The sequence below is a fragment of the Anguilla rostrata genome, chromosome 14 (genome assembly GCF_018555375.3).
Source record: "Anguilla rostrata isolate EN2019 chromosome 14, ASM1855537v3, whole genome shotgun sequence".
NCBI classification, from domain to species: Eukaryota; Metazoa; Chordata; class Actinopteri; order Anguilliformes; family Anguillidae; genus Anguilla; species Anguilla rostrata.
This window is the reverse complement of record NC_057946.1, coordinates 27,786,880-27,931,058: the sequence shown is the minus strand read 5'-3', so window position 1 is coordinate 27,931,058 and position 144,179 is coordinate 27,786,880. Positions and strand designations below refer to the sequence as shown.

The 144,179-nt window shown below is 42.5% G+C and overlaps 7 protein-coding genes and 1 pseudogene across 12 annotated transcripts in view; 4 read left to right on the top strand and 4 right to left on the bottom strand.

Moving 5' to 3' along the window:
* The window catches only part of LOC135239030 (antigen WC1.1-like), a 24,146-nt gene extending 1,361 nt beyond the window's left edge, over window positions 1–22,785 (bottom strand). Inside the window, exons 1-12 of the mRNA XM_064307364.1 lie at window positions 21,930–22,785; window positions 16,643–16,957; window positions 15,863–16,171; window positions 11,807–12,121; window positions 10,537–10,857; window positions 6,330–6,644; window positions 5,744–6,046; window positions 4,881–4,952; window positions 1,266–1,580; window positions 881–910; window positions 696–734; window positions 1–38 (exon numbers count right to left, since the gene is read on the bottom strand). The exon at window positions 1–38 is cut by the window's left edge and continues 112 nt beyond it. Coding sequence (XP_064163434.1) covers window positions 1–38; window positions 696–734; window positions 881–910; window positions 1,266–1,580; window positions 4,881–4,952; window positions 5,744–6,046; window positions 6,330–6,644; window positions 10,537–10,857; window positions 11,807–12,121; window positions 15,863–16,171; window positions 16,643–16,957; window positions 21,930–21,987 — 2,430 coding nt within the window. The 5' untranslated portion in view covers window positions 21,988–22,785. The remainder of the gene's footprint in view (window positions 39–695; window positions 735–880; window positions 911–1,265; window positions 1,581–4,880; window positions 4,953–5,743; window positions 6,047–6,329; window positions 6,645–10,536; window positions 10,858–11,806; window positions 12,122–15,862; window positions 16,172–16,642; window positions 16,958–21,929) is intronic.
* LOC135239031 (calpain-2 catalytic subunit-like) overlaps window positions 1–35,677 on the top strand; it is a 50,672-nt pseudogene extending 14,995 nt beyond the window's left edge.
* On the top strand, window positions 24,821–35,677 carry LOC135239032 (calpain-2 catalytic subunit-like). The gene is made up of 14 exons (XM_064307366.1): window positions 24,821–25,279; window positions 28,525–28,594; window positions 29,120–29,238; window positions 29,500–29,633; window positions 30,164–30,332; window positions 31,115–31,198; window positions 31,894–31,979; window positions 32,460–32,534; window positions 32,699–32,859; window positions 33,514–33,674; window positions 34,052–34,063; window positions 34,189–34,398; window positions 34,960–34,999; window positions 35,379–35,677. Exons 1-12 carry the CDS (start codon window positions 25,055–25,057, stop codon window positions 34,378–34,380), a joined length of 1,488 nt encoding a protein of 495 aa, XP_064163436.1. The 5' UTR covers window positions 24,821–25,054; the 3' UTR covers window positions 34,381–34,398; window positions 34,960–34,999; window positions 35,379–35,677.
* Window positions 35,678–38,472: 2,795 nt separating this feature from the next.
* Window positions 38,473–42,999, top strand: ungb (uracil DNA glycosylase b). 3 transcript variants are annotated; one of them, XM_064308189.1, is made up of 7 exons: window positions 38,473–38,633; window positions 39,283–39,483; window positions 39,626–39,721; window positions 40,334–40,431; window positions 40,745–40,833; window positions 40,977–41,155; window positions 41,730–42,999. In XM_064308189.1, the coding sequence occupies exons 1-7, from the start codon at window positions 38,514–38,516 to the stop codon at window positions 41,904–41,906; spliced, it is 960 nt and encodes a 319-aa protein (XP_064164259.1). In that variant the 5' UTR covers window positions 38,473–38,513; the 3' UTR covers window positions 41,907–42,999. The 3 variants fall into 3 exon arrangements, with proteins under 3 accessions (XP_064164259.1, XP_064164258.1, XP_064164260.1); XM_064308188.1 differs by having other exon boundaries at window positions 40,706–40,833; XM_064308190.1 differs by lacking the exon at window positions 38,473–38,633 and adding an exon at window positions 38,965–39,081 and having other exon boundaries at window positions 40,706–40,833.
* Window positions 43,000–43,429: 430 nt separating this feature from the next.
* On the bottom strand, window positions 43,430–63,627 carry LOC135239581 (proline dehydrogenase 1, mitochondrial-like). 2 transcript variants are annotated; one of them, XM_064308324.1, is made up of 15 exons: window positions 62,961–63,626; window positions 61,424–61,632; window positions 57,694–57,728; window positions 57,458–57,496; window positions 56,634–56,783; window positions 55,977–56,041; window positions 55,645–55,761; window positions 55,268–55,347; window positions 53,583–53,664; window positions 51,841–51,933; window positions 51,104–51,250; window positions 50,592–50,767; window positions 50,140–50,238; window positions 49,162–49,250; window positions 43,430–46,373 (listed from the first exon to the last, which is right to left on the bottom strand). In XM_064308324.1, the coding sequence occupies exons 1-15, from the start codon at window positions 63,303–63,305 to the stop codon at window positions 46,183–46,185; spliced, it is 1,917 nt and encodes a 638-aa protein (XP_064164394.1). In that variant the 5' UTR covers window positions 63,306–63,626; the 3' UTR covers window positions 43,430–46,182. The 2 variants fall into 2 exon arrangements, with proteins under 2 accessions (XP_064164394.1, XP_064164395.1); XM_064308325.1 differs by lacking the exon at window positions 57,458–57,496 and having other exon boundaries at window positions 62,961–63,627.
* Window positions 63,628–68,484: 4,857 nt separating this feature from the next.
* On the bottom strand, window positions 68,485–69,142 carry LOC135239646 (cytochrome b-c1 complex subunit 9-like). Its single transcript, XM_064308468.1, has 2 exons — window positions 68,889–69,142; window positions 68,485–68,755 (listed from the first exon to the last, which is right to left on the bottom strand). Exons 1-2 carry the CDS (start codon window positions 69,027–69,029, stop codon window positions 68,705–68,707), a joined length of 192 nt encoding a protein of 63 aa, XP_064164538.1. The 5' UTR covers window positions 69,030–69,142; the 3' UTR covers window positions 68,485–68,704.
* Window positions 69,143–70,468: 1,326 nt separating this feature from the next.
* On the top strand, window positions 70,469–75,224 carry zmat5 (zinc finger, matrin-type 5). Of its 2 annotated transcripts, none has more exons than XM_064308041.1 (6): window positions 70,469–70,629; window positions 71,797–71,951; window positions 72,854–72,916; window positions 73,239–73,319; window positions 73,702–73,810; window positions 74,652–75,224. In XM_064308041.1, exons 2-6 carry the CDS (start codon window positions 71,825–71,827, stop codon window positions 74,791–74,793), a joined length of 522 nt encoding a protein of 173 aa, XP_064164111.1. In that variant the 5' UTR covers window positions 70,469–70,629; window positions 71,797–71,824; the 3' UTR covers window positions 74,794–75,224. The 2 variants fall into 2 exon arrangements, with proteins under 2 accessions (XP_064164111.1, XP_064164110.1); XM_064308040.1 differs by having other exon boundaries at window positions 70,470–70,629; window positions 71,800–71,951.
* Window positions 75,225–79,998: 4,774 nt separating this feature from the next.
* cabp7b (calcium binding protein 7b) lies at window positions 79,999–112,357 on the bottom strand. 2 transcript variants are annotated; one of them, XM_064308039.1, is made up of 5 exons: window positions 111,114–112,357; window positions 89,624–89,767; window positions 88,325–88,437; window positions 86,291–86,438; window positions 79,999–86,080 (listed from the first exon to the last, which is right to left on the bottom strand). In XM_064308039.1, the coding sequence occupies exons 1-5, from the start codon at window positions 111,220–111,222 to the stop codon at window positions 85,953–85,955; spliced, it is 642 nt and encodes a 213-aa protein (XP_064164109.1). In that variant the 5' UTR covers window positions 111,223–112,357; the 3' UTR covers window positions 79,999–85,952. The 2 variants fall into 2 exon arrangements, with proteins under 2 accessions (XP_064164109.1, XP_064164108.1); XM_064308038.1 differs by lacking the exon at window positions 111,114–112,357 and having other exon boundaries at window positions 89,624–92,369.
* Window positions 112,358–144,179: the final 31,822 nt, after the last annotated feature.

Genomic DNA, 144,179 nt, shown 5'->3' with positions numbered 1-144,179 from the left:
AACCTCCTTTGATCCGGGCACTGGCCGTTTGGACACAACTGCAAAACGGGGAAGGCAAGGGGTTGGGCATCAGCAGAGAACATGGCACACTGCCTCTACTCTACTTACACTAACCACTGAGCTGTGTTTCCACCTACAGTACTGTACTTATACAGCCAGCCATCCAGCGACCTATTAAAGCAGAGCAACTGTCTGCATTAAGCAAACTGAGTCATTCCACAAGATACCCACTACAACATAAAAAGGTGGCCTGAGAGCAAGTGCATGGTTAACTTTCCAGCTAGTAAACTTCAGCTAAGCCTGTGCTATCTGTACTAGAAGGTGGGTGTTCTCTCTTCTCTATTCAAGAACATTGGCTATTTAAATTAAGCAAACTGCTAGCTTGGAACCAGCATTCAGCAAGCTTAGAGAGCCACATCATGTTTATTGTTAGATAGAAACCTATAGGATTACATTCAGTCTTAAAGCATTAATGCAGAGGTACTGTTGCCAACAGGCAAAAAACTGCAAGAAGCAGTTGTGTGTTAACACTCATATACTGAGTGTTACTTAGCAACCTACCCAGGCAAACAGCCACCACCATTTATATGGTAGAAATGCAATACAGAGCATTAATGGAAAAGCAAGTCCCAACAGTTGAAATTAGTTGTGAGGTCCTCTTTTCACTGTATAAATGACTCCTGGGGCAACTTTACCTGGCTGTGATTTTGGTTGTGTAGTCATTGCAGGAGTACCTAAAACAACAAAAATAAAATAAATTAAAATGCATTGTTTTCTTTATTGGGCATGAGAAAGGGTTTGTGTGATTGATAGGGCTCTGAGCTCAGCCTCTGGTTTCATCTCCCAAACTCTCTCCTACACCATCCAGAGGAGTCCGTACCTGCAGCGGAGCTGGACTCAGATAAAGGAACTGTAAAATAAAAATGAAGAGATTTGTTATTTATTCATTCACTTGTTCCGCTTCCTGTTCCTGCCCACTGTTATCGGCTGTGACCCTGATGATGTCACATCCTCTCTGCTCATTCCACTTCTGTAAGCTGCGCAGGATACGAGCTTCTGATAAATGTAAATGTAGTTCCAAAGCATCATGTTTTCTACTTGCATTATTAGTGAGCGCATGAATAAAGTAATCATTGAGCTGTAATGCAGGGTGGATCTTTAAGCTGCTCCTGGGGTTTAGGGTGTGTGTTTCTGTCAGGGCTCCAGTGATTAATCTTCTCAGAAGCTGGCAGTCAGCCTGAGGTGATCTGGAGTCGCAGGCTCACCTGTGCAGGTGACCCCAGCCTGGTTCTGGTGTGGGCAGCGGCTGTGCTGGTGCACAGAGTGTGGGCAGTCCCACAGGTGCATCTCAGTGCCCCTGCAGTTCACCTCAGTCAGCCAGAGGGTGTCGTTCCCCATCCCAGAAGTAGCATTACTATGAGCCTTTCCTGCTGACCCACAGCCCAGCTGTCTGCACACCACCTGGACGTCCATCGCGTCCCAGGAGTCTCCACACACCGTCCGCCAGGAGCCCCCGTGGAACACCTCCAGCCTCCCAGAGCACCCGCCTTCACCCCCCACCAGCCGGAGGGGCCAGTGACCTAGAGCAGGAGACACAGATGAGCTGAGCAGCCTCATTACGTTTAGCATCTCCTACAGACACATCTCCACTAACACTATGACTGACCTCATTACGTTTAGCATCTCCTACAGACACATCTCCACTAACACTATGACTGACCTCATTACGTTTAGCATCTCCTACAGACACATCTCCACTAACATTAAGACTGACCTCATTACGTTTAGCATCTCCTACAGACACATCTCCACTAACACTATGACTGACCTCATTACGTTTAGCATCTCCTACAGACACATCTCCACTAACACTATGACTGACCTCATTACGTTTAGCATCTCCTACAGACACATCTCCACTAACACTATGACTGACCTCATTACGTTTAGCATCTCCTACAGACACATCTCCACTAACACTATGACTGACCTCATTATGTTTAGCATCTACAGACACATCTCCACTAACACTATGACTGACCTCATTATGTTTAGCATGTCCTACAGACATATCTCCATTAACACTATGACTGACCTCATTACGTTTAGCATCTCCTACACTACAGACACATCTCCATTAACGCTCGTGTTACCCCACTACTCAAAAAACCCACCTTAGACCCCTCCGATGTAACAAATTATCGACCCGTATCCCTTCTACCCTTTCTGTCCAAAACCCTTGAACGAGCAGTTCTTAAACAATTAACCTCTTTTCTCCATCAGAACAACCTGCTAGACCCTCACCAGTCTGGCTTCCGATCCGGGCACTCAACAGAGACTGCACTACTAGCTGTGACGGAGGCACTTGCCACTGCAAGAGCCTCACGCCTTTCCTCTGTCCTGATCCTTCTTGACCTGTCTGCAGCTTTTGACACGGTCAACCATAAAATACTCCTCTCCACCTTGGCTGGGATGGGAATTGCCGGGACTGCCCTGTCTTGGTTCTCTTCCTATCTTGCAGATAGGACCTACCAGGTCACCTGGAAGGGGTCTGCCTCTGCCTCTCATCCACTTGTTACGGGAGTGCCGCAGGGATCTGTACTGGGTCCTCTGCTGTTCTCCTTATACACCAGATCTCTTGGTTCAGTCATTAATTCACATGGTTTTTCCTATCATTGTTATGCAGATGACACACAACTCTTCTTTTCTTTCCCCCCCTCGGCCACACAGATCAATGATAAGATCTCTTCCTGCCTGGCTGACATTTCCACCTGGATGGCCAGCCACCATCTGAAGCTCAACCTCAACCTCAACAAAACTGAGCTGCTCTTCTTCCCGTACAAGACCTCCTTGCTTCGTGAACTCTCAATCACGGTTGATGGCACCACAGTGACTGCCTCTCACTCTGCAAAGAGCCTGGGGGTGGTCCTGGATGACCAGCTGGACCTCAAGGAGCACATCAAGGCAACATCACGGTCCTGCAGATTCCTCCTATACAACATCAGGAGGATTCGACCATACCTGACGACGCACTCCACCCAGCTGCTCGTCCAGGCTACGGTGACCTCTCGCCTTGATTACTGCAACTCTCTCCTTGCAAACCTGCCAGCTTGTGCCATACAGCCACTACAGATGATTCAGAATGCCGCTGCCCGACTCATCTACAACCTCCCCAAATTCTCCCATGTCACTCCTCTGCTGCGATCACTTCACTGGCTACCGGTCGCTGCCAGGATCCGATTCAAAGCCCTGACCCTTGCCTACACTGCCGCCAACAGGACAGCCCCCATCTACTTGCAGGACATGACTCAATTCTATGTGCCTGCTCGACCACTCCGCTCTGCGGCAGCAGGGCGTCTTGCAACCCCTCCCACCCGCCCAAAGGGATCACAGAGCTTCTCCACCCTAGCTCCCCAGTGGTGGAACGAACTCCCCGTCCCTCTCCGAACCTCCCCCTCACTATCCATCTTCCGCCGTGGCCTGAAGACTCATCTCTTCAGACTATACCTAGAATAACCACCACCACGCTGTATATATTTTTTTTTAAAAATAAATAAAAATAAAAATAAATAAATAAATAAAATTAAAAAAAACCCTTTTCCTATCACTTGTTACATGTTGCCCCTTCCCTGCACTTCTTGGTAAATTGTATTCGTCCTAATACTGTAGCTTATTCTTCTGCCTAGTTTGGCTTTGCAGATGTTAGACCAGGATAGTGTTCTTTGTTCTCGGCTAGAAATAGCTTTACAAAATAAGTAATTGTACCTTACTGAACCCGTGTTCAGCAGTTGTCTACGATCATGAAAATGCACTTTTTGTACGTCGCTTTGGATAAAAGCGTCTGCTAAATGAATGTAATGTAATGTAATGTAACACTATGACTGACCTCATTACGTTTAGCATCTCCTACAGACACATCTCCACTAACACTATGACTGACCTCATTATGTTTACCATCTCCTACAGACACATCTCCACTAACACTATGGCTGACCTCATTACGTTTAGCATCTCCTACAGACACATCTCCACTAACACTATGACTGACCTCATTATGTTTAGCATCTACAGACACATCTCCACTAACACTATGACTGACCTCATTACGTTTAGCATCTGCTACAGACACATCTCCACTAACACTATGACTGACCTCATTACGTTTAGCATCTACAGACACATCTCCACTAACACTATGACTGACCTCATTACGTTTAGCATCTCCTACAGACACATCTCCACTAACACTATGACTGATCTCATTACGTTTAGCATCTCCTACATTACAGACACATCTCCATTAACACTATGACTGACCTCATTACGTTTAGCATCTACAGACACATCTCCACTAACACTATGACTGACCTCATTACGTTTAGCATCTACAGACACATCTCCACTAACACTATGACTGACCTCATTACGTTTAGCATCTCCTACAGACACATCTCCATTAACACTATGACTGACCTCATTACGTTTAGCATCTCCTACAGACACATCTCCATTAACACTATGACTGACCTCATTACGTTTAGCATCTCCTACAGACACATCTCCATTAACACTATGACTGACCTCATTACGTTTAGCATCTCCTACAGACACATCTCCACTAACACTATGACTGACCTCATTACGTTTAGCATCTCCTACAGACACATCTCCATTAACACCATGACTGATCTCATTACGTTTAGCACCTCCCACAGACACATCTGCCCTAATATTATGGCAGACCTCACGTAATGCTTTCTGCTTTGCCAAAGCAGAGTGGATTTGTGGCTGTGGATACAGCCTGCTCAACATTTGCATTACGTTCAGTAGACACTCTTATTCAGAGCGGCTTACCACAGGATTCAACCAAAAAAACGTACTTGGGCAAGCTCTCTGATTTGCTGCTGAGGAACATGACAATTTGCTTCGTGGAACTTCATCATCCTCTTCCCCTTTGATGTGAAGAGAAATAAATAAATAAATGAACTACAAATTAAAAAAAAAATTTTAAACACAAAGATAGAAACAGGTTAATTCCATATCAGAAACAAACTGCACTACTTAGAGCTTCAAAAAATCTCATTCATGGGGTTACACTAAAAACCTTTCAAAAATTCACAATAGTCCATAGTTTTACCAATTTAATGTTGCAAAAACTAATAAGCTGACTTACACATTTACCAGTTTAGGGCAAATTAGCTTCATTAATGATTTCATATCATCCTCCCCATTTGCATATATGAGTCAGTTCTAATTCTATTGTTTCTAACAAGTACTAGGGCCGGCCCTAGTACTTGTTATCTTTCTGAGCGGGGAGGGGGGGGGGAGCTGTTGGATTCCGTCGGGGGGGGGGGGGGGAGGGAGCGGTTCACTTTGTAAAATCCTTCATACATTGCATTGTTGTGAAATGTTCGGGTGCCATTCTGTTTAAAATTTATACCACTAATTCTGCGATAGGGGATGAATAACGTAACTGCGAAAATAACGTTATTTACCTCAGATAAACATTGAATCGTGCGCCCCCCCACCCCCTCGTGGCCGTGTGGCCCCCCCTAGCGGCTGGGGCCCTAAACAACCGCATAGACCATTTATGCCACGGGCCAGCCCTGAGAAGTACTAAAGTCTGCAGTAAGGAGAGTTTTATGCTGCTGTTCCCAATAGGAGTGATACTGTGTTTGCAGTCATGAGGTTTATTATACTGGTCCTAACAGGAGTATAAAGTCTGCAGTAGAGTGAGGTTTACCTGTGCAGTTAAGCGAAGCCACGCTGGTTTGCCCGCAGGTATTCTCACCCCAAGGCTTTGATGGGCACTGCCACAGAGTGGAGTCATGTGGGCGACATTTGAAATGATCCAGCCAGTTTGGAGCTGATTCCAGTCTTGACTGTGTTTTAGACACAAATGTGCTCTTCCCACAGTTCAGCTCCTGACATATGAGAGCAGCCGTGTCTCTAGACATTTGATTGAAGCACACGTTGCCCCAGGTGCCATTGTAGAAAACTTCCAAATTCCCAGAACAGCCCTCGGCCAGTCTCATCTCCTTGAATTCTACAACAACAATGTTAGAAATCTCTTAGGGACAAAATGATTTAAAAATAAACATAACCTTAAAATCTTGTGCTAGAAATTACAGAGGATAGAAAGGTAAATGTATCGGATGCAGGTATAAGTCAGGATGAAAAGCTGTGTGTTCTGTTAGCCACTGCTCTCCTGAGATAAATCTCATCACTTTGAACACCTGAAATTCCTCACCAATCAGGTATCATGTATTCAAACCAAATTAGTGTCAGTGTAAAAGCAAAAATGTTAGATGCTCCATTGAGTTCCAAACCTGAACACACGACTCCCACGTCCTCCTTGTGTCCACAGTCAGTTTGTCCCCATCCGGCTGTGGGACAGTCCCACAGGGATGTCTCGTTCCCAACACAGCCCACCTCATCCAGCCAGATGAGTCCATCTCCTGGTCCAAAGAAGGAGGGTAGCGGGGCACTGAGGGCTGTCCCACACTGGAGCTGCCTGCACACCACCTGAGCATCATTCAGGTCCCAGGAGTCATCACAAACTGTCCCCCAGGAGCCCCTGTGGAACACCTCCAACCGTCCCGCACAGTCCCCCCCTCCCCCCACCAGCCTGAGAGTCCTGTGATCTGAGAGAGAGAGAGAGAGAGAGAGAGAGGGAGAGAGAGGGAGAGAGAGAGAAACAGAGAGAGAGAGGGAGAGAAAAATGGAGAGAGGGGGAGAGAGAGAGGGGGTGAGAAAGAGAAATAGAGAGAAGTTATCTGAGTTTTTACACAAGCTCTGTCTGTTTTAAATACTCTGATTCCTAATACTTCTAAAAAATCCTTTAGGTTGAGTATACTATATCTCATAAAAAACACGTTTTCAACGTACAAAAATGCCAAGTTACTAAAAAGTATTGATATCAAAATGACGCCAAGTTACGATACTACAAACAATATAGGCTATCTTGCCTCACCGAAATGACATAAGATGTATCTCAAAGCAATGCTACCCAATATTTCCTCAGTTCTTTCAAGTCACTTGGCCCTGTGTATAAGCATGCACTACATGGACAGGCCAAACATATGTGTGGATGGCTCTCTCACAGTCAAGATTGATTGAATAGGTGTGTGTATGTCCAATTTGTATTGGTATGTAGGCCTATGTATTTCGCTGCCCAGGCTTTCTGTTGCGTGAATGATAGTATGTTTCTTGGTACAAGTGTGTTCGTGAATGTGAATGTAAGATGCTGCCAGGGAAATGTCCCCATGCGGATAAAGAAGTTCTCTATGTATGTATGTACAATATGTGTTTTACATGCAGTATTTATTGTACGTAGCAAATATACAATAACTTGCACATGTACTCAAATTCAGTTCAGAAGCAAGTATAAACATGTTTTCTGGAGAAATGTGCTTCCTGTCGTTGCTCAGCAGCAGTTCTGTACATTAATGAATTTATACATTAATTTCAATGTACAATGTTCAATGTGTTCCATGAGGCAATTCGAAATATTTGTCTCTTTGATCTGACAGAAAGTTGCATGACATTGTGAAATGGTAAGATAAGAAAACACAGGGCCAAGTGACTTGAAAGAACTGAGGAAATATTGGGTAGCATTGCTTTGAGATACATCTTATGTCATTTCGGTGAGGCAAGATAGCCTATATTGTTTGTAGTATCGTAACTTGGCGTCATTTTGATATCAATACTTTTTAGTAACTTGGCATTTTTGTACGTTGAAAACGTGTTTTTTATGAGATATCAGTTCTTTTTGCAAAGCGTTTTATTATGAGAGTGAGAAATGCGACCCTGCAAGAAACGGTTGTGGATTATGGCTATCGTTGTGTGAATCTGTACAGTCTGATGAGCGTGTACCGTTCAGCAGTTTCGGTTTGCTATATATGTAAAACAGTGGCTGTGAGAAAGGATGCAGTGGCGTAAGCGTAAACGCATCAGGAACGCAGATGGAATATGGTATGTACTCACGGATTTGACGTCCATCCAACGAGCCTTGACTGACAAAATAATGAACACGCCCGTAGAATTATAACTCCCTAGGTCGCAACTTGTGTAGCCTTCTGTCCTGCTCCGTTTTCTGTTATTTCGTGGAGATGCACTTTTAGTGTTTGTAAGGTTTATCCTTCTGTCCTGCTCCATTGTCTGTTATTTCGTGGAGATGCACTTTTAGTGTTTGTAAGGTTTATAAGGCATTTGATAGGCTTATCTGCAGGTAGGAATCCTCTTCGCTGTTTTGCTAAACGAGAACCGGAAAACATGATAGTGGAGAATAGGAGCAGACGCATATGTCCCAGCAGGCTTTGCATATGAGAGAAAACAACAGTGTGAGAGAAATTAAAATGAAATTACGAAATTCCGTAGTTGAAACAATATGTTTTTAGCAGAATGGGCATGTAGGTGAAGGTTGACATGATCACGGAGTATAGTGCGAAGTAAATGGAGTGACCATGAGCGAGCTTATATTCCTTATCAAATGGTATATATAACAGTCGGTATTGAACATTAGTTGTTGAAGTGGAGGGTTAAATAACATTGCACTCATTATTTGCTTGTACTGTAATGCAATCTATTGCACGAATGTTTTTTTCTCATGTTCAGTGCTAGTAGTTATACTTATGAGTGAATCATGATTTTAAATGTAATGTTTTAATGCGGAGTTGCAGAACGTACACGTAGTAAGTGGCTAGATACTATGTGGCTAGATAGAGAACAGGGCGAGGTAACATGAATGTAGAAACGTGGCGTTTGCTGATATTAAGGTTTTGTACGGTAGCCAAGTGAAGAAATATAGTTAGTAGAAATGGCACAGTGGTGAACTGGTGTAACTTTTAAATAAAATGAATACATTTGCGTCATGACATGCATATGGGTGGCCGTGAGTGAGTGAGGTTTACCAGTCTGTGACTTCGTTAGCTAATGCCATAACTATGCAATGCGTGAAATATCATTAGCGAATCTGTCGGTGGTTTTAAAGAAGAACACAAGCCAGTAAGCACAGAAGAGCTTCCGTTGAGTCCATATGGCTTAGCAATATTGTAGCCGGTCAATAACTGAACGTACAGACGGTAAGTCATAATGCATATATCTTAGCAATATTGTAGCCGGTTAATAACTAAACGGTGAACGGCGGGTAGATATGGTGCAAAAGCAATAATTAAGAAGTAGTAGACAATTATTAGTGAGGGTCGAAGCAAGTAAAAGAAACGTGTTTCAAGCTGGGCTTGAACATACGACCCAGTGTTCCCAAGCCTGTAACCTTACCCACTAGGCCACGGTCGGATTAGCTGTTCAAACTGCGGAGTTGCAGAATGTACATAAGTAGTAATTGTGTGTAGCGTATGTGGCTAGATAGAGAACAGAGCGAGGTAACATGAATGTAGAAATAGAAACGTGGCGTTTGCTGATATGAAAGTTTTGTACGGTAGCCAAGTGAAGAAATATAGTTAGTAGAAATGGCACAGTGGTGAACTGGTGTAACTTTTTAATAAAAGGAATACATTTGCCGTGATGAAATGCATATGGGTGGTCGTGAGTGAGTTTTGGTAAAGAAAATATAGGCGTAAGAAAACGTTAGTGTAAAAGAGGAAATTATCTGCCTGAGGGCGAGTCAGGGTTCAATCCTGAAACCGGAGGTTTACCAGTCTGTGACTTCGTTAGTGCAGCACCATGCCATAGCTATGCAATGCGTGAAATATCATTAGCAAACCTGCCGGTGGTTTTAAAGAACACAGGCCAGTAAGCACAGAAGAGCTCCCGTTGAATCCATGTGGCTTAGCAATATGGTAGCCGGTTAATAACAGAACGGTGAACGGCGGGTAAATATGGTGCAAAAGCAATAATTGATAAGTAGGCTAGTAGACAATTATTAGTGAGGGTTGAAGCAGGTTAAAGAAACGTGTTCCAAGCTGGGTTTGAACCTACGACCCCATGTTCCCAAGACTGTAACCTTACCCACTAGGCCACAGGCAGACTAGCTGTTTGAACAGGAAATGTTTCAGAGTAAAAATGTATGGGTATTTTGCGTGTGTATGCGCGTTTTTGATTGGGTAGTGTAGGTGCAGATTTGGCTGGTGTCAGTGAAATGTCCAATGGGGAGACATGTTGTTAGTGGGATAGGCGGCAGGAAAAATAAGAATGAGAAGAAGAAGAAGAAGAAGAAGAAGAAGAAGAAAGAGAAGAAGAAGTAGAAGAAGAAGAAGAAGAAGAAGGAGAAAACGCAAAATCCCCTTAGTTTGGGGCTTTATTGTGTGGACATGTGAAGTTGTTTATGAATTCTGTCTGTTGAAATGGGGTCAGAATGAACAGAATTTAATGTTTTTAAGGGCTGAGTGTCTGTGGCTGTTGTGGTTATTTCTGTGGGGAACCCTGAAAAGTGCCAAAGTCTCGGTGCTGTATAGGTATGGGGCATGCCCCCGCCAAGGCGTAACTTGGCGGGATGGCATACCTGCCATCCCAATCCCCCATGTCAAACAAGTAGCTAGAAACTGCAGAGAAACTCCATTAGTAACCTGTACTCACTGGAACAGACGATGGACACCTGTTCCCTGGAGCTGCAGGTGAGTTTGTGTGGAGTGCTGCAGTTCCCCAGGTGAGCCTCTCTCCCGGAGCACTGAACCCCCATCAGACACTCCCCACTGCCCCCCGTCCCAGACGGAGAGGAGCTGTAGACCTGCACTGCAGAGCCACAGCCCAGCTGCCTGCAGGCCACCGAGGCCTCACTGAAGCTCCAGGACCCCCCCACTCTGCTCCAGGTCTGCTGGTAGTACACCTCCACCTGGCCCTCACACGCACCCTCTCCAGCCAGCCGCACCGTCCCGTCCAGAGCTGAGAGGGCAGAGCCTGATAAACCCAAGTGTATGAGGGTTAGAGTTAGACTCCTCTGATAAACCCAAGTGCATTAGGGTTAGGGTTAGACTCCTCTGTTAAACCCAAGTGTATTAGGGTTAGGGTTAGACTCCTCTGATAAACCCAAGTGCATTAGGGTTAGGGTTAGACTCCTCTGTTAAACCCAAGTGTATTAGGGTTAGGGTTAGACTCCTCCGTTAAACCCAAGTGTATTAGGGTTAGACTCCCCTGTTAAACCCAAGTGTATTAGGGTTAGGGTTAGGCTCCTCTGTTAAACCCACACCCTCTCTTAATTCACAGCAGGCAGAGACATGTTGGGCTGCCACCTCTTTTGCGATTTCCTCTTCCCCAGAATCTATTCATTTGGTTCCGATAGGTACTGATTAGTCTGAACAGTGAATTTGGGAAAATATTGGTTTCTGATTGGGAGGTACTTGGGGCAGGAAAGCAGGAAGTGGGCCTCTGTCTCCACCTGCCAGATTGCAATGAGCACACAGCCTGTTCTCTTTTGCCAGCCAGGTCTTTTTGTGGCAACCAATTTCAATGGCAAGGCTGTGGTCACTGAGTCTGTACATTATTAATGTGTGCCTTTGCTTTTGGTTTTTAACTCTAGTGAGATATTCTGACAGGGAGCAATCTTGGCCTAGAGCACAATAAATTTCCAGTTTATTGTTTAATTTCTTCATGCCAACTGTCAATATATAGTTTTTGTGGATTTTTGACAAAATTTCTAGATGCAGTGGGTGTGATATTTTTTGTTATTGATATTTTGTAAAAATGTTCTTTTGATGGCCAGTTGTCCCAGGGGAACTCTGTCTGGGTAGAGCTGGTTACTCTTCACTGCCTTCAATTCAGTTCTCTCTCTGTCTCTCTCTCTCTCTCAGTGCAGTAAATGTGTGCTAAATTGTACCATGTACACAGTACAGAGAGCAGGACTCCTCACCAGAGCAGATGACTCCAGCATCCTGTCCATGTGAGAGCACAGCTCGGCTCCATGAGGAAACAGCACACTGTGAGAGGCGTGTCTCGTTCCCATGGCAATCAAACACATCGGCTCTGATTGGCTCACTCCCCTCTCCAAACCAGGCCTGTCCTGGCACTGCCACTGCAGTCCCACACTTCAGCTGCTGACAGAGGACATTGGAGGCTCTCCTGTCCCAGCATGCATCACAAACTGTCCCCCATTTACCCAGGTACTGCAGCTCCACTCGACCTGAGCAGTTATCAGGGCTGTCAGCCAGCCTGGACTCAGTGTACCCTACACACAGCACAGTGGGGTTAGCATCTGACCAACACTGAGATAATAAAGGAGACTTACGGAAGAGGCTAACAGAATACACAGGTACAAAACACACAAACACACAGACACACACAGACACACACATACATACACAAACACGCACACACACACACACGCAAACACGCACACACAGACACACACACACACACACACACACACACACACACACATAGCACACAAACATACATACACAAGCACACGCACACTCACACACACATGCACACACATGCATGCAGACACACACACAAACACACACACACATACGCAAACATGCACACACACACACATACATACGCACACACACACACACACACACACATACATAGCACGCACACATACATACACACGCACACACACACATGCACACACATGCATGCAGACACACACACAAACACACATACGCACACACACATACGCAAACATGCACACACACTCACGCACACATACATACACATCCACACACATGCATGCAGACACACACACACAAACCTACACACACACACACACAATCACACACGCACACTCAGGCACACAGACACATGCATACACAAACATGCATACATGTACATACAACAAATCACACAAACATGCACACACTCACACATACATGCACACATACATACACACACCCACTCATGCGCACACACACACATACATATACACACACACACCTGCACGCACACATGTACACAAATGCAGGCTGACACACACACAAACACACACACACACACAGACATGCGCATACACAGGCGTACAATAACACACACATGCACACACGTACATACGACAAATCACACACACACCCATACACATACACACACACACAAACACACACACACTCATACGCACACACGCACACACACACTCAGGCACACAAACATACGCATACACAGATGTACAATAACACACACATGCACACACGTACATACGACAAATCACACACACACACACACACACACACACACACACACACACACACACACCCAGAGCAGTAGCCAGAGTACTTACCCACACACGCCGCTCAGAGCATATCACTCCTGTTCTTAAATCATTGCATTGGCTCCCTGTTAAATCCAGGGTTGAATTTAAAGTGTTGCTAACTGCTTACAAAGCATTGCATGGCTTTGGACCTTCATATTTGCAGGATTTGATTGAACCTTATGTTCCCTGTCGTACCCTGCGTTCAGCTACTGCTGAACTTTTAGTGGTTCCTCGTTGCCGATTAAAAACAGCTGGGGGAAGAGCTTTTAGCTGCGCTGCACCGTGCCTCTGGAATTCAATCCCAAGCCATATCAGAGGTGCAGCTACAATTGGTTCTTTTAAATCGTATCTTAAGACTTAAGCCGCGTTTCCACCAAAATTACCCGGAACTTTCAGTCCCAGGAACTACTTTACCAGGAACTAAAAGGTTCCTTCAGCCAATGGTTGTCTGCGTTTCCACCGGGGCCTAAAGTACCGCGAAGATTAGGCAAATTAGCCCACTGACGTTGTCGTCGGTCCATCTGTCATATGATTTTTTCTGTAACCCCATACTACCACCGAAGTAGCCTACATTATTTTCTAATAACCGGGACAGCCCGGAGGGGTTTATTCCACTTATATACAACGGGTTACCAACAATGACTATATATGGTTACTTTTGTATTTATTGATTTTCATATATCCTTTCAAACACATTCATTAACACCAGAAAACATGCACACGTTGTAAACAATTTGCTGTTTTATTACTTTCTCGTTGTCAATTCCATATAGGCTAATCGCAAAATGACAAGAATAGAACGAAAACTCGGACTTGCGTGAAAATGTAAATTAGTAGTGGTACAGCCACCGTTTGCTTTCCTTCGAAGTTACTGCTAGCCGAGCAGCGAAGTGTGCCCTCCAGATGCGAACCATGCACCATAAATGAGTCCATAGTCTTCCTGGTCTTTTCGTGGAATTGAAAAATGGCAGTAAAATTGAGTAAAATTACGGCAGTCTGAAAAAGCTAAAGCGAAGATTACTAGAATTAACCTGTTATTTTAAACGGATAAAAAGTGCGAAAGGTGATTTCCAGTTTGCTTGTACTGTATCACCAATGTTAATTAGGCAGAACTACCGCATACCTCACATAACTGTATCAAACGTTTTGAGTCAATTACAACGGGCTAACAAAGAAAATCCGGAAGAAAATATTCAGCAACCGAATTAATCCGTTTGAATGTTTTGGTAGCCTACGTAATATGCTGTCCCAGCACGAATGCTTAGCATTTTATAAAACGAATACTAAAGCAAGAAAAGAACAGAAGAGCACACGTTATAATTCCAAGACGTTGACAGGTTATAACCAAAAGTAGGCTACTGCGCCGCATAACATACAAGTTTGATTTGAAGTTATTATGAAAATTAATTGGTTTGCCGCTGCATATTTTCAAACATGGCGGGTAATGGCGGAAAATAAATACAACACAAATGCTACGAGTACTCGACCAATCAGAAATGTTCAGCGCTGCAAGCTCCACCCAAAAGGTTCCTGTACTTTCGGAAAGTACTACCCCTCGAGCAGGAACGTTTTGGGGGGTAAAACAAAGCCCCCAGAACTAAATTTAGACCCTAGTTCCTGCGGTGGAAACGCACTGAGTTCCTCAAAAGGTTCCTAGTTCCGGGGTATAGTTCCTGCGGTGGAAACGCGGCTTTATTTGTTCTCATGCGCCTATTCCTCTTAGTTTTGACTTCTCATGTTATTTATTTATACATATATATATATATATAATTTATTTATTTCGTAAAGCACCCTGGAATGTATGCATGAAGAGCGCTATATAAGAGCTTATTGTATTGTGTTGTATTGTATTGCATTGTATTGTATTGTACACCCATATACACACACACACACACACACACACAGAGGCTACACAGATAAAACTCACACAGACACTGGGAGATCATACAAACTCCACACAGATTAGACTCACACAGACAGCTAGGGGCGACATAGCTCAGGAGGTAAGACCGATTGGCTGGCAGTCGGAGGGTTGCCGGTTCAAACCCCGCTCTGGGCATGTCGAAGTGTCCTTGAGCAAGACACCTAACCCCTAATCCCTAACTGCTCTGGCGAATGAGAGGCATCAAATGTAAAGTGCTTTGGATAAAAGCGCTATATAAATGCAGTCCATTTACCATTTACCATTTACAGACACTTGGAGATCATACAAACTCCACACATATTAAACTCACACAAACACTGGGAGATCCTGCAAACTCCACACAGATTAAACTCACACAGACACTGGGAGATCATACAAACTCCACACAGATTAAACTCACACAGACACTGGGAGATCATACAAACTCCACACAGATTAAACTCACAGACACTGGGAGATGCCGCTGCTCAGAAATGCCTGTATGTGAATTCCTGCAGCTCACAGGAAGGCTGTGATAGCTCTGTGTGCTTCCTCTTCCTGTGTGTCTATGGTACATATGGTGTGCTTCCCGTATCACAGGGCTATGGGCTGTACATCCCCGCTCTCTATAGTGTTCACTGCATTTTACAGATTATATCTGCATCACAATATCCAGCATTACAGCCCCTGACATGTAACATTTCACAGTATAATGAATGAATATCTTGATCTTCTTAAATATAAATGCATACAATCTGTTTAGGACTATATTAACCCAGTGTCACTGAAACACACAGTATACAAATGACTCTTACCAGAACACACCAGTCCCACATCGTTTCCATGGGAGCAGGGTTGATTCTGTGAGGGTGCTTTGGGACAGAAGTAAATGTGAGATTCTTTGCCTGAACACTGAATCTCCTCTGCCCACACCGGGCCCTCCCCCTGGCCAAACGCAGCTGCCCACCGCAACTCTCCAGGAGCCCAACAGCCCAGCTCCCTGCACACAACCTCTGCGTCCCGCTGGTCAAAGACAGCATCACACACCGTGCCCCAGGAGCCCCCATGATGCATCTCTACTCTCCCAGAGCACAGGTCAGACCCGCCCACCAGCCTGACGTTACCTAGAGGTTAACAGGGAATAAAGAGAGAATCATCTGCAATGACTGGCACCTTATTCCAGAGACAACAGTGAGCACAGCTGCATGAATACAGGACTGCACGGCTATTATACATGGAATACAGCAGTGTGATATGAGCCAATCCCGTATAAACTGCAGCATGTGATGAGCCAATCACACGTAAACTTCTGCTACAGACTTAAACTTTAAAAGAATAAACATTGTGATAGCGTCAGAAAAAGAGAAATACATCAGAAACACAAAGATTCTGCTGTGACTGTGTAAGTGCTGAATTAGTTCAGTGAAAGGAGCAATACAGTAATTTACTTCATAACACCACATTTTAAAATGTAATACTATGTTTTAGTTATGTAATAATATATGCATTTATGAAACTAATACATCCTCATTTAAATCCAAAGTCCTGTGTTGGTATAAGAACATTGGTAAGAGCTGAATAACACTGAGTCCTACCTGAGCAGATCACTCCAGCATCCCATCCATGACCACAGTTATGTACACCCCATCCTGCTGACCCACACTCCTTCAGTGTGGATTCTGATCCCCTGCAGGACACATCATCCATCCATATTGTCCCAGACCCAGGGCCAAAGTGGCCATATTTTGGTGCTTCTACAGCATCTCCACAGCCCAGCTGTCTACACACCACCCCAGCATCTTTCATATCCCAGCGATCACCACACACTGTCCCCCACTTTCTCTGATGGTAAACCTCCACTCTCCCAGCACAGGGGCTTCCTCCATTCACCAGCCTCACATCCTCACTGCCTGAGAGAGAGAGAGAGAGAGAAGGGGGGGAGAGTTTGAGTTTTAACAAACCTTTATTTCACAATACATACAGTCATTCGGCAACAACAAAAGCAGCTAAAATAAAGAAATCACCATATCAAAATGAACAACAATACCAAGACACAAAAAAACAAACAGATTAAATAGGGAAAAGGAAAAGAGAAATAGAAGTCGAACAAAGCAATGGAACGCAAGCTTCTACAAAAATAAACCTATGACCATTTGTGACACCCTCATCTTAGTATGTTGTTAAATATTAAATCTCCACCCGCTAGACTACACTCAGCCTCCCCATGGCACCACCTATCCTGAAAAACCCCCAGGTCCTGTATCCTACTATTGCACTCAAAGTCAATAGAAACTTGATCTGAAGGAGGCACTGGAACCACCTATCAATCCACAACATGAGAGACAGGGCAACCTCCACTACAGCAGGGTTATGCAGCTATTGCTGCAACACCAAAGACCCTGGCCAGTTCTGAGATGGGAGAAATACGGCAACTCCTCAACATAATCAGCAGAATAATTGGCTAAGTATAAATGTATATGTATAATAAATATTCTACAATTATATTTTAATTATTGATTAAATGTAATTTAATCAATAATTAAATTAGCTGATAGTTTGTCATTATGCCCCATTCAATGCAATCACTTATTGTTTATGTAAGGAGATCACTTGCAATTAGCAGTTGGAACAATGAGGGCTTTTGTTCTTCAGTGTATGGGCTGAAGAGCACAAATCCAGATTTTATCAGTAGCATAAAATATATAGATATTTTAATCCTCCAGGAGACATGGTGCATAGAGATGTATCAACTTACTGTCCCTTAGGCTACAGAGAAATAGCATTGCCATCCCTCAAGCACAGCAATGTCCAGCATGCCAGAGGTTCTGGGGGCATTATAATATGGTACAAGTAGGAGGTTGCAGGCTCAATGAAAATAATCAAAATAGCAGACTTGCATATCTGGCTGAAAATAAGGAATGTCACATCCCTCCAAATCTCACCTATTCCTATGTACAGCTGTTACGTCCCCTGCCTCTGCTTGCCTGGGTAGTGCAGGTGGAGGTAGTTGCGTAATTACTTAATTGCCTGATTGCTTCCACCTGCCTGTGGCCCAATATAAAGCCCAGTAGTATGACGCAGGGGAGAGGGAGTTTTATTTTGGGGTTTGTGATTTGTGTGGAGAGCTTTGGTTTTGTGAACTTTGTGTGTTTTTGTTTGTTATTTAGATTAATAAATGTCTGGGTTTGTTTTTAGATCAGTTTCTGTCGTGTTTTAGATGCATCCGGACTTTGTTTGTTGCGGCCAGTCGAGCCAGCCGTAACACAGCATACAGTCCCCTCCAAAAGTATTGGAACAGCAAGGTCAATTCCTTAGTTTTTGCTATACACTGAAGACAATTGAGTTTGAGGTCAAAAGATGTACATGAGATGACAGATCCGAATTTCAGCTTTTATTTCCTGGTATTTTTATCTATATTTGTTAAACAACTTAGAACATATCACCTTTTGTATCAGACGACCCAATTTTTAGGTGAGCAAAAGTATTGGAACATGTGACTGACAGGTGTTTCTTGTTGCCCACGTGTCCTGTTAGATTGATTGGTTAAACAATAAATAGTTCTGAATGTCTACTCTTGGTTGGAGTCTTGGGTTTTGCCTGTGAAAACTGCATTTGTGTTATAAAAGATAAACTAACATGAACACCAGAGAGCTGTCTTTGGGAGAAAAGCAAGCTTAGAAAAGAGGGGAAATCAATCAGAGCCATAGGACAAGCATTGGGGATAGCTTGTACGACAACTTGGAATGTCCTGAAAAAGAAAGAAACCGCTGGCGTACTGAGCAACAGATATCGAACAGGTCGACCAAGGAAAACAACAACAGTTGATGACAGAAACATTGTGAAAGCTGTGAAGAAAAACCTCAAAACATCAGTCAGTGACATCACAAACAATCTCCACAGGACAGGGGTGAAGGTATCTCAATCAACCGTTCGAAGAAGACAACAGTCTTCAGAGAGCAGCAATATAGAGGCTATACCACAAGATGCAAACCACTCATCAGTAGTAAGAATTTGGAAGACGGGATTACAATTTGCAAAGAAGTACAGAGATGAGCCACAAAAGTTCTGGAACAAAGTTTTATGGACTGATGAGACCAAGATTAACCTCTACCAAAGTGATGGAAAGGCCAAAGTGTGGAGAAAGAAGGGTGCTATGTTCTAAGTAGTTTAGCACATCTAGGTGTAAATACCAGGAAATAAAAGCTGAAACTCTTGCCTCATGTTCATCTTTTTATCTCAACCCCAAATGTATTCAGTGTATTGCAAAAAACAAAGGAATTGGCCTTGCTGTTCCAATACTTTTGGAGGGGACTGTATATTCCACCCTCTGAATCCCTTCATTACTCAGAGGACATGTTCCTAAATCTCTACACAGAAATCTGCAACTCCCAGGCCCAGGGGAAGGTACTCCTATGTGGAGATTTTAACCAGGACAGGTAAACAACTAGACTTTAGTCATTGGGAAATTGGGAATTTGTCATATATTTGGAGCAACTAATCCGTGTCACTCAATAAATTTATCCTTACAAAATAATTATGACAAAATAATTAATAAAAATGGTAAGGCACTGTTGAATCTCTGTCAAAGTCTTGGTCTCTATATAATAAATGGCATGATCAGAGGGGACTCTTTAGGTAGATATACTGTACATACAGTTCAGCTCTTGGTAACAGTGTAGTAAACTATGCCATCACGGACCTAAACCCCTCCTCCATAAATGCATTTACTGTCAGACCACAAACACCCTTATCAGATCACAGTCAGATCACTGAGTTCATAAAGAGAACACAGCAGTCCAACACACATACATAACCTCAATCCTTTCTACAGATGGGCTCCAAACAGCACACAATTATACAAAGAGGCAATTGGCAGTGATTAAATAAAAATTCTAATAGAAATATTTCAAAACACACAGTATCAACCCTCAAAATAAGGCGTAGACCTGGCCATAAATTACTTGAATAATTTTTTTAAGTAGCTAAAAAAAAAGTTAAAAACCACAAATATGAAAAATGATAATAAGAATGTAATGAAAAATGGTTTGATGAGGAATTTAAACTATGAGAAAAAAGCTGAGAACCAAAATCATAAAAATCCTGAAAACGAAGATGTACGACTAAGATACTGTGAAAAACTCAAACCATATAAACAAACAATTAAAAATAAAAGACTGGAACACATCAGCACGCAACTAAACGGAAATGAACAGTCAATAAACCAAACATGGAAAAAACTACGGCACACAGTGCTGTACATAAACATCTTATAGATAAACCTGGTTCTTATGTAGTACCACTGTTTATAGATTCTCAATAATGTTTAGCCTGGTTTACCATGGGTGTAAACCCCAAGTTTTTGCTGAGAATTGAAAAGGATATGCCCCCAGCAGTGTCTGCATGGTCACTCAGACATGAACCTCAGTAAACTCCTGTGCATCGTAAAATGCTGGCTGTGCAGAGTACAGCTCCTCAAAAGACACAGACGAGCAACAGGAGACCATTCTTCCTACCAAGCTCAGTGCATCTTTATAAGAACTCATTGATCAGTGAAAAAGGAGATTTGCGTGGAATGCATTTTAACCATTTAATGACATTAAGTACAGACCTGGGTGTATGTAGATGTGCATTATACTCTTTTAATATTTTACATTAGTGACAGTGTTGTTATGCACTTATTGTACATTACTTTGAATAAAAGTGTCTTCCGATTAAATGTCATATAATGTAATGTTTTCAGTGAAATGGTATGTTTCCACAATGAGGATTAAACATGAATTTGAATTGTTAGCTTATATATATTTTTTTTTTTTGACGTTAGTAGTTCAGCTCTACAAAATTCCTGTTTAACAATCACTTTTATACTTTTAGCGTTCATCCTACGGAGTATGTCCTCATTATATTTCTCGTGCAATTTCAATAATTATTTAATTTGAAAAATTTGCATGTTTTTAAATTGATAGTAAAATATTGCATGAGAAAGACCACATATTCAAACTTACGTGAGTTTCAAATAAAATAATATTTTCCATTTGCAGCCGTAAACAGCAGTGGAGAATATTATCTGTTCAGAATGTGTTATTTTAAAAGAATTACACAGGAAGTCTGACTCTGGATCAACGTTGCTTCAGTCCTGCTTTTGAAGTTGAGGTTTGAGCAGGTGTTACCACTGATGCGCTAACAAGTTTTTTTTTCTTTTCTTTTTAAAGTTGCTGTAATAAGTTTCATGAGATGAGAGCATTTTAATAAGTGCAATATATTATTAATGTGCTGCCGTAAAGGCATCAAATGTATCACTGATGAGAGTACGTCACATTTCCGTTGTGCCTTCCGTTATAACGCACTAAAGACGGAAGAGTTCTTACAAAAATACACTAATAAAAAGCAACTTGCAACTACAAAAAGTGAAAATATTAATTAGGCTAACTTATGATATAAATTTCACATCAGGAATTTCTGGGAAAGCCAACTAATACCTGGACTGTTTCATGATTATCAGGTGCCAAATTACATAGACACGGAAACGATAAAAACAGTATTTGAAAAAGATCTTTATATTTACATATATTTATATTTACTAAAACACAAACATGATCAAACAAAAAACTTTATCTTGGCTGGATTATTCAAATATCATGTTTTATATACCAGTGAATCAAATAAAGAAACATTTCCTAAATAATTAATAATAAAATTTGTTTCATGAAAGCTTCATGAATGATGCAGAGAAATATTACTACAGTAAACTCTGGTGTTTAGAGATGGCCTGGAGCCCTGCCCTGCCTGGAGAGCTGCCCCTCTGACCCCTTGGCCCTGACCCCCCGTCTCTGAGCCCTGACTGGGTATGGAGAAGCTTGAGAGGAGGATAAAGCTGGTACTCACTGACTGTGGAGAGCAGGAGCAGGGAGGAGAGAGAGAGAAAGAACAGACATCTCTCCATCTTCAGCGCAAACGAACCAAACCTTCCTCAGAGCAGAGTGGATGCTCACACCTTCACCTCTGAGCTCTCAGAGAGACTGAGCCCTGTGCACACACCCGGCCCCCCTCTGAGAGAGCACACTCTTTCCCCCCCACCAATCACACTCACTGCTGCCTTATAAGAGCACTGCAGGAACACTTCAAACAGCCACAGTGACAAATCAGCGCATACCATTTACATTTTCTCCATATATTTAAACTCTGCATCACTGCCGGCTGTCAGGACTCCTCCCACCAGAAGACCCCGCCCCTGTGACACACTGCGCTGACAGACACAGAAGAAGAAAGCGGCTCGTTTCTAAAAAGGATGGAGTTTTCAGTGCAGTGTTTGGCTGTGCAGTCTGAACCCCAGTGCAGCCTTGGGCCTTTAGGAAAAACAAAAACCTGGCGAGAGAAATGGGGGGTGGGCCATTGGAAAAAACGGATCATTTAGTCCACCCCCCAGAGAGACACCCATCCATCACACATCCACCATGTACAGTTGAAACAGCAAAGATTTAGATTTTCATTTGGACTTTTGTAAATTGATCATGACTGTTATTGTGTTAGCTTATTTTCAGATTATAATGTTTTTGTATGAGGCCTGTTCAGGTGATGATCTTTTAATGTGTAAGAATTTTAAAAAACCAATAAAAGACAAAGTGCAGTCTGAAACCCTATGCAGCAAAGCCCTGATGCATTTTGTTTAAAAAATTACTATATTTCTGATACATTTTCAGTGTAAATGCAAATGCATAAAGCAAATAAAAGACATGAAAATAGGATGTAATAACACAGCGAAAGACTTAATTTTTAGTGAAAATAAGCATTTTTATTAAAGGTTTAAAAGTAATAATTATGACAATGATGGTCAAACAAAAAGGTTTTACCTTGTGAACTCCTCCCTATCTTCTGGATGTTTCCCCTCATCCTTCAAGAGGGCCCACATCACCCCGCTGCTGAAGAAGCCCACACTAGATCCTTCAGTCATCCAGAACTACCGCCCGGTATCTCTCCTCCCTTTTCTATCCAAAACACTTGAACGTGCTGCATCTAACCAACTCTCTGCTTTCTTCTCTCAGAATAACCTGCTTGACCCCCACCAGTCTGGCTTCAGGCCTGGCCACTCGACAGAGACTGCACTCCTCTCGGTCAGTGAGTCACTCCATGCCGCACGAGCAGCCTCCCACTCCTCTGTCCTGATTCTCCTAGACCTCTCCGCTGCATTTGACACTGTGGAGCACTCCATCCTCCTGTCCTCCCTGGCAGCAACAGGGATCTGCGGCACAGTCCTTGACTGGATTGAGTCTTACCTCTCAGACCGTTCCTTCCAGGTTGTCTGGGCGGGTAAAGTATCGCCGCCCCGTCCCCTCACCTCCGGAGTTCCCCAGGGCTCAGTCCCCCTTCTCTTCTCCTTATACACCAGATCCCTTGGCCCTGTAATCTCTGCCCATGGCTTGTCCTATCACTGTTATGCCGACGACACACAACTCTTTCTCTCCTTCTCCCCATCGGACACACAGGTCCCTGCCCGCATCTCCGCTTGCCTGAGGGACATCCAGAGCTGGATGGACAATCACCACCTGAAGCTCAACCCGGGAAAGATGGAACTAATCTTTATTCCTGCTCTAACCTCTCCCCTCCTCGATTTTTCCATTTCCCTAGGGGACACCTTAGTGACATCATCACCCTGTGCCAAGAATGTCGGAGTGGTGATGGGCAACAGGTTGTCCCTCTCCAAGAACATCGAAGCAGTAAGCCGGACGTGCAGATTTTTCCTGTATAACATCCGGAGAATCCGCCCCTTTCTCACCACCTACTCAACCTAGCTCCTGGTCCAAGCAATGGTACTATCCCGCCTGGACTACTGAAACTCTCTTCTGGCTGGACTACCGGCATCTGCCATCAGACCCCTGCAACTCATTCAGAATGCTGCAGCTCGTCTGGTCTTCAACCTCCCCAGACACTCCCACGTCACTCCCCTGCTCACTACCCTCCACTGGCTGCCTGTTATAGCTCGCATCAAATTTAAAACATTGGTCCTAGCATACCGGGCAGTCAAGGGATCAGCCCCAGCATACCTCCACAAGATCTTCAAACCCTACATGCCAGCCAGACCCCTCCGTTCTGCTACCTCAGGATGCCTGGCACCTCCCCCTCTTCGCACCTGCGCATAATTGACTAAGCTTAGGGTTGTAACTAGGTAGCTGTTTCGTAGGTGACTTAGTTAACGCACTTGTCTTAACTACTGCTTGTATTTTTGCATAGACTGCATTGTTACTGTTCTCGTTTGTGTTAGTGTTAATCAGTTTAACCTTCAGGGTCCAAGTTGAACTATGCGGTTGTTCCCTGCACTTGGAACGGTACTTCTCTCTAGGGTTTTCGACATGTAATCAGGAGTGTAATCAGGTGTGCCTGTACTTGGAATTGTACTTCTTTCTAGGATTTTCAACACACTTGTTCCTGGTTATGGTTATACACTTTGTTGTACATTGCTCTGGATAAGAGCGTCTGCCAAATGCCTGTAATGTAATGTAAAGTGTGATCTTGTTAAAGCAAACCTGTTGTCTTCAAAACCCAGGAGTGCTCGCTCAGTCCCACGTACGCATTCCTCACTGACGGTCCGCCACTGAAGATTAGAATGCATAAACACCCTCTGGCTACATCACCGCACCTGGCCCATACAGATCAGACTATTTCATTACATTACATTACAGGCATTTGGCACAACAAAGTGTATAACCAATACCAGGAACAAGTGTGTTGAAAATCCTAGAAGGAATTCCTATTCCAAGTACAGGCACACCTGATTACACTCCCCTCCCCCTACTGCTCTTTAAAAGCAAGCGCTTCTTCTAGTGTGTGCCTAACACAACGCTTGCACGGACACACACGCATCCACACACACATGCTGGCACAGCTGACAAACACAAACACACACAGTCGACTAACATAAGCACGCTAAACACACTTCTGACATACAGACACACGCGCACAGCGCTTAAACGGCAACACACTCACACGCTCGCACACAGGCTCAGGGGACCACCATGGGGAGCAACGCGACCCACGTGTCCAGGGACGATGACGAGGGTACCAACAAGAGGGCCATCCAGTTCAACAACCAGGACTTCCAGACGCTGCGGGACCAGTGCCTACAGAGCAAGATCCTCTTCCGCGACGACACGTTCCCTGCTCAGCCCGAGTCGCTGGGGCACAGCCAGCTGGGCCGGGACTCCCCTAAAACCGTGGACGTGGTGTGGAAGAGACCCAGGGTAAGGACACACTCTCCAGAGCACCACTTTTGTGGATTCCACACTTTTTAAAATGTTTTATTTTTTTTTATTTTGTATGAATACAGAATTACACAATACGAAGTACAGTACAACAGTGCATCGCAGTAACAAAAAAAAAAAAAAAAAATACATCATTCTTCATTCTGTCAGTGCAGAAACAGAGGTTGTCAATATTTACATATGAAGGATAAGACATGATGGGACAAGACAAACAAGACCAGACAAACCGGTCTGATGGGGCAAACTGCACATTGCTTTTTCTTGTAGGTTTGTTAGAGAAGAAATAAAAAAATAAAAAATAAATAAGTAGAAAAATACATAAATAAAAGTAGAAAAGAATCACTGGACAACAAATTTTTTCAAAAGGTTTGCTTCCTGAAAAAAAAGGTGATTATGATATACAACTTCAAGCTGAACACAAAGATAATTTCAGATGTGCTGTATCACGTAGGAAGTTGGAGAAACATTGAGTTAACTTTTTTGAATTTAGCATGTTTAGTCGTATAATGAAGCTGACACATTGCGTTAGTTCAACTGACCTAAAACTGTTTTGCCGCTGATTTTCGTTTGTACTCAGCATCTGATGCCTCTCGTGTCCAACAATAGTCGGTCAGCATTGATGGATTCCAGTTGCCCTGATACCGCTTTTCCATGGTCGCAATGTCCTGGTGAAACCTTTCACCATGTTCGTCATAGGGCTGGCCCCGAACGTTCAAATGGTTCGGAATTCGTTCGGTATATTGCTATTCGAATCTCAATTCAGGATTCGGATGGTTCCTGCTGATGATATAATCAGCGTTGAGGATGTTGATGATGCTGAGGGCTGCGATACTAGGGGACGCACCTATCATAATAAATTGGCTATTGTAATAATAATAATAATAATTATTATTATTATTGTTATTATTATTATTATTACATTTCTTTGACGCCAATCACCTATGCCTGTAACAGCAGTTAGCCAATGCAAAGTTAGCTAACTAGTTCGTTAACTAACTGCCTAGACTAGCCAACTAGACTAGCTACAGGATATCTTTTCACCGACAAATTAATTACAGACATAGTTACAGATTTCAAATGAGCACTCAGATTTGTTGTGCCGCCGTGGTATGCCAGTTGCTTGTTACATATTCGACATTGAGCCTTTTTCCTGTCATCGGTAATTTTGAAGTGTTTCCACACAGCCGATTTCTTCGCAGCTGCCATTGTGCTAATGGACACGTATAATGAAGAGTTTGTAGAGTGAGTGACGCACGTTGCGTACTCTGTCTTTTTTATTTTTTTATTTTAACCTATCCTCAAATTACAAACAACAACAATAATAATAATAATAATAATAATTATTATTATTACAATAGCCAATTTATTATGATAGGTGCATCCCCTGGTATCGCATATTGCCAGGTTATGTGAGGTTTCCTGTCTTTCCCTCTGTGAGCCACCTGAGGGAGACATAGCCCCCACACTTTCTCTCTGGGACTCACCAAGGTTCTGGAAATTTCCCAGTGTATGGTGTAATGAGTCTCACCTGTAATTCATTGTTAATATCACCTGTGTCTTTTTAAGTTATGTGTATTTAAGCCCTGTCCTTTTGTTCTCAAGTACTCAGTCTTCGAGTTTGAACTTGCTGTTTGTGTAGTAGTCTTGTTGTTTGTTCTATGTGCTTTTGACCATTTTTCCTGACTTTTTGGATTTCGATTTTTTCGACTTTGCCTTTGTACCTTCGCCTGTGTTTATTGACTTTTCATTGTTATGACCTTCTGCCTGTTTTTTCAACAAACCCTCAAGTAATGTTTGAACAACCTTTTCAAACATTTGTTTTGTGTGGTTACTGCAATTGGATTCACTCTTGTTAACCAAGCCCTCCCAGGGGTCCAGGGGAAATGACCACCCACCCATTACCGCAGCAACCCAGGTTAAAATTCCGCTCAGGGAGGGATTCGCAACAGGTTATTTATTCAGACATAGTCTACATTAATGGCCTTGGCCAAGCGAGGCCATTCATTTATTTAAACATTTTGAAAATATTCTAAGCTAGGCCTACTTATTATATAATAAAGTTATATGCACAATGATTTCTTGTCGGCTAGCTATTTTTTTTTTGCCAGAGTGCTTTGTCTGACTGTGATTGTTTTTTATTATATCGTGCTGAGATTGCACCTGTTACATTTTTCTGTTACTAGGCTACCAATCTGCTGATTTTATAACGACTTTGTGCAATAAAATTTCATTTTGGAAATAACTGTTGGGTTATTTGATCCTTTCAATAAATGGGCATATGAAACTTGAAACCCTTCATTCACGGCTAGGCTATACAATAAAAAGACGCCATTGTTGTGGGTCATGCACACAACCCAAAGCCGTGAACAACCCATCAATGTCAGTGCAGAAACAGGGTTGTCAACCTGCGTAAAGAAGTTTGTCAAATGTTCTTGACGGCTCTGAAAGACAAAAATTTTTGTACCTGGTGACAGCAAACCCCAACCTTGCAGTCTTGCTTTTGACAAACCTAAGTCCCTGACCAGGTCATTTAATTCTGGCTGTGTTATCAGATGAGGATAACCAGGCATAAAAGGTTCAACATCTGGATCAGTGTCATTTTCCTACACAAGGAATGACAATAACAATGCTGACCACCTGAACCTCTTCATGCACAAAGTCAAATGAATAAAGTAACCTTTCCCGATTAAGCAAATGTACTGTATTGAGCAAACCGCTGAAAGGTGTTACAGAGAAATGGAGATGGCTGCATGAAATGTAAACCACTGCACTGATGTCCCACAGACCTTTGCCTTAAAAAAGTTATTTGTGTTTTATATTGCAGTTGTAAATGAAAGGTTACCTGTCAAATGGCAATGTTTAATGGAAAATGTAATCACGTATTTTAAAGCAAACCCCAGTTGTCCTCACAAGTAAGTTGTTCTCACATGTCAATGGTCTGGATAAGTCAATTGTCTTCACAAGTCAATGGTCTGCTCATAAGTCAATTGTCTTGGACAAGACAATTATCCTCACAAGTCAATGGTCCTCACAAGTTAATGGTCTGGACAAGACAAATTAACTAATTTAAAAAAATATCTTTCCCCTGGGTTATATATATATACATTTTTTTTTACCACTAAATGTTTTATACTTCATACGTGTGTGCCCAATTTATGAGTGTATGCTAGTCCTTTTAACATGCCTGTCATAACAAAGGATTCTACCCTGTTCAATGTGTGCAGGACATTTGTTCAAACCCACAGTTCATTGTCGACGGAGCGCAAAGAACAGACATCTGCCAAGGAGACTTGGGTAAGCCGAAAAAAACTGCCTTGACTCAAACGGGATAGCCGCTCAAGAGAGCACACGCAGGGCAGAATTCCTTCCTGTTTTCTTGTGGGCCTGCCAGAAAAGGCAGTTTGGCTGATGGTACTTAGATAATTCTGATATTCTCTCTCTCGTGACAGATAATTTATAAATAGATTTTCCTAATGCTCTTGTTAAGGGGAAGGGCGAACAGCAAGAGAAGATAAATAATTTAAGTGGTACAGAAAAAAAACTGAGCTAATGGTTGCCATATCAGTTGAGTAAAGTGTCCTTGAAGCCAGGAACAGCATGATACAAATGCAACAGTTGTCATTATTCATGTGTCAGTATTAGTGTTAGTATTAGCATTGTACTTAGATATCATTGTACCATTAATATTGCATCTAGTAAAAAAAATTCACAGGCTGGAAAATAGCATTGTAATCTCAGATATGAAACAGTAAATGCTAATTTTAAAAATGAATGTAAATCCACATTTTAATCCAAATTTTCTGCTGGATGCCGAAACAGGAGACTGCTGGCTACTGGCTGCCATTGCCTCCCTGACCCTGGATCAAGACATCCTGGCCCGTGTGGTCCCTCCTGGGCAGAGCTTTCAGGAGAACTATGCTGGGATCTTTCACTTCCAGGTAAAAGGTCGTCTGAACAGGAAATGGCTTCCAGATCCTTATATAACACATCTGTGCTGTTTTTTTGTCTTATTTTGCACCCATGGTTCTCAGCCCTGGTCCTGGATGGCCACGGGATCTGCTGCTTTTCAGAGTCACCCAGTAGTCGATTGATTATAGCAGCTGATTACACTGGTAACTCAAACTCACCTGGTTCCTTGGGGCTGAACTGGGTGTGGAATTTAAGGTGAACAAAAAAGCCTATGTTTTCCTGTCCCTCAGTTCTGGCAGTTTGGCAAGTGGGTGGACGTGGTGATCGACGACAAGCTGCCCACCAGAGACGGAAAGCTGCTGTTTGTTCACTCGGCCGAGCACTTGGAGTTCTGGAGCGCCCTGCTGGAGAAGGCCTATGCTAAGTGGGTAGCGCCGGGGTTTCCCAGACGAGGCCCCAGGGGCCCCTGTGTGCACTGCCTGCCATTCTAGCTAGCTGCTCATTTTTATCTGGATGCTTCTATTGAAGGATGATTTGTCCTCTTAAGACCACATTAAAAAAAAAATAGTTATGTGTCCCATAAAGAATCAACGTCCTGTTTTCACATCTCAGGGCTTTTTAATCTGTCAAACCAACTGACGCTTTCATTTTCTTTAATGTGCTGTAAGGCAAACAACTCTCTTTTGAAAGTAGTTTCATATTTTTATTGATTTAAATTGTGGCGGCTCTGGTGAACGTAGTGAGCCTAACTGCATCCTAAAAATGCTACCGTGAAATGTACATTTGTGTTTAAATGTATTACTTAATTCCTATATGTAGGTCAATTCTATGATATTGCCTATGTCAGTTTTATGTGAGGTGCTGCAAAAATTATCCGTTGGTATAGATACTACGCTACTTTGACTCTACTGTATCCTAGTCTAAGGTACTGTGTCCTCCCCTCTCTGGCCACAGGGTGAATGGCTCCTATGTGGCGTTGTCGGGGGGGTCCTCCACAGAGGGCTTTGAAGACCTCACCGGGGGCATTTCAGAGGTTTACATGCTGGACAAAGCACCCCCATTCCTCTTCAAAATCATCAAGAAAGCCCTTCACCGGGGGTCCCTGCTGGGCTGTTCCATCACTGTGAGTCAGAGGGATTATATCTTAAAAACTGCCATGTGTATAGACATACATCACGGTCACGGGTCATTTCAGCTCATGCTCATTGCATTTCACTCTTGAAACTCTCTCATGTTTCACTAATGCTCTGTAATGCTGTTTCTCCCAGACAGAAGAATCAATCCCCCGTTTTATCACCAGCTATATGAAGAATATTTGCTAAATTCTGTTATGCATATTCTGTATATATATATATACAGTAAATATATATCTGTTGTGCATAGCTTAGATGTCACATATAGCTTAGACATTTCATATAACTTTGACATCTCATCTACTGAAAGAATGGGTGGTTTTGTTCTTAAAGTCTAAGCTTGATGGTTCGCTGATTAAGGGACTATTTTTCCCTTTTTTGCTATTGGAAAATATTTTGCTGATGTGTTATTCTTGGCATAGTTTTTTACCACTTTTTTAGGAGCAAACCTTATCTTAGCTCTTATCATATCAGGATTTCCCTTTGTTTATAAATCGGTATAAATCACTCAAACAGAGCCCCAATCCACACCCTCCTGTGGTTTTTTAAGCATGCAAACACAAGGTATTTGTCAGACTTTGCTTTGGGAGGGTTTTTTTTTTGGCGGTGTTAGGAAAATGTAATCTACATGGAGCAGCAGCCCATACGTGAGTAAAACAGTATATGTTTAACTGGGCGATGATGTAAAATAATGTTTTTCGCTGACAGCCAAAACGTCTCTGCTTGTTAAGATTTTGTTTAAATAAAGAAATTGATTTGTTTTTTTGTGTAGAAAACCAGTGCGGACGAGACAGAGGCCAGAACTCAGCAGAAGCTGGTGAAGGGCCACGCCTACTCTCTCATTGCAGCTGAAGAGGTACACCTGTTCACCTGCTCTCCCCCTGTACCTGTTCACCTGCTGTTCATCTGCACCTGTTCACCTGCTCTCCCCCTGTACCTGTTCACCTGCTCTCCCCCTGTACCTGTTCACCTGCTGTTCATCTGGACCTGTTCACCTGCTCTCCCCCTGTACCTGTTCACCTGCTGTTCATCTGCACCTGTTCACCTGGTCTCCCCTGCACTGTTCAGCCCTGACTGTTCACTCTCTCCCCTGACCTGTTCACTGCTTCCCTCTGACCTGTTCACCTGCTGTCCTCTGACCTGTTCACCTGCTCTCCCCTGTACTGTTCACCTCTGTCATCTCACCTGTTACCTCTCTCCCCTGTACCTGTTCACCTGCTCTCCATCTGCACCTGTTCACCTGCTTCCCTCTGACCTGTTCACCTGCTCCCCTGCACCTGTTCACCTGCTTCTCTGCACCTGTCACCTGTCTCCCTCTGCACCTGTTCACCTGTCTCTCACCTTTACCTGCTCTCCTGTACCCGTCACTGCTGTCATCTGCACCTGTTCACCTGCTCTCCCTTTGTACCTGTACTCTTGCTCTCCCCTCTCTGCTAAGATTGGACTGGTCAGAAGGTAAGAGTGGGCGAGACAGGTGAGATTGGGCCAGGCAGGAGGGAATGGGGGCAGGAGGAGAGAGCAGGCAGGTGAGCTGTTGGATCTCTCCCCCAGGTGCACTTGCGTGGGACCCCAGTGCAGCTGGTGAGGATCAGGAACCCCTGGGGTCATGTAGAGTGGAATGGACCCTGGAGTGATAAGTGAGTGAACCCCCGAATCACAACTAAAAACCTATTACCACAGTGAACCCCCAAATCACAGCTAATAACCTATTACCACAGTGAACCCCCAAATCACAGCTAATAACCTATTACCACAGTGAACCCCCAAATCACAGCTAATAACCTATTACCACAGTGAACCCCCAAATCACAGCTAATAACCTATTACCACAGTGAACCCCCAAATCACAGCTAATAACCTATTACCACAGTGAACCCCCAAATCACAGCTAATAACCTATTACCACAGTGAACCCCCAAATCACAGCTAATAACCTATTACCACAGTAAACCCCCAAATCACAACTAATAACCTATTACCACAGTGAACCCCCAAATCACAGCTAATAACCTATTACCACAGTGAACCCCCAAATCACACCTAATACCCAGTTACCACAGTGCACTCCTGGTTGCCATGGTGAAACGGGATGCTGACACATGCTTTCCATTGGTCAGCTCCAGAGAATGGGACGGCGTTCGCCAAGATGAGAAAGCCACGCTGAACTATTCACCCGACGATGGAGAGTTCTGGTGAGAGTGCATAAGCTGTGTGTTTGTGTGTGTGTGTGTGTGTGGTGTGTATGTGTGTACAGGTGTGCAGGTGTGTGTGTGTGTGTCTGTGCAGGTGTGTGTGTGTGTACAGCTGTGTAGGTGTGTGTGTGTGTGTATGTAAGCTCTTCTCTCTCTTCTCTCAGGATGGCATACTCAGACTTCCTCAGGCAGTACTCTAAACTGGAGATCTGTAATCTCACGCCAGACACACTCACCAGTACCCAGGTCGGCCGCTGGAATCACTGCCAGTTCGAGGGGACCTGGAGGGTGGGCTCCACCGCGGGGGGCTGCAGGGACAACCCGGGTATGAGCCAATAGGGCGCTTACAGCTGTGGTCCCTAACAACCCGGGTACGAGCCAATAGGGCGCTTACAGCTGTGGTCCCTAACAACCCGGTTATGAGCCAATAGGGCGCTTACAGCTGTGGTCCCTAACAACCCGGATACGAGCCAATAGGGTGCTTACAGCTGTGGTCCCTAACAACCTGGATACAAGCCAATAGGGCGCTTACAGCTGTGGTCCCTAACAACCCGGATACGAGCCAATAGGGTGCTTACAGCTGTGGTCCCTAACAACCCGGATACGAGCCAATAGGGCGCTTACAGCTGTGGTCCCTAACAACCCGGATACGAGCCAATAGGGTGCTTACAGCTGTGGTCCCTAACAACCTGGATACGAGCCAATAGGGCGCTTACAGCAGGGGGTCCCAAACTGTGGGCTGAGCTCATCGTTCGGCCTGGACTTGAACATCCAGTAGGGGTGTGTCATCATTTTAATTTCTTTTGCATTGTTTATATTGTTGCCATCAAGAACCTGGCACTGGGCACTGCTGGAAATGTTCTGTATGAATAAAGTTAAATAAAAAAAATAATAATTATAATAATAATTATTATTATTATAATAATAATAATTATTATTATAGCTGAAGGCTTTTCTTTGCTTGCTCCTCCCCCTCCAGCCACCTTCTGCTTGAACCCGCAGTTCTGGATTCGGCTGAACACCGTGGACAAGGACCCCCACGACGGGAAGGACGGCTGCAGCTTCCTGGTGGGGCTCATGCAGAAGGACTGTCGCAGAAAGGGCTGGGACTTCAACAGCATCGGCTTCGCCATATACGAGGTACGGGACCCCAAAAAACCCCACACTCATACGGTGGTGATGTCTCTCTGAGAGTGTCGTGAAATAGAAACTGTGGGGCAAACTCATCTCCACTGCTCTGAGAAAAGTAGCAGCAGATAACCATCCGGAGTAGTACAATTTTATCATAGATACTTGCTGCTATAATTTCACAAGATCCCTAAGATTTTCTAAAGAGAAAATATTACAAAAACTTTTATGTGAAATAATATATGTATTTGTATGAATAATTTTGTTCTGAATAGTGGTGAAGGTGTGGTACAGTCCCAGGTGTGGTACAGTCTTAGGTGTGGTAGAGCATGTCAGAAGCAGGTTATATACGAGGACTGACACCATGTTGTTCTGGTTTTATTTTCCAGATTCCTGATGAGGTAATGACAGTGCGGCCGTACTTCCCCTCAGGCAAGACGCACAAAGGAAGTTACATCATACAATAATATGCTAGTGCACATTATCAGAGGTCAGATAACATGCTTCCCCCCCTCCCCCCCTGCAGTATAAGGGCCGCTCTAATGTGGTCCTTGGGCCGGACGTGTTGCTGCGGCAACGCGCCGTTGCCAGCTCCACCTTCGTCGACGATCGTGAGGTGTGCGGCCGCTTCAAGGTCCCGCTGGGCGAGTACGCCATCATCCCCTCCACCTTCGAGCCCAACAAGAAGGGCAGCTTCATCCTGCGGGTCTTTTTTTGAGAAGCAGGCTGCAGCCAGGTGGGGGCGCTGTCGCGTTCGCCTGAGAACAGACCTCATGCATCCAGACATTTTCACGTTTTACATCTCTTTTTTCATCTAAAATATTCTTTTTATATTTTTATATTCATTGAACTATTAGAGAATATATTAGAAATTACTGTTTTTTAGTAACATACATAATAGTATGCCTATATGTAGAATATAGGATGTAGAATAAGTATATATAGCATGAGATTCATTCTGCAACATGCATTGCATGTTTTGCATAAAAGAGGCTATTGTCCATAAACATAAATACTATGACGGAGTACCTTTTACACAAAATCTCTTGCAAGAACCCTCTCATTCATTTACAAAGGCGGTTAACTGAACTGAATGATGTTCCAGGATGTTGTGCATAGAATAATGGTCCTTTAAATTATAATAGTTTTCTTCCCCTAGTGGGCAATCAGATACATGTGCGGCTTTTATTTTCATGTGCAGGACAGTAAAATGCAACCACAGCCCTCTGGTGAGGGGGGACAACCTAGACAGTTGAGCTCAAAATGCTTCCCCAATAAATATTGCTTTCATTTGTAGTAGCCCCATGGAAAAGGGCATCAATGCAGATGTTGGCAAGGTAAGATATTCAAAATGGTACCTCTATAAATCGCTATCGCTATAAATATGATCAAATATTTTATTTCGGGCTTAAATTGTTTGATCCTCAGTTTAATAAAAATGCTTACGTCTGTCTTACAGCAGTGAGAATGAATGACATCTGTATAACTTTATTGAAGAAGATATTAGACTACAGAGCCAATATGCATTTCTGTTGAATATTCTGTGTTTCTGTTTCCTAAGAACCTAAATAGCGCATTATTTATGCAGATGTGTTTTCACTGCTAGTTTTCTTGATAATTTTACAAATCATTCTTGTCTAAATTTATAGTGGTAGTCTCCTATTATGTCATCAGTAGTATTTTTCTCACACTGTTAACCCTTTATCATGTTTTTAGCCTGGACGGTGATGTGGACCCCCATTTCATCCCCCTGGGGTGGGCTCCCTTGCCCCCGCACATGCAGTTCATGCAGTTTGCCGTAAATGTGGGTTTTAATGTGTCTAACTATTTTAATTCAAAAGATTAAGTTCTGTACTTTTACAATAAATATATGAACATATACTGCATGTATAGAAGTCAATGGCAAGATGCACCACAGATATAACTGAGGTTTATTTACAAAAAATTGTAAATGTATGTCTCTTGTGGCAATGAAAGTTGTTTATATTAACCAGTAAATAATTCATAAAATGTTATCCTCTGGTTATTATTATGTCTCTCTTTGTTTCACTGTTAACATCTGTTTAAATTGTGACTTAGGCCCTGTTCAGACCTGGCATTAAAATGCGTCTTGGGTGATCCGATCACAAGTGGACAGCTCTAACTACAGGTGTGAATGCACCCAAGACGCATTGAGGACACATTGAGATCCAATCACTCAGACAACATTTGGAGGTGGTCTTAAACTGTGTTGTATTCAAAAGAGGCTCTCATCTTATTAACATGGCAACTTAATGAATTGGAAATATCATGTGTTTATGTTGGCATAATTTTACTTTGATTTGTTCTCAACTTCAGAAATGTCAGAACGTAAAACTATGAAAATGGATGAAACTGCAAGAGAGAAAGGGGGGAGAGAGAGAGAGTGAGAGGGGGGGAGAGAGAGAAAGAGAGTGAGAGAGAGAGAGAAAGAGAGAGGGGGGATGGAGAAAGAGGGAGAGAGAGAGAGAGGAGAGAGAGTGAGAGGGGAGAGAGAGAGAGAGAGAGAGAGAGAGAGGGGAGAGAGATTTTTGGTTTACGGGCGGAGGCAGTGGGTTGCATGCGCTGAATGGCTGCTTTATTCCGTTGTGTTTGCTGTTTGCTGAAGACGGCGGCCACACCCCACTACTGCAGGTAGCTCCAGGCAGGCTACACATAAGACTGAGCGGCTCAAAAAATGTTTTTGAATTGCAAAGAAGCTTCAGTGGAACCGAGCCCCGGCTGAGGGCATTGGCACGATCGAACAAGCCACGAAGTACTTAAAGCAGGATTACGAGACGTTGAGGCAGAATTTTCTGGAATGTCTTCTGAAATTATTGAATAGAAAATATTCTGACAAATAAAATCTGAAATGTTTCAGACATTCCTGCATTTCTTGGATTCAAACTTCTTCACATTTTGAGCCAGTTACAGACGTCCATTTGAGATTATAAATCTACAAGTTGTATAGTTTATTCACTTATGATGCACTCACCCAGAGCAGAACATTTCTTTACATCTTTCATGTTGTATACCACGTATGTAGAGTTAGCCATTGAAGTGACATCCTAACTTTGTGAATACCTCCTTTATTATAAATATGGCAGAACAAAATCAGCTTTTTCTTTGATTGGTTATATAAGATCATCTTTCATCTCAATCTTTTCAGAATTGATATTTTAGTTCCTTGTTTATGTTATTCTCAGTCATGGAATTCACACAGTCAGATTGTACAGTAAAACATCTCACAGAAAAAAATATTGCGGTCTGTCCTGTATGCCAAGCGCATTAGTCAGAACTACAAACATGTCATCCGTTCGTCCCTTTTTCATCACTGAACCCAGAAGGTCGTGGGTGGCACAGTCTGTCGGTTTGGGACCGTGTCCCACAGGTGAAGCAGCTGTACAGATTAACCTGTTTTTCTCCAGTGCCCTCAGGGAGTTATCTTGTTGATGCCCAGTGGCGGCTGGTGATAAAAAAAATTTTTTGGGGGGGACAAACAAACTGAAGCAGCACTTCATAGCTCAGCAAAAAAAAATATATATAAATCTAAAAACAACACAACACACTGTAATGCTGCCTAAACTCTGGCCAATAGTACTACTTGAACATAAATTTTGCCCTCCTTTCCTTCTGGCCTGCACATTTCTCAGTGACTTTCTGGTTAATGTCAGTCATCTCAGTCACCAGTCTCTTCTCCATTGACAGCATGGCTAATGCATTCAGCCTCTCCTGGGTCATGGTGTTTGTGAGAAAAGTTTTAATTCTTTTCAAGGTTGAGAAGCACCTCTAAGCTTCTGCCGTGGTCATGGGTGTGGTGATGAGGATCTTTAGGAGAGTGACAGTCTCTGAAAAGACTTCTTCAAGATTATTCTCCATATACAACTGGAATAGGCCCACATCACCATGACAAACTTTGAACTCTTCCTTGCTGTAGATGAGACTAAGCTCTGTCTTCAGCTTGCTTCCATTGAGCATTGGGTAGCCCTTCAAGGTGTTGCTCAGTGCATCTTCAGGATGTGAGAGGTGGCCTGTTGCATTATCAGCTGATGTGCGTAGCAGTGGATGTAGTGGGCATTTGGGTGCACATCTTGTATTTTCCTCTGAACACCTGCAGTGGCACCCCTCATCACACTGGCTCCATCATATGCCTGGCAGATGAGCTTACTTTTCTGATCCTCAGGAAGGAAGGATGGCAGCAAGACGCTCTTTTAGTGCTGCAGCAATGGACTCGGCTCTAGCTGACTGCAGAGGGAGGAACTCAAAAAATCTTAAGTGCCCTGGCAATCCTGGAGAGGCTCCACCGTATGGCCATGATTTGAACTGCAGTTATGAGTCAGTGGTCCTCAGGATTGTCTTTGGTCATAGTTTTGCAGATTTTAAAATCTGGCTCTGAATTTCAGATCAGGGCATTTTGGAACTGGATAAAAATGGGACCAGGAGGATTTTAGTAGTCTTCTGGAAGAAAAAGAAGTAAACAAACTACAAAAAATTACAAAATAATGTCCATGAAAATGGTAAACCACTGACAGCACAGCATGAGTGTATATTTGAAATGTTATTGTAAATTCGCAGTTACTGTACATTTGCAGTGTTAGTGTAGATTTGTAATGTAAGTAAGCAGAGTTAATGTATTTTTGTTGTGTTAGTGTACATTTGCAGTGTTAAATAATGTTATAAGTATAATTTCTATATCGTTTCAATTGCAGATTAATTAACATACAAGCCTAAATTTAATCAATTATTTTCAATCCAGTTTTGGCCCATTTTTTGGCGGGAACTGGTGTTTCAAAGAAGACTTCCGGGGCACCCGTGGATGAGTTTCGAAATTAGTGGTGTTAATAGACAGACAAGATGTGTACAGGCAGAGTTATTGGGCAGAAAACAATAAGCACGTACTTTTCTCCAGTCGCTCGAAAGAAGTTCCAAGAAAATAATGAAACAGGGGAAGGTGCTAACCTTGATGATGGCGCTGTGAGTGTTTTATTGTCATTATTATACACATTATATTATCACGAAATAATATTTTCATTTTCTCTGACAGCTAGGGAAAGCATCGTCTAGCTCATAATTAAGGTAGCCTACAGCAAATTGCTGGTTTCCATGCAGTAAGCTGTAGTTTGATAAACATATCGGGGCATGGGACTTGTGAAAACAGCATCTAAAGAGAACAATGCCGGAAACATCAAGATAGCAGCCAAAAATGATGCTTAAACTTTTAAAATCCTATTTCGCGCTGGCTGCACGCGCAATGACACTTCTTTGCTCAACCACCTCGTGCTAAGTTTTTACCCAATCATAGGTTGACTTTCCCTTTCTGAACTGTGTTCTGCCGCGAGCTCTATGTATCCCGGATGTACACAACAAATACTTAACAAGTATGGAAGAACGGGTTGTGCTGCGACAGATAATCTAGTTTGCTGTATGTATACAAATGTTTATATTGCATTTAAATGCGTAGAGTAGGCTACCTTGGAGTAAATAAGACACTTGAGTGTTTTCCAGCATGTTTCTAAATCCGTACTTCACTGCATGTTTGACTGTAAGCTCTAAACGCAGCATAGGCAGTCCCATACAGCTGTCGCGATTTACATTCATTCGCTGCATAACTAAATACACAAAGATATCTACGATGAAGAGGAGAAAACCAGGGAGTGGACAGCCACCCGCGTCCCCGCCGCTGAGCCCGGAGCAGTTGGACCGGATCGAGAGGAACAGGAAAGTCGCTCTCCAGCGGCTGGCTGCCCGCAACGTACCGCCCGGATTCGGGGAGAGCTGGCGGACGGCGCTGGATGAAGAGTTTGGAAAGCCTTATTTTACAAAGGTAACCGTATCTTCAGTTCTTTGATATCTTACATAACGTATGGCTTATTGTGGAAACTAAGTGGCAAGTATGACTTATTTTCCTTGAAGGTTTGCCGTTTTCTGCTAAACGCCCTGTCTGAAGTGTATTTTCTCTTCGACAGCTAATGAGTTTTGTTACGGAGGAAAGGAAGCGACACACTGTCTACCCTCCTGTTCATCAGGTGTTCTCCTGGACTCAGATGTGCCCTATCCACGACGTGAGTTCTGGAACGACTGTACCACGGTACCTAACTAGCAGAGAGCACGCACAAACGCTGGTGTGCTTTTGCTCGCTGTAACTCGTGATTAAATTAATATGAAACTAGCTTAGAATCATCATAATATTTAAAATGTAACTTCATGTCAGGGTCCTGTCAGCTTAGTTCTTGAACCATGGAGACAAAATTATTAGTGAAGTAATGCGGTGAAGTGCATGGTTGGAGCAACCGTCCCTGCAGACACTGTGACCTGCAGAACCTTTGGCTGAACAGCCCTGATGTGAACCATCCATCAGTTGACATTAAAAGTGTCTAGTTTAGAAAAAAATAAAATTCAAAGCTTGCATTTATGGTTGGATTTAAAACCAGCACACACAGTAGGCTCTCAGGGCTGAGTTTCTGAACACTTGTTTTGGAACCTCAGGTAACCATGCCCTGAGACTATGTCCATACAGGACTGAATTTGTTAGTTACTGAAGACACCAGCAGTAAGTCACTCGGGTGATACTGTGTGTGTGTTTGTGTTGCTCTGGTGATATGTGCGTGGCTGGTAGTGCTTGTGTGTGTGTACACATGTGAGTTACTCAGGTGATATCTGGGTGTGTTGCTCAGGTGAAGGTGGTGATATTTGGGCAGGACCCATACCATGGCCCAGGTCAAGCTCATGGCCTGTCCTTCAGCGTACAGAGACCCACCCTACCCCCACCCAGGTGAGACCATCAAAACCACACTCCACCCTACCCCTACCCAGGTGACCTGATCAGAGCCACACTCCACCCTACCCCCACCCAGGTGAGACCATCAGAACCACACACCACCCTGCCCCCACCCAGGTGACCCCTTCAGAACCACACTCCACCCTACCCCCACCCAGGTGAGACCATCAGAACCACACTCCACCTGGATGGGACCAATTTAACACACTGAAGTGGGCTGTGGTTATGACAGTGTTGTTTTATTGGTTTTTATGTCATTGCGTTTCAGGTCGGGCTGTGACTCTTTGTGTGGCTGTGTGTGTTGCAGTTTGGAGAATGTGTTCAGAGAGCTGATGGAGGATGTGGAAGGTTTCCAGCACCCCGGACACGGAGACCTGACTGGCTGGGCACAGCAAGGTGACCTGTCCTCAGGTGTCCTCTAACGTGTGTGTGTGTGTGTGTGTGTGTTCATGTATGTATGTACTGTGTGTGCGCGCTTCACGCTGAGCACTGTGCGCACGTGTATGACGGTTGCGGTTGCTCTGCGTTTCCCCTCACAGGGGTCCTGTTGCTGAACGCGGTCCTCACAGTCCGAGCGCACCAGCCGAACTCCCACCTGGACCGCGGCTGGGAGACCTTCACCGACGCCGTGGTCACCTGGCTCAGTGCCAACTTAGACGGCCTTGTCTTCCTCCTCTGGGGAGGCCACGCCCAAAGGAAGGGCGTGGTCATTGACCGGGTGGGTAAGCTGACCCAAACACACACTTACGGTAACCTCCTGAGCCCAACAGACGCTTAGAAAAACCACCTGAACAAAGCAGTTACAATAACATGATATATGCTTCAAGCGGCAACAGGCTTGTTTTAAGCTTTAAAGGAGAATTGCATATATCAAGGCAGAAATGGTGATGATAATGGAAAAAAGGTTTTGATGGTAAATTAAAGTTTATTGGTAGTTGTAATGGTAGTTGGAACCACCCTTGAAAATTGTATTTGAGGAATTCATCTGTTTAATATCTTCACCCTACGAGCTTGAAACCCTCATAAAATACAATAATAATAATAGGGTTTCAGCCTCAGGCACTTGAAACCCTAATAATAATGTGTAGGTCAAGTCTTTGTACACATATGTGTATGTGTAATGTGGTGTTAATGTTTGTAAGATGTATGTTATTATAAAACTGTATTCATCTGTTGAAGTCTTTCTGTTTGTAAAGTCTTTATGTAAGCACATATAGTGTTGTTGATGCAGACTTCGTATAAACGTGTATATTGTGTTGGGAAAGTCATAATGTGAGTACTGTTTGTTTCAGAAGCGGCATCATGTCCTGCAGACAGCGCACCCCTCCCCTCTGTCTGTGCACCGCGGTTTCTTCGGCTGCAGGCACTTCTCTAAAACCAACGGCCTGCTGGGAAAATCGGGGAAGACCCCAATCGACTGGACCGCACTCGGACCACAGGATAGCCCCGCTGTGTCCCCCTCGTCCTGACCCCAGTCTGACCACATTGACCTTGGCTTGACCACACCATGACAAAGCTTCATTAACCCCGTAATGGGCAGAGCTAGGCATTACTGTCTCTCACTTACTCATATGAACCGTCAAAGTGCCATTTCACTTTATAGCAAAGCTATGACTGGCTGAAATTAATGACAGATGGCAGCTCCTGTCTCTCGCGCAGAACATCTGTGAAGCTGCATCTCGCAGTCCAGTCACACAACACTTCTGTCAGACCAAGGGCTCTTTCCATTCGCTTATTGTACCTCCTTGCGTCCTTTCCTTGCATCCTTTCCTCGCTTCCTTAGCTCCAACAAACGGAGGATGCAAGGAAAGGACCTGAGGAAAGGGCGAGAGGACAGAGAAATCGTGGAAAAGTGTATGAGGTAAATGGATCGTCCTTTTTCAGTGAAGCTTCAGGTTGAAGCCACATCAGTTAAAGATGTTGGAGGGGGAAGGGGTGAGGTGGATCCACAGGTCCATCATTTATACATTGCGCGTTCTGCAAGAAATACTTCCGCAAAGGATGTGCTCATGTTTCCTTACTCAAACATCCTTTGTGAGCCTCCCAGCTCCTCACTCCTAGCTCCTTCAAGGAGCATTAACTGGCTGGAATGTCTTTAATGATGGCGGACCTCGATCTATTTCCTGGGTCAGTCTGAGCAGACGAGGACGGATACAATAAGCAATTGGAATGAGCCCTCAGACTTTCAGCCCAGACGTTTCAGCCCAGAAGAAGTGGAGCTTCTTCTCCATTTTTATTTTTTCAGTTTTGTGCTAACGGAAGGAAATGCGCAGGCACCGTCACTATTCACAACTGAGTCTAAACAGAAATAGCCATAATAAGCATTTTGATTTGTTTTGCATGTTGCGAATGGGACTTTAGCTGGGAGCCGTAGAAGGTAACGCACCAGGACTGACATTGCCATGTTAACAGCATCATACATTTGTACAATCCTTTATTGCAGTGAAATCTGATCATTTTGTTTGTTTAACTGGCAAGAATGGTTTGATTATTTTTTCCGTATTCGGTGTATATATGTCTTATAAAGTTTGGATATTGTTGAAAATAAATATTCTTTTCTTATATTGTGTGTAGCATTTGTGTATTCATCACATTGAGGTGGGTACACACTGTAAAACAGTGTAAATACGATGCACTGGTGCACTAAATGCACCCGCTTTTTATGGTAATACAAATGTCAAATTAATTATCTGAAGAAGAAAATGACATTGAAATTGTTTTGTTTATGAAAACACTGTGTGGTGTGAGGATGGCTGGTTTAAGCAGCCACACCTGCCCTGGGTCAAGCTAATTAGACCTGGCCAATTGGATAATTGGTTAAGAATTAGATAATTGGCCAGGCTAATTGGACCCGGGAACGGGAGTGGCTGCACCTGTGCGTAGTGAGGTAATCAGTGCGCACAGGTGCAGCCACTCCTGTTCCCGGGTCCAGTTAGCCTAGCCAATTATATAATTCTAGTTCATTGCATTGCAGTGCATTTATCTAGTTCATTGCTGTGACTGAGAGACATGTTGTGCTTAATTTTACAGTTATTTTAATGAAGTACACAGGACATTTCATTCAGTTACCAAAAAGCAACACAAGTACCATTAAGACATTCATTTACAGGACAGGTCTTTTTGACTGGACCGCAACAGCGGGGCCAGCCCTACAAACGCAAATGTCTGTGACTGAGTGATGAAGTTACACCATTGGTCGGCCGAGTTATGAAGTTACACCATTGGTCGGCCAGATCACGTGCGTTAGGTTCAACCATATACTAGGTTTTAACCAGGTCTTGTTAAGACAGGTACGACAGCTCTCTCAGCCAAAGACATTCCAACACTGCCCTCTAGTGGCAGCTCTTTGGCACAGAACTGTCTACTACTGGTCTGTCAGGCTGTATGTCAGTGGTGTCAAACTCGTTGCCATGGAGGGCCGTGTGTATGCAGGTTTTCATTCCAACCAATTAATGCTGCCTTAATTGAGTCCAATTACTCATTCAGCCATATGCGTTTAACTGCATTGAAGCACAGAATATAAGAAAATTTTTATTTAGACAATGCGGGTCACCATAGACGTTGGGTCACCATTGTGCACAAACCTGCATCCCTAATTCAGCAAATAATTTAACTAATTATATAATCAAGATCTGAGGCTGGAATGAAAACCTGCATACACACGGCCCTCCATGGCAACGAGTTTGACACCACTGCTGTATGTGATATCTGGCTTCATTTCTTTGCTTAAAGCATGCATCATTCTCAGCACTTCACAGAACTTATTATCACTTCCAAACAGCTTTCAAAGAAAATTACTCAACAGTATTATGGTCAACAATATATGCCATGTAATATGGCCAATGATTTAGCAAAGAAAAGCAATGATTTAAATATGAAATAAAACAATGGAAAATAACATCACATAAATGTAATTCACCATACATTTTAAAAACGTGCAATGTTACACATGCACAATGCTACTCTTCTTTCCTTATTTTCAATAAGGTCCATTTTCTAACAAATTAACACATTCCATAAATTGTTTTCATGTTTTAAAAGATTACCACATGTAAGGATGTAAATATGCTGTAAAATATTCATATTCAGCTACAGAAACATGGCTTTAATACTGTATTAATCTTACAGATTAATAATGGTTATAATGTACCAGAGCAACCTGCTCAGCCCTGCTGTTTAATAATCTCTCATTATAAATTAGCACAGCCTGCATAAACAATATTTCACTATTTGTAACCGATCTAGTTTAATGTTGTGATTGTTGTGCTGCATGTGAAAATTAAATGGTAAATGGACTGTAAATAAAATCTTAAAACATGAAATCTATAAACCATGTTGTTATTTGTAGGAAGACACAGTTCCTTCCAAAAGCATGGTAACGCTATCCTTCTTACTGAATTCTTCTGAGCTTTCAGCTTACAGATTAGCTCTTTTTCAGCCATAGTTAGTCCTCTGACCTTCACGACAGCGTGTGCCACTGACTCCAAATGCAATATCCACAGATGAAAACAAAAAGGCTAAAACCAAGGCTAGACAACGCTGCCCTTTTATCTGCGGTCAAATCCATTCAAATGGAAACACATTTCCGCAACAGTTAACACTTGTTAGACATCCGTTAACTTACTTTTGAACTTACAATCGAAAATGAGGGGACAACACACATACAGCAGTTCTGTAAAATGGTAAAACACACCTGCATGCAAATACCATGACATAAAAGCTGGCTGTCTGTACTTTAGTCTCATATTCATCTTGTGATCGCAATTCTAAATGCCTTAGGTATATAGCTAAAATACGAACCAAACAAAATTCACTCTACTGTTGTCATGCTTTTGGAGGGCACTGTATCTGTGACCTATTTAAATACAGTATTAGCAATCACAAAAGTGAAGTTAAAACTTCTATTTAACAACGTTATTTTCTGCAAGGCAATGACCCATCAAAATCCTGGTTATACAACATCTTAAAATCCCATTTTACACCCTGGAGTTCCAGCTTTGTATTCACTGTGGTTCCTTTGCAATTCCTTTGGTGCCCAAAACCAAAAAATAAGTTAATTCAGCAGAATTCCTCACACAGTCAGTAAAATATTAAATGTATCATGTGCTTTTTTAGCACAGTTTCAAACTTGTGCCGGAAGCTTATGCACTGTACTATAAACATACTGTGCATGGAAGTCATAGCATAAATAACAGGTTACATATCACATGCAAATGATTGACTGTCTAACAGGTTACATCTGAGTGAATGTTAAATGTACATAGGTAGTATATCCAAGTGAGCACTACATTGCACTTGGTACCCATTAGACAGTGGCATGCTGGATATAAATTAAGCACTTCTGAATCAAATATTCACAGTACTTCTGATAATATGTGAACGCCAGAAGTTACAGTACTTTGGATCAACTCGTGTCTGATTATTTACCTCAAGATATTTAATATCTTGAGTTAAATAATCACATGTGATATTTAACTCAAGTTACTAGACTGAATCACGAGTGGCAGCTAGGAGGAAACAGACCACGTTGTTCTCGGCCTGTTCGGTGCTGTCAGCAATGGCCTGTGTCGGCCAGCAGGGGGCACCAGAGCTTTCGGCGAGGCTTGGTCTGAAGGCGCGAAAGCAGACGCTCCTAAAAAGTGCAGCTCGGTTGTTTTTAGAGACGCACGGATGCCTGTGCCCTGCGGCGCATAGACCGGAATGTTAGAGACGGGGGGGGGGGGGAGGGCGGTCGGGGCCCCTCCTTCAGTAGGCAGGCCTGTACAGGATCTGGCCGTTCAGCAGCCTGCGTTTCAGCTCTGTCCACAGCAGGTGGCGCTCTCGCTGCGAGCCCTTCATGAAGCTGCGGTTCTCCTGGGCGCGGCGCGACAGGTATGGGATGACCTCGTTCACGGGGCCGTACGGTACATACTTGTAGACCGGGAAACCGGCCTGGCCTGTTTCAGGAACAAAGCAGGGAGATGAGTCGCGTTTCCAACTCTCGATGTTCTGCCTAGCTTTGTTGTGTTATAGCACTGTTTGCTTTATTGATATATTTATTTATCTGACCGTCATTTAAGCAGTTCGGTTACTGAGAACACATTTTCTTGTCAGACAATAACATGGAAAAGAAGCATGAGTTCTAAAATACTTTGTACGAAAAAGGTTTGTAGAACAGCACAGAAATACAAAACACAAACATAATAACACAAGATTAAATACACAAAATTAACATACAGGAGAAAAAATAATGTGTGTTCAAAAATACATACAGCTGAGTCAGAATGATTTTTGAAGATCATTTCAGTCACGTGAAGCTGCACATTTAAGACATTTTTTCCCCTCTAAGGTAGTGTGTTTCGGGTAAACCCGTAAGGACACTTGCTTAATTTTATTTTGCTGATAAACTTTAAAATTTTTGATTTATAAATCATTTAAAAACTCATTCAATGAACTAATTCAACAATAACGGTTGAAACAAGTGCAAGTGATGGCAATGTAATGTAACCTGTAGCTAGCTGTTCATTGACGCAAGCACTGAGCATGCTCTGTTGCTGATGCCACGTTCTCATTAAGCTGTCTGGTTGTTTTCACCATCCACATACAGAAGCATATATGCTCGCTGGCATATGTAATTGCAGAGGCAAATGAGCAAAAAACACGAGGCTGAAATTAATTTATTTACAGCTTTTTACTTGTAATTGCTGGTCCTCCTTAAATAAATAAAAATATATTTTTAAAAACGGGTTTCTTATTTGCAGCTGCTTCTTCACAATTTTACAGACTGATTCAGAGCAGTTTTTAAATGCTTAAATTGTCTTTCGGCCACACAATACACACAATATATCAATTTGAACAGACATATGCTCTACACAAACTGATAGATATATGGTGATATATTGATATACGGTGCATAATGTGTTGATCCAAGGCATTTATGGCTGAAATATACTCTATACAAAGTGATTTTTGCCCAGCCCAGCACATGGTTCATGTTCAAAAGCACAAATAAAAACCAAGCTTCTCATTCACAGCTCTGGGCTTTAAGTATTATGGTGAATGCTCATGTGGACAATAGCAAGCTTTTAGAGGGCTTATTCATTCGGTGCCAGTCATAATGGCGCTCATACTTAAAGAGGAGCTCCTCCCCTCTTCAGCCAGTCTGTTTCCTGCCTGGCCCAGATGGCTTTTCTATGTCAAAAGTGGTGCCAAGATGGGTCTGCCGGCTAATTTAGCCCCCTTTTTTAAAGGGTTAAATCGTCTTTGGACACATATTACACAAAGTATATCAATGAAATGTGTATTTTTAAAAAACGTGCTGGGCCAGGCACACATCACTTCATATACAAAGTATATGTATGCTTTCATTGATATATGATTTATAATGTATGGATGATTTACTGCTGAGAAAATCTCCATATATTTGCGTTACCACAAACCGTTATGAAAAGCCACAGGGTCGCATTTTTAATCATTGTAACCATGGGCTTTTTAAACGTTTCATGCCATTTTTCAGTACACCAGTTTTCAGTTTTGTTTTAACGGCGCCAGAAAAAAAAAACATTTGCATGTGCGTTTGCATTTACAAAAACAAGGCGCAAATGTATCACCGTCGATCCAGTCTTTGCGACTTCTCCAAAATGTGCTCTCTTTGCCCGGTAGCTATCTCTCCCCCCCTACACACGGGCGCAGAGGGATAATGGGAACCAGAGTGACAGCTATCAATGTGAGCTAAATTGTTTTGAAACTGAAGGTAGACCTTTTTATTTATTTATTTATTTATTTTTTGACGTGTTAACCCATTCCTTTTTGACATGTTAAAATGTGATGTGTTGAGGTGTGTAGGATGTGTGGAAAGCCAAGCATATCTGACGTTAAGGGGCGTGTCACAATCTCATGAATGTAGCGGAAGGGGTCAACACACTCGCAAAATGTCGTAGTGGTGACACATGCCTTGATGCAATATGCTAATTTACATGCAATTCTTGCATTGCTATTGGCTGAGGTTCTTCTACGAGTGCTGAGGTCGGCAATAATGTCGTGTTGAAACGGCACTTTTTGGCGTGTCAACTGGCCAAATAAAAAAATAATAAAAATTGATGTATAAATTATTTTAAAACTCATTCAATTAACTAATTCAAAAATAACAGTTTGAAACAAGTGCAATGTAATGTAACCTGTAGCTAGCTGTTGCATTGACGCAGGCACTGAGCATGCTAATGTCACGTTCTCATTAAGCTAGATGGCACAGTCTGTCTGGTTCTTTTCACCGTCCACATACACATGCAGATATGCGGGCATATGTAATTGCAGAGGCAAATGAGCAAAAAAATATCCTTTCGCCTAACACGAGGCTGAAATTAATTTATTTGCAGCTTTTTACTTGTAATTCCAGGTCCTCCTTAAATAAATTAAAAAATATTTTTTTAAACTGGTCTCTTATTTGCAGCTGCTTCTTCACAATTTTACAGACTGATTCAGAGCAGTTTTTAAATGCTTAAATTGTCTTTCGGCCACACAATACACACAATATATCAATTAGAACAGACATATACTCTACACAAACTGATAGATATATGGTGATATATTGATATACAGTGCATAATGTGTTGATCCAAGGCATATATTTGCGCTGTCAAAAACAGTTATGAAAAGCCACAGGGTGACATTTGTTTGCATGTGTATTTGCATTTACGAAATAAGGGAAATTTTTCGTTTTTTTATATTTTTGACGTGATAGCTCACCCAGCGGGAAGCTGATCTGGTCGCACATGCCCAACAGCTGACCGAAGTACACCAGGCTCTCCCTGGGAGACAAACCCATCTCATTCATCCTGGAGAGAGAGAGAGAGAGAGGGGGGGGGGGAAGGGAGGAGAGAGAGAGAGAGAGCGAGGGGGGGAGAGAGAGAGATTCTTGGTTTACGGGCGGAGGCAGTGGGAGAGAGAGAGCTCAACACAACACCAATACAACCTCAACACAACATCAGCACAAAACCAAACAATGTACTGTATACAAAACAATGTATAAAAGCACAAACAGTAAAGTAAAATGACTACATTAGACATGCAAAACGCCAATAAAAATAATCAAATGAATAAATTAAAGCTGTCAATTTCAAATTGTTGGTTTTAAAAATGGGGACTTTATTCTTGTAATTTCAAACTGGTTGTCGAGAGGGTGAGAGGGTTTGGACATGACTGCCCTTCCCTTCTCGCATTCAGTCCATTCATTTTATGTGTCCCTCATAGTCTTCCGTTTCCCTCTCTAATTTTCTCCTGACCAGTGTTTTGGTTTACACTGGTGAGTGAATTAAACCAGGCAACCATGGTGAATGTTAGGACAGATTCAATAAAAGCTCTCTAGAATGCTTGAAGGACTGACTGGTTGACATTTAATCTTCGTTGTTTAAATAGAAAGAATAAGTGTGACTGCCAACTGCAGAGAACACCTATACAGGTAGCTCCAAAGATATCTTTACTGCTCCTCCCACTCTAGTGAGAGAGAACCTTTAAATAACCTGAACACAACAACAAATGACCCCTCTTAGTCATCCTGGAGGAAGAGAACACCCTCAACACAACCCTGTACGTACATATATTACCAAGTACTTTGGCTCTGACAGCTGTTATTGCAGTATGCAGGGCAACATGTCTGTGGAACCTTTTTTCTCTGTGTTGAGCTTGTCTTAAGGACAGGAAAGGCATTAAGCAGGAAATCTTTACCTCTGCAGGGTGTATTTGACTGTGTCCTCGTTGTGAGATGCCACCATGACATTGGCCTGCCTGTTGTGTCCAACCTCCTCCAGAATATAATCCAGACACCTGCACACAACAGCTGGAGTCAGTTGTCCTCATAATTAAACACAATTATATTCAGTTCATTCTCTTCCTTGAGGGTCTTCACGAAGTTGTACTCCTAACCAGTAACAGAACGGCAGTTGGCAACCGCATTTGTAGTCAAGTGGTTAGTTACTGTACTTGTGGTTGTGTGGTTGGTGACCATACTTGTGGTTATGAGATTGGTGAATGTACTTGTGGTCATGCGGTTGGTAACCATGACTACAGCCATGCAGCTGATGACCATACTTGCGGTACATGCAGTTCAGTTGATGACAGTACTTGAGGTACATGCGGTTGATGACTGTATTTGTGGTACACACGGTTAATGACCGTACCTGTGGTACATGCGGTTGGTGGCCTCGTAGTCGGGATTGATGGGGTCCTCGTAGCCGATCTCTGCCGCACGCCTGCGCTCCTGGTCCATGTATGCGCCGCGCACCAGCTTGGCCCCAAAAAGCCACCCCTCGCGCCGCGACAGCTCCACGTCCAGGGACACATTATCATAGGCCTCCTGCAGAAATCACAACACGGGCGCACAGCTCGAGTTAGTCACTCACTGGCCTCCAGATAAAAGCTTTACGTTTATTTGCCAAGTTATGAGTGTTTTCCTGTGGACTTGCAGTTTATGGCTGTGAAGAAGACAAAGAAGAAAAAGAATTTGGTGATGAAGGAGACAGAGAAGATGGAGAAGAAGAGACTATTCATTTATAGTACACGTTCACCTCTTTGGTATAGTCCCTTCCACATAGTACATTAGCAGGGATTCAAACCTGCAAACCTCTGAACACCATAATGCACCTCAAGAGAACACGCCCGTGCTGAATAACCATGACACTGAGAGACTCGCCTTCAGGTAACACTGGTAGGTGTTGAAGATGACGGGTCTGTGGGTGTTGAAGATTCTCTGCATCTCCAGGGTCAGTCGGCTGATGGCGGGCTGGAAGTAGGTCTGTTCTGCGTCCACCATGAGTCTAACCCCTTGTTCCTCTGCGTACTGAAATAGGACCCACCATCAGTACCTTCACCCCAAACTTCTAACGCCACCTCAAACCCTCAAAGTCATCATCCCAACTGTTTAACACAACCCCAAGTTAGCTGGGCCGATCTTGTTTCATTGGTTTGCCAGTACAACTGTCTATATGGTTTCTTATGGCTTTATAGACATTCATATAAACAGTAATGTGAATTGCAAGGTAAAGTGTGAATTAACTTTAACAGATTTACAGGACTGCTCAGGGAAAGAACACAGTCAAGATAATCATGGTTTTAGTGCTACGCTAGTACTGTATGCTACACGTAACTGACAAAAGACTCATTTTGTTGGCAAAGTTGTCAGATTGGTTTTGAATGGAATGTATTCACAGCTGAAAGGTTATGCAATTTGTAAAAATAAAAGTTTAACCGATGAGCACTGCAGTGCATCTGTGTAAACACATGATTAATCCATGCTGTGTTAAGAGAAAACCCCACTGTTCTTCTGCAATGAAACTCTGAGAAAACAGCCTTCGCTGCAACTCACAGTGAGGAGTCAGCCAATGAAACAGGACTACGGAGGTTACATAATCTCCCTGGGCAGTGACACACCTTGGCTAGAACATCCATCCTCTGCAGCATTCTCTTCATCTGTTGCTCCTCTTCCTCAGTGAACTTATTGAGCAAGGGCTCCAACTGACCTGTCTGAGAGAGAAAGGGAGGGGGGGGAAGAGACAGGGAGAGAGAGGGAGTAATGGAGATATAAAGATAAGAGCAGAAGGAGAAAGATATAAAGACATAAAATTAAAGTGGCTCCAAGTGCAGAATTAAAATAGCTGAAAAATTATTGAATTCTTTGTAGAAGCAGTGAAGCAGGGCTGCAGACCAATATTGTTCAGTGTTTGATCTGCTGGAGAAATACTGTCAGAACTGGGCCCCGTACAGTGTGGAGGAAAACCTCCTCTTAGGTTGGGTGGGTGAGTTGGCGATGTAAGAAGAAAGACTAGAAACTATGATTTCTTCTAATAATCTTTTGTTTTCTTCTTCTTATCTTTTTCAATTTCATAGGCCTATGGGAGGTCTCAAGTATCATAAAGATACACAGAGAGCTCTCCGAATTACGCTTTACATCCTTTTTTATACAATCAGATCTCCTTCTACCATGATGTACAGTATCTTCCCTCTAAAACAACCAATCCCAGCCTAGGTCACACTTATGTTTCACCAGCTAGTTTAACAATAACTAATATATAATCTTCAATTTCAATTAATGACAGATATTTCACCACACACACTTACAGAGGTATGTATATGCGTGACTTAAATAACAAGTATTTGTTCTCATTATTAACAATTGTTTAATCTTCCGGTTCCAAAGTACATGCACTTTAAATGCATTCAATACATGCTGTAATCCAAATGAAATATTTAACTCATATACAAACACACCAGCATGTTCTAACAGAATTTGTTTATATTATTACTGTTGCTATTATTAATTTGATTTTCATTTATTCATTTTAATAGAATATAATCTATACAACTAGTTATAGCAAAACAGTTCTTTCTAGGTCGGTGTGTCCTTTCTCTTCTCTTGCAACTCAAAGGTCTTCTGCACAAGACTGTTTCCCATCATAAGTTACTTACAAAATTTCAATAAGTAAATGTTTGCAATTTTCCTCCTGCAGTTGGGGTCCAAAGATTCTCTAGATGGTATGCATCAGTCTTTCCTTAGTTACAACTTCTAAGACATAACACAGAACACCTGCTATTCTTCATCGATCTTCACATAATCACATACATTTAACTATATTCTTGATCTTTAATAAGAAGAAATTTAAAAACATTAAACCCTATAGAAGAAGCATACTTCCACAACAGTAAATTTGAAAGAGACACATTCCAAAAAAAGCACAGATGTCAGGAAAGCAGTTGTGACTGTCCTCTAGACAACATTAGCTTTGAACTTACATCAAGATGACCTCAGACTGACACTCAACAGCAAGAGTTTGGGGTTTGGGCAAGAGCCCAAACCCAAGAGCACAGCTCAGAAAAGTGTCCCCGCATTCAGCTTGTTATGAAGCTCTCCAGACTACCATTAACCAGCTTCAGGTCAGCACTGCTTCACAGCCCGCTAATTACAGTCAATCAAATTATCAAACTAATACAAGTATTTTATCCAGAAGCCTGTATTCCTATTAGAGAGGGAGCAGTGAAAGATGAAGAGCCAGACTCTCCTGTTAATGGAGGTTCGGGGCATGCTGACTGTGCCACAGCTGCAGTGCTGGGTCAGCTGGGTGTCAGTAATCACATGCACAGCTGTAATCATCGCCACCTCTCTCTCTCTCTCTCACCTCCATGTTGGGCACAAGCAGCAGGCTGGAGATCCGGGTGCGGCTGTTTATCAGGCTGTTCCAATCCAGAAGGTCTATGGTTCTGCGAACACAGAGATACTGTTAATACCGTAAGAGACTTGTGATTCACGCTGCTGCAACAACAGGCGTGTGTGTGTGTGTGTGTTACTGAGTTTCAAATGTACTACTGTGTGTTTTGGACTGAGTTTCAAATGTCCTTTGTGTGTGCACACATACATACAAATTATTTACACATTACACACACACTTCATTCTCTCTTACTGAGCTGTGCTATGCTGATGACTATGACCTGGTATGTCAGACTCCAGAAGTTGTGAAAACCACAACATAAGCAACTGCCACAGCTTTTCAAGGTCACTCTGTAAAACCACCCAATCCAACAAAAACCAACCATTTATTCACTGTTGCCACTTTCAGATACTTTGGAAACATCCTGTCAAGAGAGCTGCACCATATATGAAGAAATCCTAAAACTTCTTCAAGCAAGCATCTGCTATATTAGGTTACCTTCGGAAAAGGGTCTTTCAGAACAGTAACCTCAACCTGGACACCATGCTACGTGTACTGGCCAGTTTGTATTTCCACCCTGTGTCATGGGTGTGAAACTGGACAACGCCCAGCTGCAACATAAGAAGCCTGGTGGCCTTACACATGAAGCAAGACTATGTTACACACCAAAATCGCCAGCGCTAACTGCATCCTCTACCAAAATTAACTTGCGCGGCTTGAACGTAATCCACACGCCTCATACAGCGCCTCCCCCTTAGAGTCTATAAATTATGGAGTAATAGCAGTAAAAAGGAGTAGGGGCACCCTTTGCCTTCCGAACGATTCCAATCCTTTTTGCAGTGCTGTCAATACAAGGTGTGAAATGTGTCGGTGGGGATAGGGCTAGTCTTATAAAAGGAAATCCTCCAATTCTTTGAGGCGGAAATCTACTTTTCACCCTGTACTCCAGAATTTCCAGTAATGGTTGAAAGATCTTTAGATCATCCGATTGTGAAGGACATGGAGGAAGTTTTGACTTCATCCTGAGCTTCATAAAACTTCTCTTGAATTTGTCTGGCAGTGTTATCCCAGAGTTATTCAGGGATATCATGAAGAAACAGTGTTTGCAGCATAGGGTGCACCTTGTCTTATAAAATGGCTTCATATTTCTTGGCCATTATACAACCATGCAGAGCAGTCATTGGACCCAATGGCTCCCACAAGACGGCTGACCAAGCCATTACAGATCTACTACTGTTTAACAGGTGGCAACAGAAATTGTGGGCTTGCTCCAAAGGTAAGCCTCTCCAAATGTAGTAAACTTAGTAACATATGATTTTTTTCCATTGTTCAGGCATCCAGGTTTTGTGTTACATGTCTTAGTGCATTAGCATTGGATACAATCAGTTTCCAAATGACAGCCCAGCCAGAAAAACTGGCTCTGCCAAGCTCAGGATGTACAATTTTTGTTGCAATTTGGCTTGCTTCAGTTCTGTGGCAATTTTTGAGGCCATAGTTTTGGGCCTTTGTAATTGTGATTTTTTAACTTCAAAGTTAAAGTCCTTTTTCATGTGGTGTTTCCATTGTATTGTCCAAACACTGTTTGTGCGCTATTGACTGAGTGTGTGTGTGTGTGCATGTATTACTGACAAAATTTAAAAGTTAAATATGTTTACCCTGAGGAGCTTAACTTCTCTCCAGTAAACCAGTTCTGGATGTCATCTTTGGTGGCCACACCCAGTTTAGTCAAACTTTCCTGTGAATGGAGAGATGACACCCAACATTTGAGGCCCAGATGCATGTGCCATGGTAACAAAAACAATCAGCAGAATCAGTAGGCTTGTGTGAGCAAATCCGACCTGAAAATCTTCATCAGATTTTCCCTGACAAAGACCTATCGGGTCGAAATGTTACAGTAATAAATGGACACATTTTGGCAGTAAGGATAACAATCACTTAGACCAGTGATATACAGTGCTGAGAAAAAGTATTTTCCTGATTTTCTCTATCATTGTATATTTGTCACACTGAATGGTTTCAGATCTTTTCGCACCTGCAGTTGTTCCAGCTCCAGCTTCTGCTTCAGTGCCTCCATGTTGCCTTTTCCCTGCTGGGCTGCAAGGAACCTGAAAAACTGCCTCCATTTCACCAGAACCTCAGAGAACTGCAGCTGCAGGGGAAGAATCAGAGTCGCGAATCTATCACACAAAGCCACGCTGTACTGATTCACTGCAGGCGAACACAGGTTACCGACCTGACTTTCACACTGTCTTTCCCCTCCCCAAATCACAGAGCAGTTTACCAACAGCAGACCAATCAGAGAACTCATTTTAGAATTAACCAGTCAGAGAGCAGTGTAATCCTGGGTTAGCAAACCCCACTCACCAGAAACTGAGGTCGTCCCAAAGCCGTCATCTTAATGGCAGTGAAACCATCCTCAGAACTTCCCCCTGTGAGCACAGAGGATATAACACTATAAATACAGCTGCAAGCAGCAATGGAGGGGGCCAAGCGCTCACAGCCACAAATACCCAACTGCCAGTGCCATCGTGTACGTCCTTAATTTTTTTGTGTTGGTTTTACATGTCAACATTTGATATCCTTCAATGGTTGTATGAATGAATTGTGAACATAATGCATCATTATGTAACTTTTTAAGTAGAACAAAATGTTGCTATACACTACATTGAAGAACTTAATAGTTAGGGTTAAAGGTCAAACTGTTTCATTATGCAGTAAATTATTAATTTGCATTTAAAGGTGCTATAGCTAACTCTAACATTCACAAATCATTTTTTTAAAACAAGACATTCACAGAGCATGCAGAAAGATGGTGACTAAAAGTATTTCCTTTTATAATAATTATATTGACTTTCAATTTGTCATTTCAAATGTATTTTAAGGTTCACCCTTAACAGAATGAGCCACTTAACAGTCCTCAAATATAAAACCTTCACTCACAATAAAACAACACATATCCGTCTACAAACATCAGAAAAACAGTCCTTTCAGTGTGCGTAGGGCTTGACCCTTGACCCTGACCTGAGGCACGAATGCAGTTGAGGAAGGTCTCCAGGTGGTGGTCGCATTTGGCCTCGTTGGCGTAGAAATACGTGCGGGCGCTGATCACCCCCCCGCGCCGGTCGCCAAAGCGACGGTGGGCCTGGTACTTCTTCTCGCGGTGCTCCAACGCTGCGGTCACAGACCAGCACGCCAGATCAGGACCGCACGCCCAGGGCGCCCCCAACACCGCGCCCACACAGACACAGAACACAGAACTCCTCAGCAGCCCAAAACTGTTTTATTGCCCAAACAGAGGCACCTCAAAAAGAGTGTTAAGAGCAGGAACCCCCAAAAAAACAGGAGTCAGAGCTGGAACCCTAAAAAACCAGGCATCAGAAGCGAAAGGCAGAAACGACAGGGAGGAGGCTGGTCTGAGCTGGTTAGAGCCTCACTCTCTTCCGTGGCTCAGCAGCACAGACCAGTGGCACCTGAACCCCACAGGAAACAGAGGAGAGGCCCAGATTTAACATGCCACCGTACAGCGTCAGCACACAGCACCATGATGGCATGGCCCACAGCTGGCATAACACAGCAAACGTGACCAGCCCCCTCACTCAGCCAGCATAACAACCCTGCTCACATCCCAAAACACACACATCTCACCGCTCACATCCCCAAAACACACACATCCCACCGCTCACATCCCCAAAACACACACATCCCACCACTCACATCCCCAAAACACACACATCTCACCGCTCACGTCCACAAAACACACACATCTCACCACTCACATCCCCAAAGCACACACCTTACTCTGCATACAACAAACCACAAAGCCAACATGATTAGAGTTACTGTACACTCATGCTCTGGACAGTAGGCCAATCTGTGACTGTCTTCTGAAACACAGAAACACATCACTGCTTCAGTACAGCATCCACCAAGCACCTACACATTCACAGCCACCTTCGAGATAACAGGCGAATGTGTACGTGCCCACACAAACACATTCACAACCACCTGTGAGATTACAACCAAATATGCACATATAACTATTTTTAAAAAAACAAATAAATTAATTAATAAATTCACTCACCAGGCTCTTCTTTGTCTGCCTGGGACACACATGAGCTGAAAAAGCAGATGTCAGATGCCGTTATTTAACCTGCTATATTGTGTCGGGGAAGTGAGGACTAAGTAAAATGTGTTTAAAATGACAATTTCTGAATTCAGCCACTGTAACCAAAAGCACACTTTTTTTAGGGTGCCCACTGTTGTAACCATATCACCCTGATACACGCGAGCAGAAATTTCATTTCATTTCATTACAGAGGGCGGTCCTCTCAAAGACAGACAGCCAATTGACGGTCTCTCTGTAATGTTTGTGAACCAATCTCAGTTTGCCATGTTGAAAAAAACTGACTTCATCCCAGGAGTTGATATGCTTTGTTTCATCAGTGAGGAGCGAATTTGTGTTCAGTAGCGGTCTTTTTATTTGCCGTCAGATGCGTTCGGGTAGCGTGAGAGTGTCAGACAGCCTGAAAGCGTGAGTCATGTGTGAGGCAGGGCTGGGGGTGGCCACTGCTCACGTGGTGAACAGGCAGGAAAAACATAAAAGAAGTGTTGGCTAACCGCCATTTCTTGGTCCTAAAACGCTAAAAGAATAGAAATCTTAAAGAACAAAAACTGCAAAAAAAAAGAGGAAACCAAAACCAAAACCACAAAAACATGGCGCACACACCCATGCATTCCCCAGCTCCCAAATGCCTCTCCTCTAGGCCTGGGAGCCAGGACTGTTAATGCCTCTTATAGAGCCCATAATTAGGTCAAGGGTGATGTGACTGTAATGAAACGCAGCTGTGACCACACTTGTCTGTAGGACCGGGCCCCCGGTGGACAGCACCCTAATTCCCTTCCTGGCATCACACATGCCAAAAGCGTGAGAGTTGACAACCCCGCCACCAGGTCTCAAATCAGAAACCAAGAAACCAAGGAATTCAGTCAGGACCACTGTCATTAAAGTAAGATCTCTATTGACAATAAAGGAAATACAGTTATGTTTGGCGGTATGGCTCTGTTCTGGAGCTCTCCCGCCAACCACGCAGCCCGCGTGGATAAGGCCGGGAGGCCAGCAGCCAAACCCCCCTAGAGGGGTACACACAGAACAGATCCAGCAGCAGTGCAAATTCTTAACACATAGGGATGGAGCTGGGGTGGTGGAGGTGATTTAAAAAGCAATGTGCAGCAAGCTTGCATGCAGGAGGAGCAGCCGAATGAGTAGAGGCAGACTGCTTAAGTAGACCGCCCTGTTATGTGAATGTACTGTGATAGGTCAACATGAGCCATCAGCTGATTCAGCCGGAGCGCTTGACTCTTGTGGCCTGCCAGAACTAACGGGATGCTTCATCCATGGGAGGTGAGTCAACTGTATGACCAACTGCTTCAATTGACCCATGAAGCGCTGAATTACAACATAACACAGTACACCCCACAGCTCTCAGGGGCCAGGGATAGCACCGCTGGCGTACAGCACTGCAGTTTGTTTGGCTACCAGAAAGAATGATGTTCAATTTCGCGTAAGTACAGAGGACAAATGCAAATATGTAAAGAGGGAAATGAGAACATTTCATTACATTACAGTACATTACAGGCATTTAGCAGACGCTCTTATCCAGACCGACATACAACAAGTGCATTAGTTCAAGGTGCAGAGGTGCAAAAGAAACACACTAGAGTGAAGTAAAGATCGTAGTGCCAGAAGTGACCACATAGATCAGGACTCCAACCCTGTAGGGTAACCTGTTCAGCAAACAAACAAACAATCCTGCCAAGTACAAACTAGCCCTGAAATCACATTTGCCTAATCAGAATCAGACAAAAACAATCCTGCCAAATAAAGACTAACGTGATCGTATTAGCCTAACTAGATACATTGAGCTAAACTATGGGCTAGGGAGGGGTGGGGAGAGGTGCAGCCTGAAGAGATGAGTCTTTAGTCTGCGCTTGAAGGTAGTCAGATTCTCTACTGTTCTGACCGCCACGGGAAGGTCATTCCACCAGCGAGGGGCCAGGACAGACAGCAGACGCGAGCGGGAAGTGAGTTAGTGTGCCAGTTATCCCTGCTACAGAAACTTGCTAAGCAAGTACATCCGTATTTTTGGGACGGTGCCGGTCGACTGTTGCACAATCAAAAGTAGCACAGTCTCGTTCAATATTAAAATGAAATTGTGGATATCTTTTTCAACGAAGAGTGACACAGAGTTTTAATGAAAGAATGAATTTCAGAGGCCTCAAGAAAGACCCAACCTCTTTCAATTGCAGGGTGGGAAAAACACATCTCCCTGGTAACAGGGAAGAGTTTGTCAGTGTCCCAGAGCAGCACAGTAAACAGGGTGTAGCGTAGGGTTGCGCAACATCAACTTTGTTTTTCACATTTTACAGCATTGGTGCTGACTCTGATGTCAGACTAGGAGAGGCAAAGTGGAGAGGAAGTCTCACAGTCTCCAGAGAGTGACACAGTCACTATTTAGACTCCCCTTTGGAACCAATGAGGCACTGAAGTGAATTTAGGAGCCGGGTTTCCTCAGAGTGGCTGAGTGGGGTTGGGAAGGAGCACACGTGTGATACCTGGCTTACAGAACACACCACAGCCTCCTCAGTTCCATGTTACACAACGAGCCGGGCACGTGAGCGCACTGGCTGTAACATAATAATACTGCCGGGGCGGTCCGCCCCAATCATCAATAGGGCTCCGCCACTGTGTTCAACATGGGAGGGGCGGGGTCTCCAAGCTGGGAGCCAATCAGACCTGAGGAGGTATGTGCTCGTGTGCTGAAATGGGGCTTGAAGAAAGACTGGCAGAGGTGTAGCTCACTCTGCACTAAGACACTGAGTTTATGTAGGGAAATAACCCCTATCGCAAAAACACAGTGCACCATCAAATAATTCATTTAATTTATTTGTTTATTTTACAGGGACAATGCTCATTAATGACATTCCTGTAACCTCTCAATCCTGTCCACCCTTACGTAAGAGCAGGGCCAGGGTTCTGAAAAAGCAGTAGACGTGTTGAAGGCCTTCCACGCCAGTAAGAATTTTGAATTTGACAATGCCAAGAATCCCTCTACATAGAACACGGAAGACATAGCTGAACGCGGGAGACCACGCTTAACGACACATGAGGCATACCGTTCTGTTTACCTTTCAGACAGCCAATCAGACGCCTTTCTCTAAGCTGCCACTGGTGCAACGTCCTTATAAGGCCGTGTGTACTGGATGTCATTTTTTACATCAAAAACCACTGATGCACAATCCGCAGATGTAAATACAACAGACCATGTTCCCAGAGTGGGGGTGATGCAAACATAATGGACAGTCAGAGTTAAAAGACGGCTGAAATTTAGGGAAGGGTACATTATCGTCATTTTGCTATGTAATGTTATGTTATAATTTGTGTTATGTTATTGTTTTGGATGTTCTTTACACAAATCACCAGAGAAAGAACTGACAGATTCTTAGCACATTAGCTCCCTTGAAGCTTGTTTTACTACATAAAACACCCTTTTCACCCGATTACATCAGAGCTGCATCGTGCGCAGGACTCTCAGTCACAACTGCACCTGACAAGGCGTCAAGTTTCAGGTCTCAAACCTGGAGCTCAAAACGTGAGCTGAATGTGTCCATGAACAGTTGTGTAACAGGGTCACAGTGTGTTCATGGTGCAGTTTTGGAATGCTGTTACGCTGCAGTTCTGCATTTTAGAATTCAGTTGCAGCAAAATTCTGAAATGCGGTTGTGGTTGCGGTTACGGTCAGTGTAGCACTCACTCCATCTCCTTGTTCTCGGCCTCCTCCTGGGTGAGGTCCTCCTCCACACTGTAGTCCAAGGCGGATCCCACCCCAAACGCTCGGTTCTTCCGGACCAGTGGCTTGATGCTCTCCTGATCCTCTCCCCCCACAAACTGCCCGTAGAACGTCATCTTCATCAGCCACTCAAACATCTTCTGCCCCAGCACCTTCTTACAGAGATCCATCAGCTGAACACACACACACACACACACACACACACACACACACACACACACACACAAAACAACACTTTTACTGAGGTCCATATGCAAAACACACACATAACAACACTTTACTGAGGACCATATGCTAAACACACACACACAACAACACTTTACTGAGGTCCATAAGCTAAAACAACACTTTACCGAGGTCCATAACACACACACACCTTACTGAGATGCAACAGCTAAAAACGCACGAATATGCTTCAGTGACCATCGGCTACACAGACACGCACACACAAACAAAAAACACACTAGTTTGCTAAGTTTCATCAGCTACAGACACACACAGAATTATTCAAACTCAGCAACTCTAACAAAGTTAGTCACATTGGATGCATTAGATTAATTTAAAATTTTAAAAAACTAAATGGAAGAACTTTAAACAAACAAACACTGTAAATCCATCTGATTTTTAATCAGTTACCATATAATTTCTTCTATATATTTTACTGCTTTGCTTTTTGTACTTTAGGTTATATTGCCGTTTATTCGTAACTTTCCCATATTCCCCTCTTGGGAGATACATTTTTAAGGTAGAAACAGTATGGGAATTCGAGTCCAAGTTTGAGGCAGCGCTGGATACTCTCTATTTGATTTTGTTTTTTGTTAACAACTCTTCAAGGAAGTAGTCTAATTATTACTATAAAATTCAAGTTATCCCGTTGAAATTCAATTTCTTCTGGCACTAATTTCTTCCCATTTTCATTATCTCAAGTCGATACGCGTCGCTACTTCGCAACTCTGAACAGAAATATAGATGAGAGATCAAAGGATGCTGATCGGTACAATAACTATTAAAAGCCAAATCTGAGTAAGACGGACAAAATACTAATCTTTAAAGAAATAATCTGAAATAGCTGTAATTGCTTATTTTACAATGTCAACAATATTTAGTTAGGGCATATGAAATTGTAGTTATGGTATGGTGTCATGCACAAGGCCTGCACTAAAAAAATAGAGTTGTTAAAAATAATATTTTCTTATTCAGAGCGAGTGATGCTTCTGTCAAAATGATTTCGTAAACTTGCAAATTGAGAGCCTATGGTCTGGACCAGTTTGCGACCCTACGAATAAAAAATTGGTATCCAATTACATTGTTGCAATTTATTGCTTTTCCATTCGGTCCTACAATGTGAAAGTTGTGTAATACTGTAATATCCGCGCGCGACAAACATAGCGGATTGTTTTTCAACTTGGTAGGACTATAAAGCCACCACATGGGTAGGGTACTGCGCTCATCGGATGACTCATAGGCTACTGTGAAACTTAGCCGCCTTGGTAAGCCATACCTCCTTGTTCTTGTCAACCAGGAAATCATAAGTGCAAAGTTTTAAAACCAGAAAACTTCTGAGTAGCTCGAGCGTGTCTTTGCTCTTGTAGGCTTCTTGCGTGTTTTCAAAGTCGATGTAGAACATGTCGGTCTGGGTGGTGGGGACCGTGCTCGTCTGATTGATCAGATCCACCAGCGCAGGTTTCTTCACCACTGTACATGACGACTCCACAGGGGGCTCTTCCACCGGGGCCGGGTTCCTTGAGGCTAAAGTGGACCGCAGCCTGTGGCTTGAGCTCACGGTGCTTCTTAAGATATCTGACCGTGCCCTTGCAAAGGCGCGCGCATATTTCGCATAAGACATTGGACTAAAGGTCTAGGTTGCTGAGAAAAGTAAGAGTATTTCGTGAGAACGATGGTCTGATTCCACTCTCTCGCACTCCCTGTCACAACATCATATACCAGGTACAAGAACGCCCATATGCAAATACAGCAAATGCCGCGAAGCACTGATTGGTGTATGCTCCATGACGTAAACATACAGACTAATTAGTTCCCGGTATTTGTTTTCTGGTTATATAACTATGTGGAATTTTCGAATAAATATTTAATTCCAGTGACGATGAAGGAGTATGCCATAGTGTTTGATGCAATACCTATAGGACTTATAAGACTTATACAAGGATTTGTTTTTCATGAGAGGTGTCAAAACTTCAATTTCAGCATCTTGCTGAATGGTGTATGAATCAAAGATAAAAAATGTAATAATAATTATATTAGGAAGCTGTGGACTGAGCCTGCTTTTCCTCCTGCAAAGGCATACTGGAATTCTAGATTTAATAATATCAATTGGAAAATGATATGGAACCAAAGTAGAACATATTGTGTCACTAACAAGGTCCGAGAAGTGTCTTTTAAAATTATTCATTTAATATATCCAGTTAACCAAGTACTGTTAAGATTTAAAATCGATATCGACGTTAAGTATGTGTTTTGTCAAACTGAAAATGAATCTATAAGTCATTTATTTTATGATTGTATCTATACTAAAATATTTTGAATAGGTATAGAACATTATTTTTATAGATCTTCAGGAGCCAAGATTAAACTTGATTTACTTTATTTACTTGTTTTTGATAAAGATTTGGATCATAACAAAATATTTATGATTAATCTTCTTGTTATGTATGGCAAATATTATATACATAAATACAAGTGGGCAAAGGAAAAGCCAAGATTTTTTTGTTCAAAATTGAATATTGAATATTGAATATTATATTAATTAATATTATATTAATATGTTGCATAGGATAAAAAATAGCAAAGCAAAGTGAACCCTGAATGTGTGTGAAGCTTTATGTATTTTCGTTTGAGAATGGTGTGTACCCCTGACTTTAAAGTTAGTAAGTTTATATATGTTTATATGTTCTGTTAAAATGTTTACAATAAAAATAAAAAATGAAAAAAGTATTTGTTTTCTGGGTCACATTTTCTGCACTGATTTTTTGGCGGGTGTAATGACTAGGGTAACCATTTTTTCCAAAATAGTTTTGTCACCTGCATAAATGTACCTTTGATACACTTTCTTAAATTGTCAAAGTTCATATAATACATTTATGGATCATTTTCTTTAAAAATATACAGTATAATGCCCCTACACCCAGGCAGTAACTGAGGACATGGTTTACCTTACCTAAGTCAGGGTCACTTTAGACAGAACTTTACATTTTTAAGCAAAGTTTAAAAAGCAGATTACATTTATAGTTAATATGCTTTCATATGGTGATTATTTTAAAATGCACAGTAAAATGTCTCCAGCCTTATCAGACCACTAACACATTTTTATTAATTGTCTATTTAAGTTGACACAACTAAATTATACATTAATTTGTATTGTTGTATCGATTTAAAAAAAAAAAAAACTTTAAAAAAATGTCAGTAAAATGTGTTCAGCTTTTATAAGCCATGCCGTGTCACGTGTCACTTTGGTTACATTTACATAATAGAAATGATCATTTTGCATTACGCTTTCCTACGAGGTTAATATAATTTTAAAAAATACGATACAATAAAATGTCTCCAGATCCACCACAGTGTTAACTTTGAGCATATTCATCCATAATCGTATCACTTTGGTCAGACCATTCATAATTCTTTCATAAATTGTCAATTAAAGTTGACAAAAGTCTAACAGCAGATGACAGTTATAGATATTACACTTTCCTAAGGTGTTTTTAAAAAAAAAAAATTCAGTAAAATGTTATTGGAATTGGCAAGAAAAAAAGAAATCACCCGTTTGAATGTTTTTCTCCCCCCTCACCTCACTTGCTCTTTATTGTGGATTCAGGCCTGGTTTTTGGCCAGTCTCTTCCTTTTTTGTATTTTCTCTGTAAAAGTGTTTTTGTGACAGCATCTCTGGAAAAAGCACAGTGCAAGTAAAATAGAATATGGGGCATGCCCCCACCAAGGCGTAACTTGGCAGGATGGCATACCTGCCATCCCAATTGAAGTTGGCATCTGTGCTTACAGCAAACTTCAAACTGCATTGGGGCTGAAAATGAATGTGATGCTGTTTAAGGTCAGTCCTCCAGCACAAGTTCGCTGGTTTGCAGAGACCGGATATCAGTACTGGCAGATCAGTACAATCATGTTATGTCATGACGACGTTTACTTGGATCCACATAACATGTCATCATCAGCATGAACTTCGAAATTCAGATTAGACTTTGTCGCCATCTAGCGGCAAAGTGTTTAATCACATAGTGAGAGGATATATTTCCGTCAGAGCTCTTCGCTATACGAAGTTCCAAAGCTCATCTGAAGGCAATGTCGTCTTTTCATATCTATGTTACCAGTACATAAGTACTAATAACTTTTGTATAAATAATAAATATAGATGCAGTTTATGTGGTTTGTCAAAGACATGTTAGCAAAAGTACTGAATGATGGACTGAACAATAATAATATTAATAGGGCAAGTAGAATTATGTATTTTTATGTAATAGTACAGTGTAATTATTTAGTCATTTGGCATATGGGACTGAAAAATTGAAGAAATTGTTGTTATTGAGATATACTACTACTACTACTGCTAATAATAATAATAATAATAATCACCATCATCATCATCATCATCATCACTTTTGGGGAAACTGTCTAATAGGGAGCAAAGTTAGTTTGGTAAATAATTTCAACCAAAATTCAAAGAGTGCACTCCTCTGCTCCATGTTGTCCTCATCTGATCCTGTCCGTGTTTGTTTTGAAACCTAGTGAAGTTTTGACGTTTTAAAAACAACTTCTTCGTTGCCTGTTATAGAGCAAATACATTTCTGATGTAACATTTACATGTATAGGCTATCTACGCTACGCTCACCTGCCACTTCATTAGGTACGCGTATTTTTTGCCTCCAGAACAGCCAGAAATCCTTGCCGCGTGGATTCAAAAACATCCTTAGGGATTTTGGTCAATGCTGACTCCATAACATCACACATTACCTATTTTTCAGCCACACTTTCATGCCATGAACCTCCTGTTCCACCTCATCCCAAGGATGTTCTATTGGATTGAAATGTGGGTACTGTGCAGGCCCTTTGAGTAAACTGACTGTCATGTTCGTGGAACCAGCTGGAGATGATGTGTGCTCTGTGACATGGCGCATCATCCCGCTGGAAGTATCCATTTGAAAAAAGGTAGACTGCTGCCATAAAGGGATGCACATGATCAGCAACAATGCTTAGGTATGATGTGGCATTCAAAAGCTGCTCAGTTGGTCTTAAGGGGCCTAATGTGTGCCAAGAAAACATTCCACACACTGCCACCAGCCTGCACCATTGATACAAGGAATCAGCATGTCAAAGAAGAAATTGAGATTCATCAGGACAGGACAGGCAATGTCTTCAATCTTACAGTTCTGGTGATCATACGCCCATTGTAGCCTCATTTCCCAGTTTTTAGTTGACAGGTGCGGAACCTGGTGTGGTCATCTGTTGCTGTAGCTTCAAGGTTCAATTGTGTTGTGCACTAAGATATGCCTTTCTGCACACCACTGTTCTAAAAATGTTATTTGAGCATTTGTGGGCGTTAGCTGGAACAGGTCTGCCCATTCTCCTCTGACCTCTCATTAACAAGGTGTTTGCCACAGAACTGCCACTCAATGGATGGTTTTGGTTTATTGCACCATTCTCTGTAACCTCCAGAGACTCTAGTGTGTAAGGTGCTGGAACCACCACGTCCAGCACCAACAATCATACCACAGTAAAAGCTGCTTAAGCTGGATTGCGCATCTTATCCATTCTAATATTTTGTCGAAGAAAGAATGAAACCTCTTCACCATGTCTGCATGTTGAGTCACAGCCACATGATTCACTGATTGGAGGAGCAGGCTATTTGCGTTAACGAACAGGTGTACCTATAAAATGGCCAGTGCGTGTATTCGTTAAATTGTTTACTTATTTATTTACTTTCTGCTAGTTTAGTTTCTATATTGTTTATTAGAAATGCAGTAGGTCAAAATCTGAAATACCCATTTTCAGAGAATAAACAGCGATTCCAACATCTTTTGTCATAATTAACAGGTCATACTACGCATGCCTTGGCATTGCACAGTTCAACCCCAGTGGCATTTTCTATGATGCGTATTCGATCTAAGTGACACCATATGTTAGTAGTGCAGTGTCCCAGGTTTTAAGAACACCCCTATAACTGAGACCCCATGTCCAGGGAAGGCACAGAACATGGTTTAAGTGATTCTTTCACCTGAACAAGCGAAATGCTAGAATACTCTAATTCTCCATGCCAAACCACAGTAATAAACAGCCACATTTTCTAAGATGTTTATTTGATTCAAGTTACATAGTTGATACAACAAGGTTTTCACAGAATGGCTGAAGTGATACACTTTAATTTACTCTAATTTCTATTGTATTGGATATAGTAATAATACTTTAAAATAATGGGAATATTTCCTTTTTATTTCTCCAGCTTTTATTTGAGGCAATTGTGCCAATTAAAAATGTAAAAGTAAAAAAAAGGAAGATATTTACATGTAAGTTAAGTTAATCCTGTTCTAACAAAGAATTAATCAATATATAATGTAACTGTTTAAAATGTTAATTATATTGTTCCATCAAAAAATAAATTGTTTTACAGTGTCTATATTTTAGGGAAAATGTCGTTCAATTATAGCTTGTTTTATTTAACGTGTATTGTAGTTGACTTCGGGACTTTTATTTTGAAATTCAGTCCTTCGCGAAAGTTCTTCTGTCGCAAACTGCAATACTCCTGACGCATGCCAAAACGTTGTCCTTACATGACCCCACACAAACGAAAGTGACTCGGATTAACCCAACGGCTCTAACAAGTAATCAATCCAAATGTTTTAATTCGCTTATAATTCAGCGAATTTAAATGTATATATATATATATATATTACAGAAATAAGAATGCACAACCTATAGCCTAGCAGTTAGCAAGATTACTGGTGACGCTAAATATTCTGCCTTCTAGTAGCCTATTTTGAACACCACAACATCAGAGAAAGGAATGATGGTGTAATGTCGTTTATTTTTAACCACATTATTATATTGACAGACAGGTCGAATGAATGTCACTGCGTGTTAATTTTATAGATAGAATTTGACAGAAATCGGACAGAAGTCTTCATTCCAAGATATCCAAAGCAGTCTCATGTTTGGCTGTAGGAACTTAAGGTTCGACTTAAGTCCTATAAATTCCATCTGTTCAGTATGGCCGGGGTCGCGACACTATTCATCCTCTTCGGTTTCATACTTGTGTTTGATGTGTTTCCACAGTTTCTGGAAAATAATAGAAACAAATGATGACAGACCTACGGCTACAACCTCACTTAGCGCGCTTATTCGCTGTTTACATTAAGTAACGCTAATTAAAGCCAGGATGCTGAAAATTCATTAACCTGCCCCGACTCACCCCGCGATTCAAATGGTCGAAAATAGCGTCTCCTGTCTGGTCGAACACTCGCTCAAACAAGACTGCTCCCACCATAATGGTGACTGCGAACGTAGAAGTCCTCCTGAAAAACAGGTTGTAAATACTCTTTGTCAGCGCCATGACGGTAGATGGTAAATTCTAGTACAGCCAAACAGATATATGATATTTATCAAGACAGGGAAGTACGTCCCCAGCCAACCGCTGCGAAGCACCCGGAAGACTGTGCGCGCATGTCTGCGCTCTGAGCCCAAAACGTTGGGGCTCTCCATAAAAAGTGAATGAGGAATATCAGACATTTAAAGGCGAAATAAAAACTTTCCCGATGGAATTCCTTGCAAACCTACTGTGAATTAATAATTTGTATACACAGCTTGCCCCATATAAAGTATAAGGAACGCCAAGGCCCAGAAATGACACTTCTCAGAATAGCTAACTGCTTTGTAGCAAACACAACATTGGCCCAAATCAATCAGCTGAACTGGTCAAGGTTAGCCAAGAAAGCAGTGGAGCATCCCACTTCTTGTCATATCTCATTACATTCCTGGTAGTTGTGTGCATTCTTTTCTCACATGTTGTGAGGTGTTCCATGGATGTAGTACAGGCAAAGGCGATGGGGTGTGTTGTGTTCCGTACAACCCCAATTCCGAATTATTGGTAGAGGTGGGAGAAACCCCACTAAAGATCAGACAGATAAAACTAGCAATACGCTATCTATTTAAACTATAGGGGCATCAGGAGGAGCATCCAGGATAATTAGTCCACAAAGAGGCATGGGAATGTGGAGGAGTAAAAAAGAAAGATTTTATCTATTTGTTTTTTTTAAATCTGTGAAGTCGAAGTAGTGAAAGAGCTAGGATTTGGTGAGGTAGGGGTGGCCTCTTTAGTATACTGGCCATGTGTGCCACCACAGGTGTTATCCAAACCCGTGATAAATCTAACCATTTTAGAGAAGATAAGAATGGATGAGTTTTGAGAAGATAAGAATGGATGATAGTGGCAATCTTATGGACATAGTGAAGGAACATCTAAAAAGTAACTGAGCAAGCATATATTTATACAGATGGTGCTCACAATCTCAAAAGTGGGAAATCAGGTTTTGCATCCCATATCCCTTCATGCTTTCACATTTCTAAGTGTAGACAGCTCTCTGGGGGTGATAGATCTGGGTGATAGAGGTGGTTGAGGATGTGAAACCACACAAGCAGTCATATGCCCAGACTCTGTTCTGATGTCCCTTCGGGAAGGGAGCCGCTGTAGATCACAGGTAGATCTAAAATTTGCGTAGGGGTACTTGAGTAGGGATCAGTTGTGAAAAAAGCATCTCCATAGCAGGAGTGGGAGAAAGAAAAGAGAGGACGTCGCCACTTCGCAATAAAAGACCGCGTTTAGTACGATGTAATTCACACTCCGGACTGCGAGAGGCACCAATGTGCCATAGGGCGTCTTTAATCCCAAAAATAAAAAAGAAGCAGAAGAAGAATATGAACGTCAACAGGCTTTCAACAAATCAAATTTGCAGACGGAGCGATAAACCAATGGGAGGCCAGATTTTCGCGACTTGTGGTAAAACCGGAAACGACTACAACTTCATTTAGCTCTTCGCTAGTTCATGTTTGTGATAAGGAACGAAGAATAGTTCTGCGATTAGTTATGAGCTATTTATTAGTTTTCCCGTAGTGTATTTGCAGTGCATTATATGTGAAACAGACCGCACGTCTAAGTGAGTAACGTTATATTTCAATTCTAAGTAGTTATGGTTAGTGGATTCAAATTTCTGTGTATGTTTGTGGGGACATAGGCTAGCAAGCAAGCAGTAGAGCATTTTCGTCATTTTGTATTGTAGTTTGTAGTATTGTCTTAAACATGGTGTTTTCTCTACGACGTTAACATGAAATTATAATTATTGTGAGACATAGTGTGACTGTGTTTTAATTCAGGATGGCGTAATAAACTAAGCGATTTGAGTACGTCTAATCGACGCTTGAGCTTTTGACCAGCTGATGTGGTTACTGATTTCTTTGTTTATGGGACAGTTATGATAAACTACACCTGCCATTTACAAAACTGCTTGCAGTGAGGCAATAGCATGGTTCATACGGCATGTCGGCTAAAACATTGTGGAGCTCTGTAATTGGATCAATATTTTAGCTTTGCCTCCATAAGTCAAAGAGAGATGACGCATACCGGGACTAATTGGAGTTCTACTTGTATTAAAGTGATGTGGGAATAAAACTATTTTAGCGTAATTGGTCACAATCTGTTAACATTGCGTTATTGTTAGTGTGCTTACTGAAGGCGAAAAATAAAACTCAAGTAATCTTTTATGTCTTGATTGGGCTTTAAAAATAAAACTAGCTTTAGTTTAATTGATAAAATAATTTGTACCGAATAATAATTAGTAGCAGCCCTAGAGCCCTGTTTCCAGATTAAACTGTGGCACAGAAAAACTTGGTTTGCTTCGAGTGCATTAGTCTGTTTAATAGCAGGGTGTGCTCTGTATCAAATGTATATTGTTTCCTGAGAAATATTCTCAGCAGCATTAGAATTTGGTCCCAGTGCACTGTCAAGACTATTCTCCAATTAAGTTGAGTCCAGACATCTAGTATTTCTCTGTGTGGGAGTGGTCTTGTGCAATGGCCGTTTGAGATGTGACTTGGAAAGTCGATACTCAAAAGGAAATGCCTGTGAATGCAACATAAAGCCTCTCAGTTTGGCTGCTGGTGGCACTGTGTAAGATGTGTTTGTGGTTATCTGTGTGTGCGTAGTCAGTAGCGTGCCTCTGTGGTAAGCATTGTGTGTTTTTGATAAGCGTTGTGTTTTTGTGGGCAGTCTGCATTGTGTGTGTGTGTATGTGCATGGTTAGGAGTGTGTTTGTGTTTACCTTCAGCAGCAAGCGTTTGAGCCAGAGTGCAGAAATGGGGAAGAGGTATTACTGTGACTACTGCGACCGCTCCTTCCAGGACAACATGCACAACCGCAAGAAGCACCTGAACGGCGTCCAGCACCACCGAGCCAAGCAGGCCTGGTTCCACAGCTTCAGAGGCAAGCTCCTCCCACCATTACACATGCCCCTCCCACTGCTGTGCATGCCCCTCCCACCACTACACATGCCCCTCCCACTGCTGCGCATGCCTCTCCCACCACTGCACATGCCCCTCTCATCACTTCACATGCTCCTCATGCCATTGTACATGCTCCTCCCACCACTGTACGGGCCCTGCCCACCACAGGAACTGCGTCCTCTGTTCTCTGGCGAACAGCTGGTCACATGGTCAGGCAGTGTCCTTTGTCTGCATGATGACGCTGGGGGAATTCTGGTCCTTCTTCCTGGCAGAGTCCTGCTGGTTTAAGTTTTTCACTGAAACCAGCGTCTTGACCTCAGGTTTACTCGCAACCTTCCATGGCAAGTAATAAAGTGAAGATAAGCCTGCCTCGTTGCGAAGGTGAGTCCCAGCCAACTGGACGAAGCTTCTTTGCATTCCAAAGGGGAAATAGTTACCCCTCCAACTCTCAACTGCTGATGGCTGTGGCAGTTCCTTTGTTAAAAGGAGAGTGGTGAAAATAAGAAGTCTAGTTCAACAATGAACGCAGCTGGTATGCGCTAAACCTTGCCTGCAGTGTGTTTGCACTGCAGGTGAGTATAGAGCAGGGGTCCTCAATCTTATCCAAAAAGGGCCGGTGTGGGTGCAGGCTTTCATTCCAACCAAGCAGTAACACACCTGATTCTGCTGATCAACCACTAGAGTCTTTGCTAAGGACCATGATTATTAGAATCAGGTGGGTAAAAGCTTTGTTGGAACAAAAGCCTGCACCCACACCAGCCCTTTCTGGATGAGATTGAGGACCCCTGCTATAGAGGGTTCTGTGTGCGTCTCATCCTGTTCTGTCCACCAGGGGGCTCTGTCTGTTTCTCATCCCGTCCTGAACTCCTTGTCTCTCTGCAGATGCTGCAGCCATACTGTCTGAGGAGCAATCCAAGAAACCCTGCAGGAAATTTATCCAGACAGGTGTGTGTGTGTGTGTGCGCGCGCGCGCATGTGTGCATGCATATGGCTTGGGTCTTATATGGGGTTCATGGCTTACCCATCTACCAACGGTCATTCTTACAGCTTATGACTTTCCTATGATAACTGTGTTATTTCCATTTTCTCTAACATCAGGACGGTTATTATTGTTTCAGGACAGTGTGTATTATTGACTCTTTCAGGGCAGTTTTTGTGTGATTGTCTCATTCATGGCACTGTGTATGTGTGATTGGCTCTTTCAGGGCACTATCTATTTGTGATTGGCTCTTTCAGGGCAGTGTGTATGTGTGATTGGCTCTTTCAGGGCAGTGTGGGTTTGGATCCAGCTGCAGATTCTCTCATATGACGGAGAAGGACATTGCCAGCCTGGAATGGCAGATAGAAGGTTAGTGAGTCTGACGTCCACCAGGGGGCAGTAGTAACATTGCAGTGAACTTGCGTGTGTTCCAGACTTTGTTTAATGCTGTTGTGTGCCTGCATTAATAATACATAGGGGCGAGGGCACTTGTTTGTCTTTCACTGTTATCCTATTAAACCAAGGGAAGGGAAGCTTGTTTAAGATGTCTATCTGCTTGTAAAACATAAATTCAGACAGAGTGAAGCATGGACATACATAAATATTAACCTAGAGGTGCCTCTGTCTGATAAATGGTCCTGGCTTTGGCCAGTAAAATGCTTTGTCTGTGCTCTGGAGTGAGGTCAGCTCTGTAAAGCCATACTGATGTGAGTGCAGAGACTCCATTATGATGTCATCACCTCACGTACAGATGAAAGGCGCCGAGCAGAGGAGCCAGCGGGTGGGGGCGTGTCCCCAGAGCGCAGCGCAGCTGATTGGCTGTCCCGCAGAGAGAAGAGACTGGCCCTGCACAGCAGCGGGTAAACACCCTGTTAGCGCCAAACGCTCTGCGCCATAATCACCAACAACCTGCACCATTACCATCACACACACAGCACCATAACGACCTAACACACTGCACCATTACCATCACACACACAGCACCATAACGACCTAACACACTGCACCATTACCATCACACACACAGCACCATAACGACCTAACACTCTGCACCATTACCATCACACACACAGCACCATAACGACCTAACACGCTGCACCATTACCATCACACACACAGCACCATAACGACCTAACCCACAGCACCATTACCATCACACACACAGCACCATAACGACCTAACATGCTGCACCATTACCATCACACACACAGCACCATAACAACCTAACATGCTGCACCATTACCATCAAACACACACACCCATACGACCAAACATGCTGCAACCATTACATACACAGCACAGCACCATACAACTAAACAATTGACATTAATCACCACAAGCCCATAACGACCTAACACACTGCACCATTACCATCACACACACAGCACCATAATGACCAAACATGCTGCACCATTACCATCAAACACACAGCACCATTACCATCACACACACAGCACCATAACGACCTAACACACTGCACCATTACCATCAAACACACACAGCACCACAACGACCTAACACACTGCACCATTACCACCAAACTCTCATCACGACTCCATTACGACCAAACGCACTGCTGCACACCATAATCATTGAACAGAATGTGCAATCCATTTACAATTAAATGAATTGGAAATTGTGTGTGAGATTTGGCTATTCCATGCAATAGTCCAATTATGCTTGTTTATTTGTCTTTTGTAGACGACTGGAGGAGGAAGAGGAAGCGTCTCCACAGGCCAGCGATGTGCCCCCCCACTTCCTCTCCATACCCAACCTGCCCCCCTCCCTCTTGCCCCCACCCCCCACAGGGTGGCGGGACGCTCCCAATACGGAGTGGGGTTAAAGGTCACTCAGGTTTCCCAGCATCTCGGGCACAGTTGACTGGAGAGAGTTCCGGAAGCACTGGCTGAGAGGAACGAGCAGGGAAACAGGAGGTGTGTTGAAATTGAAACTGTTATGAGTTGTGTGCCTCTGAACATTGTAGGACACTTTCTGATGCCCACACAGGAACATATCTGGATCATGTGAAAAGTTTTACATTTTTGTTTGCTTGTTTTCAGTTCAGTGTGTTCAAACCTATTTTTTTCTGCTTATTGAGGAAATCAAGCCTCTTTTTATTCATTTGAATTTGAATTTAGAATTTGCTAAATGTGCTGTAGTTGTAATGTCTATAAAAATGTATACATCTATTTTTTTTTTAATAGATGTTTTGATATGTCTCATTACGTTTTGGTAATAACACATACATTTTTTTATTAAATGGTGCTTCTGTTACGCTTTTTGTCTCTTGGGATCATTCCTGACCCCAGTAGGTCATTTTAGTGCACAAAAAATTTTGCTTACTTGATTGTTAAAAGTGACCAGTATTTGTTAACCCTTTCCCATTTTGTTGGCAGACCATGACAGCATATGTCTTGGGGTTTGAAGGCAGGGTTGTAAGGACACATACATACAGTGGTAAGCAGAAGTTTTGCCACCCCTGGTCACATTGCATGTTTTGTTGAGTTTCTAAACGAAAGGAAGGTAACAGGATCGCAGCAGGGAACAAACCTAAGCATGACATATTCCTGCAAATTTTAATTAACAATTCATTTTTATTAACTGAATTTGATAAAAATGAAAATCGTTTGAAAAAGAAATGTGGCATTGCAATTTGACCAGGGGAGCCCAAGCATACCACTGTACTCCATACACACCCAGGCTGCAGGTTTGAATCCTGTTTGGATTCTAACCCGACACAGTAAAGACTATATGAATGTAAGAGCTGTGTCAGTCTGCTTAGACACCATCTGCTGAGGTGCTTTTGTACCTTTATTCAGGTTTTATTTGTGTTGTCTTGTTATTCGCAGTTACATCTGCATGAATGCTTTTCTCTGGAGGCTGTGCTTTTAAAACTAGCCTGCTGAGGAAGGCTGACTTTAAAAGACATCGCTGAGCTAGTCCTGGATTTCCAGGGAAACCAGGAGATTGAGCACCGCTACTTCATTATTCCACGTTTAATAGATGACGAGGTAACTGACACAGAGAACGGCTCAGCCTATCTCCTCTGGGCTCTGCGGAGCAGAGACAACAGTACGTTTCCTGTAATTGGATTTCTAGCGAATAATTTAGCTCTGAGGCTATGGTGCGGCTGCAGCAGGTGCTGTGAGGCTGTAGTGAGTGTTCTGTGGTTGTAGTGAGGCTATAGTGAGAGTCTGTATGGAGCATTGCCAGGCTGTAGTGAGTGCTCTGTGGTTGTAGTGAGGCTGTAGTGAGAGTCTGTATGGAGCATTGCCAGGCTGTAGTGAGGCTGTAGTGAGTGTTCTGTGGTTGTAGTGAGGCTGTAGTGAGAGTCTGTATGGAGCATTGCCAGGCTGTAGTGAGTGCTCTGTGGTTGTGAGGCTGTAGTGAGAGTCTGTATGGAGCATTGCCTGGCTGTAGTGAGTGCTCTGTGGTTGTAGTGAGGCTGTAGTGAGAGTCTGTATGGAGCATTGCCAGGCTGTAGTGAGTGCTCTGTGGTTGTAGTGAGGCTGTAGTGAGAGTCTGTATGGAGCAGTGCCTGGCTGTAGTGAGTGCTCTGTGGTTGTAGTGAGGCTGTAGTGAGAGTCTGTATGGAGCATTGCCAGGCTGTAGTGAGTGCTCTGTGGTTGTAGTGAGGCTGTAGTGAGAGTCTGTATGGAGCATTGCCAGGCTGTAGTGAGTGCTCTGTGGTTGTAGTGAGGCTATAGTGAGAGTCTGTATGGAGCATTGCCTGGCTGTAGTGAGTGCTCTGTGGTTGTAGTGAGGCTGTAGTGAGAGTCTGTATGGAGCATTGCCTGGCTGTAGTGAGTGCTCTGTGGTTGTAGTGAGGCTGTAGTGAGAGTCTGTATGGAGCAGTGCCTGGCTGTAGTGAGTGCTCTGTGGTTGTAGTGAGGCTGTAGTGAGAGTCTGTATGGAGCATTGCCTGGCTGTAGTGAGTGCTCTGTGGTTGTAGTGAAGCTATAGTGAGAGTCTGTATGGAGCATTGCCAGGCTGCAGTGAGGCTGTTGTGAGTTCTCTGTGTTCTCTGAGTTCTAGGGATGCTGCGGTAAGGCTGTAGTGAGCTTGGGAGTTTTAATAACTATTAAACAGGAATGAAAGTGGTGCTGTGTGTTTTAATATTAATTTAGCAGATCATGCTGATGGCTGCCTGCAGTTTAAATGTGTGTGTTGTGCGCAAACCCTTTATACAGATCCCTCCTGTGCTTCTGCTGCTGATGGTGAGTTCTGCAGAAGGGAAGAAATCAGACTCACCGGGTTTCACACAGCCGTAATCTTCTCTCAGTCTGCTTTTCCCTCATCCCCTGCTCCCCTGTTTTCTCCCCAAGTCTGATTCTTCATATGTATGCAGCATAGATCTCAATGCTCTGCTGCAGTGGCGAGGAAGCTTCCCATTAGGGCTTTGATTGGCAGCCTTACGGGCAGAGTGTTTAAGCTCTGTCACGGTTTATGTGCGTGTTGTAACGATGGCCAGTCCATCTCCTGAAGGCTGGTGCCGACGATCAGAGACTCGGGTCACCGTGGTGATTCTGCAGGCGCTCGTACGTGCCCCCCCCCCCCACGCCCCCCAGTCCCGAGCTGTCAGGACTGTCACAGAGAGGAACATCACAGGCTCCTCGTTATGGCCCTGTCCATCCTGCCTGGGCTGAGAGGACTCCACATTGCCCCTCTGGGGGGCGCTGGTTCTGTCTGTGTGCCAGAAACAGTCTATTTTCAGTAGTCCAGAAACCAGAGACAGCCGCCGGCATAGACGGTCTATGTGGTCGTTTAGGGCCACAACTACAGATGGGGAAACTAAATTCAGGTTTAAAAAAAAAAAAAAAAAAGTTTTTGAAATACACAGTAATTGTGCAGCATTCAGAGGGTGTGAATAGCTTTTGTCAATGCTATTGTTCTTGCATCGGGTCTCCGGTCTGGGATCAGCAACAAAACCCCTCCATATGTATTCCTGCCCTCTTCATTCACACAAGGAAAGCAGAGAGGGATATTGCAGGGGATTGTGCGTTGAAAGTTGGCTGGCCCACAGACTGTACACCACACCATTTTGCTGGTATTATGTGTTTGCCAAATTTGTTTGGACAAAAAACATGTTTGCATGTTACTTTTATTTACATCAAGGATCACCTTACAATTATTTCCAGCTCATAGAAAGGAGGTAAGGAGTTCTCAGTCCTGCTCAGATTTTTATTACACAGTGGCTTCAGGACAGAACTGGACCACCATTCCGATGGTGTTAGTCTTAACAGGCCTCTTTAAGCTTCACACACTTAGAGAATACAAAGACAGACAGCTTAGACTGATACACTTTGATAACTTCATCTACATTCCCATATCACTCACAAAATAAAACAGATGAGTCATTCTTAAAACTGATTAAACATTTCCCTTTGATTAATGCAACACAACATTGTTTTGTACACATGATATTATTTGTTCTATATTATTGGTTCAATGTGGTCTTACACAGTAGGTATATATTTAACTTTTTACACAGTTAATATTCTATGGAAAATGAGAATTAAAAAAAAATTGCCAAGGGAATGATATAATATACTGGTAACACTTAACTTGAACTACATGCCATAAAGTTTAAGTTATACTTTCAGATATTTGACACAACACCTGTCATGACCAATTATGAAGACGTATTACAGCTTTTGACATATTAATAATTTGGGACACCAGTTTATCTACAGCACATAGGCCAAAAGGATTTCAGATTGCATTATCATCTAAAAGTCTGAGTGACTGGGTGCAACACTACCCCCCTGGTACAGTGCACACTGTTGGAGTAAATTAATTTAGCACAGTTTACAATGAATCCACACAGGCACAGAAAACAATATACCAGCATTTTACAGACAAAAATATCAACCGGAGTCTGAAATCAACTAGGTGGGAGAAAAGAAAACACTACCAGTGAAAACACAGAGTTCAGCATTGGACAGACGTGATCTGGATTTGACGGATGCATTTTTTGTGTGCTTAACATTCCACTTGGAAAAAGCTGGCAGTCCTAAAGTATGTGCATTTTTAAATAGGCAATGTAAGAATTGGCCACATTTGGGGATATTCCCAGAAAACAAGTTCAGCAAAATTAGGCTACATGCCTCAGACTGCTGACTCTCATAAGGAAAAGGATGGTCACAGATTGAGTGAACAGATGGCACAGACAGTTATCTCTCGCACATTTTTTTTTTCTGCGAGGAAAATCAATTTCATCGAGTTTAAAAGCCAGTCCTGCCAACAGTGTGTACCTTGAAGCTGTGGGTTAGAGCCCAGTCGTGGACAGCATCAAGCATCCGGTTGATTTCAGCAAAGCAACCGAGACAACAATTTGTCTCGGATAATGCGAGTTACGTCGTTGAAAAGCATACGTTATGTAGAGTTACGTTGAAAGCATGCACTGACATTAAACATATAATGCTCACATTGGGACGCTTCGCAAATGGCATTTTGGCTAGCAATTTCCCAAAAGCTGCCACTCATGAGAGTAACAATCTTTACAGATAACAGTCTTTGGGTAGGAAATATAATTGCATTTTTAATGTCTAGTTTCGAGTGCTAAGGGGGAAAAGTTATCACCCAACATTATAAAAAAATATCTTGGGTTCAGCAGATATCTGAAAACAGTACCTGACAGTTTGGGCACATTGCAGTCAGCCATCATCTGTGCTTAACCAATGCTAATTGATGTTGATTGCTGGGGAGGGGGGGGTGTGACAATTGACTGATAAGAAAGTTCAGTTTTATTCTTACTGAGGAATTACTGAATTGCAGGTGACAAAACTATCCTAGATAAACCATGCTGTTTCTTATGCAGTTGAGGGATTTAATCTTGCATCATAATCAACATCATCTTGGGGTTCCAGTTGGTGCTGGATTAATCAATTTGTTTTCCTAGCACGCAGAGAGGAGAGAATGTGAACATGGATGGAATGCCAATCAAAAGTCTTCAAGCGACCAAGCACACTGGTATCTACCTGGTACCGTGCACACACAGTCTGCAATTTATCCACACATGAAAACAAAACAACAACAAATCAGCTGGCACAGTACAGATCAGCAGATAGCTATCATCCATGATTTGACAGGTGCGTTTTTGAGCGCAGACCTTCCACTAGAAACAAACAAACAAATAAAAAACCAGATAGTCCCAAATCACATTAATTTCCCCAATAAGCATGAAATCAACGGGCAAACTGCTCTGCGAAAGCCACTTAGGCAGCAGTATGTGCTGTGGCCTGCTGCGTAAACAAAATGTAAATCAACTGGTTAGGTTGGCTGACAACATGGCTGTGGTCACAGACGAGCGAACAGATGGCAGGGACAAGCAATTTCCACGGCGGATAAACTTGTAGGAGTTGTGAACAGTGGCGATTTAAGCAGAAAGATTATAATAAGCCTCACGTTATTTTTGCACTTCAGGCACTGGAACTCTTATTTTACACACACACATAATGAATGCTGACAGTGCAGTACAAAAGACAGCCTTAATTACCAAACTAAACCCATGTCAAATTTACAATTTAATTTTGCGTTTTTCCCCCCAACGGCAAAGTGCTACAACAACTCGCCGACAATGACCAATTCCTGATTCGCTGTTGTAAAGTAATTGTGTTGGCCAGCTCGTTTGCCATTCTCTGAGGTTGGGAGCTGGCTTTTTCCACACATGATTCATCATGTATGGCGAATTACTCGGACAAAAATGAAACTGGAAAACGAAACTAGGCCTGGAGAATTATTCAGACCAGAATTAAAACCGAAATAGAAAGTTTTACTTTTCGGTTTCATTTTCAGTAGCCATGTGTTATTTAAAAAATAAATAAAAAATCACCAGTTGCTAGGCAAAATCTCCACTCGTTGTCCCGTTTATGGGTCACAACCACAGTGCAGTTGGCACAACCAAAGACTTGCATATTTAACGAGACAGAAAAACGTGCCCTCAGCCAACCTAAACTGTGAAGCCCTGGAACTGATACCAGTGGGTCAGCACATCCACAGTGCAGTCAAAACAAATAGCCAATGCATCTATGGTTCTTATAACCACACTGAATGCAGCATTATCTGTGTGGGACATAGCTGTCGATCACCATTAAGCAGTGCTTAATTTGGATGACTGGGGATGTTAAATCTGAGAACTGTTCCAGACGTGTCATCAACAAAGACTCAGCTGACCTCATGACTGAAATGCAGGTAAAAAAAAACTGCTGAGGAAAAACTGGTGACCTGGACAAAATGCTATCATAACGAATGCAATCATTTTCTATCTCTTCTGCAGTATTGACAATTATGTTTACATTATGAGAGTGCAATGACTTATTCTTATGACCAATAATGATAATGGCTGATGGAACATCAAGAACCACGATGGAAATAAGTCCAGGACTTTTTCGTGTTATCCTTGACAATTTCTTCACACGCAAGTCTTTTGATACATGTGTTTTAATTTTGTCAAATAAACTAAACTAAACTAATAATAAACAGGCTAGGCTTTATGGCAAATAGTTCAGCTAACGTACCATGAGAATGTACCAAATACAAGAGCGCAGGGGTTAGTCAGCTACGACACAAACACAAACCCTCTCCCTTCGCGAAGTTTAACATTGTTTTATATAATGTGCGATAGAAAGTGAACAAGATAAAAATATATATTTTATTGTATTGTCATAATACTCTATTCCTATATTTTCTACAATAAAATAAACTTTATGAAGTAAAGTAGGAAGACAATGGTCTCTTTTAGTGCAAAATAAAAATGGTTATTTCTGTTGAGTGATTCATTATCATTTTCTTTATAGATAAACATTCATCACAAAATTTCACAGTAGACACCTGATCATTTTAATTATTACATTCTGAACACCGAGCCCTGATTAAAAAAATACACTCATGTCCAAACAAACCAAAATCAATTATGATATATTAAATGTGTTTAGATGTGCTTTTGAAGCACTGGAAACTGAGTATGATATATTTCCTAGCCTCACAGATATACTATTTACTTCACAATGTACCACAATCATTAATAGTACTATAAATTAATATAATGTTATCTGCTTAAATAACTTTAATTTGCATAATAAGTTCAAATGGAAAACAAACTTTTAAAACAAACCTTTCCCCTTTGTAATTGTTATTTCTATTTTGGGGTGATGAAATATGTTTCCTGTCTATCAGATAAAGACTGGAAGGGAATGAAAAGTTGAACCTGCAGTTAATCTCATTACACCTGTGCATACAGAGACAGGAATTCTCACAGCTCTAAACTGGGATTGGCTCACACACAGGAAGAGAAATGCTCACAGATCTCTGGGATTGGCTCACACACAGGAAAAGAAATGCTCACAGATCTCTGGGATTGGCTCACACACAGGAAGAGAAATGCTCACAGCTCTGGGCTGGGATTGGATCACACACAGGAAAAAAATGCTCACAGATCTCAGCTGGTATTGACTTGCATACAGAAAGTGGAATACTCGCAGCACTAGGCTGGTATTGACTTTGCATCAAGGAAAAGTCCTTTTCTAACCAGCTCTTCCACAGATTGGTCATGGCACATTTGAGGTGATTGTGGTTCCACTATTCCACTATTGTTTCTTTGTGGTATCTCCTTTAAAGAAATAAATATACACCACACCACACCAGTAATTTAATTTAATTTAATTTAATTTAATTTAATTTAATTTAATTTAATTTAATTTAATTTAATTTAAGGGCAAGCTTCTGTCTGGCTTTAAGGTTTTGAATATTTTTGTTGTGGTTTTCCTAAACAAATGTTTGTAAATACATTATTTGTTAAAGATGAAAAAAAAATTCTTGTTTCAGTTTAACTGAATTTAGCTTTTTATGTACAAATGATCACATGGCACAGTAGTAATTCTCTTTCTGTGATATTGCTCTCTTGAACTCAATTTTCTTCTTCTTCTTCTTCTTCTTCTTCTTCTTCTTAATAATAGGGGGGCAAGAACCAATGCTTTCTTACACTGTTTTTTTTTTCCAGTTCTAGCAAAATTGCCTGATGCTTTTTAGTGATTTTGACCCTGACCACTTAGTGACAAATAATTAAAAATGCAAACTTTGACAGGCCATAACTCCTGTCGCCTTTGACCTAGAATGGAAATTTGTTTTCTCATAGATTCATATCCTCTCATAGAACAAATCCATCCCTTCCGCAAAAAAGGGCATGTGGTAAGATTTTTATGCATTTTAGAATAATAATATAAAATTCTTAGAAATTAATCTCCTAGACATTTTGGCTTATCTGCACAAAACTTGGAATGTTACATGTACTCGTGAATATCTTCAAAGTCATATAGACACAGTTGCTATGCTTAAAAATGTGCCTGTCGTAAGCCAATGAATTTACACGAGGGTGTGGTTTTTGAACAAAAAAATCACAAACAGTTTTACATTAAGTGATGAAACTTTGTACGTTTCTCGATAACTCTATCCCGAGGATTTCCCTAAAGAATTTGCATGATTGAACCACAGGGTGGTGCTATAAAGCTGACAATAAAATAAAAAATGTTTGTTTTAAACATGTATAAGCCAAATTGCTACACAAAAAATTTAATAAAATAAATAAATAAATGTTGCTGCAGTAAACCAATTAACTAGCATGCGGGCACGGTTTTTTTTTTGCATAAAAACTAATTATTCTGTGTGGTTTGACAGAATTTGATGAAACATAGAATGTTTATCCACACATTAATGATGGTGGCATTGTAACTATTAAGAACTGAACAAATCAAAAGACATATTGGTGCTCTACAACTACAAATATGAAACAAAAACGCAATATTAATTTAAACTTTAAATATTTTACAAATATTCCAAGCATGCTGCAGTGACACAAAATGATATGTATTTGTACCTAGTGATTCACTGCAATTTTGATGTGTCCTAAATAACCTACACAAAATAAAGTATTGCTTTGCATTATAAAAATTCCCATTTCTGGTGGTTGCTCAAGATGACATGAAGACAATTAGGTCATTATGAATTTGACATATGAAGGTGTAATGGATGACAATTAATGCTAGAACTGGTATACCTGTTATGACAAATACTTTAAATGAATCGCATCACAAAAGTACAATTCGCCTAAAAAGTAATTTCCCATTCACTGTTGACATGAATTCTTCACATTGAGAATTTAACATATAGTGCTTAAGGTTAAATAAGTATGCAAGAACATATTGTAACCATACTATATAGATGTCACTAAATTTGAGCACAGAAAGTTATAATTAATTACTGAATGGTATTTACAGGTAGTTCATTTTTGGCCTTAGGGTTCTACTTGGTGGCTGCTTGTTATAATTGCACTCTTTATGAAGAACAATTTGGCACTTCATAAACCTTTTCCTATTCATCTTGTCATTTTCTCTGAAAATTACTCCTGTCATTATGCCTGTCTGCAGTTTCAAAGCACTACACGCATTTGTTGTGTTTAATGCTCTAACATAAAAATTTTATGTTGCACTGTTCACTCTTGATAAACTCCCACGCTAATTCAACAAATCATTCAGTGCAACAAGGTTTGCTAAATCCCAGACTAGTTTCAAGATACAATGATATTGCACAACCAAATTTGGACCCTACCAGTTTAACACTGTTCGACCTTTGGTGCAAAAAGGATACAATTCAGAAATCACCACACACATCACAGAGTTCCCTGTAACTAATAGATAAATGTAGAGACAACTAAAGCCTATTTATAATAAAAAAATAATGCTTCCCTTTTCATTTACAGACATACGAGCAATATTTTATAATAATTGCATATTATTAATACACAATGACAGTATCTTGATTTGTACAATTGTTGTTGCAACTGATACCTTCAAAATGAAAAGTATATGATCTTTAATGTTAAATATTAGTTTTTTCTTGACACTGCTGTATCACAATATTATACTATCAGAAATATAAAGAGTTAAAAATCTGAATTGAAATGTGTTAGCTTGTGTCTGAAACTGTTGGGGATTGTTAATCACTGTAAATACCAAACACTGAATATGCACAAGCGCTGATTTCTGGCATAAATATGTATCATAAACAGTGCAGTTACACCAAACGGCCACAAGGTAGGTACACAGTGTAGGTACACAATAAAAAAACATATTTATACATGGCCAGTGTTTGCACGTATGCATAGAAGCGCTATTTATTGATTGTATCCTTCTGTGTTCAGCTTGAAAATGGACAAATCTATATAATATGATTACAACACATACTTATGCACATATGTGGGTTTCATAGCGCAAAGCAATAAATTAAGTGACAGCACTGGCAGTTGGATATTTGTGGCCACTTGGCCCCTTTAATTGCTGCTTGCAGCTATTATTATTATTATTATAGCATAGTGTATCAATGTAAAATGATACATATGATGTATTTTCTCATTTTTGCATTAATTGTTGATTTGGTAGCAGTATCGGTATGCTTTTCCCTCAGTCTGATTTGCATTTTGGATCATTTTGGTAATTGTCATATTGAATCGGATGAGACCGCCACAATGGATGGACGGACAGAGACAGAGAAGAGACGTAGGAAAGACGGACGATAAACGCAGTTTCTTTGCGCCATCTCCCGTTTCTCCCCCCAAACCGCAGTGGTTCCTGATGCCCCTCAGTGTGACATCAGAATGAGCTATACCATCTTCTCAGCAGGGGATCTGTCACGCCAAGGCTACATGCTGCACTCACAGACTGCGCCACTGTTGTACGTAGCGCACTCCTATTTCCGTATGTCTCGGTATCGATCCGTCCAGTCCCCAACTCTTACTGAAGCGTCACTCTAAACGAGCTGATGGCAGAGGTGATGGCTGCGTGATCAGGCTGTGCAGGGATGTTCCAGCGTTCCAGGTGAAGGAGGCTGAGGGAGCGCGGGCTCTGGTTCGGGAGACAGCGGACGGGGGGAGGGGGGGAAGAAGACGTGGTCAGGGATTCACAGAGCTGTCCGTTCGCGAGCGTCCCTTCGGCGACGAAGGGGAAGCTCCTACTTCATGCCCCTGCGCAGCATCTGATTGGCCGCGATGAGCATGACGCTGATGATGAACGCGATGGCGAAGGCACAGATCAGGCTCTTCCTCACACAGGTGTGTTTCACCTGCTGCATCGGGCTCGCTGTGTAGAGGCGGGGAGAAGGAGGGAGAGAAGGGAGAGGGATGGGGAGAAGGACAGAATGGGAGCGAGGGAGGGAGGGAAGGAGGGGTAGGGAAAGATTGAGAGGGAGGGAGAGTTAGAAGCAATATCTGATCCAAATCTCTATAGAAAGGCAGAATGTGTCCACATCGTCAAAGTGGTTTTTGGAAGGGAAAGGCGTGAGCTCCTTACTGTCGATATCCACTTGGCACTCCGAGCTCTCCATGTGGCTCTCCTCAGTCATGATGATGTTCTCGATGTCCTTCATGGTCAGGTGATCGCAGAACGTTTCGTACAGCAGCCGTTTCAGCTCGTCGACCGTCAGCTTCTGCATATCGCACTGGAGCCACAGAACATGCAAAGCACATCAGCCGATGGCAGCACCGTATGGCCTCCTGACAGCACCACTGCAGTCTCTCTGCAGAGTCTCCCAGTGTTTCACAACACAGCCTCCTAGCACCAGCAATGCACTGAAATGTCTCTGAGCGCATTTAAATCGGTCTATATTCTGTATTTCACGTTTAGGAAAATGAATTGTTTGTCAACTTACAGAACTATAATATGCTTAATATGCATGTAATTTGACTATGAGTCTCTCTCTCTCTATCACTCTCTCTTTCTCTCTCTGTCTCTCTCTCCGAGTCTCTCTGAGTAGAAGGATACAGTGCTTTGCTTGTTGAATGCAGGGTGAAGTAGTGGAAGGTCTTGTTTAAAAGTCTTATAAAAGTCTTGAGGGGAAACCCAGGCTGGTTGATTGGACGGGTAATGAGGGTATGTGCCCTCAGGAGCGCAGGGGAGGAGATGCTCATGGGAAGTCATTAATACCTACACGGCAGCAAAGTTTTGAGTGTTTTGGAGACAGACGTTTCCAAGGGCAACACAATTAAGTCAGAAGTGAATTGTGTATGTCGTGTGGGTGTATTAACATTTGTGGCTTTCAGGCCTGCAGAGAACAGTGAGGGTTGAAATATATGCCACTGGGAACTGAAGCAACAGATGTAAAAGTTGTTTTATTGGCTTTTCACTGAAAAACAGTGATATAATGCTTTGCAAAAAAAAAACTGTTCTTGTAGTTTGTTTCATCTCTTCAACTGATTTATGGATGGATGTGATTGTATTCCTGATTTTTTCGATTTGTTTAGAGTTTGTGCTGAAATGTTGTCAAAAAGGATATATTTCTTACTTTCGGTTGTTTGTTATTGTTATTTTAAAACTGATTGATGGACTTGTAGAGGGAGAAAAAGTATGGCTATACGTTATGGATATACATTAACATCCCATGGCATTTATTCATTTGGTTGCTAGGGTGTTGTTTCACAGGGAAGTCTTTAGATATGTTATTTATTGACTCACTAAAGTCTGGCCGAGTCTGAAGCTCACAGTGATAAACCCTGCAGCCAGGGTGACGGCGGCAGGATCTGGAACTCAGTGACTGCTGTCATAATCTACAAACTCAGATTTGAGTGCTACTCCTCCTGCTCTCAGTTTAAGTGGTTTACTGTTTAAATGACTGCATTCTTCCTTCACCAGAAGATTGCTTAAAAAGAACAATGTTTCAGTAATTGAAAAACGCATAGTCTATAAAGCTTGTTATTCAAGGTAAGGATAATAATAATAACAAAAATAATAATAATACACTCAATTTGCCAGTCCATCGCAGGGCACACACAACATACACTCACAAGCTCAGACCAAGGGGCAATTTGGACTGTCTTATTAACCTAACCTGCATGTCATTGGACTGTGGGAGGAAACCTGACTACCCAGAAGAAACCCACATGGACATGGGGAGAACATGCACACTTCATACAGGATTTGAGCCTTCTTGCTGTGAGGCGACAAATATTATTATTATTATTATTATTATTATTATTATTAATAGTAGTAGTAGTAGTATTTAAACTGTTCATACCTGTAATCCATATGTATTTATAAAGGATAATAGTGTGTTCTACTCTGCTGCTCCCAAGTTACATTATTTCAAGACAAAAGCTCATTTGGGTTTGACTAATTGAAAATTTCTATAATAAGAAATGATATCAGAGAAAGAAAATGTGATAAGACCACTGGCACGTCTCTTTCACTTAGTCAATTTTAAATAGATGGGCTGGTATCTTAAGGAAAATGACATCCCATGAATACAGATGTTTTTCGCGCAGAGGGTTCGGACAGGGTTTTAATCTGTTCTGCACAGGAAAGAGGGCGGGGATGAGGGATGAGGCTGACCTTCCAGAACACAGAATCAAAGTCCGTTCCATTGAACTTGTCAGGCATCCCTGCGGCTGACAGTTTGGGGCCCAGCAGGGTGACAAACTCCTCAAAATCAACCTGGCCGTCACCTGTCAATCAACAGGAGCAAACATGACATCTCCTCAGCATAACAGATGGCTAGAAAAAAATATCAGCAATTCTAAATGAGCTAAATAGGCAACAAAGTCCATGGAACAAAGAGTATTTAAGAACAGAAAATTATTCATAATTTGCATTAAACACAAAGATATCAGAAATAATTTGATATGAAGACTGAGATTTGTGGGTTTTTATGCCTCCGCGACGGCACAGCCGTGGCTGGAGGCATTATGTTTTTGGATTGTTCGTCTGTCCGTCCGTCTGTCCGTCCGTCCCATTCTCTCGTGAATGCGATATCTCAGGAACGCCTTGAGGGAATTTCTTCAAATTTGGCACAAACGTCCACTTGGACTCAAATATGAACTGGTTAGATTTTGGTGATCAAAGGTCAAGGTCACTGTGACCTCACAAAACACGTTTTGCCTTGAGGGAATTTCTTCAAATTTGCCACAAACGTCCACTTGGACTCAAGGATGAACTGATTAGATTTTGGTGGTCAAAGGTCAAGGTCACTATGACCTAGAGCACTAGCCTACTGGTTGGTGGAGGCATACAACCGTGAGGCGGTATTTCAAGTTTTTCCCAGCAATCCTCAAAAATTGTGTGTGAGATGGTACATCCCATCCTGCAGCAGTGTGAGATGGTACAATCCCTCATGAGACAGCCCCCTCCTGCAGGTGAACAGGTGTGTGAGATGGTAGAGACCATCCTGTAAGTGTATGAAATGGTAGTGCTCCCCCCTCCCCCCCTTTAAGGTCAGCTGTGTAGAGATATTCGCTTTCATTCACCTAATTCAGTGGTAACCAACCCTGTTCCTGGAGATCTACCATCCTGCAGGTTTTCCCTCCAACACTAAACAAAGCACACCTCATTCAACTGCCAGAGATCTCATTGAGCTGCTAATTAGTAGAATCAGGTGTGCCAAATTAGAGTTGAAGTGAAAACAGATAGGACGCTAGATCTCCAGGCCCAGGGTAGAGAACCATTGACCTAATTGTTGGTTTATTTGGCCAACTTCACGCTCATTGATTATAAATTAGTGCCTTTTGTGCCTTTGCGATATCGCCCTGAAGTGTTCCTGAGACTAATGATGATGTTCTCCACTTCTGCACGCCGCTCTGGATGAGAGCGTCTGCTAAGGGAGCGCAGCGCGGTGCGTCGGTGAGCCCCGGGTACCGTCCATGTCCAGCCGTTTGATGATGACCTCCAGCTCCACCTCGTTCGGCATGTACCCCAGGGAGCGCATGGCGGTGCCCAGCTCCTGCTTGGAGATGAATCCGTTCCCATCGCGGTCGAACACTTTGAACGCCTCGCGAATCTCTGCAGAGGGACAGAGGGAGAGAGAGAGAGAGAGAGAGAGAGAGAGAGAGAGGGGGAGAGAGAGAGAGAGAGAGAGCGCAAGGGAGATAGAGAGAGAGAGAGAGAGAGCGGGGCGCTCAGATGCCAGATGGCGGGAGAACCTCTGCCTCGGAGCCAAGGAAACTTCCAGAAGGCGATGTGCCGCCGCTCCCCTGAAATTGCGCGCTGGCCCCGCACCAGCTGTCCGGCCTCCAAAAAACGCGCCTCTAACTTTAAAGGAATATGCAGATGCCATTCGGTGGGAGTCTGTAAATACTGCAGAATGTGGGAGACTGTGGTGTCCGTGAGACTGCTATTTACAAATAAAATGAAAGACAGTTTAAGCCAAAATATAATACGTGTAATGGAAAATACAACAGCTAAAGTACTGTCACGCTTGTAATATGGAAATAAGATATGATAAAATTACATACTGTAAAATATATGCTATCACACGGAGTAAGATGGTGGTAACGGATTATGGTACATTATATATTTTCTTTCCCTTTCATCGCTCTTTTAACAAATTCAGTTATATCATACTCTTCAGGGTTTCTCTCTTAAAGCATAGCCTATTTTGTGAGTAAAAATGTATCTGAAAAATATCAGAAGTATCCATAAATATTGGCGAAGAGTTGCACAATTTAATAGATGAGCAGAAATGGCTTATAAGCCGCTCAAAAAAGTATCTTATACACAAGGCTTTGCTTTGCTAGGCTAATACCACAATATATATCAATGCCCTTCACTGCAAAGTCAAAAAGGAAAATTGAATCATTCCTCTGCAAGGGGAATGTAATGAAATTCTTTCTCTCTCTCTCTCTCTCTCTCTCTCACATACACACACGCACACACACACACATAAACGCACACACACACACACACGCACGCACGCATGTATCTGAATGCAGACCTGTATGAATCAGAGGTAACCGTGTGAAGTGGCAGCTCACTTGCAGAAGCACACACAGCGGGTTGTTAGCATTGTCATACAGGCCCAGCGGGTGTAATGAACCCGAGTTTGCTCTGGGTGAATTCTTCTGTAATATGAATTCTTTATCTAAACAGTCAGGAGTTCTTTCACCACTGCCCCCAAATCTTCTCCTGGAAAAAAGCTGCCTGAAATTGCCCTCTTCTACCTCCTGCTGTGTCTTAAACTCATATTGTTCCTGTTATTTTAATCATTGGAATTTCAGGTTAAATTTTTTTTTCAAGCCCGGATCTCTGAAAAGCTGCTATGTGAAAAGCACTATATAACTAAATTGAATTGAACTGAATAAAAAAGTGGTTGGTACACTGTCTGTGATGTGCTCTGTACTTGAAATGAAGTGATGAAATTAAGGAGGTGTTTCTTTGACCTCATTCCCTCACCCCTGCTGAAATCCTTGCTCACCTGGTCTCTCACAATTGGTTACCAACATCAACATCCCTTGATTTAGCTGCTGTCTCCTCTCAGTTCAAACTCGCAGCCATTGCCTTGAATATGAATCTTTCTCAACCTACAGTCTGTCTCAGACTTCCCCTTCATCTCTAAAGTCTGAAAATGGTTGTTTCAGCCCAGCTCCAGTCACATCGATTGTCTCAGGAACTCAATGAAAGTTTCCAGCCTGGATTTAGACCGTTTCATAATGCAGAAACCGCGCTAGTTAAAGTCAATAACGACCTGTTTATGGCATCCGACTTTAGGTCTACATTCATCTTACTCCTCCTTGATCTCAGCGCTGCCTTCGACACTGAGGATTGTTACATGTTCTCTAAGGGAATGCATTTCACTATGCGGAACTTCTCTACAATGGTTTACCTCATACATGATGAATAGACATCATCTCCTAGGAGAGGCCCAAATAAGTGATATGAGCTGTCACTTGTGTTGTCCCCCAAGGGTCCGTTCTGGGACCAATTTAATTCCTACTTGATCTGGTCCCCCTTGGACAGATAGGAAGACAATGCAACATTCACTTTCATTGCTATGTGGATGATAAACTGCTCTGCACGATGCACCCCTGGTCTAGGGGTTCCCCGAGACTGTGTTCCGTTGTAGACTACAACTATTGTGTTGATCAAACACAACAACTTATACTGAGATTATACTGCCAATCCCCACAAATGGAACCCATGCTCAAGGACATGTTTTCAAACCCTCCTATCTTTGTATACAGATGAGCTCCAAAATTGCGAGATACTTGGTTTTCATTAATAGCAACTACTGATGTGGCTAATGCAGGCAATGTAATAATAACACCAATTGCAAATTCTTTCCACATCTACTTATTGCTCAAAGATTTTTCCACAAACAATTAATCAGCTGTATTTCTACTAACATTATCTATGTGCTTACCTGCCCTTATGAAGGCCAAACCAAAAAGTTCCAGGCAACACAGAATATTAAATATTACTTTGAGGGGAAATATGGCTCCCAGCTCCTCATTAAACTATGTTGGCCTGGAACAGGTTCTTCCCAAATTACCATCACAGAGAAATGTTCTGGATTTACAAAGTAAATACTATGCGAACACAAGGTGTAAACAATGATTATTTAAGAATTATATATTATATAAGAATATTTGATAAATGTCTTGATATGATTTAGCTGGTATTTTGCAGTCCTTCCTTTTGAGATATGTGACATGCCAGGATGTTTTTTTAATTTTCCAAACATGTTCTGGTTCGTGAGACCTATTCTGAGACTATTCACTTTTGTAAACATTAATATTGTAAGGTTTATTATTAGTAATAATGTGTGTTAGTAATAACACTGTTGTGTCAGATAGGATTAGATATCTTATCTTATCATTTGTGTTTTTCTGCATATATAATTGTGCATGTGACAACCTATCCCACACACATGAGGATTACAAAAAGAAGCTGGTACCATTGCAATTGGTGCTTTTGCCATCACATGTTAGCCTGAATGTAGCCTAAACAAACAAATGGTAAACCCAAGGCAAGTCTTGTTTCATTTTTATTTTTTGAGTGCCCAATTTCCTTCATGGTCTTTTGGATTTAGACCTACTTTCATTGTAGCAGAGCACCCAGCCAAGTGAACTAAGAGAAAGCATACCTGTTATTGACTCCGATGCCCAACACTGCCTCTGCTTTATAAAAGCTGAGCTGCTGCTCAGAGGAGATCAGATAATGGATGAGGGAACAGCTTCCACAGCCTAACCGCTGTAACTCTGAAGCCATACTGATTAGAAAACCCTGGCAACATCAGCCCTATCATAAGTGGTCAGAACCTCCCCCCTCTCCCCTGTAGTAACAAACTTCAGAGTGAAATTTGACACTAGCCATATCAAACAAATCTTAAAAACTTTTCCACTTGAGAAATCATTTCTAGACTCGGGCCCTTACTCAACACAGCAGACGCAGAGGAACTCACGCGTGCCTGCAGCCCTGCCCGGCTTGATCACACCGATGCTCTCCAGGGTGGTTTACAGTAGCTACTGTATCTCATTCAGTGAGTCGCTGCCAAGGTCCTGACTGAAACCCTCAAAGCAGTGCACGTCGCCCCCGTCCGGGCCAAGTTTACACTGGCTAGCAGTTCATTTCAGAATTGATTTGAAGATTTGTCTGTAAGACTTTAAATGGTAGCCAACTTATCTGCATGACTTAAACAAGTAGAAAGTATGCCTATATTCCGGGCAAACCACATACTTAAAAAAAATGTTTTACAAGCATACTAACAAAGAAAGTATGGTGAGAAATATACTGACATGTAGACAGTATCACACTGAAAAATTGAAAAAACAAGCACTGAACAATACCACATACTTGACATCCATACTAAACAATATGTGCTAAAGCAGTACGCAGTCCATATTTTAAGTACCTAGTATGTAGACCCACCTCTTCAGGCTGCACCTCTCCCCATCCCTCCCTTCCCCCCCTGTAAATGACTAAACTTAGGGGTGTAACTAGGCAGCTGTTTAATAGGTGACTTAGTTGATGCGCCAGTCTTAACGACTACTTGTATTTTTATTTATTTTTATTTTTCCATAGATTGCGTTGTTGCCGTTCTCGTTGTTAGTGTTAATCAGTTTAACCACCAGGGTCCACGTTGAACTATGCGGTTGTTCCCTGTACTTGGACCGGTACTTCTCTCTAGGGGTTTCGTCATACTTGTTCCTGGTTATGGTTATACACTTTGTTGTACGTCGCTCTGGATAAGAGCGTCTGCCAAATGCCTGTAATGTAATGTAATGTAATGTAATGTAATGTAGTACATGGTTTTGGCCCTGGAGTTTATATGATCCACAGAGACATTGGTACATCATATAAAATAAATTAATGGCCCTGACCTTTGTGGTTTTATTGCATAAATGCTTTGACATGAGCATTTTTAATACCCTTCAGCCATCTGAAATGTTATGTGGTTTGAAGAAAACCAATTTTCAAAGCCTTTGTGTGATCTATCAAAATAAGGGGAAATCCTTTAAAGTCATGGAAATTGAGGAAATACACAACGTTCTCCTCATGATGGTGACTGGCATCGATATAACTGCCCTGTTTTCCCATTTCCAAGAATGTGTAAGCAAACACCTAATGTAAAATGGCATTAAAATATTGCTTTTTTGTTGTTGATCCTACTAATTAATTCGGAGAAAGTTACTGAATAACTCAGGAGTAGATGTCATCCTGGAAGTAGATGGGAGTAGATATAGGAGTAGATTGGGAATAGAGTGGACCAGACTGGGAGTAGACTGGGAGCAGATGGGTGTAGACTGGGAGTATATAGGAGCAGACTGGGAGTAGATGGGAGTAGATAGGAGCAGACTGGGAGTAGACTGGGAGCAGATGGGAGTAGACTGGGAGTATATAGGAGCAGACTGGGAGTAGATGGGAGTAGACTGGGAGTATATAGGAGCAGTCTGGGAGTAGATGGGAGTAGATGGGATTAGATGGGAGTAGACTGGGAGTAGATGGGAACAGACTGGGAGTAGACTGGAAGTAGATGGGAGCAGACTGGGAGTATATAGGAGCAGACTGGGAGTAGATGGGAGTAGATGGGAGTAAACTGGGAGTAGATGGGAGTAGATGGGAGTAGACTGGGAGTAGATGGGAGCAGACTGGGAGTAGACTGGGAGTATATAGGAGCAGACTGGGAGTAGATGGGAGTACACTGGGAGTATATAGGAGCAGACTGGGAGTAGATGGGTGTAGACTGGGAGTATATAGGAGCAGACTGGGAGTAGACGGGTGTAGACTGGGAGTAGATGGGAGTAGATAGGAGCAGACTGGGAGTAGATGAGGTGTTGGCTTCTCCCAGTAGTGCTGTGGTATGTCATGTCATGTTGTTTTCACTGCCACTGATGTATGATGCTATTACCCTGACAAGCATTCCCTCTGCATCTTCCCGCTCTTGCCAAAGCCTGTCATTCCATGTCGCACTTAATCACTTTTTGTCATGCGCTGCTCCAACTCTCTCCTATTAGCGTCATGTCTCTGTTCCTCTTTATTTGCTTTTAAAACTACAGGCTCTAGTAACAAGCCCTTTCAGAAGGCATGCTCCATCTGTACACACACACACACACACACACACACACTCTTTAATGTTGTGATCAGCAAAGAAAAGCATTCTGTTCTTTGCCCACCAACCATGCTACAATTTAAAGGTATCAATTGGTTGTAGGGAATGAACAAAAACAGAGCTGCAAATGTCCAGAGTTCAGGCTAATGGGCATAAGGACACAAATGGAGTTTGGCCCAACAAGTGCAACCATGTAGGTTTAGCATGCAGTGCATGGCACTATTGATGAACCTGCGGTGCACAACACTGTGAGCTTAGCCTAACAGGTGTTAACTGACTTTAGCATAACAGGCACAACACTGTGCATTACCGAAGAATTAGGAAAAAAAAGTGCTCCTTATTGGGAGGCTAAATAGTTATCTAATTTTCTGTGTCAACAGGGTGTGCTTTGTGTGCAGTGGAAGCCTGAACACAGTACAGATGTGTGCTGTGAGGTCTGTTTTACTGCAGAGCAATTGCACATTGACAGGCCTGTGATTGAAGACTCCTGGATGCTGTCGGCCTCAATGCACACTAAAGAGGTGTGATTTATACACCATTCTTCATGAGCAGGCCCGAGATCCCACAGCTGTATTCATAGCACACTCCACAGTTCAATTACAGTCCTCTACCCTCGTTCTACTGCACAGGACACCTTGCATTCCAAATATGCACACACTCCCATCCCACTGATCCAGCAGACACACCCCCTCCGCCCCCATTGACACAGTGCAGACACACCCCCACTTATCCAGTGCATACACACCCACCCATTGGCACAGTGCAGTCACACCCCCCAAATGATCCAATTCAGATACACTCCAGTAATCCAGTACAGACACACCACTTATTCAGTACAGACACTCCCTACTGACACAGTACATACACACACCCCATTATCCAGCACAGACACACCTCCCACTAATCCAGTACAAATATACCCCCTACTGATCCAGTACAGATACACCCCCACGTACTCAGTACAGACATACCCCCACTGACACAGTACTATGTCGCTATATACTATGCACTCTGTTTTGAATTGGGGACTGTAGAGTAAGTTCAGACAATGGCTTTTCTTTGTCACAGTTATTAATTATCATATTAGAAATGCAGTATAAGGATATCTAGAAATGTCAAAAAATAAGTGATGATAATGATGTAGATTATAATGGTTCATGATGTCTGATGGCAGTAGTGTAATGTGCATTGTGCAAGTGTGCTCATAAAAGCTGGTTTTTATCTTAGGGGATATTGCGACTGTATTCTACCTCATTAGTGCTGTCCTGATCGAAAGCAGCCTTCAGTGTGCTGTGCCGAAAATTTCACCATTCTTCACGGAATATCGCCCGCAGATTTAACTCTTTCAGAGGGAGAGAAGTTTTAAATCAAAATATGTGTAGTATGGATTCCTGGAGCATGCTTGTGGTTGTATATCAGCACATATGGGGAAAAAAGCTTTGTATGCGTTGGACAGATGTGTGCTGAGAGCTACTGTGTATTCTGTCTCGTTTCGGTTGACGGCTTAATTCTGAACAAAAATGCATAATTATTAATCAGGCGTAACAAATCTTTTAGCATCGCGTAACATTGTGTAACATATAGCTCTGCTAATCAGGGACCTTTTCAAGGGAAACAAGGTCCTCTCTCTCTCTCTCTCTCTCTCTCTCTCTCTCTCTCTCTCTCTCTCTCTCTGTCTCTCTATCTCTCTCTCTCTCTGTCTCTATCTCTCTCTCACTCCCCCTCTCCTTCTTGCACTGTGCGCATCCACAAAAGAAAACGGCCTTCAGACGAAGCGCCGGAATTATCCTGGTCTGATTCAGTGCAGCATGGTGTGCGGAATCTAAATGAAGTTCACAGACACTGCATGGAGCTCGCTGAGACACAGCCCAGGAGATGCTTCATCCTCCGATCGAACATGCGGCTGGCACAGTCACAACTGTGGAGTGGTCAGCACACCTTGGTCACATACATAATTTGAAGCATTCAATTATGAATATTTCATAACTACCAAATACATCTGATATTTATTTACAAATACGTCAAATACGGTATTCCCATTATACTTCCGAAATGCTATATTTAGGTTTTTTTGGCGTTTGAATTTCTTCTGTGATTACTGTGAGCTATGCCCCCTACACCCTTGAACACAACAACTCCCAGAACTGTGGCAGCACTGCAGCACTTTGGTGAGATCTCCCTGTCTGACACCCCGGGTTCAGGCACACAGCACACAGCACGCCGGTACTGCAGCTTGCCTGTGCGCCCGCCATCTGAAGCTCAACCTGGAGACGACAGAACTCCCCTTCCTCCCGGCAAATGGTTTCCCGCAGATTGATGGTTCAATCGCTGTTGATGGCTCCGGAGTCTTAATCCTGCTCAGTTTTATCATCTTGGCGTGGCTGCAGAACACCTGCTGAGCTTCCCTAAACACACTGTGGCAACCGCCCAGACCTGCACATTATCCCTTCACAAAATCAGGGGAATCGACCCCTTTGCTCAGCCAAGAGGCTACGCTCTCAGAAATACAGGAACATTGGGGGTACATTCTTGTTCTTCAAGGAACAAATTTCCCAAATGTACCAAAGGTATAATTAAGCAGGTATAAAAATGTATAGTTATTTGAGTGCTAATAAGACCAAAGATATGAATTATTAAAACTATGGCTAGGGTTACAGATTCACATACCCTTAGGGTACCAGCTTAGTGGCAAGCATTGACCCATCTTAGGCACATTCTTTTGTATCTTGGCTGAAACATTATGGAACTCACTGTCCATTATTGTATCTGTGCCTATGTGTATCTATGTTTAGCTCTGACGGTGTTTGCTTACCATACAATATTTGCTTTGACTAGACACTTGTGAAATGACTAAACAGTAAATTGTGATTGGTCCACAGATCTGGGACACCTATTCAGGTACTGGGATCCGTACAAGTGATCAGAACACCAACTGCCCAATCTAGCACTGCTCAGGTGGGAGCTCTATTGTTAGGTCTTAACCCGGCTCTGTTATTGCATTCCTTAGAAACACTGTTCAGCACAACTGTCCACCTGGACAACATTTAAAAATCATTTTATGAACTCCTGCAAGCTGAGCTCTATGGATATTGCTTGGCCAAATGCCACTAGCCAGAGCCGAGATACGGACACGCAGGTTAAACGGAGTGCATTTGGCATCGAGCCGCAGAGGGTGTCTTAATACGCTTTCATCAAGTAACATGCATTATTCAAGATGAATAAAGTCACACTGTTGAAATGCTTCATCGTTTCTTGATGCCCTCTGCAACTGAACGGCGATTACAGCAGCAAGGTACACCATGTCAGCAAAGACTGCTTTCAAATTGCATGTCATTTATTTTTTGGTCAGATAGAGGTAGATACAGGTGCACTTGGTCGCTCAAAGACTTTTTCTGGTTGACATTTGTTGTTTTTCCATGTTTACTTCCCTTCTCCGTGTGTCAGAAATACAAATTGGTTTTAGGAGGGTCACGCTTACTAGTGATCTGAGTCTATTAGGAATCTATGGCGTTAAGTGATAACGTGTAGCATTCACAAAAGGCCATCTAGATGGTCCTTAAGATTCCCTGGTTATAGATAGTGTCAGAAGCATGGTCGAATGGCCAAAACCTGTAAGGCAAGGCTGATTTGAAACCAGGGATATGGAAACCAAAAAGTAATCTATTCTTTATATTTTTGATGCATACCTGAATAGCAAGAATATTCTTTCTTATTGTGATAATTTTTTCTCCATGCACGACACAGATTGACGTTTAACATGTTTTGTGTGACAGTTGTTCTTATTCAGGAATACGTGTTGTCACGCCCCGAAAGGGGATCGAGCAGGGGATCCAAAGTGCACTTTAAATCACCTCCCGTCATAATGCGGTCGTTAGGTCGTTGACAGCATGGCTCACCTTTGTTCGGTCCATTAACGTTTAACAGTTTATTACATTCATCCATAAAAATGCCTCGAATGATCAGATATCTGCCCCCGGGCAGGGCAAATGAGTGAATGAGCATAGCAACTCCCATTGGATGGGAAGAGTAAGGGCAAGAAACACTCCACCAGGACACCTTCAATTTCACTGCTTCATTGGACAATAAATGTTGCTGCGGTTTCAGACAGCAGCTAAGCCATAAATGCTATTTTTGGAGTTAAAGTATAAGTGTATGCCAGATTTAAATTATGGGTGAAACATACTTACGTGTGATCCCAGTCCTGCCTCTCTCGCTGCTGCATCCATGCTGCACACGTTGGGCCTCTTTTACAAAACTACAAAAAACCAACGTGGTATTCATGAAACGTGCACAGACCTTCCATTTTGTGTGCATCCCACTTGTAACACTGGTTGAATGCCAATTTTTCATTAATTAACTTAATGCACGTGCCTGTTCATGTTGATTTGCATAAGGAAACACCCTAGCAATCCCATAAAAGGCATGCCGCCTGCATGGTTGTGTGCACGCATCAACCATTAATTTCTCTCTGCAGACATATCTGCAAACATAACAAACGTACACCTTTATGCGTGTTTCCAAACACACGTAGATTTTGAACTTACAAAAGAACAAATTCAGATAAGCAAAAAATTATGAATGCCAAAATGTTTGTGGAAACATTCGTAAGCACAGTTAAATTAAATTTGATCGTACTCATGTTTTGTGAATGAAGCCCATTGTCAGTTACAGCAGTGATGTCATGGTGCATTCTTTCCAGTTCCCATTCCATAACAGCCGATTTCAAAATGGTTGATTCCAGTGTGTAATTCAAAAAGAGGGCGTGTCTGCAGTACCCACTCACTGGTGTTTATGTGAGCTTTGACATTAATATAGCTTTGTGTTGCTCCGGAAGGCCTACCATCGGCATTTATAGTGAGGATTTCCACCTCTTTGAGAGCTTGAACCGTGTTGCCCTCGTAGTAAAGTGCTGGAACTACGGAGTGTGTGAAATGTGCGCATGATGGGATGTTATACTCGAGCTTGAGTGTAAGTCCCCGAAATCCCTCATTTTCAATGACAGAAAATGACCTCACGTCCATAGTAATAAAAGCATCAATGCGCTTTTATTATGTCTTTGGCTCCCCCGCTGGAGGAAGTGCGAAGGAATTTGTCCGAGTCTTTTGGCCTTTTAGTACCGTCTCCTTCATTGGCTTGCACAGTGCTTGCAGATTGTCGGGGGCTCGTCAGTCAACCTTTTGCCATTTTGTGTTCCGATGGGAAATCCAAAACGCTGCCGTGTAACAGATTTAAAAGATGGTGCAGCGCTGGTGTCAATCTCAATTTCACCTGATTCCCCTGGTGCCTGACACTGAATGAGCTTGCTTGAGCCGAGCTTATAGCACCATCTTCGCTCAAACAATTCAAGGGAAGAGACCAGAGGCTTCAGTACAGTTTTGCTGGTAAGATCAGAGATATAATTAAGAAGTAACAAATGAGCTGATACGGTGAAGTATATTTTAGTAATGAAGATGCATATCGTCACATTTTTATATGATAATATTTCACGGCAAGATACGTACATCGTCACGTCATTGAGTATCACTAAAATCAGTTTAAACCTTTCCAATCAGTTTAAATTGCAATCTCTTTCAATATTGTCAGAGAGTAAAAGTGTACCTTCTCTACTGGGGTGTAGATCATCACAGGAGAAGAAGCCTCGGCCAAAAGCTGTCTAAATTGTCAATGAACGCGAGGCTTTGTTCTTTGCACCATTTTGACTAAATGCCTCACAGCCCCTCCTGTGAGCTGGGAGAGGGCCTGAGATCATCATTCCTTAACCAAGTCCTCGCAATATGTCAGGCAAAGAGGTAAAATGCCTTTTAAGTGTTTCCGATTCCTCTAACCAAGCGTTGTTAGTACCTGCAAGAACACTGAGAGGACACATTCTTGCCAATGCACAATCCAGTTGTAATGTCAAGCCATTAACTCTAGCAGCAATACACTTCAATACAGGACCTGTTTCGAATTCTCACTTTTACATGACAAATTACTCCAATTATGAAAGTCTCTTCAGGATTCAAGATTTCCAGAAAACTTAGAGAAGAGCATCTGCTGTAGTTAGCAAGCGTGGGAGGTAAGGCTGAGCGATGACATACCCTATCGCCCCCCCCGCTGGATTACTGGGGGAGATGAGTGGCCATTCAGAAGTGGTTTGTTCTGGACATGCTGAACATCGTTAAAACTCATGTCCATGGCCTGTTCACACTCGGTGATCTTGGTGTTAAAATCCGCAATAAAATAATTTTGTGGTTAAGATCCAGATCCAGAATTAATCACACTCAAATATTTCAGTAAAACAACAGACATTTCACATGAACCACAACGCTTTGCCTGCCCGCCATCAGCTGCCTCCACGGGACAATTACGGCCAGCTGCTCAGGCAGCCCAAAACACTCAACCTGTTCCCAGAAACTGGAGAACGGGTGAGTTTTCTTTTTGTTTTTGCTGACATTAGCAAATATCAGCTGGTGGCTAGCTAGGTAGCTACTATGCTAACCACCGGTACAATACCAATCTTTTGATGAAGTGCTACCCACTCAACAAAAAAAAACAAAAAAAAACAAAAAACAGATTGAAGTGTTTCTCAGTGAAAGTGAAATGCCAAAGGCTGTAAGGCACCTTCTCATAAACCGAGATCTGTGAAACTCTGCTTTGACTTCTGGCTATCAAAAACATCAATCAAGCTCCTGAGGGAGAGCGACAGCAGGCCCAGACCAAGTGACCCCCCCGCCCCCCAGCTTTACTTCATCACTGTTCACACCAGCTGATCCCAGTATCTGACATTTCTAACATCTTATTCTGTCAGAAAAAGGTCCCTAGCTTGTTTTAAGAAGTCTTTTTAACGGAATCCCCAAGTCACCAAAAGTTTCTGACTACAGGCCTGTGGCCTTGACATCAGTTGCCATTTGAAAGGCAAGCATTTGAACAGCAAGTCCTGGTTTACATCAGGAAAGTCACATTACTTTAGTATTATTATTTATTTTTTTAGTTCAGAAAACATTTAGCTTTCCTATAACTCATGAAAGATTAAACATTATTAGAACTCTTCGTAAACCCATTCATCACAGGGGCCCTATCACAAAAATCTATGCCACTGACGATGTGGGAAAACGGCTGGATTAGGCTATGGTGAAGAGCCAGTCACCCTCAGCACCCGAGCATAATTCTTGCATAATTGCACAGCAAGTTATGTGAACTGAGAGCATGGATCCCTGTCCAACAAGAGACAAAGGACTGGAATGTAATCTGCTTTACAGAAACTTGGATGTTGTAAGAGGCGCAGGATCAAGCCATTGAGCCTATGGGGTTCTCTGTACACCGTGCTGATAGGACAAAAAAAAAAACTCTGGAAAAGCAAGAGAAATGGAGTATATTTTATGACTCCATCCTGGAGTACCTTATGTAACAGCCTTTATGGCTGCCATGGGAGTTTACAGTTTACAGCTGTTATCATCTCAGCTGTTTACATTCCCCCACAAGCCAGCACTGCCCTGGCACTCAAAGAACTCTACCCTGCACCCTGAGGCCACTTTCATCGTGGATGGGGACTTCAACAACTCCTCGCATTTGAAGAAAGTTATCCCAGAATACTTCCAGCACATAGCCTCTAACACACGGGGGGGATTAAACCCTAGAACACTGTCATTCTCCCTTCCGGGATGTATACAAGACCCTCCTTGGCCCAAACCCTCCCTCCATTCAGAAAATGAGATAAGTCCTCCATCCTCCCCCCCTTCTTTGCCAGAGCAGTTGTGGAGACAGTCTGCAGCAGCAGATCCTCAGGAAGTTCGACCACTACACTATCAAAAACATCCTGACAAGCTGCATCACCACCTGGGTCCTGTTTCACGTACATGGCTGAGTTAACCTGATTAATTCTGGGGGTAAACCCTAGGATTTTCGGTTTCACAAAGCGAGTTCAGTTTAGCCAGACTTTAGCCACCAGTTTAGTTTAGTCAACAGTGACTGAAGCCCAAACCTGCATAACCTCAGGTTTAAGTTTGCGTTAACTGGATAACATGACCATGCCTATATAAGCCACAAGGTGAAATCACACAACAGCAGCAGGAATTAATGCACTGTTTGTAAGAGGTGCTTGTCAATGAACAAGCCATCATTGCAAGAAGAGTATTTAGAAGGGAACATGTTTTTAGAGACCGACAAGATCATTAAGGGACTTGGATGATTATCTTTATGAGCACCATTGATTTAGTCATGAAGGAATTATTTATCCCCTGCAATTAATGGGAAGACATATTACAAACTCAAAGTGAAGCAGAGTCCTAACAATGATACAAACACATCAGTATAACACCTTTCATTCATACATAAAATGCAATGCAAAGTGCTTCACATTTGAGATGAATAAAAAAACAAGATAAAAGAAAAAGAAACAGGATACAAGATTGCACAATAAATACAGTAGTAAAACTGAGGAAATTAAAACATGGCAGAGACAAGGAAGTATTGAGAATAAATAAAATGAGAAACATCATTAAAGCCACTGTATGCTGAGCTATCGGGAAAGTGTAGCCTACTTTAAATTCAAAAGGCATATCAGTGTGCTCAGATTTCCTGCCGATGCAAGGGAGAACACTATTAAGGAAGGCTTCACTGCAGTCAGGGGTAAATTTGATATCATTAGCAAGAGGGTTTCACAATGGTAATATTTACATAATCAATAATAATTGATCTACAGCCCCAAAACAACATTGATTACATTCCGAGAGTTCAAAAAATATTGCTTTTGTCTATTTCAATATTAAATTATCCTGCAAAGGGCAGCTTCACCTCGATTTGTGTCTATATATAAGAGTGTGATCCTGTTTTTGGTACGCGATTCATCTCCCCTTCATAGCAGAGCGAATGCGTGTAGTTATTCGAGCTCATTCAATGGCCGATTAACTAATCGATTCACGTTCGTGAAATGTAACAAGTCTGAATTTAATTATCGAGATAATTTGAAACGATACGCAATAATTTACCCTGGAATGTTCAAGTGACGTGTGTGAAACTGGGCCCAGGTATAGTAACTGCACCGCTCTCAAGCGCAAAGCATTTCAGAGGGCAGTGCAGACAGCTCGAGGTGCCATTGGAGGTCATTTCCTCTAAGACATCCACACCAGGCAGTGTCTGAGGAAGACCCGCTAAAACCATTAAAGACTCCAGCCGCCCAAGCCACAGACTGCTCAGGCTACTGCCATCAGGCAGATGGTCCCTCAGCATCAGGTCCCAGACAGATAGACTTAAAGGCAGGCTCTATCACCAGGCCATCAGGCTGTTAAATAGTTGACCACCGCTGTCAATCAATGCTGAAATCCCGGCAGTTTTTACGCACTCCACTGCACACAGACCACTTAAACTGCCACAGGTGCATAAATACTAAAATTTCCATCGCCATTCATCTCTATGCCCTCATAGGATTAGTGTAGCCCTAGACTGAACTCAACCATCTTGTTATTAGGAAATACTTGACGATACATCATTCTGGCCTGTGCAATTAACGTAAGGTAATGCCAAATATTTGCATTTCTCACCAGCAGGACACAGTTTTGGTTTACACCTTTTATTTTACACCACATACAGTAACCCAATTGATTAGGTCTACAAGTGACTATAAATTAACACATACATAATCGTAAGTAACACTATATGTTAACAGGGAATCAAGAACAATGTTACAACAAACATTTAAAGATTATTCATGTGTCACTCGCTTGGTTGCTCAGGTAGATAATTTATTAGTTCTTGATGTGATAAGCATTATTTTATCCCTTCATTCATCATAATTTATGCATTCCAGTATTAGTAAATGCTTCCTTGTGTACCAGTATTATAATGTGTTATAACTGCATCGTGTTCACGTATTAAAATTAATTTCATTGTTTTAGATATTTATTCTAGTTCAGTTCATTGTGCTGCTATTGTATTGTTGGAGTTCCACGCTTAAGAATTTCACTCACCTTTATACTTGTGTAAATCATGAATGCGACAACAAAAAACTTGAAACTTCAAACGAAATGCGAGCAAAACTCAAGAAATGATCATTGACCACAGACAGAAAACAACCATTCAAGCCACTCATCCTCACTGACAGCAAACCAATCACCATAACAACTCAACTTCAAATTTCTCGGCACTTGTATAAGCAATAACCTGAAATGGGACATCAATTCCAATCACATTCTCGCGAAAGCTCTAAAGAGACACATTTTTCCCAGACAACTTATGAAATACGGAGTCGAACAGTGTTTACTGATTCAATTCTACGCAGTCATCATCTAAATCTCCTTAACACTGTCAATCACTGTCTGGTATGAAAGCACATACAAACACACACCGCACAAAGCGATTTAAAAATCACGGGCTGTAACCGCCCCTCATCGGACTCCGTTTGCGCTCTGGGTACCCTCAAGCGCGCAGCCAAGATTATCGAGTACCCCTCCACCATCTTTGCCCATTTCTGCCTCCTGGCAAGCAGCACAGGTCACTCAGGTGGAAGAGTGAAACACCTCAATTTTCAAGCAATAAAAATAGGGAACTCAACCTCCTCAATCCCCCAGACTTGCCACCAGTCATTTGACTCAAACTGTACCGATGTGGAAGGGTTCTTGCATTGCTATGTCTTGTCTGGTTTCGTTCTCGATTTCCAGTGCAGTTGTTTGCTTGTAGTGAAATGCACTGAGCCCTTTAACAACTGCACCAGCCATAAGAGAAACTTGACCCGCAAAATTTAATTACATCATGAAAAGCATTCCCTAATAGTTTTAATTGAAATTATTTAAGAAATATTATAATTATAATACACACTGATTATTTCAAATTGGCTGTAATTTTTATATATCCTGCATCAGTGATGATGGCAGCCATGGTTTGTGTCTCCTACCTGTTTGTTTTTGTTTGTAAGAGCTGTCTCCAGTGGTCAGAACAGGATAAAGGAGAGAAAGAGAAAGAAAGCTAGACCACTGTTACTCAATAATCATAAATGCGTATCATAACATTCCAGTCGTGTCATTGTGAAATTCTGACCACAATTTAGCCCATAATTCAATAAAATGCTCTTAGCCAGTTTAAGGACTTATGCAATTCAATCAAACCAGACATTGGCTTTTTTATATTCAAATAACTCATAATGCTCATAAGAATTTGCCTTATTCTTATAAGGACTACTGAAAAACCAGCAAACAGCAATAGGTATGGCCTGAATGGAGGGACATGCACATGCCCCTGCACATATAATCAGTTCCAAAATCATGCCGTCATAACAAGTGAGACAAACGTCCTAGAACTTACGAAATATTCTCAATGATCCGAATATGAAAATATGTTTAGCTGAACAAAGACTTTTACCCGGTGCCTAAATTAAATCATTGGCTGCATTGCTTCAACAATCAAAAACATGTTCCCGCCCTCAACGTGTGCATTACTGCAGATGCAAATCTAACAGTAACTAACGTTACAGCGCATTTCCCTGGTTCCTGTCATGACTCCTCCATTTTGCGGCAGAGTGAGCTTTTTGTGAAAAGCTCACGTGGACACCTTGGCACAGGGCACCTCCTGGCATGAAACATTAGTGCATTTCTCAGTCTAATCTGATAAGTAAGTCATATTTTCAGCAGGTCGTTAAACCTGACTCTCGGTGGCCGCAGTATCCAACTGCTTCCTGTTTCCTGTGCCATGGCCCATTATTCACCATGGCTTTCTTAGAGGTCTGAGAGGAAACAGCTGCGCTATTTCCAAGCCAGAAGAACCTGGAGGTGGAAATCCATTACTAATGCCTTATGGTTCTCATGGCATTAGGGCTCTGAGATTTCAGACTTCATGTCCATCTCCAATTATTTACTTCCCAGGAAACAACCTTCCTGTAAGACCTGCATTGAATTGCGAATGGCTGTGGGTTTTCACTCCATGTCTGATTGTTTTATAAATAAAAAAATAAATAAATAAATCAGTTTCCTGCCTGACAGCCTGTCTGTTCTGTGATTCGGTAGGTGCTGTGGCCTGGCATTCTGGCACACGGAATGCTGGGAATTTGTCACTGACGGCATTTTCCACAACAGCCATTTAGCTAAAGTCAAAGCAGTAAATTTAACACTGTCTATCCTAAACTATGAATTTAACTGGAATTTATATTGTACACATAATTTGAAAACCGGACATATATAGATGCTTTGGAACAGTTATTTTTGTGTTCTGTAGACTCTTTGGAACAGTCAGGTTTCTGTTCTATAGATGCTTTGGAACAGTCGAGGGTGTGGACTGCCAAATGTGGGCTCAGACTCAGACTAACATTTTCCACACCGCGCACATAAAATTCACACACCATTCCTGGGAGTAAATAACTTGAATCCCATAATCTGTCAGCCTGCTACTGCTCCCTTTATGTCTCTTGACATTAATAGCGGACTACAAACTATCAGGTCTTTGAACAACAAATCATTAATCTGTAATGATTTTTTTCAAACCATTGACATTCAATTTCCATAATCTCCATAACCTGATATCATTTGGCCAGGGCATGGGTAGCAGCCATTATACGTAAGGACAGGTTTGTGTGCAGCCTAGAACCTCTCCTTCCGCCTCAGCAAACAATATGCTATATGGGCTGTATTAGTCTACTGCCCTCCCAGGCCAAACAGTAAATTTTCTGAATTGCTCGCTGTGATAATGCCAAATTATGATAGTGCCCTCACCCTAGGAGACCTGAATACTTGCTGCCCAGAGAAAGCACTTGCCTTAGAGTTTATGAATCTATTGGGCCCATTTAATTTAACATAATCATATGTAGGTCACTGGACCGACACATAATCACGGTCATACTCTTGACATTGTTATGACTTATGGCCTGAATCTGAGTAACATCAAAATTGTGGAAAAAATCTCTTATAATTTTTTGTTACTTTTCAATTGAGATGCAAAGATGATATTTGTACCTATATGCACTCATTTCATTCATTCTCTGACAGATAAATATTTTTCCAATGTCTACTTATCACTTGGGATTCCAGCCTTTTTCTTTTACATTTATTTGGCAGACAATTTTATCCAAAGCGACATACAATAAGTGTGTACCAAAGGTCACTGGAACAATTACAAAACACAGGTCCGATAAGGTACAATTCTCATTATATAGCAGTTATTCATAGCCATGAACGCAGTTAGTCCAGTTCACACAGTAAGCATAGGCTACGTCGGAATATAAGGTTAAGTCAAACCAGGAGGCGTGACAAACACGACATCCAATAGTGAAAAAAGGAATACAGGAAGGCCGATAGAAAAGAGAAGGCTTGTAGGGATTTCCATACTGGGTGTACATACCGTTGGACTTAATGTCATCTTATTATTTACAAATATCACTTTTATTGTCGAGAGCAGGAATAAATTTCCCATTTTTCTTGGAAGTATTCAAAAACTAATCTAACTAATTCATTCTCTGGCATCCACAACAAGCATCCAAAACAACGAATTTGATATACGAATATGGTTTGTAGCTCTGCGTTCATCAGTTGAGAACAACTTATACTAAAAATAATTTTGTCAGTCCTTGACATAAATGACTCTGACCCGTTCTTCAGCACTTCAACTAAGCATGAGCCAATCAGGGTGAGCATCTTCGGTCCCTGCTGGGTATTAATGGCTTCCGAGGGGAATGCTTTTTTAGACTTTTAACTGTGAGTTGCATTTTGCAACAAAGAAAGAATACTTTTTTTGGTTTTGTGGGTATATCATAGTTTTGTTATTCTTCGATTATTTCTGTCTATCTCTTATGCCTTTTTGTGTTTTTGCACTGAAGTTGGAAGGGTAACAAGGTCGGGCTACCTGGTTTCTCTCTCTCTCTCTCTCTCTCTCTCTCTCACAATTTCACAATTCAATTTGCTTTATTGGCATGAAATACATACAGTAAATATTGCCAAAGCATTACATTACCTGTGCATGACCATCATTGTTGTAATATGTTGTAATATGAGGTGGCAGTGTAGTAAAGCTCTCAAGCAACTGGCCTTGTAACCTAAAGGAAGCTGCAGGTTTGACTCCCCCGGTAAGACCCATTTGTACCTGTGAGCAAGGTATTTAACCTGCATTGATTAAGTGTATACAATGTACTATGCCTATATATTGAAATCAACCCAGACCATTTATATGACAGACAATGATGGGTTAATGATTTAGCACCTGAGATGAAATGCAAAGCACTATGGTAGACTGTGTCCAAGGCATGTAAACTAGAGGAGCATGCATATAAAGTATGTCTCCATAGTCAACGACAGGTAAAAAAGTAGCTAAAATTAGTTTCCTCTTGATTTTAGAACTCAAAGAAGATTTATTACTGAAATAGGCACCTAGCTTTGTCCTCAGTTTTTAAATTAATTGATCTATATGCAATTTAAAACTAAGCTTATCAAGCCATATCCCAAGGTATTTATAGCAAGATACTCTTTCAGTGCACTTGCCATCTAGAGTGACGACCTTCAATTCATCTGTGGACTGAGAATGAGACCTTGAAAACAATAGGCAATTAGTTTTGCCTGCATTAAGGACCAGCTGCAGATCAAAAAGTGTGGACTGAATATAATACAAATTTCACACTAGAAAACACACACACACACACACTGAACACACACCCACATTAATCCAGGTAAATGTGCAAATGCACACACAAACACATTCATGCGATTAAATGCAAACCTGCATGTGAAAGGACAGATGAGCAGTTTAAAGTGATAAAAACAGAGTCACTAGGTCAATATGCCTAAACTAAATGAACATCAGATTATTGAGGTGGCAGGTATGGCTTGGCGGGGCTTGCCCATACCTATATAGCACTCATACACCTACACATACACTTTTCAGGGTTTGCGACAGCCATAACCACAATGACCACAGATTCACAGCCCTCCATAACACTGACTTCCGTACCTTCTGACAACATGTAAACAGGCAAAATGAACAAACAAGTTCACACACCCACACAATAAAGCCCCAAAATTGGGTTATTTTGGGGGGTTTTCTCTCCTACTTTGATTACATCATCACAAATGCTCCAGTACCACTACCAATAATTATCCTCATTGGACATTTAGCTACATCAACTTTAATGAATACTTGACCCTTAATCACAAAAATGCTCAGCTATATGAAACACGTTGTAACTAAGACATTAGCCAGCTGGAACTGCTTTTTACCTGCAGATGAAAAAGCACTGGGCTAAGTGACTTGATATAATTTAGGAAACATTAGGTAGCACTACACTGGAATTGAGCTTGTTTAATTTGTGTGAGCTCAGACAGACAATATTGTTTGTTGTAACTCGGCCTTATTTTGATATCAATACTTTTAATGGCAATTTCGCAAGTTTTAATTAATGATTTAGTGCTTTGTATGCGTCAATAACGTTGCATTTTTGTACGTTGTTTTGTCCTTGTTTATATTATAAAATCCAATTATCCAATTCAAATGAACAATAGCAAGTTGAGAAGTTTGAAATTGTCTGCTTCAGCCTGCTAGTAAATTGTGGTCTGTGGTTCTGAAAAGTCAGATAAAACCAGCATGAATTTGAAGGGCAGGGCAACCATGAAGGTACATGCAGCATCTTTATCCGAAGTTAAATTCTTGGCAGGTACTGTGAGTGAAGGATGACTTCTGCCATCCTCTTACAATTGACTGTAATTGATCTTTCAATGTGAACATACAACAATATGTGTCACATGCACAGCTAAATACCATCGTGAATGAACGAATTAGCGCGAGCGAGGGCGCGCGCGTGTATAGATAATACATAGATACCAACTTTTAATATGGATTTAAAGAAGTCACGCTCACCCTCCACTTCGTCCTCCGGGAGGTTGACGGGGGTGCGATAGGAGAGGATGTCAGGAATTGTGCAGAGTCCCCTGTACATGAAGGTGGAAGTGACAGCACGCACGGGCATTTCTGCGAGCGAGCACCAACCACTGTGTCGCGATCTTCATATAGTTCAGTTTGCTCACTGGCACTTAGCTTTTCCCACTTGTTGTTCAGGATAGGGTGTCGCAGCTCGGGTCAGTAAAAAAGCAATATCAGGTTCCAGCGCTAATCTTTCGGCGTTGAGGTAAAAGAAAGCTTCCCATTCAAGGGCAGAAAACCATGGGCGCAGGATCCTGCAGTTAGTTGAATGCATAAAATGACTGAGTCGTCCAGTGCAGTTCCATTCAAACTTCTGAATGATAATAAATGCATATGGCGCACCAAAATTGCATCAGATTTGATCAAAGGCTACTTATAGCCTACATATATTGCTCTAAGCGTAATGTATATTTAATATTTATTTTACATTATTGCGCAGTGGATTAAACGATTCTGGCTTTTACGGACTTCTCATTGTTAAATATCTTCTACCCATAAAATCAGATTTTTCGATGGTTCCATATGTACCGATATCCAGCCTAAATAGGTCTGCATGATAAACACAGAATGGGATGAAACCCGGAAAATAAATACGATCTCTGTTGAAGCGAACCGGTGTGTGTTCTGATCGACTAAATTTGGGTTTCATTGCACTTGAAAAATGACTGTACTTCGATGCGCATCCCCAAATCTGTGATGCGCGTAATCCTACAGGTAGTATAATGCAAGGTTAATTTTATCTGGATCTAGACTTCACCTGCTTCAAACAGTTCTGTTCCCCTCGGTTATTTTCCCGTCTTCTCTATTTTTTTAGAGTCAATCCCAAGGGTAAAAAAATGGACGTGGGGCGCAATCAAAGGAGCCTTTTAACTTTATCTCGTCAAAAAACAAGTAGGCTACATGTTCGCAGACCGGCTCTGCGGAATCGTTAAAGTGTATTCTGAATCGCTTTAGGAGCGGAAATTTAAAACAAAGACGATATCGCCGTTGCGTTGTCCGCTTAGGGGTTTTCCGCCGCGGTCCCTGCGTTTCTCTCCAGGTGTAGGAACGCCCTGCTTGTGTGATGCTCCTCGTGTTGCTTCTCACTGCGCTGCCGCCTGACTGTCCCTTCTCTCAGCCCTCTCTTCTTTACTCGCAGCGACACACGTGGTACCCCCAATGCCAAGCAAAAAAAGGATGGTCTTAATTATTTTGCGGAACATCTACGAATTAATACAGGCTACCTGGTCATTTCTATGACTGAAATTAATGCATTTTTTGTAGCTCAATGTATTAAATGAAACAGCTGAAAAAAATCACTGCTGCAAACAGCGGGCACCTGCTGCATTCCCAGACGCAGTGAAAATGTAATGAGTCATTACGCCCGTGCCATTGTGTAGGCCTGCGACGTGGACAACTTGCGGTATTATTCACAGCACGGTCATTGTGCACGCGGGCCTGTCTGTAGACATGCATAATGGAGTAGGCTCCAGTACTTCAAACAGATGATGGATAAATAGACTGATTCGCGATTAATGAATTTGCTTACAATGCAAAATGCCAATCCGAGGTCCCACAAGGTTTTTCCGGACCAAAGTCGCAACCTTTAAAACTGTGAATAACACTTTGGCTTGGCCCTAGTAAGTTGACTACAAACCAAAGAAATGATCACTTTAATTAACATTTATTGGGCTAACTTTAAAATCACAAATGAACAGTGAATCTCTGAGAGAACATTATATTGAGTTCTCTTCTAGATCATCCATCCAGGTGATGGTGATGTTGGATTAAGCTGGACTACAGCATTCCCATGAGACCAACACAGCCTTCAAGCCAACATTGCTCACAGCACAAACACAATATGTCACTAAAGGGAAGTTTTTGGTGGCCTAGATGCTCTGGGCCCTGTCTCCAACCTACATAAAAAAACATAAATGAAAGCAGGTGATTACATGCAGTAAAATGTCCAGTATTAATTCAACTATAATATTGTTTAGTCAACTGCTAATGGGTAACATTTGGGCCCTTCTTGGAATGTGGGACCAAATGTTATAAGTTAGGAGTAGATATTACATTACATTACATTACAGGCATTTGGCAGACGCTCTTATCCAGAGCGACGTTCAACAATGTGTATAACCATAATCAGGAACAAGTATGTTGAAAACCCTAGAGAGAAGTACCGGTCCAAGTGTAGAGAACAACCGTATAGTTCAACTTGGACCCTGAAGGTTAAACTGATTAACACTAACACAAACGAGAACAGCAACAACGCAGTCTATGCAGAAATACAAGCAGTAGTTAAGACAGGTGCATTAACTAAGTCACCTACGAAACAGCTACCTAGTTACAACCCTAAGCTTACAGTCATTTAAGAGATTACAGGGAGGTAGGGAGGGATGGGGAGAGGTGCAGCCTGAAGAGGTGAGTCTTCAATCGTCGCTTGAAGTGAGTCAGTGTCTCAGCTGTTCTGACCTCCACGGGGAGGTCATTCCACCATTGTGGGGCCAGAACAGACAGGGGACGTGTTCGGGAAGCGCAAGTGCGAAGAGGGGGAGGCCCCAGGCGTCCTGAGGTAGCAGAACGGAGGGGTCTGGCTGGCATGTAGGGTTTGAACATCTTGTGGAGGTACGCTGGGGCTGATCCCTTGACTGCCTGGTATGCTAGGACCAATGCTTTAAATTTGATGCGAGCTATAACAGGCAGCCAGTGGAGAGTAGTGAGCAGGGGAGTGACGTGGGAGTGTCTGGGGAGGTTGAAGACCAGACGAGCTGCAGCATTCTGAATGAGTTGCAGGGATCTGATTGCAGATGCCGGTAGTCCAGCCAGAAGAGAGTTGCAGTAGTCCAGTCAGGATAGTACCATTGCTTGGACCAGGAGCTGGGTTGAGTAGGTTGATATATAAAACTGTTGGAGTTGAATTAAGGTTAGGGTTACAGCTAGGGTTAGGGTTAGGGTTGCAACTAGTGTTAGGGTTAGGTTTACACATAGCGTTAGGGTTAGGTTTACAGATAGAGTTAGTGTTAGGGTAACAGCTGGAGTTAGGGTTAGGGTTACAGTTAGGGTTAGGGTTACAGCTAGGGTTAGGGTTAGATTTAGGGTTACAGCTAGGTTAGGTTAGGTTACAGTTTTAGTAGCTAGGGTTAGGTTAGGGTTGGTTAGGGTACAGCTATAGGGTTAGGGTTAGTAGTTGGGTTATAGTTCAGCTAGAGTTAGGGTTAGGGTTCCAACTAGGGTTAGGGTTAGGGTTAGGGTTCCAACTAGGGTTAGGGTTAGGATTACTGCTAGGGTTAGTGTTAGGGTTACAGCTAGGGTTAGGGTTAGGGTTACTGCTAGAGTTAGGGTTAGAGTTTCAGCTAGGGTTAGGATTAGGGTTAGGGTTACAGCTTGGGTTTGGGTTAGGGTTAAGGTTACAGCTAGGGTTAGGGTTCCAACTAGGGTTAGGGTTAGGGTTACAGGTCGGGTTAGGGCTCCATTTAGGGTTAGGGTTACAGCTATGGTTCGCGTTATGGTTAGGGTTACAGCTAGGGTTAGGGTTCGGGTTAGGATTACAGCTAGGGTTAGGTTAGGGTTCAGCTAGGGTTAAGTAGTGTTAGGGTTAGGGATTACAGCTAGGGTTAGTTAGGGTTACACTGGTTAGGTTAGATTAGGTTAGGGTTAGTTATGGTTGGGTTACGCTGTAGGTAGGTTAGGGTTAGGGTTACAGCAAGGGTAGGGTTAGGGTTACAGACAGTTAGGGTTACAGTGGGTTAGAGTAGTTCCATTTAGGGTTAGGGTTACAGCTATGGTTCGCGTTATGGTTAGGGTTACAGCTAGGGTTCGGGTTAGGATTACAGCTAGGGTTTAGGTTAGGGTTACAGCTAGGGTTAGGGTTAGGGTTAGGGTTTGGTTCGATTCCCCGGTGGGACACTGCACTTGTACCTTGAGCCAGGTACTTAACCTGCATTGCTTCAGTATATATCCAGCTGTATAATGTAATGTAGCACTGTCTGTACTGAACAGACCCAATATAATGTAGCACTGCTGCTCCTATCTGTACTGAACAGACCCAGTCTAATGTATCATTGCTTCTTCTGTCTGTACTGAACAGACCCAGTCTAATGTATCACTGCTGGTCCTCTCTGTACTGAACAGAACTGGTCTAATGTAGCACTGCTGCTCCTGTCTGTACTGAACAGAACTGGTCTAATGTAGCACTGCTGCTCCTGTCTGTACTGGACAGACCCAGTCTAATGTAGCACTGCTGGTCCTGTCTATACTGAACAGACTCAGTCTAATGTAGCACTGCTGCTCCTGTCTGTACTGAACAGACCTAGTCTAATGTATCACTGCTGGTCCTGTCTGTACTGAACAGAACTGGTCTAATGTAGCACTGCTGCTCCTGTCTGTACTGAACAGACCCAGTCTAATGTAGCACTGCTGGTCCTGTCTGTACTGAACAGACCCAGTCTAATGTAGCACTGCTGGTCCTGTCTGTACTGAACAGACCCAGTCTAATGTAGCACTGCTGGTCCTGTCTGTACTGAACAGACCCAGTCTAATGTAGCACTGCTGGTCCTGTCTGTACTGAACAGACCCAGTCTAATGTATCATTGCTGCTCCTGTCTGTACTGAACAGACATGCTCTATTGCCAGGGTTTTCCAAAAGGTAACGTAGGGGGTCCACAATCTCTCCATCTGGTGAGGGAGATTGGGAACTAAAAAGCTAAAAAAAAAAATCAATTTTAGCTTATGATGGGGGCTCCCCTGGATACCTTTCAGTCTGGGTAGGGGGTCCTTGGATCAGAAACAGTTGAAAAGCCTTGCCCTAATGCAACGCTGTCGATTCCGCCCGCACCTGCTGCTCGCCTGATCTGCACCCTCTCCAGGCCCGGCCGTGTCACTCAGCTTCTCGCTCGCCTTCTGCGGCCGCTGATATCCGCCCGGATCAAATTCAAACGCTCAGCGCCATCCCATCAGGCAGATGAAAAGGCCGCTTTGTCGCATCTTCAAAAGATCGTCAGACCCCCTCCGCGCCAGCCAGACCCCTGGGCACCTGGAACCTCCCCCACCTAATTAGCAGGTAGGCTGCCGCGCTCACGGCACGTGCTGCGTTTGCCGATAGCATTGTGTTTGTGGAAATTGCCGCCGCGCTTGCAAGATACCGCGTTCGGGGTTCGGCGCTTGCGGTCGGCGCAGAAGGCCGTTTTTCATTCGAATGTCGCAGAGGAGGAAGTGTAGGGATTTCTGCATCTTCCGCATTCTTCACCACAGCTCCAGTCCCCCGGGGGCGTGGTCCCAGGCTCGCTAAGCAAAATCACTAATGAGCCAAAAGCCTTTGAAGATATTCAAGAGTGTTCTTTGGCGAGTCTTTCTTCGCTGCAAAATAATTTACGCCACCAAAAATATAAACCAAACCTGAACAGGCAGGAGACCTCACACAGCTGCGCACCTTCACTCTCTCAGGGTAGCGGGATTAGTTCTGCTCTGAGGAAAAGTCGAGGTTGATTACACCATCTGGACGGCGCACGTTGTACGTCTTTCTGTTCCTACCTAGCGCCTGCAGGGGTGAGCGTGTGGCAGGATGTGTGCGATAACCAGGGAATGTGCTGCATCAGGAACCAGCTAGTTGGGATTTGGGATTTAGTTTTGTGTGGATTTAGGACAACTTACGCAAGGCTGATGCAACCCGGTTAAAACAGCCCGAAGAAAGCTTTACTCTTACACTGGCGTTCTTCAGCAGAGGGCACTACGAAGCGACAGAGACCGCGGGAGGGATTCATTAATAGCACACGTGCAGATTTATTGATATCGCGCCTGCAGGCGTCTTAATATCACACCAGAATATTTATTGATGTTATTCCTGCAGATGTATTAATGTAATGCCTGTGATTAATTCCAGCAGTTCTCAAGTGTATGCTGGTTTTCATTCCAACCACAATTACAATCCCACAATTGTCCTGTTATTACTGAAGATATTTGGCATTAGAATTAGTTTGTGTCTTTCTGAAGCTCCAGCTCATTTAATGTGCTTTTGAGGTGGGGAATTACTGATGTGACTGAGTTAAGACAGAGTCGAGACTGTCGGGAGAAAGATCTGAGAGAGAAAAAGCACTGAGCATGTTGAGGTCAATCTCATAATTGTTCAAGTGCCTCACTTACAGCTGCGGCCTTCATACTAGGGAAATTGGATGCACAGCTAAGCTCTTTTTTCTGTCAAACATTTGTAAGTGGGAAGGGGTTAGCCATAAAATCCACGACATACGTATATAGATGCTCTCCTGGGCCCATCAGTTCGGGTTCAAAATGGATTTGTTCCACGTGGGCGAACTAACATTCAAATCTGTGACCAAACTGAACATGCCTCAGCTGTAGTCTGAGGCAGAAATATCCTGTGGAAACTGCGAGGCACTGTCTGTTTGCACGTCATTTATGACGGGCGCTTTAGACTCTTAAAAATTCCAAACTGCCGGCGAAATCTCAGGTAGGCCTAATGGCAGGTGATGCTCACTCAGAGAGAAGGCCATTTTCTTTGTTTCCTTTTCTCTTTTGAAAGAAGGAAGGAGCAATGTAAGGACATGATTTTTACATTCTTCTTCTAATGGTTAGTGGCTGTTCTTTAGTCTTGTCTACGGGGCACAATGGTGATTTCCTTTCCTGATAATCCAATAAACACGATCAAACTCGCAAGTATTTTGCGTGTTTTCATTAGAATCCATGGTGTTATGTACCTGACTTGTTTGTGTACAAATTACATGAAGGAAAAGTAATGATAAATATTCTTGTTGACTAATAATCCTAATACTGTTGCCAACACATCACATCATGGAGTGATCCAAAACTCAACCACAAACTATTTTTCCAGCGTGACTAAGCATGAAAATTTGATTTAGAATGAAAATGTAATTTATAGTGAATAAGTGATTTAGAATGAAACTGTGATTTAGAATAAAAATGTGATTTATAGTGAAAATGTGATTTAGAATGAAAATGTGATTTATAGTGAATGTGTTATTTAGAATGAATGTAATATTAAGAGTGACAATTTGGTTGTGTGAAAGGATGATCTCCTGATTGAGCAACTGAAGAGATTCTGTTCTACTTCATTATTACATTACATTACATTGCAGGCATATAGCAGATGCTCTTATCCAGAGTGACGTACAACGAGTGCAGTGCACTTCATGTTCTGGGCTGCTCAACATTCTGTACCTTTTAGTAGTTTAACATGCAGACAGCATCTTCAGGGCCAGTGACAGAGATTTATTTCAAAAGCACAAAATGACTGAGAAGTGAATAAGAATAGTTTATTTGTGAAAAAAAAAATCAATGGAAAGTTTAATTGAATTTTTGATAGTTTTGCTTTCGTGGTAAACTGCCCATATGAGCACGATTGGCTTCTCTCTTTACAAATGAAGTTTAATGAGATTTTCTTTGAAAAAGCTTTCAGCCTTGTGGAGCAGAATGAAAATCCCATTTATTTGGGTCTCTGGGATCAGATCAGCCCATATTCCTAACCATCTCTAACCCTAACCAACCAACCCAACCCTAAACCTAACCATTAGCAAACTAACATTCAGAGAATTTGCTTCAGTGAATAATCTGTATTTACTGTGTTCAACATGGAAGCTATCTGCTCACAGGCTCTTATTTTGACAGTTTACAGCTGAAGAGAATAGCAGCCTCCTGGCCAATGAAGTCATCCCTTCTTTAAATTATGGACACAGTAATACGGAATTAAGAAATACTGTCAGTGCGAATGCCAGAGAGGCTTATAAATGGATATTAGATTTAGTAAATCTGCTTTCATAATGAGATTAAAAGTTTCTTGGACTTAATGGCTGTTATCATTATCATTGCATTATCTGTGCTGCCGTGGCTGGTTTTTCGAGATTTCTGAAAGCACAAAGTCTCGATTTAGCCACTGACTCTATTTTCTGTTTCGAAACATTAATCACGACTCATGTACGTATTAGAGTGATAGTACTGACTCGCAGAAAACTATTATTTCAGCCTGCTTATGACTGGATTGTTTTAAATAAGATCTTCATAAATGTATGTAAGAAAAAGGGTATTATTAACATTCTTAATTGTACAGAAGATAGATTATTCGGACGTTATTTTAATGATGACTTTTCTCTTATCAGCGTATATTTAAATGTTTTTTTTAAAGATTTATTGTATTAAGATTGAAGCTTACTAAATTATATTTCTTAATGAAACAGTTTTTTTTCAGTCCTTCAAAATTTTCCACTACTGTGAAAAAAGCAAAATTGCAATGGATGTTGTGTTCAGTATAAGCACTGAATTTACTGATTTATTGTCTAATTTACTGGATTAAAACAGTGCAAAATGAAATGGTGTAGTAAGGATTTAGATGTGGTTGCAGGGAGGAAAACAAGTTTATCTGACTCCATTAAGTTCAAAATCAGTAGCCTGGATATTTATGTGTTTACAGGGGTTTGCATAAATGCACGTTGACTGTGATGTGCTCATATGAAATAATGGGTGGCAAGACCGTGAACCCTGAAGAGCAAGAATATCTACTGCTGCCAGGCATTCATCTAATTGTTCTCTGACTAAGACCTTCTGTCCTCGCAGGCAAAGGTGCTACTCATCTGGGAAGCTTGCAAATAATGTTTCTGTGCCACGAAGAAGCAACTTCAAGCCTGGAAAATATGTATATCTGGGTACTGAAACTAACACCTATCCCAGATAATTTTCTGTGTGCGTTCTCTGTTGGTGAAATTCTCTGTGAGGCCCATAGGAGCTTTAATGAAGTTATAGCACGTCCTCCGGAACAATATGCTGCAATTTGCTTCTCCTCTCCTACAGCTGAATATTTAGTCCCCACCAGGGTGCATCTATTATTGAATATAGTTCTGCTTCTTGGACGTGACTGATCCTGCTGCACCAGGAATATGTTGCTTATGCCACCTCAGAGCACCCACAAATTTAGGATGCAAGTGCCCAGCCAAGATTGGTGGGAGAGGGAGATAGGCATCACCTGGGTGATGCATGGCAACCATTTTGCCCCAGACAATCACCACAAATCCACTGAGGCAGAGAGGGAGAGAACAATTTCTAGGCAATTAAATCGGGGGATGATTAAGTGGTAGGTTAAGAGAGCTAGTTTGGGAATTTAGCCAGGACACCATGGAACCCCCTACTTACTGCAACGAGTGTCATGGGATTTTCAATGACCACAATGAGTCAGGACCTCGGTTTAATGTCTCATCCAAAAGCTGGCACCTCCTACAGCACAGTGTCCCCATCACAATACTAGGGCTTTGGGGTTTCATTTGACCAGAGGGAAGACTGCCTCCTACAGGCCCACCAGCATCACATCTGGGCCGCTATGTCATGTAAAAAACAGCACACTGCAAAGAACACACGTGCACAGGTGCATTTGTGCTTACGTTGCCACATAAAACAGGGCCCCTTGTGTTATTCGATTTATTTTCAATTCAATTTTCTTCGTACGGTGCTTTCTGAAGAGATACCATCACGAGAATGTTTAACAGAAAAATGAGAACAACAGAGTGAGAACAAAAACTCTGGTGGGAAGAAATCTCAGGAGGAACCTGGATGGAGTTGGGAGTCCATTATCCAGTGGCCATCCCCATGTCAACAGTAAAAAGTAGGCTAGACCCCCCAGGGAAGAGAACAGGAAGGTAATTTGGTCAGAAACAAGATATTTATTATGTTAAGTGTTGCACATGTTGAGGTCTAATATGATAAAGTGTCGAGTGGAATATAATAAAGCTTCAGGGTACTGTGCCACGGCAGCATATTTAAAAGACCTGTGAAAAGGGTGTACGCCCAACAACGAGGGTTGCTATAAGCTCCACCCTTGTAAAGGGATCTGGGGACCCTAACATTGTTGGCCATTAGCCCATTAGCTATAAAGCCTCATTTGCTTGGGAGATTGGGGTAATTGGCTTAATTACTTGTTCACTTGCGACAGGCCCTATTGCAGTACATGCAGCCGGACACACATACAGATGAGACTTTGGTCTCTATCAGACTGGCATAGAGCTTCCCCGACAAGCTGGGCCAGACATGTTCTGTGCATGTATGTGTGTGTGTGTGTGTGTTTGTGTGCGTGTGTACATGTGTGTGTGTGTTCCCATGTGTGTGTCTATGTGTGCATTTGAACACTTGCTTGCGAGTGTGTGTGTGTGCGTGTGCGTGTGTGTGTGTGCGAGTGCATGTGTGTGTGTGATATTTATTTAGTTATTTATTTTATTATGTGTTTTTGTTTGTGTGTGTGGGTGTGAGAGCGAGGGAGGAGAGAGTGTGTGCACGTACATACAGTAGGTGTGTTTGTGTGTGTGAGTGAATGTGCATTTGTGCGCATGAGCATGTTTGATGTTTGTGTGTATGCATGTGTTGTGTGCGGGTCTGGGTATTGTGTGTGTGTGTGTGGTGCGTGGTGCGTGCGTGCGTGCGTGAGTGCATGTATGCGTGTGTGTGTGTGTGTGTGTGTGTGTGCGTGCGTGAGTGCATGTGTGTGTGTTATATTTATTTAGTTATTTATTTTATTATGTGTTTTTGTTTGTGTGTGTGGGTGTGAGAGCGAGGGAGGAGAGAGTGTGTGCACGTACATACAGTAGGTGTGTTTGTGTGTGTGAGTGAATGTGCATTTGTGCGCATGAGCATGTTTGATGTTTGTGTGTATGCATGTGTTGTGTGCGGGTCTGGGTATTGTGTGTGTGTGTGTGCGTGCGTGCGTGCGTGCGTGCGTGAGTGCATGTATGCGTGTGTGTGTGTGTGTGTGTGTGTGTGCGTGCGTGAGTGCATGTATGCGTGTGTGTGTGAGTGGAATGTATATGTATATGAAAAATGGATGGTGAATGGATGTGCCTGTTGCAGTGCTGGAGATGCTCTGTACATAAATAACACAGAGCCATTACTCTGAGCTCTCTAATTCTATTACTCCTATCTTATTGAATCATAATTTAAGAGGCTGGTTTCAAGGTTATCGCACTGTTACACACCACCGTATCTTTTTTCAGCTTGCTCTGGCTCACAGGTGCCTGATTCCTCATGCTTTTAAAACATATCAATAAAATATAAGAAACTCGGATAGACTCTAACTATCCAGCGTAATGCCACAGACCTGAAAGATCAGGTCGAAATTCTACACCTCAGCCATCAGTATGATTCGGGCATTCTCATTCAACCGCAGATGTGGTTCCATGTTGGCTGTGTTCATTTCCAGTGAGGAATTATCTACACTGAGAGCTGCAGCAGTGGAGAGTTTTATTCACTTAATGTGTTCTTTGGTTGTGCTGTTTTATGGCATACTGTGTTTATTGGGAAGGAACGGCCCATTGAACACATTTTCTGGCACCATGCTAGCGCATTTAACAATATATGGCAACAGCAACAGCCTCATTTAAGCAAATTAAGCATTGAATCATTCCGTAATCACAAAATTACAAGGCTTCACATCATCTGAAAATGATCAATGGGCAGCTTTTCATTACTTTTTGAAAAATGTTGTAGTTAGGAGCGAACGATCAGATTTGTGTGTACCAAGTACAACAAACAGTAAGAAAGACGAGACATACCAAAACACTCGCACCCAAGGGGGTTTTTCACCTCCAACTTGATATAGGGTCTGTACATGGCCAGCTCTATAATGAGTTTCCCTGCTAGCCACAGGCTTTCTCTTAAAGAAAGTGTTTATGTGTCTCTGCCATTTAATCAGGCTTTTACAGATCACTCCAGACACCCCTGCCGGTGGCATTAGAATGGTCCAATAGTGCAAATTTTGTCCACATGAAAACTGGTAGCATTATGGGTGATTTTATCTCAGCGGTATAAAAACACAAAACGGGACATTTTAATAGTTAAAATGCCTTCAGATTCAGCACATGGTGACATACTTAAACCCTGAAATGCATACTTTGAACCCAGACTGTGATCTTCCTCACGTGGGTAAGTGAGCTGTGTGAGGGTTGTGATATCCATTGCCTGTGACCACTCGAGTGGCTCCTGCTCATCAGTCCATCTGTCCGGCCAGGTTGCCACATGCTCCTCCAGACTGACCTGGCTGAGGGGCGGGGGCTCTGTCTGTGCCCCAAAAATAAGGTTGCCAGGTTCCCGGTTTGGAACTGCAATGTCCAGTTTTCATAATCGTTAATTGTTAAGTTGCTCCCTCGTCAGCAAACCCAAACTTCGCTGATGCGTGCGTGCATGCGTGCATAGTGTCCAGTTTTGACAAATTCTAAATCTGGCAACCCTTCCCAAAAGGCAGAATTAGATTAAACAGCACTAAAGCTGGCTCTTAGGGGGAGCCAGCCTAATGCTCTCCGTCTTCAGCATCTGCATGTGCAAAATATACATCACTCACTTTGTGCCATTGTTCTCCCCCTCCTCCCCCTCGCTCTCTGTCTCTTCCCCCCTCCTCCCTCTCTCTCTCTCTCTCTTCCTATCTCTCAGTAGTCAGGCAGTGTATCGCTTGTGAATGCCCGAGCGCGGGGTGACGCATTAGAGCGTTTTTGTCCGGAGGGAGGCTGAAATGCGATCGGGACGTCCGGCGCTGGCGCTGCCGTTTGAGGGCTGATTTAGGAGCGGCCCGTGTGACTGAGATTGATAAGGGAGCGGGGGGGTGCTCGCTGACAGCGTGTTCGGTCAAACACTCTCATTACTGGTGCGTCCTTGAGCAAGGTCAGGCGATCCGGGAGCGCTGGCTTCCCCTCTGCCGCGTTCAGCCCCTCCACATGCGTAAGAGAGAGAGTGTGTGTGTGTGTGTGTGTGTGTTTGCACGTGTGTGTGTGTCGGCTCGCTCGCCTGTGTTTATGTGTGCATGTGCGTGTACTTGCATGCGTGTGTGTTCATGGATGTGTAAGTATGCGTGTGTGTGCATGTACGTGTATGTGTGTGTGTGTGTGTGGTATATGTGTGCTTGTGTGAGTGTGTGTTTGTGTTGGGTTGTGTGTGACTGGATGGTGTGTTCATCTTACGCAAGGATTTCTGAAGCTATCTTTTTATGCAGAAGCAGTTGCATTGTGGGACTGTATGCACGTGGGACCTGACCTAGCGCACTGGGGGACAGGACTCTATCATGGGGCTGATCCTGGGACAGGACTCTCAATCAGGGATCTAATCTCGGGACAAGATCCTCTGTCACACATCTAAAGAGGGACAGACAGGCAGATCAATCTCATGATTCCAAGCCCTTATATCAGAACACTCTAGGGCTTGCTCTCATTGCAGATAAAACCGTCAGCCCCAATCTCCACTTTACTCAAACAGGCTGAAATATCAGCCCCTATTCTTATTTTAATCACAGAAGCTGAGCTATCAACCCCAATGTCCACCTTAGTCAAAGAGGCTAAATTATACACACAAATCCTAATTTTTCTCAAACAAGAAGAGGAAGAGCTTTGCTGCATTTGTTCTGGTCCCCTAAACATTATCACACAAACTCAAAGGGAATGAATAGATTATTTTGAATGTGATTTATGGGTACAATTCCTGTGTTTGTCTCTCAGCCTGAGATATTTACATATAAAACACCATCTTATATCTCCCTTACCCATAAGGGAGCTTGATATGAGCTCTACACCAGAGATGGCCTACATTAAAACACATCTCTGTTTTTCTCGCCGCAAATTTATGGAGCCTCTAAAAAGCCATTGGTCCAAAAAAACAAAAACCAAAGCAAACAAAAATACAATTTGGTGTTGCATCCTGTGGCATTCCCTTGCAATGCATTTACATCTCCTCAATTAATCAACCTTTATTTAAACATCTTAAAACACATTGAGAGACAGGCCCTCATTTCCAGTGGTGATGAGAAAAAACAACAAAGACAGGAACGATAATAAAACAAATAATTTAAATTATATAAATTAGAAGAAACAAATTAGAGTAAACATGTGTTAAAAATATTTATAATGAAACTGATGAAGATTTTAAATCTGTTCCTGAAACTGACAGCAATGACAGCAATGTGCCTATTTCCAAGGTGCATGGCAGTTCCTTCAATCAATCAATCAATCAAATTTTATTTATATAGCGCATCTCACAGCATTTGTCACAATACGCTTCACAGACAACCCTGGCCTAAACCCCCACAGGAGCAAGCTTAAAGCAACAGTGGCAAGGAAAAACTCCCTATGGGAGATGGGAAGAAACCTCGGAAGGATCCAGGCTCAAGGGGCGGAAAAGCGAGCCTTCCGAGCGTGCCAGCCATAGAAGCTGATTCAGAATGGACTCTGGCGACCTGAAGGGCCTGTGAGCAGGTGTGATGAACATGTACTTTCTATCGCAACGGTTATGAAAGATACCCTCAGCGGCCATTTCATTACACACATCTGTCTAGTACTGGGTAGGGCCCCCTTCTGCCACCAGAACAGCCTGAATACTTCACGCCATGGATGGAGCAAAGTGCTGGGAACATTCCTTATGGATTTTTGCCCATTCTGTTTCGACAGCATCGCACAGTTCCCACAGATTTTTCGGTCACACGTTGAGATCTGGTGAGTCCATTAGAGTAAACTGAAGTCGCTGTCATGTTCATGGAACCAGCTTGAGATAACATGTGCTTTATGACATAGTGCATCACATTACGCACACACACACACACACAAACACACACACACATACAGTGCAGTCTGTAAGTATTTGGATAGTAACACAATTTTGTTGGTTTTGGCTCTGTACTCCAGCACATTGCATTTTAAATGAAGCAATGAATATGAGGTTAAAGTGCAGACTGTCAGCTTTAATTTGCATGTATTTACATCCATATTGGGTGATCTATGTAGAAATCACAAACCTGCACAGCCCAACTCTGCCCTGCCCTTCCCCCTCCCACACACACACAGAATGAAAGAACCGTAAATACCAGTTGAATATTTTTTCTTCTCTGTCAGGAGAAATGTTGTATCGATTCGCTTTCTTTGTTTTTCTCTTTTTCGTTTCGTTTCACCATTATTTCACCCTTATAAGAGGAGCAAAGAGATGGGTAGGGACTCCAGTGCTGCCGCTGCTATATTTCCACTGAGCAAAATACCATCTGCACACATGCTCTGGTTGAACTATGCCTGCATAGACACCTATGACTGATATCTCAATATTATCCTGAAATGCCAGCGACCTGAATGTACCCTAAAAGTGAATAAGTATTTTCCATTTGCTCTACAGAAGAAAGAAAATTGACTTTACCTGCATTCAGGAAATGCATTTCTTAAGCTCGGATGTGGCCAGCCTCCAAAACAAGTTTTATTATGTAATTACCTCGTCCTGCGATGTCAAACAGACCAAAGGGGTCTTAGTAGCTGTGAGATGTAACTCTAATTTCACTTTGGTGGCAGTGGTGGTTCACACCTGATGGGAAAATTGCTTTAGTCTATGTTTATGCACTGACAAAGCTTTTTATGATAACCTTACATCTCTGTTGCTAGAACTGTCAGCTTACCAGTTACTCAAAGGGGAAATTCCAACGCAGACTGGCAGCATGACAAGGAAGGAACTGGAACCACAGAGGGGAGAGACCAGCGACTACAGTATCATCGACTGCCCTGCATAAATTAACTGAGGATTGTGGGCTCACTGGCGTATGGCAAATGGTTAACCCGACAGCTGGTGAATTCACCTTATTTTCACCACAACAGAAATCCCTTTCGCAGATTGATCATATATTTGCCTCCAAGGCTCTACTCGATGAATGCATTGCTCTCTGTCACTGAAAGAACGCAAGTGCACTTGCCTATTGAGGATTCAATATGGCACCTCTCCAGAATGTTGCCTTTTGAACAAGAGTTCATGGTCCAGCTGGCTGAGTTTTTGGAAATTAATGAACCCTCAACAGACAATCCTGTACCCTGTGGGATGCAGACAAAGGCTTAATTAGAAATCAATATCTTTCTGCTCCAACCCAAATAAATCATGGCTGCATCAAACCCGTACTCCAGAGACAAAAATTTCAGACCCGGCACCAACTGTTGTCTGGGATCACACTGACTATTGGAGAGCGGGATGTACTTCAAGCAGAATTAAATGACCTTCTGAGACACCAAACTGAATTTGCCACTCACAGAACTAGACATAATTACTAGGCAAATAGCAGCCGGCCGAGCCATTTACTGGCTCTTACGATCGAGGAGAATGAGCAGCATGCTAATACTTCAGCAGCATCAGTGGATGAAGGGAAGATATCCACAGATCCTGTAGGGAATAATCACATTTTCCATTCATTTTATGCAAAGCTCTATTCTTATGATGTGCCGTACACAGATCAAGAATGCGGCCGTTTTCTTGACGGCTTGCAGCTTCCTCTCTCCAGAACTCTCCAGAACCCTCTCCAGACACTAGCATCTCACTGGAGACCTCAATCTCACTAAGTGAACATTAGGGGGCTCTACAATCTACGGACAAAGGCAAATTCTAAGGACTGGATGGCATTCCATTAGAGCTCTATCTCATATTTTGGACAAAATGAGGCCATTTGTTATTATACATGATTAATTCAGTCATCAACTAAGGCTGAACATTGCGATTTTATCTTTACTTCTCAAGAAAAAAAACCCAGCTACTGAGTGCTTGAGCTATCGGCCCTTAACTGCGATTTGAAATTGTTTGCCAAGATATGAATTACCGAGTGTCATCAGTGTTTGAGTGAAAACCAGTGAGGTGATGTTGCACGATCTGACCAAGGGGAAGTAGATATGTGATGAAAAGTAAAAGACCCAGCACCTACCGTAACCTTGGGGGTCACTTCTAGTGACAGAAGCAGAAACAGATTTGGCATTCTTGAGGGAAATGTAGTGCTGCCTGTTGGACTGACAGAATGTAAACCAGTAAAATACAAGACCAGTGAAACCAAGGCTAGCTAATTCGGAGGATGTGGTCGGAGATTGTGTTGAAGGCAGCGCTCAAGACAAGTAAGACTGAGATGCTTATCAGGCCGGTCGGCTACACAGAGGAGATCGTTGGTGACGTTAAGTAAGGCAGTCTCTGCGCTGTGGTTAGGGCAGAAACCGGACTTAAAGGATTCTTAAAGGTTATTTAAGGTGAGGTATAGTCCTGAAGTTGAGAGGCAACCACATTTTCAAACACTTAAGCCAGGAAGGGAAGATTTGAAACGAATCAGAAGTTATTAAGATGGGTCAGCGCCAGTTTTTCTCAGAATAGGTGTGACTGGTGCTACCTTGAGGTTGTGAGGTACAATGCCGGAGTTCAGAGATGAATTAACAATCTGAACCAGCAGAAGAGAGAGAGACGGGGGAGGCAGGCTTTGACCAGTGTAGTGGGTATGGGGTCAAGCTGACGTGGAGAGACCCTAGACATAATGACGAGGTCAGATTTAGTTGTCTGGTCGACTAGATGTTAGTTCACAACCTCCCCAGCTGCATTACTGGACATGATCAACTCTTTTTGAATTACCGCAACTTTGGACTGAAAGAAAATCAGAAACTTACTGCAAAGGGCTGTGGAGATAGCTGAGGGAAATTTGGGTTTTTGGGTGTTTGATAGTCAAGTCATGTCACATTTTTGTCTAAAGCACATTTACACATTACACAGTACAATTAATAAATACTTGTGTATAAATAGAGGAGAAAGAATAGAAATAATACACAAAAATACACAATACTACTCTAATAATATACAAATACTCAAGAAAGAACACGGACAGATTTCATGTGGAATAGAAGCAAGGTGGAAAAAAATGGATTTGATAAGAGATTTAAAAGTGTTTATGGCAGGTGCAGACCCGGTGAAGAGGCAGTCTGTTCCAGGGTATCGGGGCGGCTAAAGCAAAGGGCCCGCCACGCTTCAGCCTTAAACGACAGCGAGGAACAGAAGGCAGCATTTGGGCGGAGGACCTCAGTGACCTGGGTGCGGAACAGGGGTGAAGAAGATCAGTGATATTGGGAGGGGCCAAACTACTGAGTGCTTTAAAAACAAACAACAAAATCTTAAAATCAGTTCTAAAACTAACCGGGAGCCGGCGCAGGAAGCAAGGATAGGTGTGACATGCTCTCTTTTTTTCTTCACCAGCCTTGCAGTTGATTTTTTTTTTTACTAGCTGCATTGATATTGTAAGGACAGATGATATTCTATTCACAAAATTACATGATATTCCTGTCTGTCACAAGGTAAAGCCTTAAACACACGTGCTGTTTGAAAGGGAAAAATAGTTTGGATGGAGCCGGGGCGACATAGCTCAGGAGGTAAGACCGATTGTCTGGCAGTCGGAGGGTTGCCGGTTCAAACCCTGCCCTGGGCATGTCGAAGTGTCCTTGAGCAAGACACCTAATCCCTAACTTCTCTGGTGAATGAGAGGCATCAATTGTAAAGCACTTTTGGATAAAAGCGCTATATAAATGCAGTCCATTTACCATTTACCATGTGTGACACTCAGAGGAGCTGCTCTTATTTGCTTTTAGCACATGATTTCTGAGCCTGCAGGAGCACAGGTTCCGGTGTGCTTAATAACTCGATTTTCCAAATGCAGCGTTCCTCCTTGAACTCAGTCTCTATAAATCCAGACAGGACTTTGATAGGAGGCACAAGCTGCTGTTTTGAAAAGAACTGCCTTTCCTGACGTGATTCTCCTTAAGCAGCTGATTTTGTAATGATGCCTATAATAGGAGCTCCTGTATTCTGTGTGACCTCCTTTCCTCTCTTTGAACAGGTATGAGTGTGTATGCAGGTGGGTGCGTGGGTGGAGGTTGGTGTGTGGTTTTAGTCAAATTTCATCATATCCCTTAAGGGTAGAATAGGGTTTGATGTGCGCTGGATGTGATGGAAGACAGAAAGTTGTCTGGTAACAAACAGATTCTTTCTGTCAGCTGGAGTGGAAAGCCTGAGTGCAGGTCATGTGACCCCTCTCAAAGAGTCAGCACAAGTCATGTGATCGCACTCACAAGGCATGTTTATGTTGCCCGAGCTTCACCTGCAATGTAGAGGGGCTCAGGCAACCAGAATATGGCAGTTGTGAAGGATTTATACCGTCTATAGTCAATTGCCTTTACAGAGTAGTACAGACTTGTGTATTATTGAGAGTGATTAAATCCAAAGGTAATAAGATGAAATTTTGATTGTACTTTAAAATATTAATCATGTTAATAACAACACTGATTAACAGGCCACCTGAATGCTTTCATGATTGCACAACTGTGCTCTTTTATACACTGAGAATTAGAAGGTGAATATGTGAGTTTGTAGAACCAGAACATGTCTGTACTGTGGGTTGCCATGGCATAATATGGGTATGCTAATCCTGGACTACTACTTTTGGACTCATTATTTGCAACAGGTATTGGCAAAATCTAAACCATACCCATCCCTAGTGTCAGCTCTTGCAGTAGCCAATACTAAAATGGAAAAAAATACAGAACATGTAACATCTTTATAGTTACAATTTCATCTCGGATGGACGTAACTAGTGGGACTGAAAGCATTGCCTATGCTTTAACCAATAGCAGCCCTCAGATGTGACACTGCTTATGCTGTAGCCAATAGGAGCCTTCATATGCCATGTGGCATATATTTTAGCCATCTCAGCCTATCACATCACACCTGTCTATATCACACCTGTCTGTGTCACTTTTTGTCTCGCCTGACAAACTCCTAGCTTCCTTTTCCATAAATGTTTAATTTCAGCTTTCCGTTCATCAGTGGGAATACAAATTATGATATGAAACTCTTTATTGATTTATCTTCTTGGTTTGGCCAGAGAGAGACTGAAAGCAGCAGTCTCTGCCCGGGTTTGCTGTCAAATAAATTCCAATCTGCACCTCTTACAATGCCAGAACATTGTAACCAGTACTTTTTCAATATACAGGGTAGCGAACAAAACATGGATCTGTCACTCAGCTGGGTGTCTATAGACTGCTAGGTAGTGTGGCAGATGTAGCAGACTGAGTTGTCCAGATGATGAAGATTTCCCAGTTCCTCATTGGTTACTGTCACAGAGCATGCTGGGACTGCAGCTGTTGACTGGGTCTTTATCAATTATAATGATAAAAGAAAGAAAAATATATTAACCACAGTATCAAATGTAATGTAACAACACACTAGACAGTGCATGTTTGCCCTTTCCATTTTGTTCATTATCTCTAAGTTCTGTTTTGCACATGCATTAAATATTCTTTGCTGTAACTAGACTATTGCCTTCACAAAAAGTCACCTAATTTACAGAAAATTTATAGTTTATGTCTACTTTCAATGCCAGACCCGAGACACTGCAAACATTCACGGAAATGCCTTTTGTGTTTCAGTGTTTTATGTGTTTGTATGGGACTCTCTCTCTCAGTGGGGAGCTGTAAATGTGCCAGGCAGCCATTTTGATGGGATTGTGTTTGTAATTTACGACCAAGTGATTAGGTCCGCTGTCCCAGCTTCTTAATGTTAAGGGGCAGGAGGCGTGCAGAAAACAACAACAGAAAACAAAACCATGTACTTAGGGTCAGAATGTTTTTTTTTGCTGTAAGAAAAATCATACTTATATTCATAATCTAAAACAAAAGGTTTTAAAATGCAGCATATTCAATCCCATAAATAAATGGTTTATTTCTTTAGAGGAAGCATTGATATTACTGGCAGCAGCCTGCCAGTCATATTTTAGCCTGTTTTTAAAGTACCACAGCAAAGACAATGTAAGTGACCAAGTCTGAAGAGGTGAGTGACTGAGACAGGTACAGCCTGAAAAGGTGAGTTACTGAGACAGGTACAGTCTGAAGAGGTCAGTGACTGAGACATGTACCTGTCTGAAGAGGTCAGTGACTGAGACAGGTACAGTCTAAAGAGGTTGGTGACTGAGACAGGTACAGTCTGAAGAGGTCAGTGACTGAGACAGGTACAGTCTGAAGAGGTCAGTGACTGAGACAGGTACAGTCTGAAGAGGTCAGTGACTGAGACAGGTACAGATGTGAACCTCATAAAATCCGCGAACAGGTGTGGAGTTATGGAGCTGTACATAAATATGAATCATGTAGAATGTTCTCTGCTGGTTACAGTGGTTCTATACGGATACACTGCCCTCATGTGATTGTTTATTAAACCGGTGGTTTATTTTATTCACTCACGATGATTAATGTTCAGTTGTTCTGAAACTGGAAAAAAAACTGAACTGATCACATTTGCTTTTAAAGCTATTCATAAATCCATGTTTTATCTGATGAGCGCTCCCGGGTTCAAACTGGCAGCCGGCCGTGCTGTATCTCCCGGACGCTGGGGCTGATGGGGGGGTTTGATGTATTCATCGATACAACGGGAGCCTGACATCTCCTTCCAGACCCCGACCTTGTGAATAAAGCGTGTGCCCTGAGAATGCTCGGCTTTTCCCCAAAGTGAATTAGCAGTGTGTAATGAATTCTGTACAGGCTGCGTTCCCCAGGTGATCAGTCACGGTATGCAGGACGGGTCTACGCTGGACGTGCTGTTTTGGGAAGTGGGGGGGGGGGGGGGGAGTGGCGGAGGGGAAGGGACAGTGAACACGCCCCTCAAGGTGACCTAGAGGAAGTCACGTTCATCGCCGTGGTAACGGAGACATCACACACCCGAGCCGTGAAGCCGATACACACCAGGTCTTTAATCACGCAAATTTACACACACACACACACACACACACAGAGCGGGGAATGGTCCACAGAACATCGGAAAGACAGCGTCTGACACCAGGGCACTTTAATTAAGAGTTGACGTGATATTTATTTTGCCCATTGTCGCCGATTTTGTCTCAAGAGGAGGTTTATCTGATTATCGTTCAGTCATGTTATTGTAATTCCTGGTGTGTAAGTCAAAAGATACACATCAATACAATGTTCGCAGGAATGCATGGTCAAGCTCTTTTGTGTAATTAAACGATATTTTAAATTCTAACAATGTAGTTATCATAACGTATCTATTTGAACATTTTCTCTACAGTGTGTACATGGAACAATGGCATCTCTTATGAGGTTACAGTGAGATCAACTTTCATTGTTCCATTTAAGATGTAAAAAAGTGATTTTAATTACTGAGAGGCAGAGTATTAATTACTAAGAAAGTGAGGTTTAACTACTGAGCAAGTGAGTATTCTTTACTGAGAGTGGGCATTAAATATTGAGAGAGTGTGCATTAATTACCAAGGGAGAAGGGTGTTAATTACAGTCAGAAAGAGAGAGCATGGGTATTAATTACTGAGAGAGCAAGTATTAATTATTGAGCGAGAGTAGGTATTACTGAGAGAGGGTCTTACTGAGACAGAGTGGGCATTAGTTACTCAGAGAGTTAGTATTAATTAGACAGAATTAGAGTATTACACAGAGCGAGAACAGTGTTAATTACTGAGAAACAAAGGGTATTACCATGACGGAGTGGGTATTAGTTACTCAGAGAGTTAGTATTAATTAGACAGAATTAGAGTATTACACAGAGAGAGAACAGTGTTAATTACTGAGAAACAAAGGGTATTACCATGACGGAGTGGGTATTAGTTACTAGAGAGTTATATTAATAGACAATTGGACACAGAGAGAGAACAGTGTTAATTACTGAGAAACAAAGGGTATTACCGTGACGGAGTGGGCATTAATGATTGAATGAGAGCCTTATATCCTTAAAGACCTTCTGCACCAAAGCAAGACAAAAGTAAATGGGTTCAGTTGGGAACTACTTAAATCTGAAATCCGGTCATTAGTAACTAAGTTTGGAAGTCAGCAAAAAAGCAAGGAAAGTGAAGAGGAGAGGTAATGAATTAAAGCCGTTACTGAACTTGTGATTAATCCCAATCAAGCGGAGGACACGGACTTAAGGATAGTCACTCTGAAAGGGAGGTTGGACCAACTTTGTTATCCGAAAAGACAAAGGGGTTTTTAAAAGATCTTGGTGTAAATGTTTAAAGCACTGTAAAATGATAACTAGAGTTTAACGAGGTTATTTGAGACTTTATGGTAAATACTGAACTTTGTATTGAACTACTTTTTCCATTTTGTGTTTTGCATTTTTTTTTTGCGTATTTTAGCGCCTTTCTCCATGTGCCTCTAATATGTCTAGACACATTTTCTCTTAGCCTATATAACAAAACTACTATAATTTAAAAATAAAAATGTTGAAATTGAGACCAGATAGCAGCCACTAAGGAAAGTTATTGCCAGTGTTGGACTGGTGAGCAGCGCAATAGCTTAGTTGAGCTTAGGCTGTCCACCATAAAGTTATAAAAGGTGTTAAATAGGAGTGTGTATTGAACACGCACTGGTTGCACTTTCATCCAGTAACAGAATTCCCACTGGACATTCTACATGACTCTTTTTAAAGGGGTTGTCCTTGCAAAACTGTCCTTGTGCCTGAAGGAATTTATTTCACCGCAAAGCAATTTGGCTATACAATGAAAAATGAGAGGAAAGAGATGCTTCATAAAACAAATTACTGTCAATATTTATGCTTTATGATGGGAACAAATTGCACTGGCTTGTGCCGTAGACATCAGAGAACAGAAAAATGCTCAAGAAGCGAAGATCTGCGGCGTTTTAAGGGAATAAATATTTGCTTTATTGAACAATTTACTGTTTTCTGGTGTCTGGCACAAGATGGTGCAATTTGTTCCTGTCAAAAAAGCAGTCTTCACTGGCGGAACTATGTATAAAAATGGCAGTAAGTCCTACACGGTTCACCCAATATGGATGTAAGCACCCTCAAATTAAAGGCGAGAGTCTGCAGTTTGACCTCAAAGAATCAGTGTCACATGACGCATGGGCGCGGTCATTCACGCAGTGCATGGGCGTTCTGGGAGTGGCTACTGAATGCTGGCACTATGCTATAACTAAGAAATAATGACAACAGCATCTTGAAGTTTTATCAGACAAACCAAAACCAGGGAAAATCATAATAATGCCAATGATGCCGTACGCAGTAATACATCGACTCGGATGATCACCGGTTTCTCAAACAATAGAAAATAATTGGAAAGCACGAGTAGGGTGATCAATATATTGGATTTCACAGAGGACAGGGGCAGGCGGGCACTCTACACTACAGAAGTGTGCCCCAAAGGAAAACTGTCTCACTTTACCGTGCCAACAGGGAGTCAGCAGGGCCTGATAAAGGGATAGTGCTCAACGGCAAGACATCCTACTGGATCAGCATTATGTAAAACTCAGGTTCTCCATAATACAGCATAATCATGTTTTGTATTAAGACAAGGCCGATGTCACAGGGAACAAGTTGGTGTCTCACAGTGTGACATGCTTACGGGGACTGTGCAAGCAGCATCATTGATCTGTACTGTTTTGTTAAGATCTGTGTGTGTCTTAATTTGATGACTTGGTGTTCTGCTTTGATCTTTGAGTATATAAGGGGAAAGGTGCGATGGTTCAGGGAGGCTCATCAATGCAACCTCCTTCCTACGCGCCATTGGCATTTGTGTATTTCTATCACTGCACATACTGTAAAATGAACTGCATTCACTATAACCTGGAATTCCTTGAGTGTTACCCCTACACACCTACCAGTTTCAGGGTCCTAACATAAGCATAGAACTCAGGATATCGCAAGATACACGTCTGCGTCTACCAACATAAATGGCTATATTTTTATTGAAGGTAACTTATTTAATTGGCTGGCAAGCAGAAAGTCTAAAGAAATTAATACTGAAATTTAGACCTACCTGTCCTGCAGAAACAATGCAACCTACCTGTCCACATCCATCTTGAACTCCACCTGCTCCGAAGTCCTCGCCACAAACAAGCAGGTTGTTTGTCCACTATTGGTGAAACCCTTTCTTTCTCATCATATCTAGCTATGTGTACAGTTATATGAATGTGCAAGGTCTGTCTCATTGTTGAATGGTTCATGACATGAACACGCCTATCTAACTGATTGTTTCACATTGTAAACCATTTTTTGTAAACAAAAATTCAGGCAGAATCCCTGGATTTGGAACACAGAATTTTAGGGTGTAAACACAGTGTATGATGCTGGATTTATCTCACAACATCTCTTTCTATGATTGATGCCAATTAAGCATGACCATTCACCTATACTTCTCTGCCGTCCTTCCTACAGCTTTAATAATTCACCCTCATGATTATAGTTTTAAACAATGCCGAACTGAAACAACTATGGGGCAGCACAGTGGTGTTAGCACAGTGGCGGTTGTACTGTCACCTTGTAGTAAGAAGATCCTGGGGACGAATCCTGGCTTGAGACTTTCTGTGTTGAGTTTGCATGTTCTCAACCAATACCACAGGTATGAATATGTGAGTGAATGGTGTGTGCCCTGCGATAGATTGGCGTCCTATCCAGGGTATATTCCTGCCTCTCGCCCAATGGGTATAGATAGTGGATGGATGGAAAACAACTAGGAAATAAGACAACAAAACCAAAGCTTTAAAGCTGGACATTTCTAAATTTCTATCATGGTCTCTCGACTCTTGGTAAGTCCAGTCTTAGACACCTACTGAGAAAATGACTATACCTTGGTCTGGGTAGTTCCCAAGGTGCATGTACCCACTTACTAGAACTTGTAGACGTGGCCACAGACTGCCCCTGATTCCCAGACTGAGCCCTGCCACACACAGAAAACAGGCTGTTGATGCGTCTAGACAAGAGCAAGTTGCAGAACATTTACAGTATGATTAATGGCTGTTTTTAATCTCCACTGCATAATGGCGTTACTGGAGAATTAATTGCTAACAAACAGCGGAAGATTAATGCTAACTGAGTAGTTCCTTGAAGTCTGTGATGGCATTTAATGGGATGAGACGCCGATTGCGACAGCAATTGCGGCAACATTTATAGACAATTCAGATGGAAGTGTACTTGGGAACATGGGTATTGTTTGTTGAACATGACAGGAATGGGTCAGAGTGGCACTGTAAACCAGCTCGGGCATGAACAATAAAAGGCTGTGGCATCCTGTCTCCGTGGTAACAAATTATAATTATGCCAATATTGCAGGTGAGGTTTCACCCAGTCGTGGAGATGTCATACAGCCCCTCTTCTCTGGGCTCCATAACTACACTTGATGTCTGTTTACTTGAGGCAATTGGTTTTAAAGCTGTATGTACACTACCGTGTATTAATTACCAAGAGTGGATATTAATTGCTGAGAGAGAGAGTAGGTATTAATTACTGGGAGAGATTATTAATCACTGAAAGAGAACAGGTATTAATCGCCGAGACAGAGCCAGTACTAGAGAGAATGGGTATTCTTTACTGAATGCGAGTCAGTATTAATTACTGAAAAGGTATGTTACCCTTTTGTAATTACGGAGAGACAGAGAGAAAAATGGGGCCAAAGGGAGGGGGGAGGGGGTGGGCTTAGAAGAGAGACAGAGGGCAAAGAGAAGAGCTGTGATTGACAGTCCAAGACACCCTCCTATGGCCTCCTTCCAAGGTCAACTCCAGTGAGCTCACAGGAGATACTTTCGCTGAAACACTCCGCCAATGACTTTGAGCCTTCCATTGTTTAAGGAGACTGCAAAAGAACACTAATCATAGCTGTCCAGATGGTGCAGTGGAGAGCGTGGCACTTGTTGCCTGTCAGTGGGGTTGTGGGGGGGGGGGGGGTGTACTTGCTGCTTTTCTGATATAACTTGCAGGGCTGTTAAAATATTCTCTCCTAAGCTGAAATAAGCCATCTGTGCACATGCATTCTGATTGATGTGAAGGTTCTGCAAGACAGTTCTTCAGGTCACGTCAGCGCAGCTTCCCAAAACCTCTTCCATATAATAAAAGCAAAAATAGTGCTCTCAGTTGTCATCTCAGTCAGTTTAATACATCATGATTTTTGTCTTGCAAACATATTTTTTTCCCCCCAAACATCTGTTTGCCAGCATGTGGCATAGATGCGAAATTCCGGTTTCAGTTCTTCAGCTGGAGTTAGTTGCTTTAAATAATTAACCATGGCAAAACCAGGCTGCACTGATTCATTTCTGAGGCTTCTGTTCTGGTGTGGGTTTCAGTTCTCCTGGAACTGTTCTGAAAGGAAAGGGCCGATGTTCTCCTAGCCCTCCCTCTCCATAATGAATCTGTATAACTCTGAGAACCAGTCATCCGCTCGTCATAAAGGAAACAGGCTGTTCACATAAGCTGAACAAACAGGAAATTGTTTGTTCTCATACTCTGTATCATGCAGGAAACTGGCTGTTTTCTTTTCTTTCTCCTTTATTTTATCAGATAAATTCCATTGAGATTGAAATCTCAACCTAGGTGGACCTGATGATCGAGTCTTGAGGAAAAGGGTTGCCCATCATTAGATTCTTGCAATTAAACGAGGGAAAGAGAGGAGCAAAATGACGCAAAACAATAACAAAAGGCACCATCAATCAAAAAGGGATGACAAAAATAGCAAAAAGTAACAGAGAGCTCTCGTGGCAGCCAAGCAGCAAGACGATCCCCTCGAGGCCTTGAAGGAAGACCTTTGATGGAGCCCCAGTGCAAGTTATGGGTCACATGATTAGGGATGACGATGAGTTACACCTGGTAGCCTGCCTGGGACCGGAGGTGGTGCTGTCCATGGTCCGTGTATTAGGAATGTCAGAGGTGCTGAATGGACAGCACCCTTCCCACACAACACACACCCTTCCTGGTAGCGCACTGTTATTATATTAGGATGGAGATTGAGTTCATCTATATTTACACTGCTAAATTCAGTAGGATTTGCAGAGGCATGTCGCCTCATCACCGACTCACTCTTCCCTTCCAGCTGAACTAACAAAAAACACACAGGGTTAGATAATTACCCCAGAGACGCTGTCTTCAGAAATATTTAAAGAGACAGTGTGAGGCTTCATGTACAGCTCTTTATTTAGTTTGTAGTGGAAGAAAATAATGTTGAGATTGACAGCCTGGCATGAAACAGTATGGAAAGTGAGAGGAGTCATAAAAGTCACTTAAAAAAAAAAATCTTTTAGGTATGCTGCCATAGCATAGCACACTGGGGCTTATACATATTACACTCATACCTGTTTATGCAACAACTGAGCCGGCCTGTGGAAGATGGCCTCCCCCTCCATAGCTGGGTTCTTCATGAGATTTATTTTTACCTCAATTGATTGCTTTTTGGGGGTGCAGGCCTTTTTTTCCCCCAATTTTCTTTTCTGTTTCTTTTCTGTAAAGCAGGTTTGTGACCATGTCTGTAAAATGCTCTAGACAAATTCATAGCGAATTACAAATTTAATTGAACCTGGGGGAGGGGGACTCAGACGCACACACACACACACACACACACACACACACACTGTATTTCATTTATTTTGATACTGTGTGCTTCGTGACTTGAAATTAGTATAGCATTTTAGTGCACAGTCCTAATGAAGTACGCAGTCTGCATTGGACACAGTAAGCCCTGCTGAATTAAGGGTTAACACTTCATCTACAGCAGCCTCTTCATATGAGTGGCACCACAGACCCCCGGAGCACAGTCCCGCCCCAGGAATCCTGCATCTGTAAATCAGCTGGGAGAGCAGGAGATCCCAGCAGGGAGGTGTTAGCACGACAGGCAAACTTAAAAAGAACCGGGCGCTGGTGCTGGGTGTGTGTTCAGCAGAGAGCTACCCTCTATATGTGCCATAAAATATCCATATCCCTTTAAAATAATGAAATTTGTCTGGATTACAAATGATATGCATATTTTTCCAATTGGTATTTCTATGCTCATATGCTCTAACTGTGAATTTTCAAAGCCAAGATTAGTTAGCAAATATTGTGAATAAAATAGAGAACCGAAATGGGCTACTTGCATACGCAGTCAAACCCCACACATTCATATTTTGCTCTACAAAAAGTGCTGCCCCACTTGCTCCACATGCTCCTGTCATGCTATTCCTTAAACTTCACCTTCTTATTCGTGCCAAAATTAACTGAACACCCACAGCCACTGGGAGGGCCCAAGGCCAAACACCAGGGGCAGTGAGGCTCAACACAGCCCCTTCCATCTGATTGGCCACACCAGGGAAGTGAATATCCAGACAACTCTACCAGAAAAAGGGTGGTGTCACAGTCTTTTTTTTTTAAACGAAATCCCAAGAGTGTTTTCCAACATGAACGGCTTTATAATGAGTGCAGCTCACAGCCCACCAGTGCTGAGTTTTACCTCTGCACTCAGCACAAGGCCAAAGGAAACAGCAACAGGCATAGCAGAGCAAGACACTCACACACAAGGGATTCTTAAAGGGACACACACACATAAATAATGACACACCCTTAAAACAGGACTTAAAAGGAAGAGAAAAAGGAATCTGCGCAGAAGCAATTGTACAATTTTCATGTTACACTTGTATCCCCATTCAGCACTTATGTTGCACTTGTTATCAAGCTTGTATCGTTATCTTGATGTTGTAGCTCATCGTCATGCCCCCTAGTTTGACTTAGCATTACTTTCTGACCTAGTCTCCACTTACTGTGTGAACTGAACGTAATGTGTTCATGGCTATGAATAACGTACATTCCAAGTATTGTACCTTATCAGACCTGTGATTTATGGTTGTTCCAATGACCCTTGGCATGCACTTATTGTGCGTCACTTTGGGTAAAAGCATCTGCCAAATAAATGTAATGTACAAAGAAAATTCACAGTGACCCCAGAACAAGGAAAGTCAAGTCATGCAACCGATATCATTCAATGTACCACGGGTGAAAATAATTAAAAATACACACAAGCACTTGTAACTGCTTCTTTGTTAGTGTTTTGCCAATATATCCATGAGCAAATTTCTTTTTTTTTGTTGAAGATTTTGCTTTAGTAAGTGGATTGTATGTGAAAATTCAATGTATGAAAGTTACTCTGGATAAGAGTGTGCTTCAAGGAAAAAAAACTAATTTTCCTGTTTGAAACTCGAAAAATAACATATTTTCACTAAATTTTCTACAAGTACTTGTCTTCAGTTAATTTGATATTGCATATACCGTTCACCTTTATGAATCTTGAGACATCGGGATCCAGAAAGAAGGAAACAAGCAACTCGTTGGAATATCTCCACGCTGTTAACTTTGTGCAAGTAATCATGCTCATTTCTTCCTGCACTCACATCTCTCTCCCTTTTGTGTGCGCTGAGTATAATTTGCATTGCTATATTGCCTCTGCCATTAGTGATAATTTTACATGTAACAAATGCAGACTGCACGCTTGACTGGGTGCGAGCGCTGTGATTTGAACTCTTCAGCACTTTTGTAATAGCTAAGACGCCTGGTCTTTTGAAAAGAGCCGGTGTTCACCCATCCTAGGAGGGCACCACTCTGTCATCTAATAGGCCCCATTTCAACAGTCAAGGCACAATTGCCAAACGCCAGTGGCAAGGCTGGTGATTTAGAGCCTGTCTGACTCAATTTAGGCAATGTTGTGATTCCAGCCTTCAGTATTACTGTGGCACAGTTCTGCAAGCGGCTGCTTGGACAAGAATAAATTAATTGCGGGTGCGGTGGGGCTTTGGCTTCATTATGTCCGATCAGATCGGCCCTTTCTTTCCCTCCAAAAACGGTGCGTTAGTGCCGCAGCCGAACGGGGATTCTGTCATGGCGGAGGAGCGAGTGCTTTTTAAGAGGCTCCATCAAGAGCGATTTTGTCACGAAGAAGCTGAGATTCTTCTGTCCGGGAGGCACAGAGTCACCGCGCCCGCATTTATGACGCCACAAACAAGCCCCCTCGGGCAGATTATGCTAAAATGGCGTAGGAGGAGGCGGCAGTCTGCGTCCTCATGTAATCCTCAGAGAACCGCAAACCCCAGTATAGGAACAGCTTCAATGCTGAGAAGGGAGGTCCACAGCAGGGTGGGGGGGGGGCTATCCAGCAGTCTCACCCCCCCCCCCTTACCCCAATGGAGAAAACCGCCCTCACCACGGAAAACGTAGAGGGTTTTGGAGGTGGGCTACAGATTGGCTTATGAGGTAAAGGATTGCATATGAAAACATTTGTATTCAAACCATACGAACCATTATTCATGATATCAAAACTGTCGTTTTAATTTTCATGTTTTTTTTTCCCCTCGCAAACAAAATATTTTCAGCTTGTAAAGCAGTGCGTAAAGACCGCTAATGGTTCCCGTGAACGCTTCCACAGGGAGAAATTCCCAAACTGGGCAGGAGGGGCAGGAGGCGGGAGGCCCTGCAGGGGGTGAGAGGACGAGTGAGCAGGGTGACAACCGGGAACGCTCGTCACCGCCGAACCTGGGGCGCGGCGGAGAAAGAGGCTGGCGGCGGTGATCCCAGAGGCAAGCGGACCAGCCGTACCTCGAGATCCGTGCTGCACAGGGAGCGGGTGTCAGAAACACACAGTATAATAACCACCTCAACAGAATGGAAAGCAGGGCGCAGAAGCCCGTAGAAGTCTTTAGAAACCTGTAGAAGTCTTTAGTCTACCGACAGTAGAAGTCTGGAAAGAATCGCGGATGCAACGGAACGGCAGTTCTTGCACGCCCCTGCATGTCCAACCCCTCCCCTCCACGCCCAGCTCCAGGTTCCCCTGTCATCCTCTCAGCTGACGAGACATCCCAGCTCAGCAGACGTCTCCAGCTGGGCAGAGACCCCCTCCGGTCGGCCTCTGCATCGTGATGCCGCCGCTGCAATCTCGACGTGGCAGTCATCACGTCTGAGAGCCGGAGGACTGCGAAGATGGCGCGCGTGGATAGAATCTGCAATAGCTTCTTTCTTTGTTTCATCAATTTTTGTCAGTTTAATACTGTACCAATTTGAAATAAGCAAAATTTTCCAATTCCACTAAGTTCCATTTATTTCATAGACAGACTTGATAAGATGGACACACAGCACACCGCAAAGAATGCACTGTCTGTGGGCTGTATTGTAATGCACCACCCGACCCATCCAAACACCTGAAACGCATGTTTAACATTCCAAAGGTTTGCTCAATCACTGACCTAGCCCTGCCGAACACAAGATTGAAAGAGAGTTGATGGTATGCCTAAATAGCTGACATTACGCTGCATAGCTGAACACAGTTTGCATTTCAAACAGTCAAATTGAAATAAACAGAATGCTTCTTGCATCTGTGTTATGTGTTCATGCACTCCCCCTATCCAATGTCACCTATGTAATCAGACTGCTCCAACCCTCTCCCATGGTCTCACAGGTGGGGATGAGAGAATAATAATATGTCATTAAAAAAACATTAAAATTTTAATTTTAAAATCAACAATGCGCCCTGATGCACACATTCAAACAGATTGGGAGATTAGTAAACAAATACACCACTATCCCAACACTGAATTAAAAAAATGAATAAATTGTTATTTATTTATTTATTTACCGTACAATCCTGAAGACAATTCACAAAATGTCTATTATCCTTTGAACATAGTAGGTGCTGCGAAGTCGTTCAGCCAGCAGGTGGGGCCCTAAGGATTTAAACAATTAAAATACTGTACTAATATGGCTCATACATTATCAGTGTGGCATGTTCTACAATCTGGAATTTCTACTTTCCAGCATCACTGATTCCCAGAGTGTGCTGGATAGTAGAGGTTCTGCTGTATATCGGTTAAACCCAGCGATGTTGCCCAGCTTGCAAAACTAGAGGCCTCTCTTAAAGACATAAAGGCCTGGATGACCCAAAATGTCCTCTTATTGAATTCAGAGAAGACTGAGATGTTATTAGCAGGTCCTAAATCTCAGAGAGATAAGTTCTTACACGTTTCTTTAAATTTAGATGGCTCCTCTGCCTCACTCAATGCAGTAGTTCAAAAACCTTGGAGTGACAATTGATTCAGATCTCTCCATTCAGGTACACATTAATAATATCACAAGAGGGGCCTTCTGTCACCTGAGGAACATATCTAAATTAAGGAAGGTACCGTCCCTGCAGAATTCAGGAAAAAAAAAAAAGAGGTTCAAACCTTTGCAACCTCTATTGGATTGGATTACTGAAATGCTTTATTGTTTGATCACACCAATTTGGCCTTGAAACATCTCCAAATTGCATAAAATCCACTAGGGTATTTACAATGACCAAGAAATGGGAATATATCAGTCCGTTGCTCACATTTCTTCAATGGTTGGCAGTTAAATTTAGAATTGACTATAACATTTTACTCTTAACATGTTTCTTTTGTAAATTGTCTCTGTGAAAGTGGCTCTGTAAAAAGTGCC

Coding starts and splice junctions, on each gene's coding strand:
- LOC135239032 (XM_064307366.1), top strand. CDS start 25,055: ATGGGGAGCAACGCGACCCACGTGTCCAGGGACGATGACGAGGGTACC. Junction 28,595..29,119: donor CATCTGCCAAGGAGACTTGG/GTAAGCCGAAAA, acceptor ATGCCGAAACAG/GAGACTGCTGGCTACTGGCT. Junction 32,860..33,513: donor GGGCTGCAGGGACAACCCGG/GTATGAGCCAAT, acceptor CTCCCCCTCCAG/CCACCTTCTGCTTGAACCCG.
- ungb (XM_064308188.1), top strand. CDS start 38,514: ATGTGTACAGGCAGAGTTATTGGGCAGAAAACAATAAGCACGTACTTT. Junction 39,722..40,333: donor AGATGTGCCCTATCCACGAC/GTGAGTTCTGGA, acceptor TGTGTTGCTCAG/GTGAAGGTGGTGATATTTGG. Junction 40,834..40,976: donor GACTGGCTGGGCACAGCAAG/GTGACCTGTCCT, acceptor TTCCCCTCACAG/GGGTCCTGTTGCTGAACGCG.
- LOC135239581 (XM_064308324.1), bottom strand. CDS start 63,305: ATGTCTTATGCGAAATATGCGCGCGCCTTTGCAAGGGCACGGTCAGAT. Junction 57,729..61,423: donor GCCGAGAACAAGGAGATGGA/GTGAGTGCTACA, acceptor CTGCTTTTTCAG/CTCATGTGTGTCCCAGGCAG. Junction 57,497..57,693: donor GGCAGACAAAGAAGAGCCTG/GTGAGTGAATTT, acceptor TCTGTGTTTCAG/AAGACAGTCACAGATTGGCC.
- LOC135239646 (XM_064308468.1), bottom strand. CDS start 69,029: ATGGCGCTGACAAAGAGTATTTACAACCTGTTTTTCAGGAGGACTTCT. Junction 68,756..68,888: donor TCGACCATTTGAATCGCGGG/GTGAGTCGGGGC, acceptor ATTATTTTCCAG/AAACTGTGGAAACACATCAA.
- zmat5 (XM_064308041.1), top strand. CDS start 71,825: ATGGGGAAGAGGTATTACTGTGACTACTGCGACCGCTCCTTCCAGGAC. Junction 73,320..73,701: donor CCTGGAATGGCAGATAGAAG/GTTAGTGAGTCT, acceptor CCTCACGTACAG/ATGAAAGGCGCCGAGCAGAG. Junction 73,811..74,651: donor CTGGCCCTGCACAGCAGCGG/GTAAACACCCTG, acceptor TGTCTTTTGTAG/ACGACTGGAGGAGGAAGAGG.
- cabp7b (XM_064308038.1), bottom strand. CDS start 90,041: ATGGCATCTGCATATTCCTTTAAAGTTAGAGGCGCGTTTTTTGGAGGC. Junction 88,438..89,623: donor CAAACGGCTGGACATGGACG/GTACCCGGGGCT, acceptor GTTGATTGACAG/GTGACGGCCAGGTTGATTTT. Junction 86,439..88,324: donor TTGATTCTGTGTTCTGGAAG/GTCAGCCTCATC, acceptor CTGTGGCTCCAG/TGCGATATGCAGAAGCTGAC.